Here is a 144179-nt window from a genome sequence, read left to right on the forward strand (position 1 = left end):
GCAGGGTCTGAGGTGCCTGGAGCGAAGGAGATGCCTACCCACCAGGGTGAGCTGGCATGGGAAACTCGCTGAGGGGCTGCTGGGAGGGCGGTGCTGGTACGGAGATGGCGGCTGTACCTGTAACTGGGGTGGGCACAGAGGTGTCCGCCACCACCAGGGAGTTTCCATCAGAGGAGGTATCTGAGTCTGAATTGTCCCCTCCAGTCTCCGCCGTGGTGCTCCCCTCGCCCTCCATCCCATTGGTGCCCTCAGCATCAGTGGACTCTGCCTCCTGGGTCCTGTGGGATGCAGCTCCCTCCGTCACCAGTGCCTCTGATCCCCTGCCAGATGATGCTAATGCACATATGGACAGGATGACAAAACAAGAAAGGGGGGAGAGAGACAAAGGATACACTGGGTCAATGGCTGCACCAACACCACCGTGGCATACACAGCACCCTCACACACAGGGAATAGGCCTACGCACTATGCATTGCACCACCACTGATATTGCTAGCCAATAAGGCATGAGGAGGGGCACACACCGCCAACTGCAGCACACCTGGGACCCACGCAGACCTGGGAAGTTGTGCATACTAACAAGCTAGGTAGGCAGGATTATCCTTTTAGACCCCTAGCCACCAGAGGACCTACACTGCTATGTCAGGCCTGGCCTAGGAGCACCCACTAACACACAACCACCACCCGGATACCACCCCACCAGCCGTAAGTTGTAATGATAGCCACTGTACTCACCCCCTTGTGGCTGATGTGATGCCCTCAAGCACCCATTCAGCTCTGGATAGGCCACCGCCAGTATGCGGGCCATCAGGGTGGTCAGGGTCTGACGGGCACCCCTTCCCCATTGGGAGGCCATCCCCAGATGGGCCTCCGCCGTCTTCTGTGCCCAGCGCCTCAGGTCCTCCCACCGGTTGCGACAGTGGGTGCTCTGCCTGCCGTAGACCACCAGGGTCCGCACCTCCTGGTGATGGCACGCCATATACCCTTCTTTTGATGGGCGCTGACCTGCAGAGGCAATACACACAGGAAAACACCATTAGACAAACAGTCCAGCCAGCTACACATATGGCCCACCATACCTGTTTATAGCACTATTGGAACACACATAGCCCAGCACCCAATGTGTACCCAGCCAGGAAGACATCCCGCCCCCCCTTACACGGAGCCATCACACACACCTCCATACATGCATGCATGCCACATGCATCGTGCCCACAGTGTACTCACCTGTTGGTCTGGAGGCCCATACAGCAGTCTGTACTGGGGTAAGACCCCATCCACCAGTCTCTCCAACTCCTCCGCAGTGAAGGCTGGGGCCCTTCCCCCGGTCAAACGGGCCATGGTAGGTTCTAGACGCAGGTGACAGCAGCACATGCAGTGTAGGTTCTCTCCTATGGAAGGTCAGGTAGCAAGTGAGGAATCAGATAGAAAATGGCGGTCACGTCTGCGGCGGTACATACCGTCACCGCCGGCGTAGATCACCATTGGCCACTGTACCCCATAGGGCCCAATTCTAACTAAGGAGGAATTGCACAGCGGTTTCCGAACGCCTCCTGCCACGGCACACAACGTCAGTGGAATTATCTTACTTCCACCTGTCCCTCCACACAGGACAGGCAGACGCCATTTCATGGGGGAGCAGCACTTTGGAATCATGCTGCGTCACAGGAGAAATACGCACATACTGGACAAATCACACTGACCCATTATATGTTTACAGAATGCAAACTACTGTTGTGGCTCCAATGTTCAGTTTGTGCCAGCCTCCTCACTCTTGTGTCCCTTAGATACCACTGCTGCAGATGAATAGGGGGTGGAGACATACACCCATGTACAGACCCCTGGTGGACTTGGCTACACTGGAGGACAGGCACATTATCCTCACCTATAGACTTGACAGGGCCACAATCACAGAGCTGTGTGCTCATTGGAGCCTGACCTGATATCTGCTATCCGTCACCCTGCTGGGATCTCCCCTCTTGTGCAAGTGCTATCTGTACTCCATTTCGTGGCAACTAGTTCTTTCCACATGACAGTGGGCTTGGCAGCAGGAATGTCACAGCCAATGTTCTCAAATGTGCTGACAAGAGTGTTGTCTGCCCTGATAAAACATATGTGCAGCTACGTTGCTTTCCCCCAGGTTGAGGATTTGGCCACAGCGAAGGCCGAGTTTTATGCAATGGGACATATCCCCAACATAATTGGAGCGATTGATGGTACACATATTGCATTTATCCCCCCCCGCCAGAATGAACAGGTGTTCAGAAATCATGAGTTTCCACTCCATGAATGTTCAGATGGTAAGCTTGGCGGACCAGGACATCTCCCACATCAATGCTAAGTATCCTGGGTCAGTGCATGATGCCTTTGTCCTAAGGAATGGCAGCATCCCAAAAGTGATGGCCCAACTACAGAGGCACAGGGTGTGGCTAATAGGTGAGCTCTGGTTCCCACCCAGTATATGTTGGTGTATGTCTTTGGTGTTGGCCATATAGGATAGTGTGTAGCTAAATGTTGTCCCTCTGTGACTCTGGTTACCCAAACCTGTCATGGCTGCTGACCCCTGTCAGGAATGCCAGTACAAGGGCAGAAGAACATTATTATGAGGCACATGGGCGAACGAGAAGGATAATTGAGAGAACCTTTGGCCTCCTGAAGGCCAGGTTCCGGTGCCTCCATCTAACAGGTGGATCCATGTGCTACTCACCCGGGAAGGTCTGCCAGATAGCAGTGGCATGCTGTATGTTGCACAACGTGGCCCTCAGACGCTATGTACCTTTTCTGCTGGAGGAGGAAACTGGAGATGCCCCTGTGGCAGCAGTAGACCCTGTGGACAGTGAGGAGGCAGAGGATGAGGATAAGGACAACAGAACATCTGTGATCCGTCAATACTTCCAATGACACACAGGTAAGACAGTGTAACTTTACATTTCAATGACTTTGATCGTAATCTGTGTGGCAATGGCATGCTGATATCTCCCACTTCTATGGCCATTTACTGTTCCCTCTGGCAATTCATTTTGCAGATGTTGGTGATTTGACAAATACTCCTGGTGTGATCACTACAGCCAGCTACAGGTCATTAATCTATGCTCATTCTATGTACAGTTCGTTTGCAATGTTTGTACCTGTTTCAAAAAATATATACATGACATACTCCAAATGGATTTTTCTCAAAGGTTGTTTTTTGAAGTGCTAACATATAGGGGGAAAGTGCAATGGGATGGGCTGATGATGGAGGAAAGTACAGGGTATTGTTCCAGTCTGTTTGTAGCACAGGTGCATTGTCCAAGGGGACATAGGAAGGGAAGCAATGGCAGTTCAAGGTGGACAGGGTGACTGAGTGGGACACAAGGGGGACAATCAGGAAAGTCTCATTTCCTGGCGGGGTCTTGGCATGTGTCTCTGGCTTTTGTTTGGATCGCAGGAAACGTTTGCGGGGTGGTTCACCTTCTGCAGGGGGAGGGCTGATGGTGGCCTGTGAGTCCTATGGTCGGCTCCTGGCCACTAGTGGCAGCAGAAGTGGAAGGCTGTTCAGATGTCTGGCTAGTGGCAGGGGCCCGCTGGTCTGAGACTGCCTCCCTCATAATGTTGGCCATGTCTGCCAGCACCCCTGCTATGGAGATCAAGGGTGTTGTTGATGGCCTGCAAGTCCTCCCTGATCCCCTAGTACTGTCCCTCCTGCAGTCACCTGTTCTCCTGCACATTGTCTAGGATCTGGCCCATGGTGTCCTGGGAATGTTGGTAGGCTCCCAGGATCTCAGAGAGTGACTCCTGGAGAGTTGGTTCCCTCTGCCTGTCCTCCCTCTGACGCACAGCACTCCTCCCAGTTTCCCTGTTGACCTGTGCCTCTGTCCCCTGAACGATGTGCCTACTGACCCCAGGTCCCTGATTGTCTTGTGTGCGAGGGCTGGCCTGGGGTCCCTGTGAAGGTGGTCACACTGCTGATTGACGTGTCATGGGGACAGAGGTGTGGGTCCGGTGGGTGGGTGCTGTGGTGTTGTTTCCTGATGGGGGAAGCTCTGTGGTGGTCTGTGACTGGGTTTGAGTAACCGGCTGTCCAGTAGTCCCTTATGGACCAGGTAGATCTTCCAGATCCTGAATACCAGAGTTACTGTCATCACTGTGGGCCTCTTCAGTTGGGGGACTGGATAGTGCTGGCACCTCTTCTCCGGTGACATTGGCTAGGGTACCTGTGGGGATGTAAATGATGTGTTATGATTGATGTGTATGACATATTGTGCATCCCTGGCTTCACCTCTATGGTTTGATTTGCCCTGCCAGCTTACATTTTTTTATTTAGTGTATAGTGGGATTGTTAGTTCTCTATGCTGTGCATGCTTTAGTGATGAGTATCCATGCAGGACTGTGAGGGTTGTCCATGCATTGGTACAGCATGCAGGGCTTGGCATTGGGATAAGTGAGATGTGATGGTGGAGTGTGTGGGATGTAGTAGAGTGATGGAAGTGAGGGTGAGGGTATGCGATGGCATGCAGCTAGGGGGGTGATAATAGTAGAGAATTGACTTACCAGAGGCCAGTCCTCCTCCGACACCGGCCAGGCCCTCAGGATGCAGTATTGCCAAGACTTGCTCCTCCCATGCTGTGAGTTGTGGGGGAGGAGTTGGGGGTCCACCACCAGTCCTCTGGATAGTGAGCTGGTGTCTTGCTGCTATGGAACGTATCTCTCCCCGTAGGTCGTTCCACCTCCTCCTGATGTCATCCCTAGTTCTGGGGTGCTATCCCACTCGTTGACCCTGTCCACAATTCTCCGACATAGCTCCATCTTCCTGGTTATTGATATCTGCTGCACCTGTGCTCCAAATAGCTGTGGCTCTACCCTGACAATTTCCTCCACACCATGACCCTTAGCTCCTCCTCTGTGAAACGGGGGTGTCTTTGTGGTGCCATGGGTGTTATGTGAGGTGTGTTGGTGAGGGTGTGTTGGGTAATGTGTTGGGATGTGTGATGTGGAAGTGTGTGGTGTATAGGTGTGAGCAGTGTGTGGCTCAAGTTGTCTCAGTGGTCTTGGTGTCTCTTTGGTGGCAATGATTTGTAATCGTAAAGGGTTGTGGGTAATGTGGGTGGGTGTTTTATAGTGGTGTGGGTGTGGTGTGTGTATGGGTGTCAGGTGTGTGTTTTTTTAATTGGCCAATGTGGAGTTGTTTTGTCTGTGGGTGTCCATTGTGAGCGCTGCGGTATGTACTGCCAATGGTTTACCACCATTGAATGTGCGCTGTGGTGATATGTGGGTCATAATGTGATGGGCGTTGTTCTGTTGGCGTAACGGTGTGGGTTTCAATACCACCACTTTATCACTGACCTTTGGTCTGGCGGATATGTGAATGTTGCTGAATTCTGTCGGATTGTTGTGTGTGTGTCATAATATTGTGAACGGATATCCGCCGCTGCGGTGGTAAATTGGCGGTCATCAGTGTGGCAGTAAGCGGAATTTACCACCAATTTCATAATGAGGGCCTTTATCTGCTTGTCCCCCAGTTGTTTGGACAACAGGCGATCAATTGTTTTCACAGTTAATGACCAGACCTTCAGTAATATGAAGTCTGTGAGCATTGAAGATTTTAGCCCTTTATACATCCTTTACATATGTAGAGAAATAGCTAAGTAAATATGCAGAATGGGTTTTGGCTCTTCCTATAGGGAGTGCTACTCTCTCACCTCATGCTATTGGCCATTTGGTGTATCTGGTATCAATCTCATTCTGCTTCTTCTGCACGACTTGCATATCAACGCATGAAGATCTCCTAATCCCATTCATGCATTGAATAAAGAAGAAGTCATTTTTTTTTGTTCCAAAAAGCTTTATTTTTATGATTTGGCAGGACTTGTGTGAGCATCTGCATTTAAAATGGTTGCTCAATTGCCATGTCCCAGACTAAATCAGCCTGGCTACAAGATCTCTGCCCCCAAAGTGCTGATGTTATGAAGTGTCACCATAATCTATTACATCTTCATGATGTGTTGCTGTGAGCTCTTGTGACTTCATGAAGTATCACCATAATCTTTCAACATTTCAAGGGGCCAACCCTCTTGAGGGTCAGACAAACTAAACTCTGACTGATCAGGAGTCTGTGCTTGTTCTATTTGCCCTTTGGTTGTCTCATTCCACCTCCGTTTGAATTCATCCAAGATTGTGTAAGCCTGATTCAATTTATAAAGAAGCAAGCACTAGTTGAGTGCATCTCAGTAGAGAGCACCTAGGGCCAGATGTAGGAAACTGTTTGCGACTCGCAAACGGCAAAATTTGCCGTTTGCGAGTAGCAAAACGCAGTTTCCTATGCAGAAATGCATTTTGCGAGTCGGAACCGACTCGCAAAATGCATTTCCGACTCGCAAATAGGAAGGGGTGTTCCCTTCCTATTTGCGACTCGCAGTGGGATGCAATACCATTTGCGACCGCGTACGCGGTCGCAAATGGCATCGCAGTTACCATCCACTTCAAGTGGATGGTAACCCACTCGCAAATTGGAAGGGGTCCCCATGGGACCCCTTCCAGTTTGTGACTGGACCCAAAAATATTTTTTCAGGGCAGGGAGTAGTCCAAGGGACCACTCCCTGCCCTGAAAAAATACCGAAACTAAAGGTTTCGGTTTTTTTTTAAGTGCAGCTCGTTTTCCTGTAAGGAAAACGGGCTACACTTAAAAAAAAAAAAAAAACTGCTTTATTAGCAAGCAGTTACGAACATGGAGGTCTGCTGACGACAGCAGGCCTCCATGTTTGCGAGTGCCTCTACTCGCTATGGGGCCGCAATTTGCAACCCACCTCATGAATATTCATGAGGTGGGTCATTGCGACCCCATAGCGAGTCGCAGTCGGTGTCTGATACACCGTACTGCATTGCAAATTGCGACTTGCACTTTGCGAGTCGGATGGAGTCGCAATTTGCAAACTTGCTACATCTGGCCCCTAGTGTCCTCTGCCTTACTAAGGGCCTCCTCCCACACATGGATACCTTCACAAAGTGAAGTTCACAGTTATGGCACCTTATGGTCAATGGACTATTAAGCTCAGGGAATCTTGCAGCACAGATTCCATCTGGCTTGGACATATGTCATGAGATTTTCATGGGCATGCCAACTTGTAGAGGTTTAGGTTCAGTATTTTTGATTTGTGACCATTTTCCATTATTTTGGACTTGTTCAAGGGTTGCTTTGCAAGATGTGGTCCTATGTTAGCTTCAGTTGTGGAAACACGGCCACTCTTTCTTGCTACAACTGACCCATGTGAGTGCTGGAGCCGAGTGGCTAGATTTTGTGCAATGATAAGATCCACCAAAGCAAAAACTGCTGCACTCTCAACCCAAGTAGGAATAGGATGTGACTAGCAGCAGTTTTTTCTCAAGGGCTGGGGAGCATCATACCCCCACCCGCTGTGAGACGCCCCTGGATCTGATCACTCCTTATTTCCAGTTAGCAAGATGTATTTACTGTGTAAGTTGTGTTCTTTGGTGTTCACTCTGATGCTGCCGAACTGTACCTGCAGACGTTAATACAGCAGGAACTGTGAATGAGTGAGGGGTCTGGCAAAACGGTATCTATCGTTCTGCAACAGTGGCTTATGGTGTCAGGTTTCCTATAAGAAGCACCAATCCTCAATACACAGTAAGCAGTGCGGGTGTGTTGAGGACTGATGTATTTTACAGGAAACATAACACACATCATGCTCATACTCGCGTGATTGTACTCCAGGAGTCACTGAGATGTTGATCACAAGTAAGTGTAGCTTGCAGACCATCTTGGGGTAGCTTGCTGCCTGTCAGTCAATTTTAGTATTATTCATTTGCCCCCACCAAGACTGCACATTAAAGCACTGAGCATCCAGTTATTTGAGGCCCCCACAGCTCAGAATGCAGAAGAAGCCTGGAGCCCACCATCTTTCTAAATTAACTGTCAGAGTCACCAGATCCTCGGGGTTTGCGCACGTTCCCAACACGTCCTCTAATGAACAACTCCAAGACTCTGATAGACAATTCACAGAGACTGTGAGAGTTCAAGAGGGGAAGAGGGGATTAGGAAGGGTACTGCTGGGAAGGAGACCTTTAATGGGAAAAAAGGTTAGAACACACAATATAACCTGAAGTAAATATTAATAAACATAGTCTTTCTAAAAATATGAGCAATCTTGAATTGCAGTTTTAAAAATGAACAGATTTTGTGATGATCAGATACCTGTAATGGAATCAAGATTAATTTGAAACAAAACTTTTCTTATTCAAGCATGAATTAGAATAACAAGAATATGCATAATAGGAGCATATAATATTGCATCTAGAACTTCTGATCCTATATATATTTTCCTTGAAATGTTTTCAACACAGATTACACTCTTAAAACACTAGAGAAGAAATATTTTTCAATGGGTTCAATAGTTCAAGAAATATTTCCCATGCTCGTCAACTCGAATTGTACCAAGCAATTTTCCTGGAATGGTAATATGCAGTTCACAACATAAATAAACTCTAGTAAAAAATTGCATGTCCTGCTGACTCGAATGCCACCATGCAAAGTCAAGAAATGGTTGCACAATAAATAGCGACAGGTTTTGAAATTATTTTAAATTGAATTATACATCGTGCCACTTCTAAACCTTCTTTTAAATGTCAATAAATAGTAACACACAATGTACCACAAGCTTTTAAAGCTTCATAAACGAACCGCGCCTTTGCCCATTCATGATCAATCATGTATGTGTCAATAAATGCCAGCGCGCAATGCAACTCAAGATTTCAAAGCTTTTCAAACGAATCGCGCCTCCTGCTGATTTGTAAACCTCAACGCGTATGTCAATAAACGCTGGCGCGCAATGTAACATGAGTTTCAAAACTATAAACGAATCGCGCTTCTTGCCGATTCATAAACATTCATGTGCACACTTTAACAAAAATACTGGAGTGCACTTTTTATGACTATGACCTTAAAACAAATTGTTAACATAAATAAACGTTCAGATCTTAGAATGAGATAATTCTAGATAAAATAAACGGTATTGGGAATAAACCCAACTACCGTCTTACCACCCAGGAACAAGATGCACCAATGAAGATTTCAAAGCAGAACTGGGAGATCAAAAAGGCCACTGGAACTGAAGTTCTGGAAATAGCTGCTCTTCTGCACTGGAACCTCTGAATAGTGAACACTGGGAGTTGGGCTTACTCTCCTTATATAGAGTCTTGGCCCAGCCCAGAACCACGCCCAGACATGTTGCAGGGAAAGTCTCTGGAAGGCCCTGGAAAGAGGCCACACCCTAACCCACTCTGAAAACCTGTAGCAATACCTTGCAAAGAAACAGTATTTGTAAACATATTAAGAATAAGTGTTTAGGATTGAACTCTGCAATGCAAAAGGGTAAAATACAACATATCAGCACAATGCATGAATCATGTTATTTTGAAAGTGATGTTTTTTTGCATTTTTTTACGCCAATAGAGCGCGTACTGTTCTGGTGTTGACAGTACTCCCCTCTCCCAGATGCGCTCTAGGGCCTGGTTTGCTTGGATTAAGACTATGAAAGTGTCTCACAAGTACTGGAGCATGAACATCAGATGCGGAAACCCATGAGTTACTTTCAGGACCATAACCTTTCCATGAGATTAAATACCAAAGATTACGTCCTCTCAGTTTAGAATCCAACACTTTCTTGACTTCATATTCTTCTTCCCCTTGAACTAAAACAGGAGCTGGATGAGGATGGACCTTTTGGACTGCCTTTTTCAAGAGGGAAGTGTGGAACACTGGATGAATCCGTAAGGATCCGGGCAATTGTAGTTTATAAGTCACTGGATTGATTTGCTGAAGGACAGTATAAGGACCTATGAATTTGGGGTTAAACATGTGCTTCTTCTTGAAGTCTATATGTTTTGTGGAAAGCCACACTTTGTCACCTGGTTGATATTGCGGTCCCTCACAATGTTTCTTATCATAATATCTTTTATATTTTTGTTTGGCTTTTTCTAGATACTGTTGAATCAGCTTCTGGGTTTGATGTAAATGCTGAATGGTTTCTGACACAGCTGGAGTAAGAGAACTTTCTTGAGGAACTGTGATGGGCAAGGTGTCAGGATGATAACCAAATAAACCAAAAAAGGGTGTAACGCCAATGGAAGTGTGGAATGAGTTATTGTAAGCTAACTCAGCTAACCAGAGCATAGATGTCCAAGAATGAAGTGCCTTTTCAGCGTAGGCACGTAGGTATTGTTTTAAAGTCTGATTTAGTCTTTCTGTTTGACCATCTGTTTGAGGATGGTGACTAGTAGATAGTGTAGATGTCACTTGGAGTGTTTTACACCATGTCTTGCAGAAATTGGAGGAAAATTGTGACCCCCGATCGGAGAGGATAACCTTTGGTAGTCCATGATAACGAACCACTCTGTTCAGTAAAATGTTTGCCAATTCACTAGAAGTGGGCAATTTTTTACAGGCAATAAAATGTCCATATTTTGTGAGACTATCTACTACCACCAGAATTACTGAATGCTGTTGAACCACTGGCAGACCTGTAATAAAGTCTAATGAAATGTGTTCCCATGGACGACTTGGAGTTGGAAGTGGATGTAATAATCCTTTTGGTTTAGAATGACTTGTTTTAATACGAGCACAAACTTCACAGTTGTTTACCATTGCTTTTACATCTTTTGTTAGGGTAGGCCACCAAAAATAACGTTGGATCAGTTCAAGAGTTATAGGAATACCTGGATGACCTGCCGTAGGTATAACATGTAACCAATGAAACACTATCTTGCGAAGTTTGATAGTGGGTATGAATAAACAAGCGTCATGAAAGGGTAAACCTTGTTTGATTGACCTTTTGGGATCAGCTTGGGCCCATGTTTGCCATTTTTCAACAGTGAAGGAATTGCGAATTTCTTCAAAGAAATCTTCAGTTTTTATGATACATAGAACCTTGTCTGGAGCAATGATAGCTCTGGAGGCTTGAAATGCAGGCAACGTGGTAGACTCTTGACGGGACAAGGCGTCAGCCTTGCGATTATCTTTACCAGGCCGGAAGGTTACTACAAAATCAAATTCGGCAAAAAAAAGCATCCAGCGTAATTGTCTAGTGGTCAAAAGTCTGGCGGAACTCATGAATTGAAGATTACGATGATCAGTATATACTGTAACAGTGTATTTGGCACCCAATAAATGATGTCTCCATTCTTTAAAGGCGTCCCGAATTGCCAGAAGTTCTTTTTCAGCAATGACATAGTTTTGTTCGGCTTCGTTCAACTTCCGAGACATATAAGCTACAGGATGAAGTTGACCAGTGTCTTTATTTCGTTGTGATAAGACGGCTCCTATTGCTACATCTGAAGCATCAGCTTCCACTATAAAAGGTTGATTCGCATCAGGATGAGTTAAAACTGGGGCAGTGGAGAAAGCTTTCTTTAAAGTCGAGAAGGCTTGATCAGCTTCTGGGGACCATACAAACTTTTCTTTCTTTCTTAGTAGCTTAGTGATTGGAGCCACTGTCTGGGAGAAATGACTTATGAATCTCCGGTAAAAATTTGCAAACCCCAGGAAGCACTGTACATCACGAACAGTTTTTGGGATGGGCCACTCAGATACAGCTTTTACTTTCTTTTCTGCCATCACCATACCTTGAGGGGTAAGAATAACCCCCAAAAACTCAACTGTGGTAACAAGAAACTCACACTTGGTTAGTTTACAATATAAATGGTGTTTTCGAAGGGCTGCAAGAATTTTCTTGACATGTTGTACGTGTTCGTTTTCATTGTCTGAGTAGATCAAAATGTCATTGATGTAGACTATGGCAAATATGTTGAGGTACTCTCTAAGAACGTCATTCAAGAAAAATTGAAAAGCTGCTGGAGCATTACACAGACAAAAAGGCATGACGGTATATTCAAAAAGGCCATATCTTGTCTTGAACGCTGTTTTCCATTCGTCACCCTCTCTCATTCTGACCAAATGATAAGCACCTCGAAGATCAAGCTTCGTGTAGATCTTTGCTCTCTTTACTTGTTCCAATAAAACCAGAATTAGGGATAAAGGATATTTATTCTTGATGGTGACTTTGTTTAAACCTCTATAGTCAATGCAAGTTCGAAGTTCTCCATTAGCTTTTGGAACGAAAAATAAAGGCGAAGCTGCAGGAGACTTAGAGGGGCGAATGAAGCCATTCTCCAAAAATGTATCTAGGTATTTTCGTAAATGTTGGTTTTCATGTTCTGACAGAGCATATACACGACAGTTGGGAAGTGTCGCACCTGGGGCTAGGTCAATTTGACAGTCATAAGATCTATGAGGAGGCAGAGTCTCTGCTCCTTTCTCATCAAATACATCTTTGTACGATGAATACTGTTTGGGCAACTGAGTTTCTTTCTCCGCAGCAGTAGCTATGTTAGAGTTGCAAACTGTTGGTACTTGATTTTTTTGGAGACATTGTTCATTACATAGCGCAGATGAGAACACGATTTGTCGTTCTGCCCAATTGATTTCTGGATTGTGATGAGTTAACCATGGCAAGCCGAGGATAATCCCATATTGGGGAGCATGGATCACATCTAGAATGATTTTCTCTTCATGTTTCTTTCTTAGAATCTTATCTTCACAAATCATTGACAGGGGATAGTCTGAAGAGTTACCGGACCACCAGTCAAGAGTTTTCCATCGACTGCCTGGATGATTTCTGGGTTTTTCTTTTCAATACATGGGATCCCCCATGCACGAACCAATTGGACATCAACAAAATTCCCAGTAGCTCCAGAATCGACTAGAGCTTTTTTGAAATAGATCTCTTTCTTGACCTGAACTCTTATTTCCAGTTTAAGATGTCTAGATTGTGAAGGGTCCACGGTGACACCCAAGAGCAACCCTTCTCGGCATCTCGGGTGTTTTAGTTTTCCAACTCGACTGGTGCATTGGCTGCGACCTTCTGAACTGGACCTTGCTTGTTCTTTGGTTTGATTGGACAATCTTTGGCAAAATTACCTTTTCGCCCACAATAAAGACATTGTCCATTTTTTCTGCGTAAGTCCTTTTCATCTTTAGTCAAAGGTCTTCTGATGGTTCCAATTTCCATCGATTCCAACGTTCTTTCTTTTGGAGTTCTTGAATCTCTGTTATCATGAACGCGCCATGAATATTTTTCAATCTTTTTGTGCGTTCCTTTACGTTCTGCTAAACGATGGTCAAGTCTCAAGAAAAGATTTATTAACTCTTGACAGTCTGTAGGTTGTGGATCGATTTGCGCTAAGATATCTTTTAATTCCTCTTTGAGTCCCTTGTAAAACAAGACCGCTTGTTTGTCTTCGGGCCAGGAAGTCTCGGCAACCAGCCGGTTAAAGTTGGCTAAATACGACACTAGGTCTTGATTTCCTTGGCGTAAGTTTAATAATACATGATCTGCTGACTGTGTTACAGTTCTACGATCAAAAACTCTCTCAAATTCACGAACAAAATTTCTCCAATTATACAACAAGGGACTATTTTTACGCACTAGAGGAATTGACCAAGTAGCTGCATCTCCAGTCAGATATGATAACAAGAAAGCTACTTTGGACTGGGCATCGGGAAAGGTATTTGGTCTGCAGGTGAAGTGTAGTTCCACTTGAACCAGGAAAGATTGCGCTTTCAATGGGTCACCTGAGAAACGTTCTGGGGGAGCTAAAGGAATAGCAGCAGGAACATTTAGGGAAATTGGACTACTTCCAGAAGCCTGAGAAGAAGTACCTGGCCAAAACACCCCTGTGGGACTTTGCTCCTTCTTCTCTACTTTATCTTGCAACTGACTCACTCTCTCTGCTAAGCTGGTTGTCAATTCTTTGGATGATACCACCTCTCCTTGGAGCTGGGTGATAGCCTTAACTAACTCGTCTAGCGTGGCCATGCTGAGAACATACACAAACCAGGAGGATAATAATTTGTGGGCTCACTATTCTGTCAGAGTCACCAGATCCTCGGGGTTTGCGCACGTTCCCAACACGTCCTCTAATGAACAACTCCAAGACCCTGATAGACAATTCACAGAGACTATGAGAGTTCAAGAGGGGAAGAGGGGATTAGGAAGGGTACTGCTGGGAAGGAGACCTTTAATGGGAAAAAAGGTTAGAACACACAATATAACCTGAAGTAAATATTAATAAACATAGTCTTTCTAAAAATATGAGCAATCTTGACTTGCAGTTTTAAAAATGAACAGATTTTGTGATGATCAGATACCTGTAATGGAATCAAGATTAATTTGAAACAAAACTTTTCTTATTCAAGCATGAATTAGAAGAACAAGAATATGCATAATAGGAGCATATAATATTGCATCTAGAACTTCTGATCCTATATATATTTTCCTTGAAATGTTTTCAACACAGATTACACTCTTAAAACACTAGAGAAGAAATATTTTTCAAGGGTTCAATAGTTCAAGAAATATTTCCCATACTCGTCAACTCGAATTGTACCAAGCAATTATCTTGGAATGGTAATATGCAGTTCACAACATAAATAAACTCTAGTAAAAAATTGCATGTCCTGCTGACTCGAATGCCACCATGCAAAGTCAAGAAATGGTTGCACAATAAATAGCGACAGGTTTTGAAATTATTTTAAATTGAATTATACATCGTGCCACTTCTAAACCTTCTTTTAAATGTCAATAAATAGTAACACACAATGTACCACAAGCTTTTAAAGCTTCATAAACGAACCGCGCCTCTTGCCCATTCGTGATCAATCATGTATGTGTCAATAAATGCCAGCGCGCAATGCAACTCAAGATTTCAAAGCTTTTCAAACGAATCACACCTCCTGCTGATTTGTAAACCTCAACGCGTATGTCAATAAACGCTGGCACGCAATGTAACATGAGTTTCAAAACTATAAACGAATCGCGCTTCTTGCCGATTCATAAACATTCATGTGCACACTTTAACAAAAATACTCGAGTGCACTTTTTATGACTATGACCTTAAAACAAATTGTTAGCATAAATAAACAATCAGATCTTAGAATGAGATAATTCTAGATAAAATAAACTGTATTGGGAATAAACCCAACTACCGTCTTACCACCCAGGAACAAGATGCACCAATGAAGATTTCAAAGCAGAACTGGGAGATCAAAAAGGCCACTGGAACTGAAGTTCTGGAAATAGCTGCTTTTCTGCACTGGAACCTCTGAATAGTGAACACTGGGAATTGGGCTGACTCTCCTTATATAGAGTCTTGGCCCAGCCAGAACCACGCCCAGGCATGTTGCAGGGAAAGTCTCTGGAAGGCCCTGGAAAGAGGCCACACCCTAACCCACTCTGAAAACCTGTATCAATACCTTGCAAAGAAACAGTATTTGTAAACATATTAAGAATAAGTGTTTAGGATTGAACTCTGCAATGCAAAAGGGTAAAATACAACATATCAGCACAATGCATGAATCATGTTATTTTGAAAGTGATGTTTTTTTGCATTTTTTTACGCCAATAGAGCGCGTACTGTTCTGGTGTTGACATTAACACTGTTGAGCTGCTCTCTGGGAAGAAGCCTAACAAATAAATAAATGCTTCTCCGTACACAGTTTGATCTTTTTTTAAAGATTTTTCTATTTCTTTTTCCATATGGATTTCCTTCTTTTTCCTTTCCATCTCTCCTTTCTGCCCCTTGCTATTTTATTTTTTTGTTTTTGTTTTTTTATGTTTCTCTTTCTTCTTCTTTCTCATGTTCTTTCTTGCTCCATTTTCCCAATCTCCTTTCTGTCTCTTTCTTTATTCTTCTCCTTTATTGTTTCTTTTTCCTTTCTCTCCTTTGTTTCATCTTGACTTTCTTTCTTTATTCCTTTCATTCTTTATCAATTTATTTTTTCTTTTATGCTTTCTCTCTTGAGTTCCTTCTTTCATTCCTTCTTCTTTCCATCTCTCCTTTATTCCTTTCTCTCCTTCTCTGCGATTTTTTTCTATCCTTTTCTACTGCTATGCTTTGATCCATCTTTCCTTTCATTCTTTTTTGCTTTCCTCATTTCCCTGCCTTACCTCTTACTTTCGTCTGCTCGTTCTTTCCTTTTATTCTCTTCTAGTCTTCATTCCCTTCCTTCTCGTTCTCTCCTTTGTTCCTTCTTTTCCTTCTCACCTTTATGAATCCTTCTCTTTGCATTCTTGCTTTCTTTGCTGCTTGTTTCCTTTGTTTCATTCCTTTCAATCCTTCCTTCTTTGTTTTCTTTCTCTATGGCTTTCCTTACTTCCTCTCCCTCTATCCTTCCTTGATCTCGTTTCTTGCTTCCATACTTTGTGTTTTTCCTCTCCTCCTTCCCTTCTTCCCTCCCTTCTGTCCTCCCTCTGTTCTTTCATCACCCCTTCCTTTCTCCATATCCTCTGCTCCTTCTTTCCTTTCTTTTTCTTCTCCTTTCTCACACTTTCTTCTCTTTTTCATTTCTCCTCTTCTCCTTTCTTTATCTTTTCTCAATTTTCTTTTCATTCCGACTTTCCTTTTTTGAAGAGTACTAAACTTTCAAAATTAATCTCTTCAATCATTAATTTGTGTTACATCATTTCCTCATAAGTATTCCCATGGACAGTGAACAGTGGTGTAACAAAGGCCCCTGTGGTACGGGCCCCCAAGCTCCAGGGGGCCCCCTCAGCACAGTGTACTGTGCAAGGATGACAGACCCCTGACTGGGCCCAGGAGGAGGGGACTCCTACAGGTATTTTCAGGGGGCCCCCCTTAAGTTTTGTTACGCCACTGGTGGGGAGATGAATGCAGAGATATGTTTACTTGTAAATATGATGCTAAGGTGGTCAGAGTATACCTTGGCACAACCAACCTCTAATTTATTATTTCGTAGTCAAAGAAAATCTTAAAATGATCAAACCACAGCTAACCTCTAATTTATTATTCCGAGGTCAAAGAAAATCTTAAAATGGTCAAACCAAAGGGAAGGGTTTGTTCCTGTCTTCTCCTGGTTGAAATTCTTAATATTCTTCTTGTAGGAAGCTGACTCTTTATACAGTGGACCAAAATGAGGTACACTGTGCAACAAGTCAAAGCCATCCCCAGAGGTATCACAGAGTCACAAGTGACATCCCAAATGCTCTCTTTTTGGGTAGTGTGGTCGAGCAGTTAGGCATATCAGAGGGTAGTGTTAAGCATGCAATGTAGACACTCATACAGTAAGTGAAACACACACTCAATAAAAAAATGTGACACCAATTTATGAAAATAACATATACTTTTATATAAATATAGATACCAAGACTCAATTTGTGTTACATCATTTCCTCATATGCATTCCCATGGGCGGAAATCAACAGAAAACGTTTCGGGATAGGAATTTTTACTGTTTTTAAAAGTTGGCACAGTGCACTTTTTGGGGGCGGTAAAGTTATCCTATGGGGAAAAACATGTACTGCATTTGGGCACTTTACAGTGACTTACGGGCTGTTCCCCAGGACTTAAGGTGAGTATGGGGCAAGGCCACATCAACAGGTCACCTCCGGAGGCTCTGGTGCGTCCTGGTGCAGAGGTTTGTTACAGAGTCAGGTGTCCCACTTACTTTAACGGGAAACGGTCCAGTTGGAAAGTTCATGCAAGTTGAGACTGGAAGGCCAGTACAGGGGAACACACAGGGGGACTCGACCCTTGAGGTCCTCAGGCACGTGGAGACACCATCAGTCCACTTCATCTTGGGCTGCGGGGCTCGGGTGCAGTGGTGTCTTTTGGCATCGGTCCAGTGCTGGAGTTCTTTGTGGTTGCAGGTGGGCCTACAGAAACCATCTGCAGGTGTGGACTAGGGGTCCAGTCCGAGCAAGCCAACAAGTGGTCTCATGAGGCTGGGAGATGTGGAGACACCCTTGGTTCTCTTCCCCTTGGTCCGGGGCAGACGGGTACAGAAGTGTCCTGAGGCATCTGGTTTCTGTCTCCTGGTCACTCGCGGCTATAGGGGAGTCTGCAGAAACTGGCTGCAGACGCCATTCCAAGGTCCACAGTGGTCGAACTGAGGGTGAGCTTAATAGCTTAATCTCTGGAGGGCCTGGAAACCATGCTGACACTGTTTAACCACTTTAGCTAAGGCTAGGCGGCTCAGTTGTAGTTGTGATGTCCAGCATCAGGTGTTTGGTGGTCCCGGTTCTCACACTTCTTTCTTGGGTGCCACAGGATGCAGGGGAACAGCTCCTCTACTCCAGGGGAGTTCTTCCTGGTGATTTGCGAAGCACTGGCAGCTCTCCCATTTTCTTGGAGGCTGCAGTGGCATGACACGTCAGTTTCTTCTCTATGGTCAGGTGCAGCAGGCAGGCTGGAAGGGTTCATATCATGTCAGTCGTGCTCATCGGTTCTGAAGTTCAGCAGGCTTCTTGTCCGCTCCTTCTTTTGAGTCCAGCAAAGATCTGAGGGTCTAGTATCACGGTGTCCCCTAAATACTCACTTTAAGGGGTGTTAAAGGGAGTGAAGGGTAATAGCCAATAGACTACTTAAACCTGGGGTCACTAAGCCCCCTCGATGACCACTGTCTGTTGGGTGTGGGCATCAGCCTGTCCAGAGTTCCTAAATTCCACTACACACAACATGGCGGAACTCCCTAAGTCGTGTCCACTTCAGGTTGGTCACTCTAGGGGTGTTCCCAGTCTGGAAATGTAACATGCCTCCTGCATAGCTAATTTTCCCACCTTTCCAGGTGCCGGATGGGCCCTGGGCAGGGGTGTCGGCATCTCCCTGTGAGAGAGGCCAGATCTGCATTCAAAAAGCGGTGGGCTTCTTTGAAGCTCCCTTCTTATGAACGCAGGTCATCCCGTGGGGAGGGGTGCTCCACATCCCAGCCCAAATAGGATTTTGTTTCTGACCTCCGGGGAGCGAAGGCTCTCACCCTAGGGCTCAGATTCTCATCTGTCAGTGGCAGAATGGCCAGAACTGGTCAGTGAGCTTACCAGCAGTTGGGATGTTTTCAGTGGGCACCTCTAAGGTGCCCTCTTGGTGCATGTATTAGTAAAGCGGTCACTGGAATCTGTGAAGTTTATTAATACGAGGAGTTTGATACCAAACATCCCTATTTTCAGAGAAGCCATTGTGTAGCTGGGGAACTTGTTTTGACCAATGTCCAGCACATGTATTTAAAATGGCTTCCCTGCATGCTTAATATGTCTAATAATTGAAAAAGAGATAGTAGGGGCATAGTTGCTCATACACACTTGTAAGATAATGCACCCTGCCTAAGGGCTGAACGGCCTGCTGTAGGGGTGACTTACAACTATTACAAGCAGTGTTTATGGGGCATGGAACACATGTGTGTGCCATGTTGTATTTTCACTTTTTGGGAGCACCTTGTCACGCAGCCTGTAACAGCAGTCTGCATGAGTTTAGTGCTGGGTCCTTAGAGTGGCACAAGTTGTGCTGTAGCTCATAGGGTCTCTCTTCAGTACCCATGCTCTAGGTACCAGGGGAGCCATTTTCTAGGGACTTACAGAGGTGCCAAAGGGCCTGGCCACTTGTGGATCAAGTGACCAGAGGCCAGATGTAGCAAAGTTTTGCGAGTCGCAAATGGCTCGCATCGCTATTTGCGACCCCGCAAGATCCGAAATGGGATGCAAAAATCCCATTTCCGATCACCAAATAGCGATGCGACCCAGCAGCAACTCGCAAAATTTGCAACCTGATTTTGCGACCCGCAATCAGTAAGTCGCAAATTGCGAGTCACAAACCATATTCAAAAGCCAGCCGCAAATTGCAACTAGTTGCAAAAAGCCAGTTTTGGACACCCAGATTACTACTGATTCAGAGCAGGTGGCAACCAGAACCAAAGTATAAAAGGAGACCCAGAAGGCATCTGGGCTACTCAAAATGGCTGAACTGTACGTTATTGCATGGGGGAGGAGAGTCCAGACTGCACAGCAGAGGAGGCAGAGACAGGAGAGGATATACCGAACCAGGCAGACACTATTTCAACAAACTGAGGAGGAGATTTATGACAAATATAGACTGAGCAGTGCTGTTATCTTAGAGATTATTGAACTGCTGAAACCTCAGCTTGAACGACAGACAATGCGCGGCAGTGCCATCCCCACACATGTGCTAGTGTTATGCTCACCGCACCTCTTGGCCTCGGGTAGCTATCAGGGGGTGATTGCAGTGGCAGGTGGGGTATCCCAAAGTGCCCTCTCACGATTTTTCAGACGGTTCCTACATGCCATACTGGCACACATGTCCAGATATATATACCTTCCCAGGAATGAGTCAGAAATGAACAGCACCAAGTTGGACTCTACAGAATTGCTAACTTCCCCCATGTAATAGGGTGTGTGGACGGGACACATATACAAATTTGCCCACCTGCAAATCTGGAATATGTGTTCCGCAATAGGAAATGTACCCACTCACTAAACATCCAGATCGGATGTGACGCCCATAATGTCATTACTGACATTGTAGCTAAATATCCAGGGAGTACACATGACTCATACATATTCAGGCACAGTGGGATACACCAATGCCTACACGTGGGGAGTTTGGAGAAGGATATTTATTAGGTATTGGTGACTACACTCTGAAGCCTTACATACAGGTCACTGTGTAACCCTATGATGCCCTGCTAAATTTGCCTCTTTTGTCAAACAGGTGACAGTGCATATGCCCTGAGACCATGGATACTCACCCCATACCTAACACCTGGCAATCAGAACGAGAGGCGATACAACACTGCACATCGGCAGACCAGAACTGTAGTAGAGAGGACCTTTGGTTTGTTAAAGACAAGATTCTGATGCCTCCACAAAAGTGGAGGAGCACTCCAGTATGCCCCAGAAACAGCATGCAAGATGGTTGCCACCTGTGCCATCCTACACAACATTGCCACCAGACGTGGGCTACATCTCACCCCTGAAGACACACACAGAGGATGAGGATCAAGAGCTACTGCAACGACAGCCTGGGGATAGAAGCATCACAAATGAGGGCAGACAGAGATGGAACCACATTGCAACCCAATACTTTGGCAGGTATGTGGCAACCGTGACCACACTCACTAATGTCAGACAACATAGCCCAGTTGTGTAGTCAAACAAACAAAACCTTTTTATTGCTAAACTATAATGTTGATATAAATGTGCAGTATACAACAGCCTGGTATGGAAACAGTTAAATGAGACACATTATTTTCATGTGCCTCAGTACCAGTACATGTCAGTGGCTCACAGCCTCCTACGACTGCGGCCACCATGGCTCACTCCAGCTTGGTCCCCTGAGCCCTGCCGTGCACTGCTACTCTGCAGCACATGCGCATCAGTGGCAGACACATGATTGTTGAGCCCTCCTCACTGTCCTGCGGGGTATCCCCTGTGCCCCTTGCAGCCTGTCTGGTCTCCAGGATATCAACCACAGGGCTGATGTGGCCAAGTCCCCGTGCCACATCTCCGGCAAAATGACCCAGTTCTATCTGCAGGCTGACAGTGTCCCTTGACAGGCAGGTTGTGTTCGTTCCCAGGGGCCCTATGAATGCAGCAAGTCTGTCTAACCGGGCTGCAGTGTTGCACTCCCTGTGCCGTGCCTGTGCCCTGTCAGCCACCAGTTCCCTGACCAAAAAGTCAATGGATTGTGTCAGGTTCCCCAGATGCGTGTTCATTGTTTGGAACTGATTGTCCACATTAGCCAGCCCATGGGTCACAGTGGTCTGCAGTCTTGTGAGGTTCCGGTTAATTGACCTCAATCATCTATTTTGCAGGCGCTGACCCTGTACTAAGGATGCCTCAAGTCCCGCAAACTTGACATCTGCAACATCCTCACTGTGCACAGACTGCAATCTGCGGCGGCGTCTACCCACTGCGCCTGATGATGGCTGTGTGTGCCTTTCCATAGGCATTGGCCCTGGTGTTACCACTGCTGCCTCCATATCCAGCGCAGGATCGTCCATGGAACCCTGGTGCCATGTCCATGGGTGGTGTTGTCCTGCACTCCCCTGCTGTGTCAGTGGCAGCCTCCTCCTGTGGGTATGTGCTGTAATCCTCTCCCTGCAAGTTGGTGCTGATGGGGGGGCCTTGTGGGAGACCTGTGGGACATAGGGGATACACTGTCAGTGTCGCACATATGTTTTTTGCCTCACAATAAACATTTGCCTATATTTGGACTACTGTACTACATTGCCCATAATGCACTATTCTAGAGGTTGCTAGACTGGAATGGAGCTAGTCTGGAGGTGCCTGCTGCTGGTGTACTGGGATTGTGTGAACAGTGCATTTGTGGGTGTGAAAGTATATATTTTGGTACTTACTTTTTGATGTTCCAGGTGCCGAACTGTCCACATCTCCTATGCCCAGTACAGCCTCTGGCTCTAGTGTTGTCTCCACCATGGTTTCAATTGCTGTAGGTGGTGAAACAGTGGATGGGCCTCCTCCGGTGCCCTGCATCTCCCTCATGCGCTCCGCAACCCTCTCCTTGGTCCTGGAGCGAAGGTCATACCACCTTTTCCTAATTTCATCCAGGGTGCGGTGGCTTACACCAATGGCATTTATTTTGTCCTGGATGTCTTGTCATATTTATTTATTTTGGGTGTCAGGGACACTCATTGCTGCCTTGCCAAAGAGTTGTTCATGGTGCATGCAGCACTCCTCAGTTAGTACCTCCAACTCCTTGTCAGAGAACTTTATTTTTCTCTTCCTGCCAACACTGGGTGTCTCCTTCTCCATTGTTGCTGCAGCTCCTCTCACCAGGGTGTGGCTCTGCAGTTTGGGCTGGGTGGGCTTCTCCCTCCTCCCAGTTCTATTTGGTTACTTCCTGGTTCTGATGTCATCACCGAGAGCCAGGAAGTGGGTATTCCAACTGTTTTCTTACACCTGCAGGCAATTTGCGAGTCAGTCGCAATCTGCGACACCGGACCACACCCTTCGCCCAAATTTCGACCTCGCTTTTAGTTTTAGGTGCAACACCTCTTCGACTCGCTATTTGGAATGGCGAATCTTTCTGACATTTGGTTTTGTGAGTCGGAAATAGCGATTCGCATGGAGTCGCTATTTCCGAGTCGCATTTTTTTACCTACCTACATCTGGCCCCAGGGGTCTTGTTTGGGGAAGGAACACTGGCACTAGGGACCTAGTTAGCAGGAACCATGTGCACTTCGGTCAAAGTTGCATCAAAAAGTCAGACAATAAGTGGGTGAGGGGGGTATTGCAACCAGAACCTAGCTTCCTACATTTCCTTAAACAAACACTAGCCAACATGTGTTTCAACTCGCCTCATTGCCTGGACTTCGTCAGGGCTAGAAAATATACACATAATAAACTGCCATGAACACAGTGTCATCACCAAATATACAATAAGCCCTATTAGTGACTGAAACTAGACAAATACAAAATCAGTATTTAACACAAACAGGATCCACCAAAATGTACCAATGTTAAGTGAAAAAAACTGATGCATACTCATTTCCACAGACTGTTTTTGTTAAGCAACTTTGAATCAGTTACTCATCCGCCTATTGCACATATACATGTGATTGTTAGTGCAGTTACAATGTTACAGGAACAGCCAGGAACTCACTGGCTGTGAGTTGACAAGTTAAACATCCTTGCTACCTTAGGTATGTATCATCTCCACTAAAGCAATCTTCTAAGTTGTCACATTAGGAGTGGGTACTTCATATTAATAAATAGATTTCAATATGTGAGACTCCTCGAGTGGAAGAAATGTTTTGACCTATGACATACGCTCTAAATCGATGGGAAATAATCTTTGAAATTCCATATGCCTGAAGGTAAATAACAGGACTGCAAAATAATAGTGAACTAGAAAGACCTGAAAATGGCATCAGAAATCCCTATTTGATAAAACGAAGCAAGGTCCAAGAACCTTACAAAAGGACAAATAAAAGATGATCCATAACCATTAATATATCATTCATACAATGTGAAGTAGTAAATTCCAAAACCAGTTATGCTACCATGCTTGTGCTCCCTGCTCACCAAAAACTCAGATCTAACCATTGTGTGCACTCAATCAGATGACTAAAGTGAAATACCTGCTGGCCATTATAAGCGGAGAAGCAATATACTGATAAACTACTCTACTCAAATAACCATGATATAGAACATCCACGGGTTCATATAATATCTCTTAACACTATTATTCAAATAGAGACTGTGACTCACAATATTCTCATTAACGTTTCACGAATGATCTCCAATCCAGTATTGTGTCTTTTAGTCTATTAATGCAGATGGTATCATTTTTAATTGTCTGTTGACACTGACCTCAAATCCTCAGTCCCTATTCTCCAACCAATATGGTTAAAATTTCCATCTACACGTAGTTGTTCCGTGTATTGCTACATAGAAGATCCACTTCAGTTAAGGCTATTGTGTGAGCCCAAGTTCCACTCAGCTTCTGCAACAACAGGTAAAGCTACCATACCTGAAATCTATACAATCAGCATAAGCCTGAAAGAAGCGTTCTAAAAGGCTCCTTTACTTACCAACAAGTTTTCAGGCATCAGTTACCGCACTATAACAGAGAGTAACACGCGTCCATTTTTAAGATATTCAGTCATAAACATAGAGTGAGGAGAAGAGCATGTTAGCTAGTACACTGTTGGACCTGGCCCTTTTTGCAGGGTCATTCCCAAACTTTTTGCCTCCTTCCTCCTATTTTTTTGGACTTGTTTTTGTTGGCTTTAAGACTCTGGCCACTTTACCACTGCTAACCAGTGCTAAAGTGCATATGCTCTCTATTTAAATTGTAATGGTGATTGGTTTATCCATGACTGGCATATTTGATTTACCCATAAGTCCCTAGTAATGTACACCAGAGGATCCCAGGGCCTGTAAATGAAATGCTACTAGTGGGTCTGCAGCACTGGTTGTGCCTCCAACCTGAGTAGCCCTGTAAACATGTCTAAGAACTGCCACTGGAGCATCTGCGTGTTCAGTTTTAAACTGCCATGTTGACTAGTTTTAAACTACCATGTCGAACTGGTAAGTGCACCCACTTGCCAGGCCCAAAACCTCCCTTTTAGTACATGTACGGCACCCCATGAGCAGGGTGCAGTGTATCTAAAAGGTAGGACATGTACAGGTGAGATTTACATGTCCTGATAGTGAAATAATGCTGAATGTGTTTTTCACTATTGCAAGGCTTATCTCTCCCACAGGTTAACTTGGGGATTGCCTTTAAATATCTTTTAAGTGTGGTTCTGTTAGGACTCACACTCACACACTCACGCTTCTTGCTGCTCCCTCACAAAATAAATCAGCATACGAAAAAAGATGAAACATGTCATGAATGTGTTTACAGCACAGCACTTCCCTGTAACTTGTGAGGAAAATGAACTTCTGTCTGAAGACTGAATATTACATTGCATGTTTGTTTATATTGATAAACGTTGTCCCATTTGTGAACTGTGTGCCAAGCGGTTTCTGGAGACATCGAATTCCTTCATATGAATCATCAGAAGTGTTTGATGACTCATCATCAGCATGTATCTGATGACTGATCACCAGCACAGCATCCACACCCCTCATGATTGATGATTCATCACCAGCACACCAGTCTATAAATAGAACTGCCAAGGTGTTTCCTGTGCTTGGCTTCGAGTCTTCCTTCGCTCGCTGGTGTTCCTGGTTCAGCTGGAGTTCAGCGATTCTTTCAGGAGTTGTCTTTTCAGTGCGATGCTTCATCAGAGCTTCCCTCTCTGGAGCGGATTACTTTTGCAGCGGCTGGGGAATTTATGACCAGTATTCCATCTTCCTCAAATAATCAAAACATTCCAGGAGAAGTTGGTTTGTTAGTAATTCCCCTCTCATCTCCCTGTTTTCAGCCTTCTTGAGGTTAGTGACCTTTTGGTGCATTATGAAAGACGTTCGTCGATGCTGAGAAACTTGTGGTACAAACTATTTTCCAAAGACAGCTTGAGAAGTATTTTTAAAAGCAGCATTGAAGTTAAGTGTTGTGAACTCCTGAAAGCATCGCTCGATATCTACACAAAATTAAACACTTATTCTGATTGTTTTGGTGCAAGTCTATTCTGTGGAAACGAATAACAAAAGATAAATTCATAAGTTTGATTTTATAATGATTTTGTTGTAAGTTACAAAAGCGTGCTTAACAGTTGAGCAATCAAGCGCTAATAATTATTGTGACTTTGCAGAAAGACTCAGTGATTACCCAATCAAATGATAATAATTATTGTTATTTTGCTGAAGAACTCTGTGATATTTGTAGTTCTTTTGTTTTTGATTTGTTTTTGGTCTTAGAATTCCTGCAGCAAGCCCTGAGGCAACTTTCTTAGAACAACAGTGATGCTCCTTCGTGAACTAGTGTTTTGTTTCTCTTCCCTTTCCAAATCCCTGTTCCCTATCTCTTTCCCCCGGAGGCTATTCGCTCTTTCCCTGTTCATTCCAGATACAAGAGAATAGTGTTTAGGGGTGAGGGTTTTATTCTCTTTTATTCTCTTCACTCCAGCGGAATCTGGAATTCAGGTGAGTTGACATGGTCTTGTCAGGTTCACATTGGGAGCAGATAACGATATGGAGTTTGGACTCTCTGAACTCATCATTTAAAAATACATCTTTTAGTAAAGTTGGTTTTTAGATTGTTTGAAAATGTTTTCCTGCTTACCCATTCTCTGCCTCTGCTTGGCTGCTGAATACACGTCTCGTCAGACTGACAATTGGGCTGTTTGTGAATTCACTCTAGGCAGTGACACAAAGGGAGCTGAGGTGTGTCCTGCATATCGTGATGAGTCTTCCTGGGCTAGAGGGAAAGGGAGGAGCTGACATATGCACTTGAAAGGACCTCACACAATACAGTCTTGAATCCTCTAGTGTGTGTCTGGGGCATGGCAAGGAAGAGGTAGGGTCTTCTGCACTACAAAGACTTTTCTTTGACGTTTGCCTACTTCAAAGGCAGACATTAGTATAAGTATTGGACTCCTGACCACACAACTTCAGGTTACTTCTGGATGAAGAGGAACCTCTGCCAAGGAGAAGAACTTAGTGCTTACGGAGGACATGTCACTCTGCCTGTTGCTTTACTGTGCTGGCCTGCTGCATCTGCCTTAAGAATAAAAGGACTGGACTTTGCTTTCTGAAATCCTGCTTGTGAAGTTTGTCCAAGGGCTTGGACTGAGCTTGTCCCCTGATCTGAAGACTCAGGGTCATCAAAGACTTCATCTGCCAGTGCCCGGGCTCTTCTGCTGAGAGTCCTAACTTTCTAAGTGGTGCCAAATCCAGTCCCTAGGCCCCCCCTTAGAAGTGGAAGCTGGTAATCTGCGAGGGAAAATCCACCCAGCACCTGCCCCGCAGCTGAAAATTCAATGTAGCGCTTGCCTTGTGGCTGGAGAATCAACGCAGTGCCTGTTCTTAACGTGGACCCTTCGCACAGTGAGTCGGAATTTTCCACACAGTGACCCTGGGCGTCAAAACCTTCAACATCACCACACAGACCTGAGTCTGCTTGTCTGGAAATCGACGCATCCCTTTCCTGCATGAAAAGAATCAATGCAATGATTACCGTGCAAAGAAATAATCGACGCACGGCCTCACTTGCGAGTAGGGAATCAACGCATTGCTTGCTTTTCCAAAGCGCGCTAGCCCGTGAGGCTTTATTTTTAACGCATACCAGGTACTTTGTGCTAAAACAACGCATCCATTGAATTCTATGGAATAACACTCTTTTTACTTTACAAATTCATATCTTTGCTTGTGTATGCTGGCTTTTTGTTGTTTTGGACTTGTTTGATTTAGATACATTTAGGCTATTTTTCTAATCTGGTGTGGAGTCCTTTTGTGGTGTTTGTCACTGTGTGTGTTTGTACAAATACTTTACATATTGCCTCTAAGATAAGCCTGACTGCTTGTGCCAAGCTACCAAACGGCTGAGCAAGGGTTACTGAGCTGTGCATCTCCCTTACCCTGACTAGAGTCAGGGTCCCTACTTGGAAAGGGTGTAAACTGACTGCCAACTAGAGACCCCATTTGTAATGTACACCTATTGGGGGGCTGCCATTTTGAAGTGACCCATCTCATCAATTTTTTTGTTTGAAATGCATCCCATTTTCCTGTAAGGAAAATGGACTGCATTTTTTTTTAAACTGCTTTATTTCAAAAGCAGTCACAGACATGGTGGTCTGCTGTTCCCAGCCGGCCACCATCCCTGTGGGTGTGGCCATTCCGAATGGGGTCGCAAATTGTGACCTACCTTATGAATATTGATGAGTTAGGTCATCACAAACAGTATACTTATCACTGTTGTACATTTTGGGGGTTATTACAACTTTGGAGGAGGTGTTAATCCGTCCCAAAAGTGACGGTAAAGTGACGGATATACCACCAGCCGTATTACGAGTCCATTATATCCTATGGAACTCGTAATACGGCTGGTGGTATATCCGTCACTTTACCGTCACTTTTGGGACGGATTAACACCTCCTCCAAAGTTGTAATAACCCCCTTTGTTTTGTGACTCACAATTTGCAATTCCCAAACAAATTGCGAATTGCAAGTCACAAAACAAAACATCGTACATCTGGCCCATAGTTTCAACTTCCAAACTTGACTACTACCAATCCTCATAATTCAGTTGTTATATACCTTCATACAAGTGCTAATGTTGTTGTGTAAGAATATTTTTGGTGAAAGGACAGTAGCTAGGCAGTGGGTGACTACAAATATTTTGTCAAAGCGTGTTTTAAAAGTCATTTCAAAGGCACAGACCTCAAGTCTCATTCTTTGCGGGTGAAGCTCATACATTTGGACGTCTGGTTGAACTCTCACTCATACTAAGTTAAAGGTCACACCTCGGAATAAAGGCTAGGACCTTACTTTGAATGATGGATCTATTAAGAGTCCTACAGTGTACAGAGTTTGTCATGTGAGATGTGGAGGCTGCTGCAAACCCTCCCATCAAGGGAGGGGACCTCTCACAGACCATTTACTTGAAAGAGTGAGGCACCTTGCACATATCTGACTGCTTTTCCTCTACTTCAGGGAAATGTGTTCAATATATTATCTGCATATCTATTCGTAGTATCCAACTAATTTAGCTGTAAGCCTGAAATCTAATTTAGTAAGGTTTGAATGTTATTTTATTTAATTTATATTTTTTCTGTATCATCAATGTCACTTTACATGTTTTCATCCATGTCTAAGGTTGTGCGTCATCACTTCCTGTGATTTCATCAAATACGCTAACTACTCCTAACCGTTTCATTATTAGAGATTAGCAGAAGCAGACTGCTATTATACCTGGTTATACGTGATTTAATAGAAAAAAAATTCCATGGAATACGATTACTGAGAAACCATTTCATCTAAACTGTTTAATGGAAATGTTCGGAATAAATGGCATGTACCTTTTTATAGAAACCAATTCATAGAATGTCTGGTCGAAATTGACTTTAAATGCTTATTTTTCAGTAGTGAATGCAATGGTTGCAGGTCTTACTTTCAGAAACCGTTTGTCTGAGATATTTACTTCAGTGCTTTACTTCAGGGGACAATATTTAATATTTATAACTTTTACACTGTCAATTACTTTGAATTCCTTTAATTTGCTGACCTATTACCACCCATAAACACCATCCATGGGTGACCCCTCACAATCCCTAAACACCATCAAATCCCTACCCCCTAATCTCCCTCACCACACTTCAGTTACACTGATCCATGAAGCCTAAAAGCCCAAAATTCCAGCATGCCTGAAAAATACAATCACTCACTACCCCAAACTTCACCCATTGCTTAACCCTAAAAACCTCTTTTTACACCTAAACATCCCATATCCCTACAACACCTCAGCACGCCTGCACTCCACACACCCCTGAACTCTAAAAAAAACCTCACTACCCTTAAACACCAGCCATCCATGACCTATAAGAACTCCTTTTCACCCTAAACTACTGGTCCCTGTACCCTAAAAACCCCTTCTACATCTAAACTCCACCTATCCCTGAATTCTTAAAACCCCTCACCACTCTAAAGTCTACCCCATTCTGAACCCCAAAATCTCTTCATCACTGCAGACACTACCCATACTTGAACCTTAAAAACCCTCACAACCCCTAAACTTTCCCATCCCTGAAACCTAAAAACACCTCACACACCTAAACACCACTCGTCTGTGAACTCTAAAATCCCTTGACCATCCCTACACTCCACCCACCTCTGAACACTAAAAACCACTTCTATGCCTGAACCCCAATTATTCCTGACCCCTAAAGCACCTCATCATCCTAAACATCACCCAGGCCTGAACCAAAAAACCTCACACTAGTTAAAATGTTTTCTTTTCGATTTTTTGTATTTCCTTAATATTGCTTTTCGTTAAATTGTTTTTCAATTATTTGGTTTTCTCCAAAGTGGTTTCTCAGTTTTCATTTTCCATTAATTCACACACAGACATTATACCTGTGAACCAGGGGCATAAATGGCAACCCCGCTTTCCAATTGTGAAAGGGCCCCTCAGCTCTTGTATGAATTTAATTTTGCATCCTAAATGCAGCTACTGTGTTCACTGTTCAGCATGTTCCCAAGACATCAAACAAAAGTAAAAAGCAAGGTTAGTTTATCTTTTGGTTGGGTTTATAGAATAGATGGGACCTTTTGAAGATGCTCATTTTATACAAGCCTGAAGTGAACATTTCATAGAGTCTGGAATTGCCTGCATGCTCTGCAGTGTTATCAGCCTGGAGAGCAAAGAAACGAGGCTAGGAGACTCCTGCACTAGAAAATGTGAAAGTGCAGAAAATCAGGAGGTTTACAAAGGTATGATGGTGTTGCTTTCCTCTTGAAAGTCTCTGTGCAGTGAGCCGTCACCCAAGTCTACAGCTGTTTAGTAATATTCTGCAGACATTTGGCCCTTAGCTTTATCCATTATTCCACACTCTGCCACGCCCATAAGGGCAACAGCATGGAAACTTTAAAGCTTCCAACTCAACTCAATGGTTCCATCTAGTCTAAGAAACTCAATAACAAATATTGTAATAATGTTAAAGGGTGGGGCAGCTATACTTGTTCCAGGGGCATGGCTCCCAACAATGTGAGAGGTGCAGAGGCGAATATGGCTGAATTTAACTACTGGAGGCTTTATTGTGAACAGGTGGCACAATTTTGTTCTTGCTTGCATTGGTGCCCATTAAATCCTTTCAATACCACTGGTTTAAGCTTGCATTTAATTAGACATGTTAAAAACAAAGTCCATTGCAAACCTACTGCTATATCACATGAAAGGGAGTGCAATAGACAAACCTATGTTTCCACAACTGTAACAAAATTGAGGACATATTTGTCATCTTGTACTTTTGTGGTCCTACATTAGAGCTTACATACATTTTTGGTTATTCAGAACATCAAATAGGTATCTAGTTGAAGTTTCTATGAGCAATCATTCACCAGTTATTGCTATAATCCACCCTCAAATATTTAAGGGACCTAAAGTCTATTAATCTGACAAACAAATAAGCCCACACATTCTTATATTTCATAAAACAATTCTGAACCCTTTTGCAGCTTCTTCAACGCCTATTGAAATGTGTTTTCAAGCATGGCAGTGTTATCCATCAATCTTAGGGTGTATGAAGATGTATTTTCTTTCCTATCTGGTCTGCTTAGTAAATGTGCAACACTTGCCCATCCATTGGTCCCGAATGAGGTTTAATGGTTGTCCGTGGAGCAATGGCCATGACAAAAACTGTTGAGGATCCTCGAACATGATGATGATGCTGAACCTCAAATTGTCCACTCTGTGGACTTTTGAGCTTTGCTGTAGCTCTCCTCGACACACTCTGCCACTCACCGTTGTTTATGACCTCAGAGGAGCATGCAAGGTTAGGGTGAACTCAGGGACTTTGAGTGCACAGTGTGATGCATGGCCCTTTGTTGGTGTCCTCCATCTCCTCCCAGTATGTGTGCTGGAACTGGGAGAACACAGGACTTTGTGGGGATATTTACTGACTGATAAATGCTCACATGGGAAGGGAAGGGAAGGAAAGAGAAGGGAAGGGAAATCAAATGCTACCAGTTGGTTGCATCACTCATTGTGCCACCCAGTGCCCAATTGCAGCAGCAATATAAAAAGTGTCTCCAGGCCAACCATTGTAGCTATGCCTGGGTGAAAATTCTGACTGCAGAATTGGAGGATTTTTTGTTAATTATGTGTTACTCTTGTAACATGGAATTACAGATAAATTGAAATTCTGCTGCTCCACTGGCAGAATTAAAAATTATTCAGTGGTTTGTAAAGTTTATAAACTACTGCATACCATTCAGCGCCCTTGCATACTCTGCAGTGATTTAAAGCTTTAATCACTGCAAAGTATGTAAGGGGTAGCTGTTCGATGGGCCTAAGCATTCCTTTTAAATATTAAGAAGTCACCCTAAATAGGCATTGATGTTTATAAGGCAGGGTGCATGGAATTTAAAAGTAGGACATGTCCATTTTTAATACATGTCCTAACACCCAGTGAGTCTCCAGATGTTTGTATGTGTCCTTACAGTGTAATGCCTTACAGTAAAAACAAGTTTCTCTGTAGCAGGATTTGTTGCTCAATAGGAAAGCATTGGGTTGAATTATTAAGTTTAATAATGTTATTGCTGGCTAGGGAGCAGCAGCAAGTTTCAATGTTGGACCTTTTTGAAATATATATTAGAACCTCAATTACTGAAGTAGTCGGATTTGTAATATATTTTGGAATATTTTGGTATGGGGCCCTTTAGAAAGTTACCTTTGCACTGCCTGAAGTCCCTGGAAGCTAAATCTTTATTTTGCTCTACCACTTCTTCCAGACAGTAATTAGCATTTGAATAGGCAGAAATGAGGTGTGAACATGCTCCCCGGGTCAGAAAGTACCCATCTGAATCTGTCAGAATCTGCTGTGAAGCTGTGACTATTCCTTTGACATTAAAGTGTCGAATTCTGCTTGAACGCCACATTCTGCTCGACAGGCCTGCTGGGGTTTTTCAAATGACACTCAGGGCACACTTTAAAAGACCTCTCCGTCACAGGCAAATGTTAGCTGACACTTGGGAAGGGCCCTTCTTTTGTCCCCTCAGCCAGACAGGAATCACATTGAGCCTCTCTTTTTTTGATATTACAGCCTCTTTGACAGGTCTGCTAGATTTACATATAACATTTGTGGCGCATTTCAAAGAAGGAAGAGAGGCTGCCAAAACAATTTGTGTGTATCCAATGTCTGGTTGCTGAAAACACAGCTTTGTTCTATCAGACATCTACCTCTGAGGTTGTTGTCTGCCTCAAACTAGATTTTAATGTTAGATGTGGGAGGCCACTAGGATTGCCAGAGTGTACTCCCCACAGATAACCCCAGCTCTCAGCGACCACGTTTAGTATAGCCTAAGACTTTGGCCATATTAAAAGAGCCCAAAGTGGGTAGGGTTAGCGCAAGAACCCTTGCCCTGTTGGTTAGCGCATCCCCAGAGGTTATTCTCACCCAGTAGCTTGTGCCATTTATAAATGTGCATCTACAGGAACCCACTTCAGAACACTCCTGGACGTAACAAAGATCTAAAGAGGACTGAACCTCCTGTCTCCACTTTGTGAAAGGCCGTGGAGGACAGAACCTGCTCTCTCTATTGTACTTAGGACAAAGAAGTGAACTCCAAGGGGCATAAGGCTGATCTCCTGTTCCAGCCACAGGGATACAACAAGCTACAAGAGACCTTTCCTGCAGCTTCCCGGCTGATCAGTGACAACTGGACCTGGACTGGACTCTGCCTGACACCCAGTCCTGGGGCCTTTAGAAGAGTAGTCCTGTTGTGGATTGGGATTTAAAGGACTAAAATCAGAAGGTAAATTATTTGACCAGGACAGTTCTGTTAACTGTACCTGACCTGTATTCCATTGCAGTCAAATTTGTGGTAACATTGTGCTTAGATACTGTTCTACTGCCACCATTGACTATCATTGACACCTTGTGCTTGTTGGTACTAATTCTACTTAAAACTTTAAAAATCCATATTTCTGGTTCCCTTATTGAATTTTTGTCATTGTGGTTTCATTTAGTTTATTAATTTGTTCTCTCTTTTTTCTAATTCATTTCATGGTTTTTATTGTTTTGCATATCATGTTTATTAATGTTTTTTTGTACTGCATAAATACATTATGCAATGGTTTGAGCTCAGGTTTATTTACTGACTTTAGTGGGTCACCCTGACAGGAATTGTGATTTTTACTTGAGATGGGTACTTACCCTGCTCAACTATAACCCAATTGTTTACAGTCCTGATGCTTGTAGAAAAGGTTGGGGGGAAGTACACCTCATAAATTACATTGAGAATATGGTGAATCATGTTGGGTAAATCCTGATGGCCAACCGGAACAAAATCTGTCAGGGTGATATATTTATAAGATAACAATTGAGAAACCTATACACTCATCTGGAGTCTCTTCTGGATTGTAGGCTGCTTGGGTGTGCAAGCGATAATGATAGTTTGTGGATGCATTTGCAGTTGATCATGACTTCCACAAGCCTCCAACCCTGGCAAGAGAGCACAGGGCTTGCAGATCTTTTGGAGTGTGGACAGGAGATTGCGGGTTGAGCCACAACGATCTTGTGAAGTGGGTGGAGAAAGGAAGAGGAAATAGAGCTGAGGAATTTTTTAGGGCCCAATCGGAAGAACTATGTTTGGCCTTGAGGGGCATAGAAGAATCACACATGCTTGTCATCCTCCACCACATGCTCTGCTTCTGTCATCTCACATCTGTACTGGTTGATTCTCAGCACACTGTCCTCCTGGATTGGATGGCTTGGTGATTTGATTTTTCAGTACCAATACATGCAGCGTTTCACTGATATTGTTTTCATATCCTAGTGGGGACAACTTTTAGCTTCATTTATCCTGAGACAGGAAAATTGACGTAGGTGAATTGAACAACGTTATATCACATGATCATAGCACCTATTAATTAAAGCACCTAGAAACACACAAATTAGGAATGACAGAGATGCACCATACAGTGCTACAAATATACAAAAAGAAGGAAAATGTGCCTTTGTCAGCTTTATCAAGTGAATGATGTGCTGAAAAACTGTTGGGTCAGTCCAACATAGCTGACAGTTTTGCACATTAATCTGGCTGCACAAGTCGTATGTACATTGCAAACATACTGTGCGTGATGAAATGAGAGAGAGATGGTGATGAATAACATCGATGCATCACCCATCTACTGCATGGTTCAGAACTAATGCATCACACTGCAACCTGGATTTAAGGTACTTTTGCTCAAGGAGCACAACTATATGCCGGTAGCCAGCCCATACTCCATTGCAGTTTGCCTGAACGTTTTACTTCATCCCAGTCTGGCATGACCTGATGTCCCCAGTTGGTGCTTTTAGATTCCAAGCGCTATTTTACAGTTCATGCTCTAAAAATTCTTAACTCAAGTTCTACTTGTTGGAATTTTTTTTGTTTTGGTCTTGTTTTATTTATTTTACATTAAGTTCTATATTTCTGACCTGGTGTGAGATCCTTTTTTTGTGGTGCCGTCAATATTTTACTGTATGAAGTGTTGCACAAATACTTTACTCATCACCTTCAAATTAAGCCTGACTGTTCTTTGCCTAGCTACCAGAGGGTAAGCACAGGTTAATTTTGGGTTTGCTTGAGCATTACCCTGACAAGAATTGTGGTTGTTGCTTGACCAGGGCTCACACCCCAGTCAACCTACAACACAGTGTTTTCACATTGGTGGCAGCAGTGGGATATGACGTGTGTTTGTGTAGTGGTATACACTGATTTGGTGTACACTACCATCCCCATAATAAGACCAGTTGAATCTAAATTCTTCCTGATTGGATTTTTTTGTTTTTTCTGAATTAATTTTTCCCTCTACCTGATTGTTTGTTTCTATAACTGCACCTGCAAAGATCGAGTTAGCGCTGGCCAACCTGGACAGCTCTTCTGTGGCCCAGCTCAAGGAATTTCATCAGCCGAGGGGACTGCCTGCCAAGAGGAGCACCAAGAAGAGGGTGCTCCAGAAAGCCCTTAGGGCATGGGCAGAGGCTCCTCAAGTGCCAGGCACAGCAGATGACCAGGAGGATGACCCAAGTGACAAAAGATCCGAACAGGTCCGAAAGAAGGGCCTTGGACTGCAACCTGTTGAAGAGGGAGGCAACATACTCCCAGGATTGGAAACCACGTCACATGTAGGGAGCAGTATGTCATCCCACAACCTGTCCCCAGAGGAGTTGGAGTACAGAAGGGAAGAAAGAAAGCTCAGGCTGAAGCTGGCCAAATTAAGAATGGGGAAAGAGGAGAAAAAGTTATCCATGGAGGCAAAATAGGCTGAGATGGAGATTGCCTTGCCTGTAAAAACACTTATGTTGGAGCATGAAAAACACATGAGGGAGCTGGAACTTAAAGTAAGGCAACCTATAGGTTGCAACAGTGATGGTAGCACTACTTCAGTTCCCTCTGGAGACTAGAGGGTGAACATACCTAAAGGTCTGGTGCCTGACTTTGTGGTGGGAAATGACATTGACGGGTGGTTTGAGGCTTATGAGATTCCCTTGCTGATGCAAAAGGTCACTGAGCAGGACTGGGGGGCTAGTTTGTGGAGGAATATCGCTAGCATTTGGAGGGACAACATACTGGCCTGACATGCAAAAGAAAAGATGAGGTATCTCCCCATGAAAGAAGCCCTTGTCAGAAAGTGTGGTCTGACCCCAGAAAATTATAGACAGAAGTTTATTCAATGTCAGGAGCTGACTAAACAGACCTAGGGGGATCATGTGGATTCATTTTGAAAGCCACTGCGTGGTTGGGTGAATGGCAGCAAAGTAAAGGATTATCAGGGGCTGTACAATTTGATTGCAAAAGAGCACATGTTCAGTCTTTGTTCAGCAGAACTCCTCCAACACCTGATTGATAGTAAGCCCACAAACCCCAGGGAGCTTGTTAAGGAGGTGGACTGATGGGTCAGTACAAGGGTCCATAAGAAGGTATCTGTGGGGATCACCACAAGGGTGGGCAGGATCCCGATCAGAAGAAGAAGGGGGAAGATAAAACAAAAACAAGGGGTTCTCTAAAGTTCCCCAAACCAGTTCCTCAGGTCAGGACTCCCACCCCCAAACGGAAAAGAAAAAATACTAATGGGATGCCAGTTTGCAGTTTACCCAAATGCTGCACATATGCCAACTTCATTATTGCTACAGTCTGTAAAACGCACACAATCTGGCCTGTATCAACTGGGGAGCACACTTGAATTGACTTGCAGAGAAACACATAATACAAATGCTGAGGGTTACAGTCGGGTTGTATTCAAGCCAGGAATGTAGCAAGCATTTTGGGCACTTTCACAAAATGTTCGTTCTGTCGATTTGCTTCCTGTTCTCTGATAGCATGGCCTTTATTGCAGGTGCTCCCTGCTCCTCCTACTTCTACCCTTCTAGTGATACAATAGCACAGGATATAACAAAGACAAATTCCCTCTCAGAGAATAGTCACAATACCAGTATCTGCAGGTGAACTTCAGTCACACGCACACAAATACACACAACAGATACAAAAGCATAGTCAGCAGAGTTGCAAGCGTCACAAATAAAACAGGTACTGCGTCCTACACACAGTTAAAGCTAGAGCACTGGCAAAGCTCCACAAGTTTAACGTTAAAGAAGCTTGTACAGGGTTCTCCCATATAGAACAGATATGGTCCCATTCTGCAACAATGCAGGTTCCCATCGTAAAGGAAGAGTACAGTAATTGGATCAAGTGTACAAGCCTACCTCACTAAAAATGGTACACCATGGGCAGCACTTGTGTAAACCTCCTTTACAGCATAGACCTCCACAGAACTGGTACCTATGGGCAGAGGTTAAGCGCTGTGATACAAGTGTAGAGTAAGAAAGCGTCAGAATGAAAGTGATCCAGTGAGATGGAGAAAGAGGGAACGAGAGACATAATGAGAGAAAAGTGTTAACATTCAAGAACAAATGGGTAAAGATGACGAGTGAGAGCTGGAGAAGTGAAAAGAAAGAAAGCAACTGGGAAAGACAACCAGAAACGGGCAAGCTGAACCAAACTTTCAGTAAGACAGACACTGTTGGAGAGAGACAGGACCAGAATTAGATGGTTGTAGAAAGAATGGTGGCAAAAGAGCACACTTTGTAAGAAGCTCAAGGCTTACTGATTACCAATTGCACAATAAAGGGAAGATAACAGCTGTGAGACTGAAACTTTTTCGGATGTTGTGTTGAGCTGTGTCCTGTTAGGGCACATGTATGTAGCATGCATTCTTAGTATGGTCTCACGGTACTATCAATGACCTGTCCCTTCATGGCTTTATTTTGAGCATTCTGATTGATTGTAGTCTGGTTGGGTTGGTGGGCCATCTGTTGTGTGTTTGTGGTTTTGTTTACAATAGGTGTGTTTTAGTAACTGATATGTTGATGAGTTGATAAGGAGGTAGGCATTGCCAAAGGGTTTGGGTATCATCTGGGTTATATGAGTTACCCACTGCCCAGCAAGCATGTCATTATGTGAGTGCACCATCTGTAGATCGTATTGGTGTTGTTGGGTCGTAATATCTATATTGCTGCCTATCTGAGCTATGTTTGGTTGGCTTGAGGAGTTCTGTTTAACATATTTTATTAGTTGTTGACATGTAGTGTAACAGGGTTAGGCTGTTTAACGTCTACAAGGTGTTCTGTGTAACATGTTGTGTTGGATATTTCAATGTGTTGTTTCTCAACGAAGTGTACAGTATGCCCAATGCTACCCTGCTCTATATCACATATTCTCTGTGGGGGATGTTAGTGCATGCTATTGTTTAATGTGTCCTGGATGATGTTGGGTTGGAATTGGGTACTGTTGTGGACACCAAGAAAACCATTTAGGTTGCATGAGGGGTTTTAAAGTTACTTCCATGGTGGTTGGAGGAGCATGAAAAGTAAAGATAAGTGAGGGGGAGATGTAAGCCGGAGCAGGTCGTTGGCCAGCAGTGGAAGGGCAAGGGAAAGATTCCGGGGAAAAGCAAAGAACCCCGGCTAATGAACGCGTCTGCAGCATTAACAGTAATAAGAGAAACCAACCTGAGCATCAGGAATGGAGTAGTGCAGCAAATTCACATTTCTCTATCAGCATGCTTATTTTACATGGAAGCTGAAGTTTAATTAAAAAACAGCCCAGGAGAGCCACAGCATGAACAAACATGCTCTGCACCCATTGTGCAGCAAAGTGGGATTCCCCTGCCACTAAGCGGCCGGTAGATACAGGAGCATCAAGGCTATCCTCGCTCACTTTCATGCTCAAGGGTGGCATACAGGCCACTCCCAGTCCGTGTCATTTGATCCACAGTAGGTCAACTCATTTCTCCTTGATAAACTCCTGGACTCAGCAATGGTTTCTAAAGACACTATGGGCCATATTTATACTTTTTGATGCAAAACTGCGCTAACGCAGTTTTGCGTCAAAAAATTTAACGCAGGCTAACCCCATTCCAACACGCCAGCCGGGCATCATATTTATGGAATGACGCTAGCCGGCGCTGTTGCCTGGTGAGCGTCAAAAAAAATGACGCGAACCGGTCAGCGCTGGCGTAGGGAATAATGGGGGTTGTGTGTCAAAAAATGGTGCAAGTCAGGTTAGAGTCAAAAATGTTGACGCTAACCTGACTCGCGTCATTTTATGACGCACAACCACCATGGAAATGACTCCTGTCTTAGCAAAGACAGGAGTCATGCCCCACTGCCCAATGGCCATGCCCAGGGGACTTCTGTCCCCTGGGCATGGCCATTGGGCACAGTGGCATGTAGGGGGGCCCAAGTTAGGCCCCCCTATGCCACTTAATTTTTTTTTTTTAAATACTTACCTGTACTTACCTGAGATAGGTCCCCCCATCCATGGGTGTCCTCCAGGGGTGGGCGAGGGTGGCAGGGGGTGTCCCTGGGGGCATGGGAGGGCACCTCTGGGCTCCTTCCGAGCCCACAGATCCCTTAACGCCTGCCCTGGCCAGGCGTTAAAAAATGGCGCAAATGCGGCTGCACGTCATTTTTTAAGGCCAGCCCCCTCCCGTGCGTCATTTTTGCACGGGAGTTTAAATAAGGCGCAAAGGCCTTAGAGTCATTTTTAGCGTGGAAACGCCTACCCTGCATCTCATTAACGCAAGGTAGGTGTCCACGCTAAAAAATGACGCAAACTCCAAGAATTTTGACGCTAGATGGGTCTAGCGTCAAAGTATAAATATGGAGTTAGCTTTGCATCGGATTTGCGTTAAAAAAAACGACGCAAATCCGGCGCAAACATAGTATAAATATGCCCCTATGAGAGAGCCAAAGTCATACCAGCTGGGGACAAAGGGGCCCTATGGTAAATGAAAAACAATAACAATGCACACTGTTATGCACCCCATAGTCGATCTGCAAGAAATCATCTGCGATTTCAGTCCCCTGAGTATTCTGTTTAATTTGACATACTGTTGTAAAGTTGCTCCATCCCACCATTTAGATATTTCATTTTTTTTTAAAGCCTTTCAGACCTCTTAACCTCAAAAAGAATTTTGAAACAAATGTTACAATGAATAGGGACAATCTGTCTAATAAGGCCAGGATGGAATTTAGGCTGAAAAAGTGGTTGAAAGTGCAAGAAACTGTATTGTATTGATTGGAGGAGATCTTGACAAGCACGATATAAAGCATCATGAAATAAAACCGGATGATAATTGAAGAATACAACAGTGATCAACACTGATCTTTTCTTGATGGACTCTGAAGATGTGCCTCAGACTATTTTCAAGTTGTTGTATCCCTTTGTGTTGGTAAGGGGGAGTTGGGTGGGTCTCCCCCACAAGAGCACTGTTTTATAGATATATGTTTGCATGCTTGGCATGACTCTGTGAGCACCAATACATTTAAAACACCTTTATGCATCTTTGCCCATCTGGTACTCCCTCCGTTCTTCCCGCACCTCCCTCATTTTGCTTTCTACCCCCCCCCTCCATCCGTTACCACTGATCCCTCCCCTGTGTTGTTCCCCCGCTTGCTTTATTTAATATATTGCTCAGCGGCGCAAGCTGATGTGCAACATGGCTTTTTTTTAAAGTGCTATGACACGGTCTATGCTGTCCATGTCACAGTGTTTTTTTAATTTTTAAGCCATGCTGCACAGCAGCACAGCAACTTGTGCTGCTGCTCAATATATTAAAAAACATTGACAAAGGCAAAAGATCTTGCAAATGTGAGACCTATTGATTTTGCCAACGCTAGCTGTAAATCAGTAACTTTGAACCTGGTTTTCAGTGTGTGATGACCGACTGCAGTGTATGCTGATTCCAGACGACTAGCTTTTTTCTCTCTTTGAAGTGAAGTGTATCTCTAGAACTCCTGCCGAGGTGTGGCGCTTCTCTACGGGACGGGTGGCCAATGCACATCTAGTGGTGGAGGGGAGCAATTGACACCTTGCAGAGTGGCCCTCAAATTTTCGTTGCACCACTTCTGTGAAACTGACACAGTTTTATGGTTCAGAATAAACGTTTCTTTGAAATGCAAGTTCTAAATGGACATTGTAAAGTCTCGTGAAAAGAAACGGTTTCGTTTTCGACTACAAATGAGGTAAACTGGGTCACTTATGTGGACTTTTTTTACAGGGGAGTCCAAGAAAATGTACACATATGCATGCACTTTAACCAAGTAAACACGGAGAAAGCTGTAAAGTCAGTATTAAGAGGTGTTAAGAAAATGAGTCATGTGACGAGACTGCCGGTGGAACCAGCAAAACTGAAACGGGGGTTACTGCAGGGAAGGAAGGCGCCAAGTCTTTAGCGCCCTGCCGCACGAAAAAGAAGATGCGAGCGGCTAGAGATCACCTGGCACTGTGAGCTCAGCAGCCTGGACACCGCTTCCTGCCTACGATGACATGTAAATAGAGAGCAGCTGCTTCTCGCCGGCTCGCGCAGGCTTGGCGGGGGCCAGTTGGATTGGCTGCCAATGACATCACCTTTCCAATGCTCCAGCACCGAGCAGCCTGCCAGTGGGGAAGGATCAACTCTCGCACAGCCACGCCTCTCCTCCCTCCCCGCCCTGGATTGGCAGGTCTAACTGGCCACGCCCCTCAGTGACTCTCCAGCTAAAAGGAAAAGTAAGTATGTTGCAGCTGGGAGATCAATGAATTGCGAGTGAATGAAGAATAAATGTATAAATCAATAGCTGCAGAGAAGGTGGCACGCATCCTGTTGAGGGTTGACGTTCACACTCTTTTTCACAAGGTAAGGGAATGCTGTTACGCATGAATGGGCATTTGGAATGAGTGCAATTAAGATTTGAATATGTTTTTTATATTTTGGGGAGTGATGCACTTGGTTCTTTTAAGTAACAGGTACATTTTGTGGTTTGATCCCCAGGTTTTTTTTAACTGCAACGCTCCTTTGTATTTTATTTATTAAAAACACTCGCTGATTTCTCCATTGCTTTATTCTAAGGGAATTGCTGCAGTGTGGCAGAGCGAGAGACCAGCACGTCGGACCCCCCTCCCTACCCCCCCTCCCATCTCCCCGGCGCTGGTGATACTTGACTGCCTTCAGCTAGCTTTTATTTCTTGTCTCCCATTCATGGGGGAGGAGGTGGATGGGTGAGGTCTTGCCTCTTTTGGCACGCGTTTGGTTTGAAATACACGAGCCCGTGCTGCAGGGACGCAGATGCCCAACAGACATGCATTTCCAGCGCTGAGAGGCACCGGTCGCTGCCCGGGCCACCTTGACTCCTGTCCAGAGAGGAAGGCGAACAGCCGACAGTCATGCTGCAACATGTATGTGCATTTGTAAGAATGTCTTTCGTTTCTATTTTCGTTGAGATATTACTTTAGATGTTTTTTTTTAGGGCAGGAGGGGTACGAGAGAGAACTAGGACAATGTATTATAAAATAGGGAAGGGGAGACAGACTGAGCGAGACTTAAATTGTAATATTGGCGTTGTGTTTTCATGTGTTAATATTTTAGTTGCAATGTGACCCTATTGTTTTAAATGCTTTCATATTATGAGACATATCTGACCTTAATTTAACACGCAAAGTGCATAAGGTCTGCCTGTCCTGTCGAAAGGAAGGCTGCTTGACAGACACACACACACGTGCCAGCACCGGCGTGAGTCGCGCGCACATATGTCACACATGCACTATCAAAGATAACAAGCGACACTGTGAACGTGTGGGAAGAGGCTTGAGCTAGTGTTCCTCCGCAGTCTGTGAATGGCGCGGGGCACGCTAGTGCTGGTGAACAGTGAACCTGCAGGTGGTCTCTCAGTGAAACGGGGCCACGTTACATTTAATTCAGACTGTCCCAGCCTTTGCTTCTGTGTCTTGAGCAGAAGGTTTCAACCGACAGCCGTCTTCATATGTAGCGCTTGCTGTGTGCTTGGCTCATGGCACTGAGAACCGAGAGGAGTTTTCAAGCTGGACGAGAGCGCTCCACGTTTCGTGAGACCCAGAACGGCGCCTTGTATGAACTTTTTCCACATTCCAAGACACTTCAACTGAAATATGTACTGCATCATGGCTGATTTCATTACTAAGCACCAAAAGACAGCCTCACTGTGCAAGAAGGGTTTATGCAATCCTTTTTACAGAACATGTGAATTTAAGTATTTTCCAAAATCGGGTATCCTATCATTTATGCGCACCATCCCGTCGAAGTGGATATATGGTTTATTTATTTTTTTATTTCGGCTGCTCAGTCCATCTATTTCCCACTTAGAAAATAGCTCTGAGCCCAAGTCTGCTGTCAGTTTCAGTCAGTAGAGTAGCTTCCCGTTTAGTTTAGAAAATCACTTTTCAGTGATTGGGCTTCCGTACCAAGTGCATTTGATGCTCATGCAAGCAAGGGCCACCTTAAAATATGCTTACATCCCCGTGAAACGCAAATTCTAACAAAAAACCCATTTGATTCTACTTTTGGATTCGATTTTTGGGCATACTATTTAGTTGCCTGGATATCACCCTGACGTTTACAAATGAGATAAAGCTGCCCTTCTTAGGGAGCGATTCACTGGTCACCAATAAGGACCCCCTATCTTTCTCTAGCCTTAGGCCTAGCAACAGACCCCGCACCCCAATATCTACTCCCTCTTCAACTATTGTACAGTGTTGAATTGTCCCTCCCTTTTGCCAACTGGGTGCCTAATTCACAAATATTTTCTATGAGTAGCTTTGACCTACAAAAGCAAGTTCAGAAGCATCATAGGTGTAAGTCTGGTGTAGTCCATTTGATCACAGACAGGTCTTCAAAATTGGATCCACAGATCCCATTTTTTAAATTCTTCTTGGTATTGAGATGCATTGCTCTCAGCCTTTGCTTGTACTGTATAAATACTATGCATACAAATGTTGTTCAAAAGTGATGATGGCTTACAGGATAATATGTCCTTCGATAGCCCAAGTCCATGTTTGAGCTTCCTATACAATGTAGAGATTCAAGCCATCTGTGTTTTTTGTTTAAAGATTGGCTTATCAAAGAATATTTTGCTTGTTAAGTGATATGAGATTACAATATAAACCTGTTCATGGGCAAAAGAAGAGTATATGTATGGGCAGTGAAGCAAGAATGGGTTGCTGCGTGTAGCGGTTGAGTAATTAGATGGGTTTTCATAGTCAAAGCGATGCCTTGAAGGTCATTGTATTGCAGATTTATATTACAAATGTAGGCAGCACAAGCCCACCACAAAACCAGCCTCTATGCCTGCATATTTGAAAAGAGTTGTCTAGCATGACACTTAAAGGGGTTTTTAGAACCACTGTTCATCAAGACGTGAGGGTATGTTGTGACCTTAGAGGCTAGAAGCTATTCCTGTTGGATCTAAAATGTGTTTTTCTTTCTTGGATGCATGATTGTCCTTGCCTGGTTGAGGGTTTGCAGACAACAGTATGTGAACTGCATCTCGGAGGCCTTCCTGGGAGTACACAGCATAGGCATCTCTTGCATGAAGTGAGCTGGTCAAACGTAGCACTGTTTGTAGGAAAGTACCAGAGAGAGCTCTCCCACAAAGTGAGATGGTAAAACATAGCACAGGGAACTCTTGCATGGAGTGAGATGGTAAAACATAGCACAGGGAACTCTTGCATCGAGTGAGATGGTAAAACATAGCACAGGGAACTCTTGCATGGAGTGAGATGGTAAAACATAGCACAGGGAACTCTTGCATGGAGTGAGATGGTAAAACATAGCACAGGGAACTCTTGCATCGAGTGAGATGGTAAAACATAGCACAGGGAACTCTTGCATGGAGTGAGATGGCCAAACTCAGCACAACCCTAGTGAGCTCTCACATCAATGAGATGGTTAAACATAGCACTACATAGGGAACTGCGTAGAGAACATGGAGTGAGATGGTCAAACTCAACACAGCCAGAGATCTCTCGCATTGAGTGAGATGGTAAAACACAGCAAAGGGATGTCGATGGTAAAACATAGCACTGCATAGGGAACTACATAGGGAACATGGAGTGAGATGGTCAAACTCGACACAGTCAGAGGTATCTCTTGCATAGAATGCGATGGTAAAACACAGCAAAGGGATGTCTTATATGAAGTGAGATGGTCAAACTCAACACAGCCAGAGTGAACTCTCGCATAGAGTGAGATGGCCAAATATAACATTGCACAGTGAGTTATCAAGTGAACTCTCGCATGGAGTGAAATGGTCAAACTCAGCACAGGGGTCTGTCACATAGAGTGAGATGGTAAAAAATAACCCAGCACAGGGAGCCCTTGCATGGAGTGAGATAGTCAAACTCAGCACAGCAAGAGTGAGCTTTTGCATCAGTGAGATGGTCAAACTCAGCACAGGGATCTATCACGTGAAGTGAGATGGTAAAACACAGCTCAGCACAAGGATCTCCCTCATGGAGTGAGATGGTAAAATACAGCACAGAAAAAGAGGGGGTGTCAGCCTGCATCTGATCTCCTGAACTCTGACTTGTTTTGCTTTCATAGCCTTATGACTGGGTGTTAGCTTAGTGCAGGACACAGGGTTGATTTACGGATGCTCTCTGTTTTCAGACATGCACAGCTAGTTTGTATTTTTAGCTATTGTGGATTCTATTGATTTGAATTCGATGATTTTTTTTTTTTTTTCGTCTACAAAGAGGGGAAAGGAAGAATATTTTTTTAATTTGTCTGTTTCACTGCATATTTAAACTCCTATAATTGCATTCTATTATGCACCTTAGTAACCGCAAACTCAGCAAATTAAAGGTCAATATATGCCAGATTATATATTTTCTTGGATAGTAACATATTACCATTTAGGGATATGTTTTTGAACAGGTTGCAGTAAGAAGGATGGTAGTGGTACATTTAGGTATGCTAGAAAAAAAAAAAGAATTACGTATAAAGTAATCGACAGTGATCTCATTTTAAGCTACTGTGTTGTCAGAGGATTCATTTTTGCTCTTCGTTAAGAAAACGAATGTGTGTGTTGTGCAGGTGTGTTATAATTGGAAAGATCCTAAAATGTGTAATTTCTTTATAGCACCATTTTGAGAGAAGAACCAGGATCTTGCTAGGCCTCAGTTTAGGATAAACAGGCTGGCACGGTTTCCCGTCCCGAGGCTGCAAAAAGAGTTGGTGAAAATTCAATTAGCAAAGGAAGCAGTGAAGCAGTTTGCACCCCCTCTTCCTCCATACCAATCCTGCTGAATTTTGTGGACTCGTCCATTTCTTTCTTTTCATTTTTAATTCCAAGGCAAGCCAATTTTGAACAACAAGATTTTAATTTTGGCACAAGAGAATGACGAGTGATTGAAACAACCTAAATGCCTTTTCTGGCTTTTCCTCATTGTCATGTGGAAAGCATGTCTGTCATTTGTTCACTGCCAGTTTCATCAATTAAAAAATAGTCAGGTTTATAAGAACATTTTATATAAAGTGTTAGCACTTCTCATCCATCATTTGTTACAAGTCAATATGTATGTCATATTTTGGTGCTGCTGCTGCCAAGTCAGGAATCGTATAGCATGGAACTTCTGCTTTCTCCCAGTTACCACCTTACCCTTTCTTTTTGTGTCTTCCGGATGGCCTCTGCTTCCATATTTGGGAAAAGGGACCATGAATCCAGTGAACCCCCTAACCAGCACACCTTCATTTTATAACAGAAGAAGAGCTTGATCCTTATGCTTCTTCACACTTGATATACAAATGGAAACTGACTGCATTTTGTATATTTAAACACTGTTCTCCTTTCCTTTTCAGACTGAGACCTTGAGTTCAGCGTGAGTTGCTGGCGTTCAGCTTCCCCATGCCTCCATCGCCTTTAGACGACAGGGTTGTGGTGGCACTGTCCAGGCCAGTTAGACCTCAGGATCTCAACCTTTGCTTGGACTCCAGTTACATCCAATCAACGTCCTCGCTCACTGAAAACCGTAAAACCCTTCTCAGCACCACGGTTGTATCGCTGAAGGCTGCTAATCTGACGTATATGCCCTCATCCAACGGCTCTGCACGCTCCCTGAATTGTGGATGCAGCAGCGCCAGTTGCTGCACTGTGGCAACATACGAAAAAGACGGTCAGACTCAAATCCTAGCGTCTGCAAGCACCGCCATCACCAGCAATACTTTAGGAGCACCTCCAGGCTGTCCTTCCAACCCGATGGTAAATAACAATGAGAGCACTGGCACTTTAAGCCCATCGGGCGGCCTTGGAAGTCCGAAATCTAGCATTGCAAAGCAATCTGCCAACATAAAAACTATTTACCCGAATGATTTGGCCAAGAAGATGACCAAATGCAGTAAGGCTCACCTCCAAAGCCAAGGGCCGGTCATCATTGACTGCCGACCATTCATGGAATACAATAAGAGCCACATCCAAGGGGCCGTCCATATTAATTGCTCTGATAAGATCAGCAGGAGAAGGCTTCAGCAGGGCAAGATCACTGTGTTGGACTTGATCTCCTGCCGGGAGGGCAAGGACTCTTTCAAGAGAATATTTTCCAAAGAAATCATAGTTTATGATGAGAATACCAATGAGCCAAGCCGTGTAATGCCTTCCCAACCCCTCCACATAGTACTGGAGTCGCTGAAACGAGAGGGCAAAGAGCCGCTAGTTTTGAAAGGTACATTCTTTCTCTTACAAATCTTTTTAAATGTATGCTCTGCTGTTGGTCATGAAATATTTGCTGTATCTGGGCAGTAGTAACACAGAAATATATTTGAGATATATCACTAGTGTGTATTTAAAAAAGAGACTGACTCAGTCCCTGTGCATGCTATGAATTAACCTTGAACTCTATCATGATTCTTATTGTTTCAAATCCAATTGATGACAAACATTGAATTTGTTGACAAACATTGAATTTACTCTTAAGCATCAGATTAAAATCTATTGAAAAATAAGTATGCATGCAGGTTGATAGTCTCCATTTCTGGGATTATTTTATTCTGTGTAGCTTTTCTGTTTTAGTCCACAGATGATTTTGTAGATAAATCAATCGTTTTTTTTCTATTTGTTATGACTCCAGAGTGCTCTGGTCTTCAGTTTCATGAGCTGATTAATGCATTTGTTTGAGGATTATTGCGCTAAGGTCACCTGTCTTTAATCAATTCTTTGTGTTCTGGGTCTTGAGACTCCGTTTTTGTCATCACAAGAAGTAAACATAGCCTGATGTTTATCATAGCAGTGCTTTAAACAAATATGGAAAGACATAACAGCTCCCCTGTTATGATAGGTCAGATCTCATGAGTGCCAACACAAGGTACACAACCCAAGTTCCTATGACATAGGACAATATCAGTTTTATTTTCATTGCAAATCGACTAATAGAAAAAGAAATTTAAGAATTTAAGAAAGGTTAGGGCTCAAACCAAAAATGTACTTTGTCTGTACATTTTTGTTCCATCTAAAATTACATAAGGACTTGAACTTGGATTTTATGGGCTGTTTGATATATTTTTTAAGTTGTCCTTCAGTGTGAACATGTCAACGATTGTGTCAGTTTACTTAGAAAAGTTAAGTTTGTCAGACACTTGGTGTGTGGGGAAGGGAATGTGAGCGAGTGTGGGAGCGTTGAGGAGTATGTTTAGCCAAAGCTTTATCATAACGTTGTGGGTTGTAAGCTGAGAAATCAAACATGGTGAAGTGTAATTCAGCAAGGAGGGAAAAAAGGTGTATTAATTCAGATATATGTGTGAGTATGATTGGACCTAAATTGTGGCCGTTCGTTGGTTGTTTATTTCGTAATCCATTTTTATGCAGCATAAAATGGACACATTATGATTGTATAAAAAGTAAGACCACTATAACTGTTCACAAAAAAGGAAGACAGATACAAATCTTAATACAACTATAGCGTGGCCTATTTCCAAAAAAACCTAATGTTTAAAAATAGCAAGATGACAAAAAACTGTTGTAAAAGAGCAGCTCCCAATGTTGCCAACCAGGCTTTGAATATGAGCTGTCCAAGGATGATAATCACTAGAGGCACTTAAAGTAGGCACCATGTTAGGGAACAACCTATGAAGCATACAAACCATCCACTTCAATCACAATGGCCACACTCCAGTCTAAAGTAAAAGACAGCAAGTGATTTCCCTTTGGAGCCACTGTTCAAAGATCTTGCTAAACTCCAGAGTTTAATTGTTGTCTTCTAAGATCAAACGCTGCCTAGGTATTTAACTAAAGGCAAGTAGTAGGTGAAACCCAAGTCCCACTCGTTTGAATATGTGAAATAAAAATGGTTCTAATGCTGTTCTGGAAGACCCACTCAGTACTTCATTCCTAGGCTCAAGTGTTGGGACAATATCTGGAGGCTAAATATTGGAAAATAGCACAAAACATTCCCATTATTTGCAATATGGGACATTTGCCATCTTATCTCTTAACAGTAAAAGTTTCCATTGCTCACACTATTCAGGACCCTGACCCCTTTGCAGAATGTAAGACTAACCCTTGCTTAAAGGTTTTACAGAAGGAATAGAGATATATTTGAAAAAAAAATGGCATGAACATATCTAAAAATCATAGTACATGATTTTTTTAAGTAAAAGGTACTATGATTTTTCTGCAGGGTCACAGCACAAGATGCAGATCGTGCATAATTGTAGAGAAAGTATGTATACTGTTTGTGGGTGGTGCTTAAATACTTTGCACTGGTTTGCTGCCGCAGAACTGTCCCAAGTGGTTGCTCCTAGGTGAACTTCTAGATTTGATATTGGTCCAGAGCACCAGGTGAGGATGAGGAGTTGTTGAACTCTTTTTGCATAGAGTCCCGGGGCTATTTGTTGATTAGGCAATTTGTCACTCCACTCTCATGCCTTAGGTGCTCTTAGGGGCCCACACTCCTCATTTTGCCTTATTGACCAGTGTCAAAAGACTCCAAACACCCCCTCGCAAATAGAGGACTAGCTTGCACTAGATGGAACGGTGTGTTGAATGTAATGTGCAAATTGTATATTATATTTTTGCTTGCAAATTGGCGCCACCCCTTGCTAAGGTGCTTGAAATTTACCGAAAATATTAATGCCAAAAAAAGTAACACTCATATCTTGTGTGATGTAGCAATGAAGATTGGTGCATACATCCTTTGCCAATATTATACAATCGAGTGGACACTATGTTTTCAGTGGAAAATGTCATAGAATCACATTTTACCCATATCTAACAGCATTTGTACACTCATGTTTAACCGCATGGCCTAAAAAAGTTGAAATATGGAATCAGAAGTGTTGATAGGTATTCTGTTTGAAACTTCTTCCCCAGTGTGATAGGGCTTCCTCTTTATTTATTTATCAGCATTTCTTGTATAAAGAATCACAAAATCACCCTGTGGTTTGTAGTCACTTCCTAAAATTGTCCTGTCTGGAAAGAGAATATTTTTTAATTTCTTTCCTAATCCTACCAAGTTAGATTCTCTGATCAGTTTCAGTCAATAGGAATCTTAGACTTTCACACTGCTTCCTGTCCTTCTGTTTGTTGATGGAAGACTGGGAATTTGTGGAAATAATTTTTCAATCGATAATAATTTTCAGAGTAGCCAGTGCCTTCGTAATTTATGCTTTTGAAAATGTATGGTGGGGGGACAGCTAGTCACTACACGCTAATAGATTTATAGACTATTCACATGGTTTTAATTAGAAACTAAGTTGTGAATACTTGCTACCACAAGTGCATGGGCCACTCTTTCACACCAATCATTTTTTTTCACCACCGAGTAGGTTTAATTTTAATTTAATTTTGACAAAGAAAGTTTTACACAACAGTAATTAGCTTTAATTTTCTTTCCTCAAAAACTGCTGTTTAAAAACTTGATGACATGCCTCAGGTTTTTGTGGGTGGGGGGTGGGGGGTGGAGGGAGGAAATAAAAACAACCTGAAATTGTAATCTATTTTTCATTAACATGTTATATTCACAAAAGACCACTCTGCAATGCATATCCTAGCCTACCCGAGATATTATAATTAGCATTTCTGTTAAAGAGTTATTAGGTAACATATTTTTCTTAGAACATTTATTAAATTAGTATTCTCGGTGGGTGTCTGATTTATTTACATCAAATGTGTTCACGAACATGCTCATTGAGTACAATTAACCCCGTTAATGATTGAACTCTCACATTTAATTGGACGCAGTTGTTTTTTTAACTAGACTGTGATGGTTTTGCAGAAATTCTTTGTGTTTCCAAAATGGTTGCAAGAGGGAAGCAGGATCTTTGCTTGGCTTTGTTAAGCAGAAACCTATTTTCCTTTTAGTCCCTCAACATGAGTGACCCTATATCTTGCAAGGTAACTTTAGTGGGAGGGATGGAGATGGGTTAAGGGGGCTAGAAGTGAGAGCTTGATCTTCCCCTAAAAATGAGGAAATACCAAGACAATCTGTATTTCTGGGTTCACGTCCCCTTGTAATTCCCCCTTTTGCTGCAGCGTGGGTGAAACAAAACTGATCTCTGGTGTTAATGTGGATGTGACGATTCCGATGGGGCCAGCAATTACCAATTGAGCCCAATAAAATGTAAAAGGGACCTCATAATTTATCACTTCGCATCCAAACCCCCCATTCCTGTTACCGCCACATTAGTTTCATCAGGAAAACGAAGGTTGCAATAAATTAATGTAATTAACAAAACAGCCTGGCATACCACAAAAAGCTGTACACAAAGCTAGTTGATTTTCAAAGAGCATCATCATCTCAGTAAACTATAAAGCTTTTGAATGGAAAGAGGAACATGTTCATGGGGGAGGAAAAACTATTTTCTTTGGTATTGAGCTGGTTCACTTAATAGCCCATGGTGGGCTGGTTTACATAAATAGCCCATGGTGGTGCTTTTTTGGGCTCTGTTTACTTGCTTGAGGTTTTATTTAGTTATTTATGTATTTCTAAATGGTGTGTTATTTTTCTGTTTATTTTTTTGCTGGTATCGGTGCTGTTTTGTAGCAGCAGAGATCAGTGGACCCAAGTCACGCCTATGTAAGGGGCAAAATATCCCCCGCAAATGTGCCTCTGCATATTATCGAGCAGCAGGTCCTGGTTAAAAATCTGAACAAGCTTGAGGAGGGCTGGGCAGCAAACCCTGATGCTGCACTAAATTTGTGACCCAACAATCCCTGCATTACAATGCAGTAGACGGGCCCACAGCTCAATTATGCATTAGGTCCCATTAAACAAGCTGGCGTGGTGATGGGACCAGCTTATGTCAGCTGGCTTGTCCCTATGGGAGAACCTTTCACATGTAATGGCATTATAATTCCAATGTATGACAACGCTTAGATTTACAGTTACGCCCCTTAGGAACTTTGCTTTAAGTGGGCCGGTGCTGTCAGGTACTGAGTACCTGCACTTCTTTATTTTGAGAGGGAGAGTGCCTGCACTTCTCAACAGACATGAAATACTTCTATTGCGTTACCAGTGTAACAACATACGAGTTGTTATCCGCGTTTAATCTGCGTTTTTGCTGTTGGGAAATAAGTTACGCGACAAAGCAATTACGGAGGCGGATTGCTGGCGGGCCATGTTTCCCTCGACATATTGTCGGAGGAGTACAGGAAGGATATTCTTTTGGGAGTTACGTATGGGCCGAGTGGAAACACCATTTGTAGATTAATTTTGACAACGGAAGAGTTAATTATTTGAAACATCACATAGTTTGTATTTTTGGAATATTGTGAGAAAAACTTATTAAGAGTAGCAACTATATTCCAGCCCTGAGGAAATCAAGTGACGAAACACGTGTTGGCTGAGAGGTCGTTGCAAGGAATTTGGACATTTTTGTCTTACCATGGATTTCTACTCGAACTAGAGGTGATGATAAGGATTACAGGAACATTTGTGTTTGAATTAAATGGACTTTGGAAATTAAGGGAACAACTTTAGTTTATTCAGTTCACTTGGAAGGAGATGGACTGATGAAATTGGACTTTTGAAATTACCAAGTGACATGTAAGGGGAATTATGAAAATGGGATTGAACTTTAAATTAGATATTTGAAATAATAGGAATTCATGATATTTCTATGATGTGTATATCAAATAATTACTGATCCAAGTGAGTGGTTGCTCTTGTATATTTGAAGGGGCATATTTGAGTATAAGAAATAAGAGTCCTTACTTTAGGGAGTTTACTCTAGGTCAACGGGCTCTTGCAGGCGGCCTCCATCACAAAATCTGCAGAGGGGGAAGGTTGCATGCGTAAGGCATTTTCTGCTTTAACAAAGTTTTTGTGCATGCGCAAACATACCTTTTCCCTAATCTGCGCTAAAGCAGTTTAGGAAACTAGTCCCAATATTTGTATTTTGACTACAATAAAGGACAGGAACACTGAAGTTTGCAACATGGCGCTAAATAGCACCTCGGAGAAATTTAGAGCAGATGAAAGAAATCGAGCCACGGGCTCTGTTTTTTGTCTTTTTTTATAGCCACATTATCAGTGGGCTGTAATTGGGTGTAGAGGTACTGTGTGGCTGGATCTGTTGTTTCCAGTTGCCGTGCCTGCACTTAAATCCAGTTATATTAATTGTAATTCTGCCTGGAATGGGGAATAACATATGGACCTAGTTTTACTGGGCAAACACCTGCCTGCGGATTCCCATTTTGAATGGAGTAGTTGGCTCGTTTCTGTTGGATTTACCAGCCGTTGGAACTGGTGGTAAATGGGAGCAATTGTTGCAGGCTGGTGTGGGGCATGCCGGGAACTAGGAAGGGGTCAAGGGTATAGGAGGCTGCAGCCAATCAGGGAGGAGCTGTCCATGCCCCCCACTCCTGTACTGTAGGAGGCGGTGAGTGTGGCCAGGATGCAGTTGTGTCCTTCCCCTCTCCCCTCGCAGATCCCTACCCCCCCCGGCCAGATCCCCACATTATGTTATAGGCTGGTGTCTCGGCACATGGAAAGTCTGGGTGCAGGAACACCGAACTAGCTGTAATCAGGCAGAGTAGCATGCCGCACCCCGAAATACTGATCCACTCGACTCATGCCCAGGGCCTTAATGGAATATTACTGCCATACTCATCGACTGAGTTTTTTACATACTACAGAAGCGCTTTCATAAATGTCCGTTTTATAAGGATAAAATTTTTTTCCAACAAATTACAGGCAGCTATTTACAGCTTGTTTTTCAGTTTCAAAGGGCCGTAAATAACAGGTGTTGTTCCTAGTCATGGCATCTTGTACATTGTATATATTTTAAAGACTCTCATAAACATCGAGAACAAATGTAGTTCCTGAAAGTTACATTAAGCCAGCTAAAAATAAATGTGAGCATTCACGTGGTCGACGTGCAATCTCAAATCCGTGAAAGAGTTATGTCTGCGGGGCCGGGGAGTGGGAACCGGCCCTTATCTCAAGTTCCAGATGCATCTCTGCCTGCGACAGTTTGTCTGTATGAGGACTTGGCGATAAGAGTGCACTGCTGCAGTGAGGTTACAAACAGTTGGGTAATTTACAAGTTGAGCTACGTCAGAGCTGTCTCTTTCACTGCTTTGGTAATGAAACCGAATAGATGCAACGCAGTTTTTTCCATAAGTGACAATCTCGTGTCCCCACCGCTTTCAAACAATTTGACCGAAATATGTAGCGGCGTGAAACCCTCTCTTTTGACAGGAAGTGCTATAGAGGCGATCGGAGCGCTATAGACATTATCATGGGAAACAATCCCGCGGTTGGGCCTTAAGGGTCGAGCAGAGTTGGAGAGAGCGCACAGGCCCGTGTTTTATTTTGAGAGATTTCTCTTGCGCGCTGCAATCCAGCTGTAATTTATGGCTGCCCATCCGATCCCCCTGTTTTCATGTTTGTAAACAGCGGTTGCTAGCCGGGCCGGCCAAGTCTCTGCCCCCCTCGCCCTGCTCCCGCCGCGCTCTCCATGTTTGGTGCTGCCTGCCGAGCCGGCCGCGCTGTTGCTGTTTCAGTGGCTGGATGTCATGGCGGGGGAGAAATTGATCAGAGTGCCTCAGCGCCTTGCCTCTGGGATTAAATTACAGCTTCCCTTTACAGCTCCCTGGCACGGCGGTGATCTGAGTTCACTATATGTGTTATTAAGGAAAGAGACGAGCAAGGCAAAGGCTGCAAGAACGCAGAACCGAATGGTTTCTTTTTTTTCTGTAAATGCAGATGCTGCCTGTGTAATTGGTACCATCGCTGCTGTTTGTCGAGACACTCATTAAATGGTTGTGCAGTGGCTGTGTTTGACATGGGGTGGGTAAAACGTGGCCGCACCGCTTTCCAGCCCTTTGGCAGCAATGGGACTAGATCGTCGAGAGATCTGTCTATGGGGGTACTGGAGTCATTTGTGGGCGTTTTGTGCGCCTTTGTGGGCTTTTGAAGGGGTCAAGCATGCACACCAGGTGGCGTTTGGTAGGCGAAAGGTTTTTTTTTTTTAACTCTGAGGCCCATGCATGGCTAGTTGGTCCAGTCCCGTTTTTTTCTTTGAATTATGGGACTGGTAGTCCTGGATTTATGCTGGGTTAAATAATACTAGAAACTCCATATATTAAAAACAACCGGGACCGGCCTAACTAGGCACGGCTTGGTCCTAGGAAACTTGACAGCCATGTAAAATCTTAATTTACTTGAGCAACTTTAAGATTTCTGGCACTATCATTTTAAATTAAAGAAACCGTAAGTGATGGTGTTCCTTACTGACAGTAAAAGTGAATCTTGGCTAGGTCAGAATACAAGCGAAGAATCCTGGAGAAGTTGCACATTAACTCATGACTGACCTCAAGGCTCCTTATCTCAACCACACAGCCGCCAGCATCTCCTCCACTATAAACCATGATGTAATTTCTCAGAAAGAGAGGCAGCTTTCTTTCATGTATTACCCTGAAAAATACATTTTAGAAAGATGTGGCAGAAACAATGAGGTAGGACACTTGTATTGGGGGAGAAAGTCGTGTGATTTGAATGTATTTCTTCCTCTTTCATAAGTGGAAGGTATTGTAAGCTAAACATCACATTTTAAATATTTAAGATTCTTTCTGAGTGCACCATAGGTTAACATATTACTAAGATACCTAGAAGCTTTCAAGAATAGTTAAAAAAATAAATAACTGGAAATATCTCCTAGCACTTCTGGTGTGCCCAGCCCAGCTAAATACACCCCCCATCCAAATTTAAAAGTTGTTTGAGCAACTTTTCTTGATCTATTTCAGGCAAGCTTTCTCCAGGGGCGTGGATCGAAGCCAGCCTTAGTGGCTGTTATGGGCGGTCTCAGAAATTTTCTGGATATTTACTCTGTCTATCACCTTGTCATGCTGGTCCTCTCTGGGGCATTCTTTACTGTTGAGTCATTTTGTTGAGCAGACTCCAAAAATTAGTACTTGGTGGAGCAGCATTAAAATGGATTGGGGCACTTCTGGCACATCAGTTGCAAAGTATCTTCAGAAAGTCTATATTGATGCCCCATCCTATTTAATGTATGTGCTTTCTTTATGCTCAGATTGGGTCATGCGGGTACCTATTCTTTAGATTATATTGGAGCTCAAATCAAACACCACAACCAGTCTCATTTACAAACTGGGCATTGGCTATCGAAAGCTGGCTGGCCGAACATTGAAAAACACAATCTGTGCTTCCTTCTCCTAAATGATAGACGCTTCATTCTCATAGCACAAACAATCATGGACTCACAGCATGCTACTGCTGCTAAATTCTCCATTTAGATTGCAAAGACAAAATAGGGGACAGTCTCCGTAATGCAAAAAACAGAGCTCACAAATGCAAATTGACGTATCCAGACATTTGAATGTCTATTAATGGAACTTATAAGCATTTCCATTGAAGTCAACAAAAGCTCTTTGTGGAACCACGCAACCATATAGTTTATCCAAAGTTACATCAAATAATATCTTCCAATCCACTTTAAGTAAAATACTCTTCAGACCAGGAAATCTAAATACTCAAGACAAAACTAGGGTTGATGTTTTCTACCGTATCCAGGTTGCTTTATCATTGACAATCACCGAGGTGACACTGCAAAGCCAATCCAAAATGCAGAATATTTTCATGAAAAATCTAAACAACAGAACAGAAACGGCAAACTTGTGAGTGCACCATTGGCACTGAGCAAAACATGGTGGGCATCAAATTCCTCACTATTATAAGTCACAACATAAAAAATAATAGTGCTTATCACAAATAACCAACCATATTCACCTGAAAAGTTTAAAAAAAATATGGGGACAGAAAGAGCTACAAGTGCCAACAGGTAATGCTGCTCAGTGTGGAACTATGACTTCCTGGAAAATGGGCCAAGTTATTTCCATGTTCTTGATCCCTTTAGGGTTTTCAATACGTGGATCATATGGTGCTAATGTTTAACAACAATTAATCACACCCAATCTCTTCTTCAGGAAGGAACTGAAAACCCTCCCATTTAAGCAGCTCCTCACATTCTCTATAGCAGAGGTCTTCAAACTAGGGGGCAGGCCCCCCTATGGGGTCCTCAAGTGATCCCATGGGGGGCGCCAAACTCTGGCCAAAATAAATATTATACAGATAACAGGCATTTGTTTTAAGCAGAAGCATGTTATTGCAGTTTTAAAAAGGTAACAGTACTTAACCGCAATCTTTAAATAGGTTTAGATGTATTTAAAAATTGCCATCTTTATAAAATAATTGTGAAAAATTCTGGGGGGGGGCAATGATTTTTATTTTTCAACTTGGGGGGCGAATTAAAAAGTTTGAAGACCACTCCTCTCTAGGTATAGTCAATTTAAGGGGGGGGGGCAATCACCCACACTGAGAATCAACAAAGTGTCATCTCACAGACCATGTCCTTCTTTCACAGTGGTGACCAGTAGCAAATTCTGTTTGTCATCATGCTTGAGAACTCGTCTATTGAAATCCATGGATGGCCTTGTTACTGCTGTCAGTCTGTGCTCTTTTCAAAGCAAACGTTCCCATATCAAGCCATTGTCTTTCCACGAGTTTGCTCACTAAAACACTAATAAACTGATCTCGCCACCTATTCATTTTAATATCAGGAGCTAACCCATAATGAAGGACGATATCATGTGGCAGTGGAGCCGCTTGTGCATCAAACAACTATAAACTTTCAATCTAAGAAACAAACAGGTCTGGTGGCACAGTGGGCTACTGTATCCCCTGCTGGGACCTGTGTTTGATCTCTTGGTCACAGGTTTGAATCCTGGCAGGTACACTCAGCCTTTCACCCTCCTGAGATTGATAAAATGAGTACCATTTTGTTGGGTGTCAGTAAATACCTGTCCTTACAGTGCCAAGATGCTCTTCTGGGTGAACATGCACTTTACAAGAAACAGCAAAGCTTGAGAAAGAGCGAGAAAAGAGCAAAAAGGCAAAACAAGGGTGAGAAATAGTATGGGAAAGAGTAGAATGGCAACAGAGGGGTGAAAAAGAGCACGAGCAAGCAGAAATGCAAACAGGAGAAAAAGTGTGAGAAAAGAGCTAAAGGCAACCGAAGGGTGACCAAGAAGGCAAAAGTCAGAGAATGGCACATGTGCGAAAACAGAGAGAGCAAGGGGCGGCACAGGCATGAGGGAAAGAGCGTGCGCAGGAGAGGGGGTGGGAGCCTCTTGTCACCAGAGCCGGGTCTGTGAGGGTCTTGAGCAGTCCAAGGACTGATTCAGGTAAGTCATGGAGCAGAGGCCCAACCAACATTGTGCATCATTACAGCATGTCCTCAATCCTACAAAAGTCCACCCCCAAAACTGCACTTACCTCTAACAATCGCTTTAAATATATAATATTCATTGGCTCAAGTCCTCAGTCTGAAATTCCTTTTATAGCTAAGAATGAAAACATAATTTCTACAACATTCCAGGACAGCAACTAAAGTAAAGCATGATTATCGGCAGACTCTATATTGCAACTAAAAAAGGTAATTCTCAATGTCTTATGTATATTTTCGAACTTTTTAAATACTGAGGGGAAGGATTAACATTTACAGCTTTCTCACTTTGCTTAATAACCCATAATAAACCTGTTCCTCATAGTAGAAGTCAGACTGTAGAACAGTAGTATAATTATTGATATAAAGTTCACGGAGGCCAGTTTCACCACTTGGCGTTATGGCATCCCTTGGCCTAGTTTAAGTATAAATCGAATTTAGTCTCATAATTTCCTATTTTGCTGTGTTATACATGCAAAACACCCCAGAACGGAAAATACTTGATGTGACCAGACATAGCATAACCTGTGTTTCCAGTTGTATGTCATCAGCATGCTTTATAAGACACGTTTTCGGGCCTAACTGTGATGTCTGCCTACAACCTGTCCCAGAGACAGCAAACCTTGAATCAAAGTTTATCGATGCTAAGATTGTTTTAAAGATTTGTTGGTAGAGTCGCTGAAAATAGGATGTGCTGTTATTGAAAGCATAATCACACTTTCAGAACCGTATGTTTTTTTTAAGATACTTTGGATCCTTTTGAGCTAGTGATAAATCTTTGTTGAAATCTGCAAGCTATGCAGTAGATTGTGGAATACGTGGGAAATGCAGTAAATCTGTAATTATTTGGAAACCACTGCAGCCGCAGATAGTGTTATACATTGCATTTCAGAGTTATTGATGCGGAGTTTTCTTCAGGAAACAATTGCCTGTTGAACAAGCAAAGACAAAGTGCTTCTCTGAAAATCGAATTCTATATTTAAAGAATGCCTGATGATAACAAGCAGCAGTATGTACACAAACTATTTGTTTTGTATTAGATCACTCAGTAGGGCTATCAGATTAAGTAAAAGCACTGCCAAAAATCCAGCAAAGGCCTTTCACCAAGCATTATCAAGCTCAACTTGCCACAATGCACCAGGGTTTTTTTAGAATGTTTTGTAACAAACACAACGGCGGCCGCAAATCTCAAGGGGAGGGGTGGGGACCGGGGGGAGGAGTAAAAAATTAATAAAATAAAAAACAACTTACCTCTTCCTATCTCTGCCGTCTCCTGCCGCCTTGCACGCCTCTCCTCTTCTTCTGGTGCTCTAGCATTCACTGGGAAACCAGCACAGGCTCCCCAGCAAGCCTGGTGCTGCTTTCATGCTAAACCTAGCATGAAAGCAGCATCAGGATTGGTCTGTGTGGATTGGACTGCCGCTCAGACACTGCCCTAAGGTCTGTGCAGTTTCTCTAGCCCGGCTGTTTAACACAGCCAGACTGGAGAAACCTAAGTGCGCATGTGTGTTTGGCCAGCCTGAGATGGCCGGCCAAACACGCATGCACACTTATGTGCACACTCTCTCCTCCTCCCCTTTCCCCCTTTTCCGTGGCTTAAATATCTTAATATATATAATGGCTTAATTAAATATTGTTTTATCTTTTAGCTCCTGCCTTAGCCAGGGGGGGCAATGCTCCTTTGCCATTGCAAAGGAGCCACCCCTGAAGAAACATGCACAGCTCGGCACAGGAAAGCATTGGCCCTTGATGGCCAGAAATGGCTCATGCAATAGAGAGTTGTTCCTGCCTTCCCAGCAGAGTTGTGCACCTAGAAAGGCCACACAACCCATCAGCACATTCTCACAGTGAAAGTCCACTCGTTACAGCTCAGTTATCTGGTGGTGGAGGGCGTCTGGTAATTACTGTCTACGGATATGGCTCCTACCCAGGGGAATATGGAAGGACAACAGATGCCTTTCCTGGGATCGGATCGATCATATCTAACTATTGTGTTGCCAGGTGGGAGGAGAGACACAATTGAATAGACAACAACGTGCCTGTCCCCTCTTCCTCCTTCAACAGATACCAATTGCCCCGTAGACATATGTATTGCAATGGACTCTTCAAAACTCCCTTGATATACAACCAAAGACTCAAATGCAGAAAGACTAAAAGAAAAATAAAGCATTTGCATTGCATGTAGCAAGCTAAAACATTCCAAGCCATTGTGAAACACTTTTTGAAAAAGGAAACAATATGAATTTAAATTGTAAATGCAAGTTGTTTAATGTTCAAAATTAAACCTGGTGCTTGCAAACTGCATTTTGCTCTCTGTGTTGCCAGATCTCTACATGTAGACATAGGCCCTCATTACAACCCTGGCGGTCAAAGACCGCCAGGGCTGTTCTGGAGTTTGTACCGCCAACAGGCTGGCGGTACAAACTCGGGCATTAAGACCGCGGCGGAAGCGCCGTGGTCGCACCGCCGGGACCAGCGGTTTCCCTCCACTTTTGTCCTGGTGGTTGTAATCCCCCAGGGCAGCGCTGCTTGCAGCGCTGCCCAAGGGATTAAGAGTCCCCCTCCCGCCAGCCTTTTCATGGCAGTATGAACTGCCATGAAAAGGCTGGCGGAAAGGGGAGTTGCGGGGCCCCTGCCACGGCCCCATGGAGCTTTTCACTGTCTTTCCGTCGGCCCGCCCAGCGGGGATCTCCAAATGGCCTCCGTGGGAGTGTGGCTGCATTGGCGGCCGCCCGGCGGATAAAACATGGCGGGCTGCATTTGCCACCCACCAATGTTGTAATGAGGGCCATAGTGTCATGTTTATATCCTTGGATTAATTTAGCAATTTAATACACTCCAAGACCTGTTGCATTTGTGCTTCATGTGACTTATTTGGGCTAACACATTTGATAATGGTTTGTAAAAGTAGACCCTGGGACTGGCATATGTTATGCAGTTGGGCGATCTCAAAAAAGTAAATGAGACATTTGTTAGTCCTAGAAATGGAAAAGTACCTGGTGTGTTGTCTGTCAGGGCCTCTGTGTATTGGGCTGTTTGCATGCGGCTCTGTTATCTGTTAGTCAGTGTGCTGTGATAATGACTACCTGTTGATGTGTACACATGAAGGTTGGGGTTGTGGATGTTTGAGTATCTCTAGATCTGTTGATTTGTGTATTCGTGGCTGTTCACAGACGTGTTTTCCTTGTGTGCATGCACCTTAATGAAGGCAACCCTATTGAGGTGTCCATGTTTGGTTGATGTAATTATACTAACAATATCTGGTAAATGAGGATTTAACCATAAGGTAATGATTTTGTTGAACGCTTCACAAACCTAATCATTGGTGAATTGTAATCCTTCTAATCCCTTTGTTTCATTGTGATACCATATCATGTTGCTATCTGGGAGTAACTCAACTATACCATATTTGTATAGCATTCTGCTCTTTGTGTTACATTAGCCTACTGACTATGCTTTGGCCATGATACAGACATATCAATGTAACAAAAGTTTATGAAAATCCAAGTGCTTCAACGTTTTTAAGGAAATTGGAATTTAAACTAGAGTAACAATTGCTACTGTTGAATTTATTGACATAGTAAATTTACCCGGGCATGTGAATACCTGTAAAACTAGAACTGTGAGTGTTTCTGAGCCAGGAACCATTTTAAGCCTCTATGATGGTGATAAAAGAGTCTCTTTGCTGTTAAGCGCTTAAAGGTACAGCGTGCTCCTGAACGATAGCCTCCTCTATACAGATCCAGAATTATCAATTTACAGGCCTATTTGCTCAAATAATATAGGGGAATGTGGCGAGCAACAGACCCTTTGACCTAATTCTAACTGTGAGTGGTGCAAATCTGACTTACAAGGTGCAGCCAAAAACGTTTTGTGGTAGGTAAAATCACCATGGCTTAATTTTTCAGTTACTACCCGTTTATGGCACTTGAGTTACTGAAATGGTTGTGTGAAAACAAGTATATTTTTCTCTAGTACAAATGTAGCAAGGGTTGTTTGTTGTAGGAGACATTTTGGTGGCAAGAGCGCAGGATATGTGTAGTGACATTTACATTTACATTTTTGTTGTACATATGAGCTGTGCAATAAGTGAAAATATAAGGTATTTTTAGAAATGGTATGAAATGCCCCTCAAATATTCAAAATGATAACCTGATACAAATGTAATGTGTTGGGTTTTTAAAAAAATCCCGTAATTTCCAGGCACCACACAATTCGTAATTTCGATAAACAGGGGTTTGCGCAGGGGTTGGAAAATATAGACACTCTCATAGAGGCTGGGTTTTAGGTCACCAGTCGGCAAGTTGCCCACTTGACTGCTTACTGTCTCCCAGTTCCCGTTTCATTATGGTTGTGGTCTATTAAACTATGAGGTGACAGTAGATGCAGAGTTGGACTCACACATTCTGCCGTAGTGAAATCTGTGAAAGATGAGGGCTATATTTATTATATATATATATTTATTATATACCCTATATTAGCCATGAGGTAATCAATCATGTCGACAACAATATACATTGCAAGCCAACACCCACATATATCTTCTTATCAAACAAGGTCCGAACTAGATAAACTAGAGCCCATATGAGTTGCAAAAAGCATCAAAGGGCTGGTTTCGACCTCTTTATGCATAGTACACACAGTCTGATATAATAAAAGTGGTTTATGACCCTGATTGGATACAGCTTGAGGGGACTTCTACCCCACTCCCCAATAGATTGGTGGTCTTAATGTGCACACCCAGAGTGTAGGAGGTTGGACCGATGCTTTGGGAGTGCACCTGCTCTTTAGAACTAAATGAGTAAGGCACTCCTGATTTGGATGCTGTTAGAAATTGGGCCATTAGTTGTGTGGACATCATCCGTACGGGAAACCAGACACCCCTGTTGTAGCGCTCTCACAGGGTGGCGAAGCAGAGCACTCCGAGGCCTACTCAAGGGAGGTGGTGTGGGCTAGTAATCACCAATCACTGGCGCATAATTTTAACATTCAATAAATGATTCTCCAGTTGGTACTTTGTCTTTAGAAAAAGGAGACATACCTTTATTACACACTCACACTACTAAATACTATGCAGTAATTTACAAATACAGAGATATGGGTGAACATGTGCTGAAATCAAATGGCCCTGTGAAGCATTATAGGGCAAGTTGTTCCAAAGCAGTGAATATTAGAAGAGCGGCTCCCCCTGTGCCAGGAGAGGCGTGTTGGTATTTACCATGTGTTTTCCTTTTTGAAAGCAGCCTTGTGCAATGTTTCTGTTTTGAATCAGGGCAACCGGTCCCACCCAGGCACCCCATTTGGCATCATCGTTGGAGGGCAGCCTGGGGAGCCCACCCCAGCTTCCCTCGCCAGCTCCCCGCGCTGGCAGTATAATTGCCTGCTGCCAAGGGAGCCGGCAGCCTCCTTCGGTGTCTGCCTGGTTCCGCAGGCACACATACAGGGTGTGTGGCTGTCTCCTGCTCGCCCAGACATGGGTTCGGGGAGAGTTGACCATGTGGGTGTGTGTGGCAGCACTCCCCCATTCTCAAAGTAAGTTCGGAACCCAGGGATGGGGTCCAGGGTCCCTTCTGTCTCCTGGGGAGGGAGCACAACAGCGCCTCTTGCATCTAGAATATTGAGGAAGGGCGATGGTGCTTCCCCGCATCGTGAAACACTCGGGATCTGGGGATGGGGTCCCGGCCCCCTTAAGCATAAATCTGCCTGGGGGACGAGATGGAAGAATGGGCCCATGCACCCCCTTCCCCTAATTTATAAACCAGTAGCTTATTTACACCAGGCCCTGTTCCACCCCGGGGGAGATTTTTGGAACTGCAGCAGAGCCCCATGCTCTCTGAGGCAGGAAAGTAGGTCAACGGTCACCATGCTTTAGAATGTCATAATTTGGGCCCAGTTTGGCCAATCTTGTTCGATTGAACTGCTCAATTGAAATACTTCTCCTCATTTGTAGATACCAGTAGGAAGAGTTTTATTTTCTGCCAAAGTTCTCTTTATGGAGTAAGTCATTTACCCCATAAGACCTTTCTTTTACTGTACTTTAGCCTTATACTATTACGTCCTGTAACTCCAAAATTATGGCTGCTGGACCAGATATTTCTTCATAAAGAATTTCAAGAGCATATCATTTGAGTCAATACAACGTAAAGAAGCATTACAAAGTGTATTTAGAGAGGGGGCAGCCCGGTAGCAAATTGCAGCTCCTGGGCCCTCCTAAACATTAAAAAAATGAATTAAAAAAAAATAACTGAGTAGAGACGGGGAGCAGTGAAGGTGTGGAGTGAGTGAACCATGTCCACGTTGTCAACAAGCTGTGGTTAACAGGGAGATAGAGTTGAGACTGTGGGTGAGATTAAAAAAACAGAACGGGACAGGGACAGGTGGAGTTTGCAACAGACGACTGTACGGTGGAGGAACAACACAGAGGGTGGTGGGTGTAATGTAGATGGGGAAACCGTGCGTAACAGAGTAGGGAGAAAGCAAAAAAAAAAGATGCTCCCCCGTGGAGAACTGAAATTTAAAAAAAGTAGTTCCCTTAATGTAGACAGTAAAAGGATTCAAGTGAGCCAATCAGAAGTATGGTAAAAACTATATTCTACTGGAAAGACAAACATAAAAAGGGATTAAAGCTACTGAATAATAAGAAAACAAGTGAGATTGATAAGAAAACCAACTAATCAGCTAACCTAAAGAACTTTATGTATTGATGTTTTATATAACAGGTATTTTTACCAAAGGCAATAGTGAGACCTAAAAAGGAAAAATACTTCCAAACAAATCCTCAGTGGTTCCCGATTGTTAAAGGAAACCAGCCCCTCTATTTGCCACTCTGCATACTTTTTGCTCACGTTCATAGGGGATGAGGTCATTCGTTGCGTTAACTTGTTGCTTTTGCATTTGACGAGTTTGAAGCATCACTTTGCTCTGTGTAATGGAAGAGAGATGGGCACCTAGAGACAAAGCCTATAGTATATGAGTGTAACCTGATGTTGTTATGCTCATGTCTACTTTTAGAAATGTCTCATTCGAATGGCCACTGTGCTTTACTAAAAAGTCTCTGACGGCCAAAGTAAGGGTTCTTGTTGTGCACAAAACAGAGACTGGATGTTCTGTCATCTCCAGAAGTCTCGTTTATCACATGATGTTGTGCAGGCAGGTTTAACGAAGTCCAGAGTGACCTCACTTGAGAGACATCAAAAGAATACTTCTCTTTGCAGCTATTTGATTATTCATTTGCAGGGAGCCCCATCTCTTGTTACTGTGTTACCTTAACAGAGGGAGCTTGGGTCCTCTTTGACCAGACCTCGAAAAACAGCTGGCTCTCCTTTTTCAGCATACTGCTTGGTATACTGAGTTTAAAAGGAGCTTGGAACCGGAATTTTAAAATATGTTTTTTCTTATTGCATAGAACTGCATGGGGGGATACTCTGAAAGATATTTACATTTACCTACTTCTTTATTTTTCATGAATCTCTCATTTATATAGACATGAATATCAATGCCAGAATCTAATCTCCAGAACTACAGTGACCAAAACTGATCCATTAAGTGATTTATTTGACTTCGACAGAGACAAGGACATTTATGTATGCATATAGCTACATTGAAATGTATGCGAGATCAGGTTACAATTAACCTTCACAGTAGAGACTAGTAAGGATTGTATAAACTGTACTATGATAAATAAAAAATGTCAGTGATTCAAACAGTATGTTGTGTGGGTCTTAATTGCCCTGGATCATTGTTACACCATAGGATTTTGTAGATTTCCCTTTACACATCTAATCACAATAGACTATGTTGCTATAAGAAATCTAATAATGGTCCGTCTTTTTGATTCCATAGCTTGTGCTAATCCATCATTCCATGTTAAGATGGTATTTTTTGTCCCTTATCCTTCTGAGGTTCCCTTTTATGGGTTTTCTGTCTCACTCATGAAAATTGAGGTTTTGTGATCAGTAACACAATCCTGGGTATTCTTTTACCTTTTTTTGGAAGGCATTGACAACTTTCAGGATATCCCTCTGGTGATTTATGATTGGGAATATTTTGGTTTAGATTGCGTTGCTACAAGTGACAGTGTTGGTGACACCACCAGGGAATTTGGTTGATTCTGATGTATTGACAAAAGTGAGTTTCCACTGTGCAAAAAACTTGGCAAAGAGGTTTGCGAGGGTTTGTTTGTGCTTACATTTGCTGACAGGTGTTTAGTTCTGGACTCTTTGGCTTTAATAGTTTGATTGGTTTTAGAATTTTCTTCTCTGCATGTATAATTTAAAACACTTTTTCGATCCAAACACTGTTCTTCCCTTTTAAGGGTCTTATCACTTGCTTCTTCAGGTTTAAAAAAAGGCCTCTAATTTTTTATCACATCACACCCTGAATTTAGCCATTTTAACGTCTACGTCAACCATATAGGTTTCTTTTTCTTACTAAATAATGGTTCTATGTTCGTTCTCCATCTTTGTAGTGATCTTTTTTTAATTAAGGTTTACATTTGGAAATCAATGGAAACCGTTAGTAAGAACATATTTGTGGGATATATTTGCTGATGAATTGTATGCTGCAAATGAAGAGTGCAAACGTTTAGTGAGAGACTTTCTGCATTAAAGTTTACTGTGTTTGTGCTTACCTTCCTCGCTATTATTGTTGTTGCTACCAGTGCTTTTTTCTCCTTGAAGTGAAACCTCCAATGGAAAGCTTACTTTAAAACTGATGTGCCATACATTTTTCTCCTTCCAGGGCCAATTTTCTGATTCTTTAGTAGTCTTGTCCCATTTGCTATCTAATTTCTTCTGTTGTAGCAAGAACTCCACTCATTTATGATTTCTGTTGCTAAAATCTGTTACGCATTCTTGCTGGTTTTCTTTATGAAGATGCTTAAAGAATCTTCTCAAAGTGTGCCCATGAGCTTAATGCTTGGCCAACGAAATTATAACTTTGCCTCAGCCACCTAGCTGTCACTGAAATGGTATCTCCTCTCCCTCTAAGTGCAAACTCTGTGAGCACGGGCTGGCCTGAAATTGTGTCAGGTTTCATGCCTGACACGACCTGAAAATGAATAAACTTTATGTTATAGGTTATATTTTGGTGTTTCTGGGTCATCCTTGTCCAGTTACCCTTGTGTTGAATTAAGTGCCTTTGGTGCCAGAATATATCCCACTGAGACAAATCTGTCTGAAATATGTTTGAATTAATATTGCAAGTATTCGAGGCAGCTATTGAGGTGTTTGGGAAAAGCTGTGTAATTTAAGTCAAAACACCCTACTCCAAAAACTGCTTTAAAATATCAAACTTGTTTAAAAATAATTGAAGTTTATTATTCTGTACCTTTTTTAACCAAGAATGCATTAAATTCTAATAACACGCCTAGGCTGGTGATCGAAACCAATTTGCATCTGTAGTTGAGTTTGTAGGGCATCAAGTCTGGTCCCTGCTACAAAGATTTCCTGGAGAATCAGGAAGATGAGTAGGAAGAGACATTAAGCCCTGATGGCATGAGGTATGAACACCTTGTTCTATTGAGCCCTGGATTCAATCAGTAGGCTCTCTTTGTCCACTCTGTGGAAGGCCTCATCTCCAGCTTTAGCACAAGAATGTCTTTGTTGTATAAGTGGACCTGACTGTTAATCAGGATTAGCGGGCAGAGTTCTAAGACACTAAAACTGGCCTTCACGATCTTGGATGTTGCAGGATTAGCTTATGTAGGTGCCCTTAGTTACAAGGGAAATCTCAACCAGCCAAATACCCCCCGCAGCTGAGAAAAGGGAAGTTGCATACCTAATGGATTTCTGGATATTGAATTTGTTGTATTTTCTATATTCAATGTTTTTTTTAAACATTTTTAGCTAAACATGTTTTGGACATTTACGTTATTTCTTTATTTGTCTTTTTAGTGGTTTGATTGTTTTTACTACACGCAAAATACACAAGCACATACACAAGCACATGGAGGTTTGATTTGCTGCTAAGCCCTAATTACAAAACGTGAGCCAGAGATATTGTTATGTACACCTCATTTATGGTTGTGGTTCCTTCCATTGTGGAAGGGTAGTCACAGCCAATATCAAGGTCAGGAACTCTCTCCCAAAGTCTGTCAGATGTACTCCCAGAAACCAGTGTTTTCTGTTCTCTGTCTCTGTTACATCTAAAGCGCTCAGCCCCCCTTGGAAACTCATCTGAATGAACAAGGAAAATAAACAAATAAAGGACAGCCACTGACCATGTATACTGTCACACCAGTTGATAAATGCAAATGCCCCCTGCCTTGTGGCATTATAACAACGCTTTGACCTGCAATAAAAGTATACTCAAGTACTTGTCTTGTGTTGTGAACTACATTGGCCACAAAGAAACACTATTTCTCCTGACTGGAGTTCCCAGTCGCATACTTTCCATTGATGTAGATTTAGAAGTAACCGTGAGCGTGCCTGGCCCAGCTGAAAATGTACAATCTTAAGGTCCCACGTGGTTCCTTTTAGTGTCCCCGCATTCTGCTGGATGACAGTCTTGCCCTGAATCTTGTGATATAACAGGAATTAGTTCTGTTCTCTTTTATCCCTCTGAACTGATTTCTAATTTGACACAGTGGCCTCTTGTTTACTGTTATTTTTCGATCCCTTGCCCTGTTAACTGCCAGAGTGATCCCAAGATGGCGGCTGTGTGCACTGTCAAGAGAAATCTTTCAGAATGGTGATGTATCTAAAGTGTCCATTGTGTACTGGGAAGTAACCAGATTGTGGTCAAGAGGGAGGGGATTAGGTTCTGCCTCTGACAAGAGCAACTACATGTTGTTCCTGAATGCCCTAGAACTGTAACGTTAAGGGATCCTCGAGGGAGTACTGGCTGGAAGTTGCAGAGGCCTAAGTATGAGTAATGTGGAACACATTGCCTCCTGCTATGTGATTGCCACCTAAAAGGCAGCCCTCGTGGTTCTCCATAGCACCACAATGAATTTTGAAAAAAAGAACATTTTTACAACTGAATTAAGGTAAGTAGTGGAGTTTCATTAAATGACTTGAAGTAAAAAGAAGTTAAAGAGAGTTTTTAAACTAGTTAACATAGTTGTGTAGAACATAAAGCTTCTGCTATGGCATACGGAGGAACAATATTTTATTATAAAAAATAAAAAAGTTAAAAGGGACTTTTTTCTGATGTCCGAATCCTGGGCATTAGAGCGCAGTGCTCTGTTTGTGAGTGCCACCCACTATCCATCATTTGTAAATTTGAAAGTTTTGTGAGGAACGCTGACATTGTCAACTTAGACCCAAGAAGGTGTATACATTTGTTTAACCATTTATGCTTTATCATTATGCATTTGTTGTTTTAGCCCTCAAAGGTGTTATAAGCTGGCATTTCCTTAAGATATGTCACCTTCAGCAGTGGAGATTATTCTGGCATGTTGGGTAGTCATCTGAATTCCATGACACACCTGTGAATTGGTAGTGGCATATTCTTTTTAAATACAGACCAGTTAAAAGTGGTGAGAAGAGTGACTTGAACCAGATAACGCCACCGTCCTCTGTGGTCAAGTCATATAGCAATAGGATGATTGACAGTGCCCGCTACCAACCTTGCACCAGTGGTGCGAGAGAGTTGAATGTTGACTGCCATTCAATTACAACTGTTCCTTGAGCTGCTTCCTCAAACATGGGCTGAAGGGGTTGCTTGGTTGAAAGGGGAAACACAGTATTTCTTGCCATAGCCAGTGGTGACATGGGAACACATGGTATGGTGGGTGGTGACTGCCACACGTAGAGTGGCCTCAGATAGATGCTACAATCCTAACGCATCTCAACACTGACCAGTTTGCTTAATAGACACAGGTTAGGATGGTAAAAAGTGAACGTCTAAATCTAAAGAAAAGAACAGCATGGGAATGCGGCCATCTTGTCACCAAGCTCTAATATCCGGTGTGGTTTAGGTGCGGCTTTGGCCATTGGATTGGTCCACAACTTGTATATCTGTGGAGCTACACATGAATCATTTAGAAAACTTTTGTGTCCTGAATCTTAGGCAGAAATTCGTTGTCACATTTTGGAACTTAAACGAGACCGGCTTTTTATAACGAGAAAGGTCATGCCATATCATTTCCTCGTGATATAAAACCGAACCGAGGGTACAGATCTTTGCTTGTTCTCTGAACATTAGTTGACAACATAGACATGCAAACACCAAGCCAGAACCCTTCTCTGAGACGTTTGTTTAAATCGACTCATGAGAAAGTGACTCCACCTGCCCTTTTTGTCCAAGTGTTGTGTGACTGGAACAGGCAGAGCTCAGGGAGGCCACGGTTTCGATTTTTTCAACAGTAATCTTTTCTGACAATATTGAAATCCAGCCCAGTCGGATAAAAACATGTAACAATGAATGGACTCGGGGGAAAAACCTGACAGTGCACATTCCCTGGGACATTCAAGAAACAAATGGACGCAGGAATGGAATCAGCTAATCCAGATGTACACATCAGTTGATGAGCGCTTCCATTTCTATTTCTCTGCAGGGGTGTTGCACGATGTTTTCTTTAGCTCCTCGATCTCGCATGTTGGTAGAGTCCGCTGCAGGTTCTTACGTCGATAACAATAGCTTAAAAGGTGTTTCTTCCATCGGGAGCAGTCAGATTTACTGAATTATTTAAGAGCAAATAAGTACCCCAATACTCTTGTCTGTCCAAACAGTGATTGAATAGGTTGTTGATTTATTTAGTTTTATAAAACACACCATAAATTAGAATGATTCTAGGCGCTTCTTCCAAAGTACAAACACACCTTCCTGCATAAAGTATGATTTACCTCAACACCCACCCCTTGTCAACATTAAATGGGGGCCAGTTGTAAAGTCTTTATGACACTTTGCACTCACTAATGAGATTTTCTTAGATGTGCATGGAATATATTAATAAAGTTCGAGTGTGTTTTTACTGCATTTTCTCATGTGTCCGAAAGTCAAAGGCTTCTTGGTGCTGACTGACAGATGACACGGTCGTTAGTTGGATAATGTTGTTTGTAGCTCTTTACAGAAAAAATTAAGTTGTTGAGTTAGGCTTTAAGCACAATGGTAGGTCTGACCATGCAATGGCCAACTGCACAGAGGATGTTTAACCCCCAAAAGAGAGTCCAGGTCAAGAACTCGTAATAGGATAGGTGGATGAATGTATTGCGGAAGAGGAACATAGCGCAGAAAGAGCACTGGAAAAAAAGTTGCATCAACCACTTGGATGGTCCTGTTAATTGAGTAAAGTGACATGGTTTGATAGGTTGGTGCCGTTGAAGCTGTAGGAACCTGATTAGATGCAAGGCAAAATGCAGGCCAGTGTGCAGATGCCCTAAAAAAGGCTGCCCACAACTTTGACATTTAAGACTTGGGGGTAAAGTTAATGAAGGTGTGATTTGTAAGTGGCCTCAATGTATGTCTGCGATTATAGATTGTCATCAAGCTCTGTTCTCCATCTCCTTAAGTAGAATGAGACAAGGACCTAAAAAGGGACACTTGCGCATGTGTGTCGTTTATAGTGTGCACCACATCCTTGTGTGGAAAAGTCTCTCTCTTTGCCTAGTTATGGCCCAGCTGCTGTTTGTGGCTGGGGAAATTGTGTGCACATCGCTTACATTGCTTATTCACAAAGCACTGTTCATATAGGTGCAGTCAAACTCGGACAGATGTCCACTAAGCCGGCGCTGGTCATTGTCATATATCTGTGCTGGATAATTGAAATTGTGTATCTGTTATATAATGGAATATCGACAGCTTCACCCTTGAAATGTATGAAGGTGCATTCTTATTCATGGGGTAGTGTGGTTTTGAAAGGGTCTGCACGTGTATCATTGAATAGTGAGGGAATGGGACTCAACAGAGGGATAAGCATTCCAAGGATGTGTTTTTTGTCACACATTCTGTTGGACATTATCACACGTTAACTTGCAGACCAACTATCAAAAGCAAATTCTTTAGATATGGACAGCAGTATTTCAGTGGTAAGAAAATGATGCCTTAAAACCTTGCAGGCTAATATGAGTGAAAATCACACGCCTAACTAGTTGATGTTACCAAAGGGTTAATTAATTAAGTTGGCCGGGTTTTGAAGGCCGGCCTGCTTTTGGTTTTAGGGTGTACTGGGAGTACGTTGTCCAGTACATAACCCTGAAATAACAGCTTGCATTTGTGTCTCATGGCATGCTCAATGGGAATCCAATGTCATTGGCCCTCCACCGACAGTGGGTTGGTCTAAGAAGGTATTTCTACTGCTTTAAAACTTAAGCTGAATTTCCCTTGTCTTTAAGCAACACGTTAAAAAACTGTTTCTTTCTGAAATCCCTGGCTCCCGTAGCTTTGTTAGAATGCACAAGGAGTTTACCAACTTTGCGTTTGGGGATACAGAATGTATGCCTGTAATGTCTGACATTCCGGAAAACCAATTTTCATATACTTATCAGAGAAAGTGAGTACATAATTACAGTATCCAATGAATACGTGTTTATAGTTTCTACAATATTCCTACTCTTGCAAATAAAAATAATCTCATTGGGGTTCACACATTGCTGAAGTGCAACAAAGTCATGTATTTACACACAAGAGAAGAATTTTTTATTCCATTGTCTTTTACAGTGTTGTGTGAATGTTGTGATATCAGAAGAAGGAGGCCGACTGAAAAACTCTTTTGCGAAACGGTTCTACTGGCACAGTAAAACTATGCAGGAGTTAAGATCAGCAGGCAGAATATTGAGTTAAAAGGCACTCAACCTCTGAGTAAAACTAAATTACTACCTAACTAGGAGGTTGAAGGAAAGGAATAAAAAATGTAAATACTAGACAACAGAAGACAGGGAACATCCAGTTTCTGAATCCAAGATGTATCATTTCATGCAGGCAGAGTGTAACCCTTCCCTTGTGACTCATCCAAAAAAAGAAAATCATATGAGACTGTTCTGCCACACATAATGATCATCTTACCTTGCAGCCATGAAGGGTGTTTCTATTTAGATCCGTGAAAATCAAAAAAAATGTGCCTCGTGTGTTTCAGGGAGCATTCCATGCATTAACAATTATAGAGGCATGTGACCCCCCCCTAAGGATTCGATATATTTATTCCTTTTTGAAGATAGATGGTAGAGTGCCACTTTCCACTTTCTTCACTCTAACAAATTTCCAGATCAGATAGATGACTGATTAAGAAGGAAGCTATGAAGGTAAAGGGGTTCGATCATCATTTTCTGTCCAGTGACTAGCATGCCTCAGGTGTTTGTCAGTGCTCTTACCACGGTCTGGGAGACTCCATCTTTCCAAATATCCTATCCCTAAAAAATCCTTGGAAGAAGGCAGTAATGACTATCTCATCAGCTGCAGTCTGTCTACATTCAACCCTCAAGGGTGGTGGGTGAATTTGGGGAATGTTTCCAGTAGACATTAATTACTAATAAGCATTCTATCCCGAGCTGGTTCCTTCACACTAAATTGAAGGAGAAATGACTTCCCTAACTGTGTCACCTGTGATAGTTCATGCTTGTTCCTATAGTCTTTTCTTCACATACTCTATTCACACATCAATCTCAAGCTATTATCTGACTTATTTTGTAGGTTTACTTGAGAACATGTCTGAAATTACATCAGTTAAAGGGCAGGTGGCCATAGTCTTCTGAAATTGTACTTTTCTGTTCCTGGTATTACATTTTGACGATTATGTTTAATTAAACAACAGTAAATATTATATCGTACTTTATATATACATAGAATTGCCTAGGGTCCGCACCTTACTTAGTTGTCTTTCATGTCTGTTTCACTTCCCTGCTCCTGATTGATGGGGTTCACTTCTACGTTTCTGTTAGTTACTCCAGAAACATTTTGTCTCACAATGTTTTCATTGGGTGATTTATCCTTCACTGCTGATGGTAAACTTTGCGTGTCAATGGATCTGAGGGACTGTTCCTCCTCCTCTCCTCAATTCCCTGCCACCCCCATCCCCTCTTTCTAGGAGATAATAAAAGCATTGCTAAGGCCAGTGGGTTTTACTGCCCAAACCTATTGGCTTTACTGGTGCCCGACCCTGAAGCAGCCTCAAAACAAGAGAAACGTCATCAAATAGTCATTGCTACATTATGCAACACATTTTCTGATAGTATTGCTTCATTATTTTATACTTTTTACATATGATAACTCTGTCTGGGCAACGATTCTACCTCATTAGTAACAGTTTATGCACCAAATAAATCAACAACCAACAGAAAGATGATAAATCAACCAATCCGAAGGGCCTTCCATTGTGCTGCAACACAGGTTTCCATGTTTTTAGTAACTTTTGTTCTGTTGAGCCAGAAACAAATCTGCAGATTATGCAGCATAAGACGAATTATGTGGCAATTGTGTCAAACCCATAATAGTGCAAATAGCACTATTGCAGAATCATATAATTCCAGTGTCCCTGACAACAGAATGGGTTTTTAAAGGCAAACGATGTTCAAGCTCCCAGAAACAACCAAACCTTCAATAGACCTTTGGTGCATTGGAGTAAAGAACAGCCTCCCCACTGCAGTGTGTATGGTTTTAATGTCTTTGCTGGCCCTGCTTGCTTCTTATTTGCTTTCCAAAGTTCTCATCCATCAAAGTGCACCACAAAAGCACTGAGGTCATTGGAATGCTGATGTCAAGTGAATTGTTTTTGCTCTGCTGTTCCTTACCACAATCAGTTGCTTTTAATAAAGTAAAAAGACATGTAATTAGAGAGGCCAGATGTGGTTCCTCGAGGCACATGTTCTGCTCAGCTTAGGCAGGTCTTTATGTTACCGCCGCCTACATACATAATTGCAAAGCTGGCTTGCAACATTACCCAGAGACAGCAGTGTTATAGTGCTGTAGCGGTTTTTAAGTGGGGACTGGCTTTACCAGAGAGAACCCAACTGATAGGAAAAAACAAGCACAAACCTGCTCTTGGCATTTTTAGGTCGAGCATAACAGCGTGCAAGCGCTGCTTTTCCAATGTGTTGGTATGTAGCACGCCCATCACTATTACTCGTTCCTGGGCTTGCCTTTAAAAAATCCTTTGTTTTCATTGGTAACTGCTTGTTTAAAAAAGCATACCACGTTTTACAGCTGATGGCTTCCACGGACCTGCATTCTTAATCAAGCCACTATTTCTACCGTATTTTTATTCTGCAGTTTAGAGTATTTTCTCTGCTTAGGTGCCAGCGTTCCTTGTCACGGTGATCTCGAAGTTCTTCAGTTTTGAGAGGATTCTTGCAGTGACCGTTTAGCAAGAGAAATTTATTGAAAATATCTGGATATGATGGACAGGCCTGCTCATATCTTTTTTTAAATGATATAATTTCGATATTTACATGAATACAATGAAGGGAATCGAAATTTGGCCTGATTGTCAATGCTTCACTGGTTAAAGGATATCAAGGCATTGTGCCAACAGGGTTAGTGTAGTTTAAAAGGTAGAGTGTTAGACCTTTTAATTAGGGGTGGGTGAAAAATTCTGCTCTGCCAGCGGAGTTTGCGGAATTTTGCCAACTAGTGCGGCATTCTGTCAAAACTCTGCCAACTGCCACATGGAGTTTTTTTCTCGTGCATGGCTCACCCTTGTTAGATTGGCAAGCAGGAGCTAGACTTGGCATCCCATAGTGTGGTTTTCAGGTGCCAGAATGCCTCCCGGAAAGGTTTCTCAATGGGGGGGTCAAGGCAGGCTGCGACCATTCGCGTTGAGAAAGCTGCTGCTCAAGTAGGAAATCTACTCAAGCGGCACTGCGTGGTGACGTTTGTGCTGATTTTACAGTTTGTAACAAGCTCCTGGCACTAGAAATCAGCACGAGCAGTCCAACATGCCTCACTTCTGCCCGCTCATGGAACTCCACAGAATCTTGCAGAGTTTTTATGTAACTCTGTGGAATTCCGTGGAGTGAAACTTTGCGAGTTCCATTCAGGCCAACTTTTAATCTCTTCTGGAAAAGGCTGTCTTACTTAATAATAAGTATAGATTGTTCCACCAAAGTGATCCTACAACTTGAAATGATCATGCATGCCCAAGGCAGCATACTGAAAAAGAATTTAAGATCAGAGTAAATAGCACTAACAGAAAACATTTAAACATTTCATGAAGAGCCAAGTAGATAAACCAATGGCCCTTTTTATCAAACTTTTTCTCTGGGACTGTGTCTTGATCCTGACATTGTCAGCGTAAGTACACTTAGGCAAGGTGTGGGATTTTAAATTGTAAATTTCGTGATGGTGAAGCACAATTGAAATTATAAGAAAGATGGACACACTGTCATGAGATTGTGTAATGGTCAATATATGCTGGTATTTATTTATAGAACCTCACCCTTTTCCAAAGAACCTGGCCAAAGGGCTTTGGAGAACTTTAAAACAGAACCAGCCTACTTTACACATTTTTTGTGATGTGTTACTCATCTAACCAATAAAACCCCTCTCTGCTTTTCTGCTGCCAATCATGTCTATCGGTGTGTATGAATCATAAAATTCCCACAATGCCTCCATGAGCCAATGATCAATGACTTTGCTTGGCATCTTTTGAATTCTTGGCCCAATCAAATTACACTACAGTCAGTCATCATTGGTTAGCTTAGTGTAAGCATTGAGTGCCCGTTGTTTGTGAACATATACACATTGATTGTACCTTCCCACACTGTGCACTACAAGTGTGCTAATTAACATTAACAGTATTGCATCGAATTCTGGTATGAATAAAATATGGAAGAAAGACAATAGTATGAAAAAATAATTGCCATTCCTTGAGATGAGCTCGAACCCACAAGCCATCTATTACTCCACAGTTAAATATCCCACCTGAGTGTTTTATTATCAATCATTCAATCAATGCAATATTTATTCGAACAAAAAAATGATCATAAAAGAATCATGTCATTAAAATTCATGCAAAATAAAAACAGGAGCAAAACTATTCGAGTACATCATAAAAAATAACCCTACGGTCCTTAAACAGGGGATATAATAATAAAAGCATGGGATCATACTGATTACATAATCATTGTAGGATATAGCTTCATAGCCCATTGAATATACTCTGCAGTTAGGTGGGCAATCCTTGGTGTGGACAATGACTTTAAATAGATAAAAGCTGCCCTGGAAATCATAAATTGGCCAATTTTAAAAAAGGTAAAAGAGAACTTTTCCTCAATGACATAAAATGTACAAACCTTTAAAGTAGTCTTAAAATAAAGTGCTGACGTTGGTGCTTTATCGATATGTAATTGTAGGCTTTTGGGCCAGACACAGAGTAGTGTACCGACAGACACGTGCAAATTCCAAGCCTCGTATCAGAAATTAACATTACCCAGTAGTTTTAAATCTGAAACCTCCTGCACACTTCAGCTGAGTTGTCAAGGGACATTTGTTACATCTGCTGGTCTTGGTGCGAAACGAAAACACGATCTTTTAAGTAAATTGTTCATTGAAGTGTTAGAGCAACATTTTTTTCACTCGCTTGTGCAAGAAAAATACTTTATCAGTAAGGGTGTTTCAGTCACACGAACTTTGTCCTTTTGTCTACTCCGTTTTGCTCCTTCATGCAATATGTATGTTTTTCTTGTTTTTGTGTTCATTACATGTCGCCTGCTGGCCTGGATTTAGGTTTGATTTTGTTCTCTGATGAATTGGTGATAATTTTACTCTTTGATTTTGACTATTATATAGTTCCATTGAGTGTAATTGTGGTATGTTTGCAGTCTCGCGGTACACCCTTCCATGGGAGCCAATGTTATCTCATAAAACATGCAAACCTTATACCCACTGCATGGTTTGCCTATATTTGCTGCATCACCAGACCCCAAATTATAATGCGCCTAGGACACTTGTTTGAGGTGTCACCTGTAATCCGAAATATGGTGCAAGCGCAGATCAATGCATCCGTGGAAACAGAATTACCTTTTTGTCGATTGAGCTAAGTGACCCCTGACTTTGCAATGCCTATGCAGAACTGCATGCCGGATGCGGTGTTTTCTCACTTTCTTTGTGCCTTTGTTACTGCCAGGGCCTTATTGTTTGTCGTGTAAATACATGAGGTAACGCTTGTGTCCTAGCATGCGGTGTTTACACAGAGTTGGAAGCCTGACGGCTTCACCTTGACAGAATGCTGGCTGCAAGTCCCGCCCCTTCGAACGCTGCTGTTTGCTTACCACACACTGCCTGCTGAGTGTTACTGAACACGTGACCCTTCTTAACAGCGCCGTCTCCATTTTTAAAGAGCACAGCGATAATAGTATAATATTGGGGAAAGTAGTTGAAGTGGCACATCCATGTTTATCTGACAGAATTGCCACACAGATGTCATCTATCGCGTGTCAAGAGGGCAGTGCTGGAAATGAAAATAAAATCTGGAATCCCATAAATTGGGGGTCAGCTTGTCGCAGCAGAGAGGGGATGGACTCACAAGGGAGCATTCATAGGGAGCAGAGTCTGATAACCACGTTATACATTTATTTTTAAAGAACCTTTGCCCTGAAGGAATTGGCAACAAGGGCACATGTGATAGTAATCTGTTTCGGTTTCCCTAGCAATTTTCAGTGGCATAATAACTGCAAAATAACTCTGGTAGTTAATGCACGTGCTCGAGAGATCCCTGTGCAGCCTGGTTGCAGGTTTGACTCTTCCTATGCATCGAGAATTAATATTCCTACTGTAAACCACATCTTTTAACATATAGGTCAAACGTGGGCATTTTATGTAAATTGCTCAAATGGTAAAATTTTCTTCGGAGATCTTTGTGTTGCTTGTAATACAGCTCAGGGGGTTATGAGCTGGCATCAAGGACTTGGATGCAGAGTTCAAGGCATACGTTTAGATCCTTTATATTATTTCTCAGCCTTTTGTTAATTCTGAGCTTGGTTAAAGGGTTCTTTTGGTAGTGGAAAACGTTTTTTTTGTGCCAAATAAATGTTTTTTAATGTAATCACTTATATAAACAGATACATCTGACCTTGCTACAGTGCATGCATATATCTTAGATATAGCACTTGGAAAAATTAAAAACCTGCCTCCAAATTATAGTTGAACCCTTAAGTCCTTTTGAAGTGACAAACTGAGTGTGTTTACGGCTTTGGCGTTAAGGTGCTAGCTCCCAGCCAGGCTGAAACTCGAACAAAAGGAGTGTTGATGACCCTTTAAGTGAGGCATATGTTTTGGGCCTTGTTGGAACTGAAAACGAGAGACCTAACTATCATCATCCAGGTTGCTACTCTAAACGCAAAGCAGACAGTGTGTGGCTACTGCTGAATATTAGGTCTAGGCGAAATTTAAATTACACCATTGTAATTTCATAAATGTATGCTTACACTTGTTACACGGAATTCCATAAACTGTGCATTTACCCTACATAGGTAATTAGAAGCAACATTTTTACCCGAAAGCGTAGTAACAACTTGAGTAGCCAGAACGTCAGTGGCTGTTGTTCACTGCACTTTTATTTTCACTAAAGATCATGACAGGAATTTTAGACTCATACTTATAAAGAAAAGTAAAACCAGTGTGTTCTAGCATACCTAGTGCTTAGGCCTGAAACACAAGAACAGACTGATAATCAATCTTGAGAACTGAGCCCGATTGGCTGGTAAGAATATTTGTTTCACATCATAAAGGCATATTTCTTTAAGAATCAATAATTTAGTCTGTGCACCAAGCTGATGCCCCTTTCTTCCATTGGATTATGTCTAAGACATAAATTCTATGTGCTATAGACTTATGCAACAGAGGACTTAGCATCTGGCTCTGGTGTCATTCGTCATATTAGCATCTCTTGTCAAGTTTTATTCCAGAAGTATGCTGGCATTCTGGTACTTGCCGTTTCTCATTTCTTGACCCAAGAATGGGCCTATCAGGCCTAGTTTTTCAAGTGTTGTTGTTAGATTTGAAGAAAAGAAAAACAAAAGATTAGCCAAGTCCATGAATCTCAACTCTTAAAGGCTGAGTTTTGGGCGGTTCTAATGTATTTTGCCAGTTGCATGCATGCACGTGTGTGACTGGAAATCTGGAAACTGATTTTCTATGAAAGAAAAGGCAAATGTATCGTGATGTATTGGTATGTGGTTCATGACAAGTGCGCATGCGTCTTGATGCAGCTGTTTTCAGTAGACTCTTCCAGCATGACAGAGGGCCCTTTTAAAACAGTAAATTAAATTAAGAAGACAAAAAAAACGTAAGCAAAGTGCTTATAACAAATGGAGAGCAGGGTGGCCAGCAGGAGGTGTGGACAATAAGACATAGTCAAAAAGAAGCGCACACAAGGAGAGCCGCCTGGCAGCACTTTGCAGATACTGGGTCATCGTAAATAAATAAATAAATAATTAAATAAACAAATACATTTAAAAATGTAATGAAATGCACTGGGAGCAGGATCGGGAATGGGGCAAGGAGGATTGGAGGGAGCAAAACAATGTAATGGGGAGAGGAGAGATAAAAACAGAAAGAGGTAAGAAGAGGCAAGAGCAAGGAAAGGGAGATGTACTCCCACATGAGAAAATGGAGGAAAGCCATCAAATCAACAGCAGATAACTGAGAGGGACAACAAAGCCATCCAGGCACGAGAAGGAGGATGGCCTAAATCCCACTCTCAGTATATGTTGTGTATTGGGAAAAACAAGTCTACCGTACTGAATCATTACCACCGCAAAACCGCAGAGTGTGTTTGCACCGGGTTGGCAGTGCCAAATTAAATTAGCTCCATGTTGATTGTGGATTTTTAGGTAATGGTGCTTTGGTTGCTAAGAAGCATGCTCACCATATTAACAGAGTCACAGTGGAAGACGATGTTGCTTAAAAAGATGTAATTAGTTAAAAAGCGTCACATATATATGATGGCACCATTTGAGGCGACTTGCAGCTACACAAATAACCAGTGAATGTTTTAAGTGTAATTTGACCAACTCTCTTTCTTAGCTACCTGGTGGGAGAAGAAAATAACTGCATTTTATGTTAACTGGATCTGCATAGCGGATTCCTTCCATTAGTATGGTCCCAAACCACATTCGTAATCTAAGTAGATTCTCATTGACCGTAATCCAAGTGTCTGTGGATATTGTAGTTATTGAGTTGGGTTTCCTGTTGATAAACGGGTAGAGGTGTCATACTGGACGGAGGCTAGTAAGGTTAGATTAAGCTGACCTTTATTGATGGACTGTATTGGATCGGGGTCATGGATCTCTATGGAGCATCATAACACCGGTGTCATGCCAGAGAACGCTGCCGTTGCCTTAGTTCTGCTGAGGTGTTCATTGTTCGGCGGTGGGGGGTGCTGTTTCGAGGCCTCTTTCCTCGCTATGCTGTTCTGTTTCCATGTGGTTATATGTGAATTGATGTACTGTTTAGTCAACAAAAGTGTAACGAACTAAATGATAATTAGTAAAGGTTCACAAATATATTTGCCTGCATCTTTTTGTCTTCCATGGCTACGGGGGACATTACGGGGACTGGCTAGAAAGGGCCCCTCATGTCAAGCAACTATGCTTAATGAACTCTAGTTTGAAATAAACATTGTGAAAAACAGTGAACAAAAGAAAACTTGGCAACCTTACACACTTTTTAAAAACGCGTTTTCGTTGGTCTGATGTCTAACCAAACTCTCTTGTAAAAGTGCATTTAAAGTAACATATGAAACAAACCAGCAACATGAACATAAAGGGCCCGTTGTTAAATGCATGAGTTCTTCCAGTCTTCTCTCCGCGTGTTCAGTCCAGCCATAAGAGCTCCCCTTGTCACTCTGTCACTTAGGCAGATGTGGGCTTAGGCACCTGTTTGCATGACATCACCAGCGGCCTGGAGCACAGTTGCACCACAGACCTCAAACAAAGTAGCTCTTCTTGTATTGTTTGCAGTCCGAGAACTGATGTCATTGTGTGCCTGGGTGTGATTGCTATGGTAACCAGGCAGGTGGAGAGCCCGGGACTGATGTCAGCCTCAAGTAAGGTATAGGAGGCAGAGCAGTGCCAGCCCCACCCTGCGCCATCCATTGATGCTTTCTAAACTACAACACAAGGATGACCCGCTGAGCCCCAGTTTTACTTTAGACTGACCGGAAGTTCTTTCTGACCGGAAGTCCTTTCAGTGTGAAAACGGTGTAAAGCAACCTTTAACCTTATGGAAGATTTTACCTGCCTGTCTCTGAAACAGTAGCGCACGGACTGTGCTCGTTGTAGGCTGGCTGGGTTTTAGCATTGGCTGGCATCGTCTGCCACTAGAACTGGCCAGTGGAGACTGGCATGGGTTGAGGGTAGGGTGGGGCAAGAAGGACTATTGGACAGTTTTTAGGGTGCTCTTCTAATCCGTTCACCTCAGGACAGGCGTCACTGTCTGTTTTGCAGGGACTTTTGTGTTTCAAGCTTGGTGGTCAGGGATCGTTTCAAGAGGTGGGTTTTAAGCAGAGGCATAGCTACCAATAGCGCAGCTGGTGCAGTGACACCAGGGCTCAATGGCGTGAGGAGCCAACTTCACTCCAGTTAGTGGCTTTTTCTACTGCTAAACCACAGGGTGGGTCCTTCCTACGCCACTGGTTTTACCCATTAGTGTGACCCTGAGATAGTCCAGGAAGAACCATCAACAAGTTGGAGTGCTGGTGAATGCCACAACTATGCATCAGATGTTGTCCATCTCGTTCGTGGATCAGATGAAGGCATGGTTTTGGGATGCCTGTTTTCCCCTTGCACAGGTGAGCCAAAGAGAATTGCTCTTCAGAAATACTTTTAATGGTCACAGTGCCAAGTTACAGTTTAACATTTCACCTGGCCCTTGAGCAATAGAAATAATTTACACATGTTGATTTTATTATTGTCGCTATAAAATCACAGATCATATTTTTAATCTCCATCAAAACCTGGTTTGAGGTTCTGACATTCCCTGCACAAGGGGGAATTTCATTGACCTGTTCCTTGGAGCAATCTATACAAAACTTAGGACTTCCAACTCGTGTGTAGTCTAAGATTCAGAAAGTATCTTTGTGTTCGGCATGATTACTGGATTTCTGTTACCACACTTTTTGAAAGTGCTTTGAATTAGGCTATTGTTATATGTAGCACTCATTGAAATGTACTCACTTAATTAAATCAGTAGTGTTTTTGAATTTTCGCAATTTATGCCGTTCATAAAATACCGACTGCTTTAGCACTTTACACCGACGTTTCGTTAACCAAACACATGCTCGTCAGACCATTTCATTCTCAACTTCAACAGAGATGCCAGGACACACTGTTGTAATTTAGCACCAAAAAATCCAAAATACATTTTGCATCAGTTGTCTAGTTTAACAATTGTGTTTTGCACTGATCTATTGGTGAAAACGTTTTCTCAGAATTGCACAGCAGTAGTACAACCTAGGACTGTTAGCACAAATATGAAAATCCTGTATGGCCATTAAATTGGATTCTTTTTTCATCAACGTTTACCTTAGCTTGACAAGCAAGCCCGTGTGCAATCCATTGTTGCCAATTTGTTGGGACCCTGGGACTTTGTTACAAAATGTACGGAATGTTAGTGTACGTTGACTCGGGATTTCGTTTCCCAGTTTCAGTTTGTTGCTTTATATCCCTGTTCATCTCCGTGGCATGTGCATTAGCGTTTGTGTTTTTTCACAGTCTCTGGCGAACTCTCTGGTGCCTACAAAAGCGTCGATGTATTTTTGGACTCTGATATGGTTTTTGTTTACTATTTAAACTAGATACTGTAGTCAAAGGTCTCAGGTTTTGCAGGTTCGTGAGTGAATCACTCATCCAGACCTGTTTTCTTATTTACATTTTGGTGCTCGTAGTCCTGAAGTGAAAACGGGATAAACCGGTTTAACTAGAAACATATTTGGGCTGGACGAGCCACTCACCGATGCAACCGGTAACCCGGGGCTCTGATGAAAAGCCCACGATGCTCTGTGCTTATGGACGGGGCATGCTGTACTCACATTACCTGCTGGACGCATTTGGTGTTGAAATTAAAGAAACTGAGAAATTAGGTGGAGAGTAGAAAAAACAGATCAACCACACCATTTAAGAGCTTCAGATTAACCTGGAGTCCCAATGAAGGAGTAGACAGGAGTTTGCACCCATACTGAGATTCTGAAATGTGAAGGCATTAGTCCAGCAGTGGCGTCTCTCTCCTACCCCCCCCCCCCAGCAGCAACTGTTGCAAATCCTTTCACAAGGAAAGGATAATAAACTGGGTAAAGGGGAGGAGAATTGGGGGTGACAAGCTGAGGTGAGTGCACTGTGTACTGTGCACTCCCCTCAGAGCACATGTGTGTTTGGCCGGCCACACATGCGCACAGGTCTCTTTCCAGCCCAGCAACACAGTTGCCGGCTGGAGAGAGCAGGCACAGGCTTCCAGTCTGCCTGGGAGCGCCCTGGCTGGGTGATCTCAGCGAATCCTGATGCTGCTTGTGCAGCGTCAGGATTGGCCGCAGGGCAGGCTGGGAGCCCGTGCCTACGTGCAGCAGAGGAGTGGCGCGACGCAGGAGCGGAGGTAAGTTTTTTTTTAATGTTATTAATCCCCCCCCCTGTCCACCCCTGCGCCCAGCCCCCAGTAATCACCGCGAGCTGCAACTGTAGTCCAGTACTCACTGGGTACTTGCAGGCTTTTGTTGCTACTAAGGAAAGCAGAATGCAGTCCATTTGAGATACGTCTCTGTGTTTCTCACCTCGAGTACATGATGTGTTTTGACAATAACTAATATATTGCAAAGGTGTGTGAAGCGCCTTGCACGTCAGCAATACACCTACTTATTATCTAGAATGTTTTGGAGTAATCACACACCATAGTGTAGCAACCAAAGCTCACCCTCTTGTTTTTGCATTAAGTGGCTGCTACACTTACTACTTTTATTGTTATTATATTTTATTTTGTTATTGGTCTTCGACATCAGTGTCTCTGTTAATGTGATTGCATCCTCTCCATATCAGGGTTTGTATCATTATACAGAATACATTTGCATCCTTCTACAGAATCCCTGAGAAAACTACCTAGAACTTTCCCTCTCACCTAGGACCCATGGACAGTGTCAATGATTAAAGGACTCTTTCTGTTCTCCTCAAAACGAAATGGCAGTTTGGGCGAAGCCAAAAAAGTCACCATTTCCCAACATTGCATCCAACAGCTCAGTTTCCTTGTAGAACGCGCGATGTGTCATCCAGTGGAAAGAAAGTGGAGCTGTAGCCATCGCTCGCCCTCATGTTTCATCACCTTCGTGAGAGAGAGTCAACCTGGCTTGTGAAGTCATAGCTTGTCATTATTTTCTCTTGGGCGAGGCTGCCCTATTTGACTCACATCTGCAGCTCAGCGCATCCCTCCCATGTAAACACTTGTTGACGTTGCCAGTCTCTGCTTGAGGACGTCCTGGAAGACTAGAAAGATGTTGCTCCCTGCTTTCACTTTGTGTCTCTATTTCTATGCCAATTGTATTATTATTTGGTGTATTTTATTGCATGTGTGCCAGGTGATTTACTTGTGAGGATGTGCTATCCCCATATGTGCTGAGGTAGCATTTTTGACCACGTTGTTGGATTTACATGAGGTTATTGATCGGGGCGTCATCAGTTTTTGCTCTTGCGCTGCAGCTGTTTCCCATCTCACCCCTACAGTGAGTCACCAATTCACAGCACTTGCAGGAGCTTGACATATGCATCCTGTGAGAGAAGTGGTGCGGGAGGCGCTTGCAACATGTCCCCTCTTCAGTTCAAAGCAAGAACTGAGGGTGTGTCGCTTCCACTAAAATGAGCAAAATGATTTTTTAATGAGCCTGAAAGTGTGGCTTTAAAGCAAGAGGTCATGAGAGGAAGCTTATGGAGGGGAGGATCAGGAGTAACACGAGGACATTGCTCTCATAAAGGTTGAAAGGTTGGTAAATGTGTGAGTCATCACCTGGCGGCAGTGGTGTTAGAATTCAAGACAGGTACCGATGGCAAGACACAGACTGAGAGAACAACAGCGTAAAATCAGAGGCGAGGTGGATACTAATTAGATCCTAGATTAATTGATGCACAGGCTCCGGGATGATGTGAACTGACATATCTGCTGTCACAATCTGTGCAACTATTCCGTATTGTAACCTCCATAGTCGTTATTTTCAGAACTAACTGTAAAGTTTCATTTTCTTGGCACAAGAGGACTGGGTTCTTTTGAGGCAGATAATTTATTCTTCATAACTCTTTTTCTTTGTTTCTGTCACTTCAAGTGTTCCTCTTTACATGAACAGAGCTTCTGGTTGAGTGACACCTAAAACACCAGGCGTACTTGATGTAGCACCTACCATGAATTGACATCCTGTTGTGATGTGAAGTTCGTAGTTGACGCTCAACAGCTCTTCGCTATGCGTATGATACTATCCAAGATACATCTGTAGCCCAGCACTGAGCGTGATCTCAAACTTTCTCCCCCTCTGTTCCTAGTGTGATGATTTGGTGGTAGTATTGAAATAACAGAATTCTTTATGAAATCGTAGAATGTGCTGGTACAGGTTAGACGAACTGCACCCAAAAGGTGGCCCAGAATTCTAGCTAAAGTGTGGCTCCCCTTTGTTGTGGAGAATAACTTAAGCAGTAAGTGAGCCAATCTTGCACCTGAAGGACTGGATGCCCCAAAATTGTTATTTAACGTACTGACAATTGCCACTACCACAGATACAAACACACATTATGCATGTTCTCCTACTCTCTGATGCATAATGACCCCTTACTAAGGACAAGTCCCAGGCTTACAGCAAGCCAGATCGAAACACTACTCCCCAAGCTGTTCATAAGGGAAAAGGGGAAAGGTATGTAGGGCTCGCCCAGAATGGAGACCGAGAGAACAAGGTGCAGGAGTAGCGATGAACCACTTGCCATGGAGGAGGAAACAAGCTGAACTCCAAAACAATGAAGCATAGCTGCTCTTGAACTCTCCTGAGACTAAAACGTGTTAGCACACCCTCGCTATCCTTAACTCGTTGGCTGTGATTGGAAACCTCCCTTTCATTCTCGTTCATTTATACAAATCAGCCAAACCAAGGATTGACAAACACTCCATACATTCAATCATAGGACATCTCCGTAACCCTTGTTCACATCAACCTTTTCGTAACCAAAGGGTCACACGGACCTTAAGTCAATTTGAGCAATATTCGTTCACAGCTATAGATGATATTATATCCCTTACTCACAGGCACATACCCCCACACAAGACACATTTCTTTATGCTGCCCTGATGTATGCTGAATCTTCATACTTTATAACCGGCGTTCTTTGACATTATGATGGCAACCCTGCCCAATAAGAAGTAAATGTAAAAGGTCACACAGACTTAAGAGGCATCTTACTGATATCTCTGTCCAGCTAAAAATGTGTATACCTAATTATCTACTACCAGCAAACTTACACTAATAAAAACATGTTTTGGAAATGAAATCTAAAATGTGAGCATCATCTTGCTATCTAATTACATTACACTAATGTGAATTAAATGTTTGTAAGAACCCTCATCCCATGGTGAAGCCCCCAAAATATTGCCAGAAACTCCACCATAAGGGACTTGGGACCAAGTCTAGTGAAGGTGTCTTCTTGACTCTCAGGATGAGCAGAGTCTCCAGGCTGCTGTGGTCTGCACTCATACGTGGAGCCTGCCTGCTGGACCTGTGAGTCCCTGGAATCTGAAAAATCATGAGCCCAGAAGAGACTGCAGGCTTCTGGAACAAATTCCTAGTGCCCTCCCAGCTAGAGGACTGGAAGAATGTGTAGGCAAGTCAAAAGCATGGGATCACCCCACAGAGACTGTGTGAGTGAATTGACATTGCTAGAAGCATTGCTGAGGATATGCAAGAGATCTGTATGGTGGTAGTCAGTACTCCTACATTACAACCTCTGTTTTCCCCCCAGCTGAAAGTCTCTATTCTGACAGATCCCGTGGTACCTCTCTGAGACAGCTGGATTCTTTGATGCTGTAGGAACTTTGCCCCATTTCAAGAAATGTTGTTTCCACAAATGTTATCCTGTGTAGTCTGCTAAGCAGCACACCACAGTTGTGGAGCATTGTTCAAGGTTGAGGCCCGTACAAATGCAACCTCTGGCAAACAAGCAAAAAGAGAACTGACTAATTGATGGCTTCAACAACAAGTTGTGAATGTATTGCCCACAATAGACCATTGGACAGCATGGAGCTGTCTTTAGATTGCTTTAAGTAAGCAAGGGCATATGCTCAGTTTTACTGACCTTATGGAAGCCTATTTGAAAACACCCTTCCGCTTTGGATTAATTGTTCCTCCACAATATGTTGTAAGTATGAAGGTTGTTGTGAGGACCTCTTAGACCCAAGTTGTTTCCCCCTGTTTTTAGCTTCACTTTATATTTCATATTTAATTGGTTTTGGTCAGGCTGCTTATATCTATGACATTTACACGCATTTTTAGCTCAATATTCTTCTAGGAATAGGCGGTGTGAGTTGCTTGTTTAGTTAGCCTTTCCGCAACATGTAATCAGTACTTTCTGTCCAAGGCTAGGAACACTGTACACAATATTCTAGTCATGTTGCCCATTCAGGAGACAGCTTCTAACATCCAGACATAGCATTGCATCAGAGCTGTGCTTCCAAACAGCATGGGTTTATTATATAAATTATACATTGACCTCAAAGGGGCAGAGAACATCCCAGCCACTACAGTCCTGAGGCGAAATGATGTGTTCGACATGCAACTCTGCTAGTGCTAATCAACCAGCTGCCTGAGAGGATTGCCATCTACACCACAGGCTGACTCCTGACACTGCCTTCATGTATGGGGCAAGGGCTAATCCCTCAGACTGGGGCAGGCAGAAGGGTACACTCACTATGCTCTGAGCGTAGTCTTAGGGTTAGGTAGGAATCTCGAAAACTTCTAGAAGCACATTCATCATGGTTGGATTGTTTATATTCTTTATCATGTTGATAATGCTGGTTGCTTTGTTTTATCTGCCTATTTATCACAGCCCATTCGCTTTATGCTAGATTGTGATTGTTTCAATAAATATATTGAAAATTTATCTTGGATCTCTTTTGTGTTTTGACTGGGCATGAATGAGTAATACCATGGAAATGTAAAATCTCTTTCCAGGGCTCCCTGAGGAGTCAGAGTGTCATGTTTAGGTTGCCACAATCACTATCCACCCTAGTTGATTTGGGCGTCCAGGTGAAGCACTGTGAGCTAGCCAGAAATTTGGCCAACCACTCCCGATGGTGTGGATGGTTTTAGTCCCCCACATTCTGAAGTTCTTTTGTCCTAATACAAAGTCCTATTACCTTAGAACCCTATAACAAGGTAAAATACTAGAGCAACCCATGCCAAAACTTAAACCCTGTACATTTGCAAGTTTTTACCTATCAGCCCCTGTGTCTTGTCGAAGTTTCACAATGGAATTTTGTAAATTGTTCTGGTTTTATACATGTTCACTTTTTTCAATGAATGTTTTTTTCCCATTGTTCATTATCGGAACAATTCTATTTATCTAATATTGCTTGAAAATCTTAAACAAATTTCTTCTTTTTTTCCTTTTTCTTACTTCATTTTTAGTTTGCCTTTCAGTCGTTTACTTAATTAATAGATTGCTGTTTGGAGTGTTGCTTCAACACTCAATCTATCTATAGGTCTCTGAAAGTGAGCTTGCTGCTTAGGCCGAGCCACTGAACATGAGCCATGGATATGATTATGGAAAACTGGTTTACATTTCAAGTTCTCTTAATTAGCTGGTGCAGGAGCTTATTCGCAGCTCACAAGGACAATGATTCCTTTTCTGTAGACCCTCTCTGTTGGAATCAGTACAATTACACTGTTGCAGCAAGCTGGTTTTTTAATTGAAAATAGACCTTGTGATACTTTCATTGTGCTTCCAAGCAAGCAAACATACATAACACTGACTTAATTACGTTGTAGTGTATTCTAGAAAATGAATACATATTCCTTCTCGGTCTGTAGGATATTCTACCAGCAAATTTTGCGAAGTGGATCAGAAGGGAAGCAGTTCTGGGTTCCCATTATATAAAAATTGAGTTTGTCTGAGTATATACTGTTTGTAATCTACCATGAAGTAACACCAACGTGAAGAGGGATTAGAAAAAGCAGCTCTACTCTACCCCCTAGGAAAGCAAGCTGAGCAATGCCTGCCATTTCTGCTTAGTTTCTCCACGGGCGTGCCAAACAGAAATGTCTCTGATGGCAGAAAGTTAAGAGAAGGTAACAGTCTGGGCCTCTGTAAACATACAACAAAGAGTGACTGGAATCCTCAGCTACAGCCCTTCTTGCCGTCAAATCTCATCAACACGTCATTGCCCCCATGCACTACACTATCATTTAAACCAGTGATTTGCTTGCCTAAATGTAGTCTGCAATTGCCTTCCCTATAGAAGTACAGGCATAGCACGTTGAACTTCCTGATGACATTGTAAATGTCGGATTCTTCCTTGCAAGGGAAGTCCATGCCTTCCCAGCAGCATTTACAGGCAGGGTCTGCCGTGGGCAGGAGATACCTGCCATTGAGAACTTGTTTGTCAAGGCTCATATATCCATATTGAAGCAATAGCTCCCACTACGGTTGAGACTTACTGCTGCTTTATGTAATGATGGGCCTTTTCCATTTAGCCATCTCTTACACATTCTTTTGTTGTCACTTTTTTACCACCCAAGGTATTGTAGTAGGTTAATGCATGTGTGCGGCACACAGCCGTCAATTTTCTTGGCCCTTCCTCTCTAAATTTATGGCTTATAAACAGCATTACTGTCTGGTAAGTTATATTTATGTTAAGATTGGGTGATTTGATTAACTCACACTCATTCACTTTCCTAATCTTTGGCCATGATAATTATATTTTTTCTTGTTCTCTTAGTTTACTGAGTTTCATAAAAAAAAATCAAGTGTTCAGTGACACTGCTAATGCAGAAGGCATTTCATTTGTAGAATGCGTTTCCTGATTTCGTTTTTGAAACACACTGACGATACTACTAGTCGGAGCATGCTATGGATAGCAACCAGGATAAGGACCAGTTTTCTAATATTATAGTCTAAGTCAATCATAGTAAACTCTGTGGAGATATGACATGGTTTGTGTCTAGTTTCTGACTATTCAGGTCACACTACAATTTGTGCTACTCTGATTGCAGCCAAGGTCCAGATGTCCCATTAATAGCATCTATATTGGCATGCATTTATTTATACTCGATGAATTTAGGCTCAAGAGAGCCTCTATCACTGTGTACATCAAATTCCGCTTTTAAATAAGAACAACTGTTATGGTTCTCACTTTGAAAATTGATGCTTTTTATACATGATTTTTTTGCATTGTGACAATGTTTTATAAAATTATGTTTGAATATAATTACTTAACTTAATATATTGCAGGTGGACTCAGCACTTTTAAACAGAACCATGAAAACCTCTGTGATAACTCCCTCCAACTTCAGGAGTGCCCAGACGGAGGGGGAGCATTGATGGTGCCATCTATACTACCTCAGTCCATCCCATCCACCCCTGACATCGAAAATGCAGAGCTAACTTCCATATTGCCGTTTCTGTTTCTCGGAAATGAACACGATGCTCAGGACTTGGAGACAATGCAGAGGATGAACATAGAGTACATAGTCAACGTAACCACCCACCTTCCTCTGTATCATTATGAGAAAGGTATTTTCAACTACAAGCGGTTGCCCGCCACTGACAGCAACAAGCAGAATCTCAGGCAATACTTCGAAGAGGCCTTTGAATTCATTGGTAAGTACCATAAAATGATTTGACAATATACCACTTTTGATCAGGGTGAAATTGATTATTATATTTCAGTTATAGAAAGAATCCCGCATTGGGATGATCTTTTATGCTTTGCCCGTGAAGCATTAGAATATTGAAAGTTTATTTGGTTAGTTCTCAACCGATTCGGATCAAGCACTCAATTAATGCATCTTAGAAGATAGCAGGGCTCAGAATGCTGCTAGCATACAAGTATAAGGCTTCTCTTTAGAAGCTGTTATTTAAAGACATTTAGTGATGTTACAAAATTAAACAATGTAGAGATTCAATAGTGGAATGGCAGATGTATAGCTTCAAGTGTTTCAGTTTTCACAACATATATTAACAAAATCGATCATCAATCAATGTGGTTATAAACAATGATGGTTTTTATAATCGAATAAGCAGGACAGGAAGGACTGTGAAGATGAAAATGTCTGTCATATCACTGAGTGGTGGAGATACTACCTTCCATGAATGGAACATGTTGAATGGAACTAGCCTGTGCGGACTACTGTCTAGGCCACACGGCTAGTACCGTGGTCACATTCCTGATTAATACTTTCCCCATTTATATCATCAGTGTTTGCACTTTGTCAGTGGAGCCGTGTCATCCTAGAAGAGAGGGCTGCCTTCCTGTTAATGTTCTGTACACAAAGCAGTTAAGATGGCCATATGGGTGCAATATTTTGCCATGTTAAAGTTAAATCCAGGCCTAGTTTCCACTCAGGGCAGAAAAAAGAACTGAGCAGGCTGAATCAAGAAGAAATCCTCACGTTGGATCAGCAGTGCATCTGCTTCGTGATGTCCAATAACAGTGCATCAGATTTGAATATGCTGCTCTAACCAAAGGCTCTTCGATGTTTAGTGCAAACATTTGGACTCGGGCTCAGTAGGATGGCCTTCCTCCCTGATAGGTATCTCCCATTACAGGGATTGGGTAAAAGAGAGGAAGAAAAATGAACTGCAGTATTTCATTTAGTGAGCAAGAAAGATGAGAGAAGATGCTAACAGTATCAATAAACATTCAACTACAAATATGTACAAGGGAGAGAGCACAGTTCAATAGTCCTAAAGTATTGCAAAGAAACGTACATTGACAACATTTGTTAAATGAAGCTACAACTAATAAATACGTTTGGTAATACACAGAATTATCGGTGAGTAAATAGTAGGGGAGTAGCAAAGTGTATAGATTCTAGTAAGTGGTTATTAGGTTAAGTAAGGAGATGAGTGTTGAGTGTATTTATATATACATGATGAGCGAAGTCCAGTTGGACATTCCCAGTTAAAGAGTAGCTAAGAGGTTCTGTTCCTAAAGTGAGGATTTTGAATACGAATAGGCTTTTTTGCACCTTAGTACCCCACTGCCACCAAAGATTTAGCACAGTGTTTTCATTTATGGAATTATGTGGCATGCATGGCATTGTATAACTGCATGGTTCAGAGTGTAAACATTTATGAAGTCAGAACAATGGCAATTTGATAAAAGGAGACCAGTCATAAAGAAGAAAGTAGAACAACTTTAAAAGGAGTGAAACATTTTCAGTAGTCCAATGAGAAATGCGTGGTCATATTCAATTAATCAAATAGTAATAAGTTAGAAGTATACTTTAAGGTCCGCCTTGGAAAGGAATGGACCAATCACAAAGCAGTCTCAACTGATATCTAGCACTTCTAGTCATAACTTTGACAGGTAGATCATGGGGTAGCATGGTACCTAGTGTGCAACCAAGAGACAGTAGATGTTGGCAGTTTTTTTCTTGGATGATTCCTATCCAGTTTGGATTTGCAGCCTAAAATATGGGTCTGCCCATAAAAAATAGAATTTGTTTTAAATATCTGGTCTTAACTATTTTACAAACGATTAATGCTAACATACACCGCTTATGAAAACTAGTTTCTCAATGTTGTAAAATTGCAATACAAACTGGAATGTCCAGCTAGAGTTGTGTGAGAACACACTTTAATAATAAGTTGATCTATCTTTTATATTGGGCATTTTATAATAACAGCTTTGTTGTTGTTACAGCCTCACTTATCATTGAAAAGGTGTCTCTTCTCTCGATCACAACTTTGGAAAAAAAACATGATAGGTGCATTTCTTGAATTAATCTCAGCCAATAATTACTCTAGGCCATATTCCAATCCATTGCTTTTTAAGGCAGAAACTGGTCTGGTGTTGCTTGCATCCCAGTTCTGAGGGTGCCCTGGCCTTGCAGTCCAGCCCTGATACTGCTGGAAGATGACCAAGACTGATATCCAGTGTGGCTGGTGAGGCCTTTTGGGCATTGTGGGCAAACATATAATTGACTGTAATGTGGCCATGGGTAGTGATTGAGATTATTTTTTGCATTCCACCCATCGCTGTTTTCTGCTCTTCATTGCTAATTTATGTGTGGTTTAAAGAATCCACAAAAATCTTCTCAGACACAACTTTTGTATATCTGTACCATTTGGTCATGGACATTATGCCCTTATGGATGCTGGGGCTTAAGAATGAAGAAATCAAATCGGGTGCATTGCGGAAGCATTTTCTTCCATTGCCCAATGGTGGTTTGCGTACCCAGGCTTGTGTCAATGTCCCCAAATGGTTTGACTGGATGTCAACAATCAAATGTATTTGTTGCAAAGGAAATTACTGGATTCTAGCCACTGATTTTTGCAACCTGGAAATCAGTCCATATTCTTATTCCAGGCTTTGTGGGTTTGCAGATTAAAATTCAATACAGTCCTTTTTCGAAAACCCTAACTACAATGAAAATACCGTGAATATCCATGGCCAGAAACCATGCACAGTGAGCACTGTTATCATAGGGGCTCTTGTGAACCCACACACCCAGAGCGCGCAGAGCAGCTGAGCAGTTACAATGGAGGCTGGTACAGGGTCTGGCCCTGTGCATTTGGCTTGGTGGGATGAGGCTATCATATTTGCACCCATCTTGCTGTGGTGGGTGGGTTTGTTTTCTTGCCTACTATGAATCTGTCTTGTATTCCCATCAGGTCCTAAATTTTGGTCTTTGTGTTTAGAATGTGTTCATTGATGGGAGTAAATAAATAAATGGAATGAGACTTTCAGAGGAAAGATAAGGTTATCCAGCTCAAAATAAATCGCTGAAGGCATAGACTTAATTATGTACTCACTGGAGCAAACAAATAAAATGATGAAATGAAAGATTGGATCAATAACTAACAACGCCAGATTAATTAAGCAAACTGAAAAGTTAATGATGAAGAATGGAAATTAATAAAATACAATCACTTCTCTGCCAATTGAACACATAAGCTGTAAATGAACCAATGGTTCTGAAATTGAGAAAAAATCACTGGAAATATATGAACCGGTTAAGTCCCAGGATGACACAGTGGGAAGCAGGCATGCTAAACACATACTGAAATGTGGGACATGTCTTTAGCAAAAAGAAAGCAAAGAAGGACTAACTAGTTTATAGCCATGAACAAGACCACATCTGGTAGAAATTCGTCAATTTATTTAACAGTGCCCATGAACGTTTTGTAAACAATTTAAAACAAGCTACTGATCAGCATATTACCTCTTCCCTGGCTAGAAAGACAACAATGTAATAAATCCATATGTACAAGTACAGTATAACAAATAGGTCAGAAAAGTATAAATTACAATGCACATATACTCACTGTAAAAGGATATTGCAACAATGCAGCAATAATGCCACGTCACTGGCTCTGCACACGCCGTAATATTTGCTAAGCTGTCATGTACAGGAAGCTTGGACCACACCTGGAATGTAAAGATTGAAAGCTAAAACGATGCTGGCCAGAACCAGTAGTACAGTGACACTGTGGTTGTAAACAGTTACTGTTCACACAATCTTTTTGAAAGACAGAGACATTTTGTAATAAATGGAGGATACAGTATTCCTGCTAAACCAGTTACTTTGTAGTCAGACTGGAACATATAGGGTTCGTAACCCTGGAGTTTTGTGAGCATCTCAAAAAGCACATGAAGCCCCAAGAGCACGGTGGCATTGTACCTGTGCCTGAAAAGTAAAATGAGAGTGTCTCAGAGTTCATGCATGTATCTACTGAAACAGAGGGTCATGCAGATGTTCCTGGTTTGCCACTTGGGACAGGGATATCTCACTACCTTAGGGGCCCAGAGACTCCACACTTTGCGGTCTTCACACCATACGGTTGTTAGAGAAGCAGGCAGCAGACATATTTTGGATTACAATGATGAGATGCAATCCTAAAACCACAAAATGACTCGCTATTACCATTCAGATTTCCTTGGATCTGCCTAGCTGGGTAGCCAACTGCATTCTGGACCATTGCACACAAATTGGTCCGTGATGCAAAGTTAAGGTGGTGCAGAGAGGGGCGTGGTCCCCCGGCTAAGTAACAACTCGGTCTCACTTGCAGGTGATTATAGCAGGAAGATTGTTAACGTGGCTCACAACTGGTCACTGGCAAGAACTGTGCGGTGTTGTAGATGCTTTCCTTGGGCTGGCCAGGAACTCACTGCAAACAACATCACCAAGAGCAAGTCAGTCCAGTAAAGCTTGTTCATAATCAAGAGAAAATGGCTGCTTTTCTGGAATCACCTGTAGCCTTAGGGTTCACCCATGTCCAGGTCCAACCGATATGCTGAGAGCTGGAGGGCAACTCTAGTTTAAATTCCTAAAACTAATGCATAATTGCAGTTTGAGAATGCAGCCAACCAGGCAGAGCCCCATTTGCCTTTTCAAAGAGGACTCTGGGAAAATCCTCTCACCCGAATTGAGAGCACGGTCCTCTGCGTACATCCAGAGGCCCAGAGACACATTCCCAGAGGTTCCCATGACAGGAAATGACGTGGATGCCTTTCACGCAGGTAGAAATAGTAACAGATGAAGAAAAAGTGAGGAATTGCATTGCCCTTTTGGGCCGCACCCACCTGCCATGTTGCAGATGTTGTTCTTACACAAAACGAATTATTTTCAAACACGGTGTTTAGACTGTTAATGTTCACTAAGCTTTTACCGTAGAGTGTAGTTGTAATGTTCGCAAAGGTAATGTTTACAAACATTCCATTAGTCTAAAAAAAAATAGGAGGAAGCCCCCTATTTACTGTAACCATCTGGAGCCAATTTACAAGGGGCGGAAAGGCAACACCCCTCGGTGCAATGATGCACCCCAGAGAGAAGAGAGGTGACCTCGAGAAAACGGAGAGAACCATTTAATGTCCCGTCTCTTCAAGTTCACCAAGTGAGTGACCGAAAGGTGTATCAAACCTGATGGGTCCCTTGGGATCGTGGTCTCCACAAACTGTTTCCGAGAAGAGAAAACTCTCGGGGACAAAGCAAAACGTGGCAGCGACGGCGTAGCTGCACAGTGCGCACGAGTGCATGAAGAAATGCAACCGTGAGTGCTGGGTAAAGGCATGCAGGGACGGGGGCATACATGTACATGTCTAGACCACGTGCAAACGCATGCATCGCTGAGCGCATTGGGTAGATCTATATGTACGTATGCCAGCGCACGCGAGGTTATCTACAGGATCATAAGTGAAAGCACCTTTGAATTAAAAATGAATGCATGCGTGACTCACACTTTCTGCCCATCTGCTGCTCGGGTTTCAGTTGGACAGCTGTCCCGCTCTAGAAGCTTCGCACGTGCTTGCACTGTTTACACTGAGTGCTATAAGGCAACGAGTCCCTCATGAGAACCTGCTGCTCGGCCATGTTTGTTTTAAAATAAAGTAATATGAACTGCTGGCACAGAGGGCAGGGCAACATGACTTCAAAGCCAGACACGTTACTAATTTTACCCTGACATTTCCCACAGCCAAGTTTATCCCACAAGTCTGATTAAATAGCGCCTATTCTTAGAGGCCCTGCTGGTAATGACAGCCTCGGGGCCTGTGTTAAACTTTCTTATGCCACAGTATCCAGGCAGTTTTTGACGGATCTCACGTTGTTTTCTGCTTCTTAAATCCGGAGAAATAATAATGTATGTGAAACGGCTTCATTGTTTCTAGGCGCTGTAAATAAGAGACGGCCCGATTACCCAATGTTAGCAATCTAGGAAGGACGGAAAGACGAGCCTGCCTTGCCGGGTTTCAAGCTCGTGACCTTCAGATCACTGCAGATGTTAGCGGTGAACATGACATCACCGGGCCATCTTGGCCCAGAGTTGGGACCAGTCTGCCGAGATTTAAAATGAGGAAACTCCGATTTATGGAATTTCAACAATTTCTTGTCCAAACAAGAAGTAATAAGATCCACGATGAGAACTGTTATTCTTGTCGAGTCCGATCTAGCTTCTTAGCAAGTCGAATGCCTTTTTAACAAGCATTGGCGATGCCAATCGGTCTCGCTTGGCTGGAAAGGAAAGGAATGACTTGGGAATATAGCAGAGGCATTTTTGAAAGCTTTTGTTTGCTTAGCACAGGTTTTAGCTTCTTTGTAATTCATGCTTTTTCAGCCGCAGGAGGGCACGTCAAAGAAAGGATTTGCAGAGGATCACATACTTTGGTTAAGTGATGAGCCGTGATTAGAACATATGCTTTATAGGACCACATTCCCACCAAACCATTTCCATACAATGAAACTAACCAAGTGCACTTTCCACACAGCAGCAGCCTCTAGTCGCACCTTCCTTCATAGGAGCACGTGTCAAGAATGTTCGCTGACTCGGCGCATGAAAGACAGACTGATGTTTGAAACTGCCTTTCGGTTAAAAAGTTAATCTGGATGCTATTTTCAACTGATATCAAATGGAAGGCGACACAGTCCTCGGCGGGTTTAACTAGCTCCGCTTTCAGATGTAGTTAAAGCCCGTTGTGCATTATCCATCTCCTGTTCTGATTTAGAAGAGCCCCAAGGTTATGTCCTTCTTTAAAACATGACCTGGCATGCTGGGTATTGAGTGGGCTGCCTAGAATATGTTGACATTTCCAGATAGGAGGCTCTGAGCTGGAGGTGTCTGCTTGACACTGACACTATTTAATAAAAGCTTTATGGAGGAGTCACAGGCAATCTCACAACAAGCCCCTCTCTGCACACGTTTTGTACATTTTTAGGCCAAGCTTGCAAGCGCTCTGACGCGTTGTAATCCCCCTGTGGGCTTTTGAGCACGCCAACCACACGACCATCACTATCACTCGTTCGTGGGCTTGCCTTTCAAAAACCCTTTGTTATCACTAGTAAATGCCTTACATTTGTCCCTCCTTGGGGCAGTTACGTTTCTGCCTTGGACACCGACCCTGTTACATGGATAATTGCACGGTTGCCGATAGGTTTGTCTGCGAGCGAACTTCTTTTTCCTTTTGTGTTTCTCCTTCGTGCTCATGGCAGCCGTAGCGCTTTGCATCCGCTCACTTATATCAACTGTTTTACTTTTCATTTTCAATTTATATAGCAAGAAAGTCCCGTTAGGAATTTACAATGCTAACAGCACTAACTCGAGCAAACGCAGACCGATTAAATTGCATTTTCTTGTTTAATATGAAACCCATTCTTCCGATCAGGTCTATTCAATACTGGTTGCTGTGGGCTAATTTTGGGGTTTGTTTTGCTTTTCAAGGGAATCATTAATGTTGCATGAGACCTGCCAGAGCATCTGTGGAGAAACTGGGACTATAACTCTCATGTGTGCAACAAGAAGCCGGACACTTGTACAACAAAACCAGCACAAATAGAACCATTTCACTTGCTTGCATCTTTGTAACACTCCTGGCTCCTTTCCAATGCCAGTGACCCACGGTAGGGCCCACCTCGCCCAACCACCAAGTCACCAAATATGGAAGAGGCACCTCCTAACCAGCAGCCTGCGCCACAGTGACAATGCCGGGAGGGGGAAGAAAAAGCAGGATTTAAGGGAGGCAACAGACCTAGCAAAGTGTTGCTCACTGACACCCAAGTGCATCAGTGACCGAGTAGGAGTCTGTCTTGGCAGGAGGTGAAGCTTGCGCTCCGTGAGCGCTCCAGTGAGCACTGCCAAGAGAAACCCCACTCTGACATGTAAAACTGAAGACTGATGTAGTAGTTGGAGCTCGCACCAAATTGTACATCTTGGTGTTCTAACCAGGTAAACTGCAGTGCCTGGCACATGTGTCCTAGCGAGCTCCTAATTGTACACCTTGGTGTTTTAACCAGGTAAACTGCAGGCTTTGGAGTTCACTTCTGATTGTCTTGCCTTAGGGCCTCATCAAGACACTGACACATCATTTCAAACATCGTCACAGGGACACAAATGATTGAGGCAATCATCTATATGAGTACTGCTCAAATAAAGCCATCATTAAGGACTGGCTTAATATTTCAAATGCGGACTTTGAGAGCTGTCCTTATCTCTAGGCACAGGCCATAAAGGTGTATCCCATACAATAGCAGAGAAGAACCCACAGTGACATGCATTCTTTCCCCTTCCTGTCGAACCATGTAGCCTTGGCCTGAGTGATTGTGTCCAAAGTTGTGCTTGTTTCTGTCTCATGCTCTGTTCAAACATCGGACACTTTAGAGAAAGCAGCTCAGTATATCTGATCAAAAACACGGGATTTGGGACAAATCTTCTGTGGATACAAATGTAAAAAGAAAAAAAAAAAACATGCATTAGGAAATTGAAGACTGCTATACAGATCCGTTTTTTAAATTCCTTCCATATAAGACTTGTTGTAAAATGGTGCTAACATTGGTACTTAGCACCCCTCGGGTTTCTAGATGGTCAGTACAGCTGTATGTACAGATGGTGCACTGGAGCAAGCTCCTGGTCTCAGGGAACTCACCACCATCTTCTGGTCTTACTTGAGAGACTATAGAAGAAGAGTATTGGGAAAATAAAACAGGTTCAGCTTGGAAAAAGGAAGTCAGGAAGGTAATATCCCCAATGCCGGGGAACTCTAGGATGGCCCTTACTTGTTTTGTGATCTCCCTCGTTCTACTTTTATGCTACCATCTCCTCAAATGTACATGTAAAATGACAATATTTTTGAGATGGGGCAGTGATTTTTAGATTTATCCAAAGAAGCGTCTCACCCATTGACAGTGTACTGCGCACAGAAGGGATCTGTGTAAGAGGAAAAGTACGCTAATGTCAGTAAGAGACAAGGGTTCTGGCTGGTGTTTGCTTTTGACTTGTAGTCTTTGTAGCTGACACAGGTAGGTCAGTGCTTCACCATGAGGCAATGCTTTTTTGTTGCATTTCAATAGTCCTGCATTTATTGCCCTTCCCCTTTGTTAACAGTGCCAAAAGTGCTCTAGTGTTGTACATGGATCGTAGAATCGTGTCTATAGGATAATGCCCATGACGTGCTATTTTGTGGGCTCGCGGAAACACCACTCATGGCTTGTATAAAGAAAATATGTAGCTTGTGCTTTGCATAAACCTTTGCACTGGCATTTCTTATCATAGTGTATATTCCTTCCCCGTGCCAAGTTTGGAGTTAAGACTGGCCTTCTGAGTGGTATACCTTATCTTTGTTTTTAATGGTAGTGATGAGATGGCTCAGTGTTGCCACATGCCATTTTGGGAAGATTGTAATAAAATCAGTTTTTTTACTGATAATATTTACCCAGAACTTCTTTTGGGATTGAGGTTAACGTTACAACTTGTAATGCTTTTGCCCACTACTCAGACCACATACTACACAGAAAATAGACAGCTAAGATAAACTTATTTATGCTCATAACTATCCTTAATTTATCAAATTTCATTAACAGAGGTGTGTTTTGCACAGATCTATGTGATATCCTTTTACAAAATATAAGAAGTCATTAGATGAGATTTTCAGAAAATCCCAAATTTATAGGGTAGGTCCTGTAGGATTACGGAATCTGAGATGAGACAGACGCTTTTGGATGAGCAGCAGATACAACGAGGCCCTCGCCCACAAGTAAGTTAGTGCAGAGATTTTTGAAGGTGCCACTTGAGAGGTGACTGCACCTTTCAGAAAAGGGTTGCTTTTGACAAAAAGACGACACTAGAGTATTGAATCCTGAATAAGTGTTTTGCTTTCACTTGAAGAGTATGACATTAAGCTAGTGCATGTTTGTGCACGAGGAAGGAGAGAAAAGTAAATACATGTGCCGAATTTCTGAGTTAGAGTGCAAACGACTGCTGTCATCTAGAAGATGGAATCACCAGAGATCACTGTCAGGGCACTTCATACTCCTAAGAGATAAGAGAGAAGGGAAGACAACATTGGTAGGACTTTTAGAAAGTGAGATAGTGATGTGGAGTTTGATATTGAAGAAGATCTACGGTGAAGTTGACGTATGGTATTGGTTGCAGCTTCCAAATCAGGAATGAGGTGAGGGTATCATCCTCACTGTCACATTTGTATAACATTCTCAAACCATCAGGCTTCTAGGCACTTTGTGCAATAAGCAGAAACAGCTGACAACTACTTATTAAATCAAAAAGAAGTGTGGCTTCCTGAATAGAAGTAGCTACTCTGTACCCACATCTGATCTGGTGAGCTGTTCTATAGAGTACTTGCCTGGGATGCAAAGGCCCTAACCTCAGAATTAATGAAATTTATGATGACTGAAACAAGAAGATGTTTCCTGCTTAAAAATAAAGATCTGGAGGGAAGGGTGAGCCTGATCATTTCCCTGTAGTTTATTTCTAATTGCCTGAAGGAGCATCCATGAAGCAGAAACTGTGAAAATGCGTGAGAGCAGCCAGGGGTGAACCATGTGTCCATGATAAAGAGACAGTGATGGTAGTGGGTCTAGAAATGGCCTTAGATGAAAGCGAGACGTAGAATAATTCCTTGATCCAAAATAATGGTTATTTAGGTTCATAGAGCTGGAACATGGGGGGATCGCAAAGAAAAGAATGCGGTGGGCTAATGAAGGCAGAGGATGGATTTAGCAAACACGTATAAGAATGATGATAATTGACAAAGCAGTGGGCTTAGCTTTTTTAGAAGACAGGTTAGGCGTAAATGTGTGACATAGGTATAATAAAACATTTTCATTTTTGTAAATCTTAATTTTTAAATAACACACCATGTGTTTGATCCAGAGAATTTGAAAGTATTGGCGAAAGGGTGGCTGTAGGTTTTCCAAACATATGTATGTGTTTGCTCTTGCCACGTTGTAATATTATGTCCTGGAGGGAGTATACATGGGAAAGCGCGAATGGTTGGAAAGGAATTTGAATGGACATAGAGACCTCGTTTCACGGGCACAAACATGACTCAAAAAAGGAAGTCATTTTTTTCCACCTAATATTTTTCATAAGCTGTATTGGAATACATTCTACATTAATTTATGATGTGGTCAGTAATTAATGTGTTTCGCACATACAATAGCAACTCCCATTGGGATAAATGTCAGTAGCATCTTATTTCAAGCTGGCAGAGAGGACATCAGGACCTTCATCCACAAAGTGTTGCTCTCATCACAAATTCATCCACAAAGTGTTACTCTACCTGGCTTCAAACATCACCAGTAGAATGTTCTGAAAGTGAGAGTTGCTGCTTAGAGCAAACCGGCTTAGACAACACTAATACAGCAGAGTACACGTTTTGAAAAGAGAAGAGAATATCACACAATTCCTAAAGAGGTAGGGAAGGCAAAGGGAATTCTAATGCTAGAGGACGGTGAAAGGGGGAAATAAATAAATCGATGCTATTTTTAAAAAATAGGGGAATACAAAAGATAAGGTGGACGGGGATCTGTGGAGTAGCAGGTGTGAGCAACAAAGTGTATTTTACTCTTTCAAGAAAAAAAAGAATGCTATTCCCGCAATAAATTGGTTCACTGAATTGGATTCTAACATTTGGTGGCTGCCAATTATCATGAAAATTTAGGAAAATGATTAGGTGAAATTGATTCTCAGAAATTGTATTTTATACGTTTTTGTTTTAGGAATCACGTACACCCCACTAAAAGCCAGCTGAAATGATTCTCAAAAGATGAGAATACAGCCTCACTGGAGACTTAGAAAGAAGAGAAATGATAACTTCCCTTTTGGTATACCCACCTTGCATTCCTGCCCAGGGCAGGATGTCATTCAAAATGCGAGGCTCAAAATAGAAAATCATTCGTCATCCAGAGTATAAAACCCCCCCAAACCCCTAACGGGCACTTCCAGACTGTTTACCCCATCACTCACCTTCAACTTCCCTCCGAGAGTGATAGGACAGAGCAGCAGTTTTTTCTTGCTGCTGTGGAACTAACGTGTTCCTTGAACAAAAACCTGCCTTCCACCAGTCCTGACAGCCAAGGGCTCCTCCTTTGTCTAATCCTTAGCACGTTTCTTTGTTCCAAAAGCAAAAACATAAATCACACCTAGAAAATAATTACAACGCTGCTCACTAAAAGCTAAGATTAATACCATTTTTCGTAAGTCTTTAGTACCCCTCACCCAAAGCACAGCAATGACAACTGCAAAGTGTGTGATGCTACACTGTGCGATACAGTGTCATTTTGGATACCCCAGGGGCAGTGTAGCACGTGTGTTGTATTGCAGAAATCATTAAACTGTATACAGTGATCATAACTTTTAACAGGTTGGAGTTGCTTTTCATGGGGCTAGCTCCCTTTCAAATGTTCCCAGCACAGCATAACTATTAGGAACACCCTTTAGTTGAATATTTAATTTGTGGGCCTGGGAATTGGGGGCAGTGCACACCTTCTCAGCAAAGTAGGACAGGCATATCATGCCATGCATTTGTGGCGCCTGCCTAGGGGGACCAGACGTCCCGGATTTCCCCGGACAGTCCCGGTTTTTAAAGGACTGTCCAGGTGTCCCGACGCTTCTCTTAATTTTAAACAAATGTCCCTGTTTTTGGGACAAAGGTCAAATCATTACATAAATGTCTCGGTTTTTGGGACAAAGGTCAGATTATCTAGGGAAGGATAAATTAAAGACGCCTACAAAGTATGAAACAATTAAAGTAATTCATCTGTTATTGTCAGGCAACACAGTCTCCAGTCTGCTCCCAGCAGAGAGACGAGTGTCGAGTGTGGAGCAGAGAGAGGTTGGTGGGGGTGGGTTGGGGCTGCAGGGTGGGAGGTCAAGCCATATGTATAGTCTTGTGTGTGTGTGTGTATATATATATATATATATATATATATATATATATATATATATATATATATATATGTAAACACACACTCATGTATAGGCACACATTCACAAAGCTAAGCAAAAAAACGGGACATGCCAGATATAAAATTCAGTGCAAAGTCGTTTGTCCTTCTTTTATGTTTGACGTGTCCCAGTTTTTGCTCCTCAAAATCTGGTCACCTTACTCCTGGCATTTCTGAAGTGGCAGTGGGTACCATCTCACTCAAAACACCTTACAACATGTAAACTGTCTAAATTCATTCAGGCTATTCCTTGCTACTTTGGAAGGGCTGCAAGGTTCCTAATGGGCCCCCCATACCTAAGGACGTACCACAAAATACAACATTCCACTCGATCAATAGTAGTTGTACAAGCCCTTGTTTTCCCTTCACCAAGCTTCGTATGGCAGTTTATGTTATGTGGCGCTTTGCAAAATCTCTGAATGAATCATTGGCACTCCTCTGTTGAGGGATTATCTTCTTGTCAAACACAAGTTCAGGTGATTTATTCACCAGATTACACCATTAAAATACAAGCAATTAGCTGCTAAAATTAAATTATTGACGAAAAAGTAACCATAGCAATATCACCATTTACACCTTCTGCACACCGTTTAATAAATTTTCTTATACCAATTTTCCCAGAGCATACATAAGCTCCGCGTCCTCCCCTTGCCATAAAAATAAATAATTTCCATCATTCAATCATTTGAAATTTTAAAAACGCTGGGCCAAATTCTCCTGCTTGGCTTCCTCGTAATAAAGGCCAAGCAGGAGAAAATTCATCAGGTCTCCAGCATGACATTCCAGCTCCAATACCTTTCCACATGGATGCCCTATCCCTTTAAGGGAGCATATTCAGCCTCAACCTAACACCATAAGATGTACCATGCTAGAGAATGTTACTGACAATAAATACTTCCTTTCCACGTAAGCTATAGGAGCTCAAGGCTAAAGTCATTATGCTGAATCCCAATCTTTGAGTGGTGCTTGCCATTTCTCTGATTTATCTCCATCAGCAAAGTCTAGTCTATCTTCATGTTATAATTCCTAGGCAAAATCCCCTACCTGTCCTAAGGCTCTAACTTGGTGGAGGCGTGAGTAAGCCACAAAGACCATGTCTGGCCCTCAGAGTCAGCCTGATCCTTCATCACATTTTGCATTTGTGGATTTTTGAACTTTTCCAACACTTTTCTATCTTCATTCTCTTTTGTTTGGTTAAGTACTGTCTGTCTCCTGTAAGGGAGCAGCCACACACAGGGTGAAACAAAATGGATTCCCGTCATTTTGTTGTGTGCTGATATCTATGTATCATAGGGTTTCTTTCATTTAGTAATACAATTGTGTGGTGGTAATATGTCTACTTTTATCCTATGTCTAAATGTATCCTATTTTTGCATACCAAATCACATTATATAATACTGTGAATACTGTGACTCATAGAATACTTTACGTGCAATAGGCAAATACTGAACGCATCCATGTTTTGTATGACGCAGTTGAAGCAAGCTCATTGACTGTATTGTTTTTTAAACCTTGCAGAGGAAGCTCATCAGTGTGGCAAAGGTTTGCTCATCCACTGCCAAGCTGGCGTCTCCCGCTCAGCCACAATTGTGATAGCGTACCTGATGAAGCACACGCGGATGACCATGACCGACGCCTACAAATTTGTCAAAGGAAAGCGACCAATCATTTCTCCAAACCTTAACTTTATGGGGCAGCTATTGGAGTTTGAAGAAGACCTAAATAACGGGGTGACCCCTCGAATCCTGACTCCCAAACTACTTGGGGTAGAGACTGTGGTATAACAAAAGCTGATGAAGAAAGATTTTCATAGCAGAACTGTTTGACTGATCACCCTGTTCATGCTAATGTAGGGGGAGAGAGCCTTGTGGATTACAAAACCACCCCCGGAACGGTTTCATGAAGGAAAATGAGCCTAGGCTGTATTTAACCTCTTCCAAAGCACTTCCCACTCACGTCTGATGTTGGCAAGAGAATAAAAGCTCAAAAAGGCAAATCGTTTTTCTTTTAGGCAACAGCATTTTAGCTTACTGCTTCTTACTCAGCTTATGGCTCGTAGTCTGTGCAGGTTCATAGACTGAAGCAAGCAGCTCTGCAACGGACAGCTGGGGTGATGGAGCGAATGGCTACCCATTGAAGAAGTGTGGGCTGAAACCTGCCGAGGTGTGCTTGCAAAGGTGGCTTCGCCACAGAGAGAGAACTGATAATAGTAACTGTATTCTAGTATTTGCAAATGACTGCTCACTGTTCACAGAAAAATTGGAAAATATTTCTTTGGCGTGTTTATGTTATATTTTTCTATTTGGGATTCAGAGGTTACAACAAAATGGAACTTGACCATTATATGCCTTCAGTGGCTTCTTGTGCAATAATTTGTTTTGAGTGTGCAAACAGGTTAGGACTGGGTGCTTAGTATAAAGTTGCAAGACGCGCCAACTTGGTGAGACGGATTTTAAAAAGCAATTACAGTTTTTCCTTATTTTTATGTGTTGACTTGATTCTGGTTACAGTGCCATAAAACATGTTACATATGTATATCAGAATGTAAGAATACAGATCTTTATTTAAGATACTTTTCGCACAAACTACTGGTGTGCTCCTGTTGTCTGTGTACAATTCTAATTTTGATTATAAAAATCAGAAATCCTTTATTTTGAATCTGTGCGTCCTTTTCTTTGTTTTTGTGTTGCTTAATCTGATGTTATTAGAATTAATTAGACTGTCATATAAACCAGCAGGATTTACAGCTTTTTCAAGTTTTGCTTTGAGTTATGAAAAAGAAGCAAGGCCACGAAAAAATGAATGGCCATCAGACTGGTCCTACTGTTTGTGACTCACCAACACATGCAGCCATTCCGTCCCCAACTTTTCACGCAATGACCGCCAGTGAAGAGATTCAAAAATATTTTGCGCATGTTACCCTCTGGCTTCATCAGGTTCAACAAGCATTGTACTTTCACTGGCCTGGCCAAAACCTTTATGCCTTTCCCCTGAAACCTAAAGTCAGCTTCCTGGCCTTGACCTAGAACCAAGCAACAAATCCGCATTCAAACACTTACACCCTTATTGGCTCTCTGATCTTTATTGGTCTCTGACCTTTATTGGTCTCTGACCTTTATTGGCCTCTGACCTTGCATATCTATAGATGTGCACAAAATGTGTGGTTGTAGCTACCACATCCTCCACAACCTTTCCGAAGTGCTAGGATGCAATCTTTGTAACTGGTGTTTGCGCTTGATTCACAGTTTAGTGGGTCACTTATAATCAGGCCCTGGTACACTAAGAATGTACATTAATATTACGCTGCCCTCCTGAGAACCCAGGCATCTTCCCCACTCCAGTAGTGCCGGCTCTGATGGCCATCCCCTTCTGTCTCCTGTTATGCTATGGTTCATACAATGATTGTAGGCTACCTCAAAGTTAACAGGGTTGCTGAAGAGAACAATAACATTAGTTCACCTGGTCTCATTTAAACAGTCATCTTCAATGGAATAACACATCCAGTGATAACACTTTTAAAATGGATATGCTACAGTGCTCATCTCATTAACATATAATACCGATGGTCTGTATAATAATTACACATTTTAGCACAATAAAAAACAACACAGGTACACGTGGTGAAGATGTAATTTGTTCGAAAAAACTCTTTGGTTTTGTCAATTGTTAACATTCAAAGTCCATAAATTCACTGGCCCACATGGAAAGTAGACATTTCGACCCAACTGGCTAATCTTTTACTGGACTTCATCAGGGCAGGTATATAGTTATAAGCACCTGTATCAAAAAACTAAAACTATGGGATAATTAATCAGTATATTTACCAAAGAGGAAACTAGTCAATCTACTAGTTAAAATAGAGGAGGGTTCACTTACCCTTAGAGGAAATGAGGGCCATAGTGTCTGACAGCAACAAAAAATCCGTAAAACATGTAGTGAGGATTAGAAAAAAATACCAATCAAGAGCCAAAGTGGAATGGAAGCAGAGTGCCAAAGATTAAAAAAGCATACAATTCAAAACTGGTAGATCACTTAAGTCTTAAAAACATAAAATGTGAAACCTTGAATGACAATACCAAAACAGTAGCAAACAAAAAACGGAGCGCAGAAAGGATTTAGTAATACAGTAGGTGAACAGGTACTTCTAGAAATTATGTGAGTTGTTTTGGTACTATCTAAAAGAATCTTGCAGTGTGAGGGAGGTATTGTAGGTACTGAGTGTAGAGCACCACTGAATATTATACAAACAGCCTGTCAGAACACCGTTCAGAGGACCACGGCGCAAGCAGGAGTTACTGGGCCCAACCGTGGTGGTTGAGGCCTTTTACTCTCGATGTCCTAGGGCCGCCCCACTATGGATCCTACTCAACTGAGCTAATCACCCCCTTCTGCATCTGATTCGCAGTTGGGTAGTGTAGGATAAGCAGTCAAGGCTCCTTCAGGGGCAAACACAGATACTGATCAATAAACATGACTCATAACTCAACGAACAAGCAGCACAAACAATAAATCAATGTCCAGTTAAATACTTGTTTTTATATAAAAAGAAGTATTTTAATTCTAATTCTACGCATGCAAAAGTAAACAACATTATAATGCAATGACACAGTCCCTCTTAAGGTCGGAACTCTAGTAGTTGTTAGTCCACTCCCTAGCCTCCCAGCTCTAGTGCAACAGACCCTAGGGGGTACAGGAGCAGGATTCTTCCATCACGCTCCTTGACTCCGCCCACGGTGGCTCCTCCTGGCAGAGGGGGTCACCGAATTAGTGCAGCACACAGGCTACAATCTGATCAGTGCAGCAATTAATTTCTCACATTTTGCTCCTTAGATTAGTTCACAGTAGCCCCTCCTAGCATGCAGGGTTGCCAAATCAATCCAGCACATGGGCCTCGGCCCAATCAGTGCAAGTGTATTCCTCACACCTCACACAGAGAGTCCTCACATCAGGGCTCCTCTCTGGACCTCACTCCCTCCAAGTCTTGGTGAGCAGGCAGGAGCTGGTGCTCCAGGGAAGGTGGTCTTGGTTTCTGTGGGTGATCTTCCCTCCCCCAGCAGGGAGACTAGCGGGCTTAGGCCCCTAGTCCTGGTCACAAGCAGAAGTCTTGTAGAGCTTCCCCTCCTCACACAGCCCATCTGGCTGTTCAGCAGATGACAGAGTTCCGGGATCTCAGACTCCCCTTGTAGCCCTTTTCGAGACACAAACTGTAATTTAGCGAAGAGTCTCTGAAGTTTTATGTTGGGGTTTTGCTTCTTTCAAGTGGACGTCCTCCAGAGTTCACACCTGGATGTCAGCCACAGAGCTGTGCGCATCAATGGATTAATCCTCGGCCCTCAGCCCTACTGTTTATGATTCCCTTATCACCCCCATCTTTCTCTCCAGATATGTGTCCAGGTTCCTTCTTTAACTTCTATCATTGAATCAAAGAGCCCTTTGAAATGCAGAGAGAGAGATCTCCAATTGTCCAGGGCATGTCCAACGCAGCTAACAGGAAGGCAGCAATACACATATCTGTCTGGGGTGGAGGATTCCTCTCCTCCTCATGTTTTCAACAGGCATGCCTGGACTTCCCAAGATAGAACCCAAGGTCCTCCATATAATGTACCACTGCAGGCACTTTTGCACATACATTCAGTCTGTGCACACTTTTTAGTACTGCAGTCTCTCTGTACTGTACCAGAGTGTATTGTTTTAAAAGCACACACTGCCAGCACACACGCATTTACCATGTGCGCATGCACTGTACCACACTTCATCCTTTGTGTAGTTAATTTTTTTATGAGCACACAAGAACTCAGCACATGTTTTCACCATGCATATGCTTCCACATCGACCTGATGTAGGCCAGGGTGAGTTAAGCACACAGCAGCTGAACTTTTAAGAAGGTGAGTGAGCCTGTAGGCCTCACTCCAGTGACACAGGATAAAACATACCTGTTCACTACTACTGATCACTACACGGGATGCTGGCACCACTGTGGCTGTGATGCTTAACTCCTGGTAAAGGTGGAAGCCTTCTTTCACTATAGTACTTTGGGCACCCCTCCTGGTCCAACAAGACCGCAGTCTGTGAGACAGGCCTATGCTATGCTGCACGTGCCTGATCGGTGTTTGACAATGACAAAAAAGCAGCATTAAGGATCCAGACAACAATACTTCTGGGCACTTAGAACAAGGGTGCACATCTCTTATCACGCAGAGGACTTTTCTGTCCCAACACACCCATATTGCAATTATTGTTAGACTAGCATCTAAAGTGGAGGGAGACTAAATCATGATGCTAAGAACCAACCAACCAACCAAGATAGGGTAGGTTGCTTGCTAATATACCACCTTCAGCCAGGAAATAACCTTTGTATTGCAACTTAACTACTTGTGTAGAGTGTGGCACATATCTCAGATGGTCATCAGACAAGTCATATAAAAAATAAGTAAAGTAGGAAAGGGAAACATTGTCAGCTTATGGTGAACAACATTTTTAAAGCAGTCTATATTAAATAAAAAGTGAAAAGGCTGCTAACACCTAGTCAGTCATAAAACACCATGGATCCTGCATACTAACAGGTTTCCATTTGGAATACTTCGCTTAATAAATGTAGCTTTGTGGTGTTACAGTTAGAAATTCAGATTATCTGAACTACATGAAAGTTAATTCAATGGTGAAATTTGATTTTTAATAGCATAAGTGGAAACTGACTTTTATAAAAATGTACTTTGCACTGCCTGAGCCAAAACTGGCCTAAAACCAGTTTTGCCACTCAACCCCTCTAGCCCTGGAATCCACACCCTTGACTGTGAGAGTTAATAACTCCAGCGCATATAACAATAGCTTGCTGCTGAACCTGAGAAGAGCAGACTGGAACTCACTGCTGACCACCTAGCAAGGATTAGCTATTTGGGAGTAGGCAGGACAGTTGGCAGAACAAAGGGCACCTTTTAGCACTACCTCTTTTGATGTGGCGAGGCCAAAAAGTACTATTAATATTAATTTCTTGGACCTTCCAGGATCCTGTAAGGGAGAGAACTAGTTTTACCCTGTCAGGTGGGAAAAAGCTTATCCATATACAGGAGTAGTCAAGGAGTTGAAAATAAGCCTGCATGGCTTCTAGGATTCTACTCTATGGAAACTGCTCCTGGGTAATTTTACAGTAAATCAAATTGGTGCTGAAAAAGAAGGTGGGGAGGAGGTGGCAACATTTCTCTAATCACTGGCTAGTGCACTGGGTAAATCTGGCATCTTAACCACCACCTACTCAGACCATTCCTTGACCTGGCAATCCCTAAATCCTGGTCCAATGCTGTGTCGCATTCCATCCAGGGTAAGTTTTGGAGGGAGCTGTTCTCAAGGTCGGAGTCTTAGCAAAGTTGTATTCTTTTTTTAAATTAACATAGTTGAGTGACGCCATTCTCCCACCACCATTCCACTGTTATAGCTCTTTACATAGGGGCTGAACAATGTTTCTCCTTATGCCCAGCACTATTTAATATGTTAAGCATCTTGCTAGATCATCTTATTTATCCCATAACAGCAAGATGCCCCATTGTTATTGGCACTGATTTTGCATCCTCTGTGGTCAGAGGTTGAAAGGGGAAGACATTTTTCAGTGCTGCAACCCCTAACTGACATCTATGGATTCACCCCAAAGAGGAAGATCATCCTCAAAGAACATCATAAAAAAACTCAGGTGTCGATACTACTAAGAAAGTGGAACCATTCCTCCCAGAAACTGACTCCAGAACAGCTTCAACCTAGGCATTGAAAGGTTCAGCTTCTTTAAGAAGTTGCCAAGGCAACAGTGGTGAAGTACATCTGCAGGGTATGTGGAGTGGGAATGACATAGGCCCCTCTCAAGGAGCCACCATGAACACGTTGTGCGAGGACAGCTGGAATTGTTCTCGATGTCTCCCCACATCAATGTTGTGCCTATCAGCACCTCAAAGTATCCTGTGGCTCTGCTAGTACTGTGCATGACACAAGACCTCCTTCAGTGGTGATTGCCTGTCTGTGGTGCCATGTGCCATGACTCATCAAATGCATGATGAAGGGAGTCAGAGGTGCCTCCTCTTATTGCCACTGCTGAATGTTTGCTGCTAGACTTTGCCTTGCGTGAACTGACTCAGTTGATCTGTGCTGTTTGGAGTCAAGCATGTTAGCTTTCCAGTCTTGCTGGATGTATATTGCTTATATGTGCTGGGAAGTTACTGGCAGTGATCTTTTAGGCTTGGGCTGCTAATGAATGTGGATAAGGAGTTATGAGTGAGTAGGCCCTGCTCATTCTGTGGCACTGGCTTTATGATGTGAGCTGTTAGACCTGACAGCCTTAGGGTGGTCAACCCTAACATTTTGCCTGGTTCCCCTCATTTTCTTACACTGTTTGTGCTGGCTTTAGGACTCTGCACACATTACCACTGCTAATCAGTGCTAAAGTGCATATGCTCTCACCCTAAAACATGGTAGCATTGGTTCACACCCAATTGGCATATTTGATCTATTTATAAGTCCCTAGTAAAGTGCACTGCATGTGCCCAGGGCCTTTAGATTGAATGCTACTAGTGGGCATGCAGCACTGGTTGCACCACTCACATAAGTAGCCCCTTAACCATGTCTCAGGACTGCCATTGTAAAGCCTGTGTGTGCAGTTTCACTGCCACTTCGACTTGGCATTTAAAAATACTTGTCATGCCTTAAACTCCCCTTTCTCTACATATAAGTCTCCCCTAATGTAGGCCCTAGGTAAGCCAGAGGGCAGGGCGCTATATAGGTAAAAGGAAGGACATACTTTTGTGTTTTTATATGTCCTGGTAGTGGAGAACTCCTAATTTTGTTTTCCACTGCTGTGAGGCCTGCTCCTTTCATAGGCTAACATTAGGGCTACCCTCATAAACTGTTTGAGTGGTAGATTCTGATTAGAAAGGGGTAAACAGGTCATATTTAGTATGGCCAGAATGGTAATACAAAATCCTGCTGACTGGTGAGGTTGGATTTAATATTACTATTTTAGAAATGCCACTTTTAAAAAGTGAGCATTTCTTTGCACTTAAAATCCTTCTGTTCCTTACAGCCTGTCTCTAATCCACGTCTGGGCTGGTTGACAGCTCCCTTGTGCATTTTAGGCAGACAAACACAGGATGCTCAGTCACACCTGCACACATCTGCATCCTGAATGGGTCTTTCTGGGCTGGAAGGGTGGAGGGCCTGACACTTACATTTCAAAGGACCTGCCCTCTCACAATGGACTGTCAAACACCCCTACTGGGACCTCGGCACACAGGATTGTACTGAAAGGGGACCTTGTGCACTTCTAAGCCACTCTTTGAAGTCTCCCCCACTTCAAAGGCACATTTGGGTATATAAACTGGGTCCTTCACCCTACGAACTCGGACACTTCTTGGGAAGACATTCTGCACCAGAACCTGCAACCTGCCAAGAGAAGCTGCCTGGGTGCCCAAAGGACTCACCTGGACTGCTTTGGTGTAAAGGACTGCTGCCTTGCTGTTGCCCTGCTGCCTTGCTGGCCTCTGGCTCTGCTGAGAAGTGCTCTCCAAGGGCGTGGATTGAGCTTGCCTCCTGTTCCTGAAGTCTCAGGGCCAAAAATAATTCATCTCTGCAAGACTCCTTGTGCGGTGAAAATCGATGCACAGCCTGTCCAGTGGTAAGAAAATAACTGCATCACCGAACTGGAACAATGCAGCCTGACTCCCTGAGTGGAGATCGACGCAGCGCCAACTTTGCGACCGGAACTTCGACGCACAGCCCACCGGATCGATGCATCGGTGGACCGGAATGATGCAGCCTGACTTCCTGCTAGAGGAATTGATGCAGTGCCAGCCGTGCAGCAGAAATTACACAGTATCACCCACCGGATCAATGCAGCAGCTGTGACTTCGCCCCGCACACCCAGGATTTCCACGCATTGTCCCTGGGCGTCAAAAGACCCCGCATCGCAAAGAGGATTCAAGCCTGCACGCTGGAATTCGACTCAAAGCCCTTGCCGTGTGAAAAAGAATCGACGCATTGTCTGTGTACGCTCAGAAAACCAATGCAAACCTACCTTTTTCCACACATCTCCTCCTCTGTGGTCTTGGTGCGTGTAATTTGCAAAAGACAATTGTTGCTTTTATGAACTAAAGACTCATCTTATCATTACAAAAGTAATATTTCAACTTGTAATTATCAAATCTTGATCATTTTGACCTTAATTTAATCAGATAAATATCTCATATTTTTCTAAACTTGTATGGTGTCTTTTTGTAGTGTTCTCACTGTTATTGCATGATTTATTGCACAAATACTTTGAACATTGCCTTCTAAGTTAAGCCTGACTGCTCAGTGCCAAGCTACTAGAGGGTGGGCACAGGATAATTTTAATTATGTGTGACTTACCCTAACTAGGATTGTGATCCCTATTTGGACAAGGGTATATACTTCTGCCAACTAGAGACCCCATTTCTAACATGTACAATCAGAGGGCTCTTTCCCTCTCCTCCATGTGCCTCTGCCACATCTCTGGGGCTCTCTGCTGCAGTACACACACACTTGCAGAGGAGATGTCACCCCAGAGGAATATGGCTGGTTTAGGGAGTGCTCCAGTTGTTGGAACCTCTCTCTTGGCTGTACACGGAGAGTGCTCTGGTTGACGTTTGGTGACTCTTTGGTTGGAGCTTGCACTTGTGGCACTAAGTAAGGACTATTTGCTTGTGATTGTTATGCCAGTGAGAGGAAGCACCTCTCAGATTTTTTGTGAGAGGGTGGCCGGGTGCAGAGCGAATCGGTGAGCCAGAGGCTGCGTGCAAAGGAGCCAATTGGAGCTGGAGGTACGTCTCTTCATTGGTCACTTACAGGACAAGGGGGGGCACTCTGGTGGGAGGTGCAGGGTGTTCCTGAAGTCCCTTGACTAGGGCTTCCTCCTTGTCCTTTTTCAACTCTGGGCAAGCTGGTTTTCTTGGGGTCCAATGTCAGCTGACCAGTATCCAGGGTATTAATATGGTCCAGCCACTAGAGGATACAGTGCCACCAAACATGGCACACTTGCAGGGTTTGTCCTTGTGGTCGTAGGTGTGTTGTCAAGTCTGGCTGCGACTTCCGTCTCCTGAGATATCGGCCAGTCAGTGAAGTGACCCTCACTGAGTTGCTGGTTCTTGGTTTGTTGCGGAGTGGTACCTCCACTCTGGAGGGAGATCTTGGGCGATTATTGAAGCCTGGAGTTCCTCTTGGTTTCTTGAGGTCATTTCAGTGTCCAGCTCCTCCACAGCGGTGATTGTCAGGTCCTGGCAGGCAGGAGGGATTGGCACCTTTTTCTTGTGCCGCAGGTCGACAATTCTCGTGCATTGGATTTTTTTGGGGCTAGTCTTCTTTGTCCTTTCGAATCTGATTTCTTGGTCCAGGGATGCCCACTAAATACTGAATTTAGTGGGTGTTTTAGGGGGGAACCTGGTAGTGTCCAATGGGACACTTACCTTTGGGTGGCTACACCCACTATGTGGAAAGAGTCACTTCCCTAAATCTAATTGGCCATTTCCTTCCATCTAAGATGGAAGAAAATGAAATAGTTGGCCCGCCTTGCAGGCAACACCTTAGCGGTGGTGCATGCCATGTGGGGCCACTTCTCCTACCCTTTGTGTGGTTTGCCACCTTCGCTCCCACCAAAAGTGTGGTTACAAAAGTGCTAACAGCAGGTCTGGGGGTCGAGTTTCAAGGGCGGTAGCCCTTTGAAGCTCACCACCAAGGCAGTGCATACTCCTGAGGGAGGTGGTGTTAGCTCCTCCACCCAGGAAGGGCATGGTTTTACAAGTCATAGATTAAATGATCTCTCCCAAAGTTTGTATATTGGCTGTCTGGAGGTGGCATGCTGGATAGAACCAGTCATCAACCATGCCAGGATAGTTCGCTTTTGCAGGGGGCACCTCTAAGGTGACTCCTGGGCATATTTAGGGATAAATCTAATACTGGCACCAGTTTGGATTTATCATTTTGAGTTGTGCCCATTATGTAGCTGGGAAACTCAGGTTGACCAGTGTCATGTAAAGGTATTAAAATGGCTGCTCTGTTTACTCACTATGTTCAAGGTTTGGCAAGGACACAGTGTGGGCATATTGCCCAGGCAGCTATGCCCTCACATGTATTTTGGAGCACCCTGCCTTAGGGCTGTAAGGCCTGCCAGAGGGGTGTCTTACCCATAGTAAATGCAGTGCATGGTGGACAGGGCACACAAGTAGTGTGCCATGTCAAGTTTGGGTTTTAGTTCTGCACCTGGACACTCAGCCTGCAGTGGCAGTACTAGGTGCTTCTGAATGCATGACCCTTGAGGGTGGCACAATCAGTGCTGCTGCCCTCATCGGCCCATCCATAGTGCCCCACGGCGTGGGCACATAGGTGTCCATTTACAAGGGACTTATAGTGGTAGCTAAGGGTGTATCCAATTGTGCCAATGCATCGCAACAGTTTTAGGGAAAGAGCTCTGGCCCAGGGAACCTGATTAGCAGGCACCCTGGGCACTACAACATTTAAGCTACATCAAACATCAGACAAACAGTGGGATCTAACCATGTCAAAAAGAGGCCTTTTCTCACACAGTCAGATCAACGAAGCCCACTTGAAAAGGAATTTATATGGTTCCCTAGGTCCTTAATGGCTCTAAGAGAAGGGCCGCATGGGTCCCTCATGGTTTTTACTTTTGGCCAGGCCCTGGGGGTGGCAATGCCCAGGGCTATAATCAGCCTAGGGAAGGAGGCCATGTGCACCCCCTCCCCTATATTATAAAACAATATTTCCCCCGGCACCTGGCCCTCCCGGATGGTGAAATTAACCAAGTGCAGGTAATCATACTTGCTTTTAAAAAAATGTTCCTATGGATTCACAGAAGCTCCACAAATTAATGGGAACATTTTTTTTCAATTTTTTTTCGCCACTAGATCTGAGGGACTGGGCTCAGTTGGAGGCACAACTTGGCTTCCAACATTTCCTGGGTAGAGTGTTGTCAGACAATCCGATCTCACCATGAAATCTGTCAGATTTGCAGACCCTCCCCATCCCTAGAAACTGGAATTTCTTTTACTTTAATAACTTCCAAACTACTGAACGGATTTGCACCAAATTACTAAAAGCAATCGTTGTGGACCAAGATTTAGCTTTCTGGCTCTGTTCACAGGTTTGGGATGTAGTTGTGTTTACAAACATTGCATGAGGATAACAAGTTTTGGTACCCCCCCCCCTTTTTTTTCTCAGCCTATGCTTGAAGAATCAACCTGAAACTTTCAAGACAGCAGCTGAAATGAGTGGCAAACTATTAATTTCGTGAAGGTTCATCAAACGATGCCAAAGGAAATTAGGTCATAGCTATAACTATTACTAACTATATATGTATATATATATATATATATATATATGGGCGTCAACAATACATATCAAAGTGAATTGCCTACAGATAATCATTCTGATTATTCCTCCAATAGAAATGTTGGCTAATCTCAACCTACAACTACTTCCATCTTTTCATATGCAAATGTCAACAGAGCCCTCTGAGGTTAGCACTGATATATTACCATTCTCAGTTCTGTGTATGGGCATTTGTGTAAAGTCAACCCCAAGAGTATTTACTAAGATTCTGCCTTCCCTGGTGGAAAAGCTTCACAATTAATGAATTCTCTTGCACCCATATAAGGATGTGAAATTGGTGCACTCACCTGCAAAGGACCATTCACTTCAGAACCTTCACAGTATTGACCAGGTTACAGTAACTGATTTTAATCAACTGAGGAACATCAAATCTGGAATCAGCATGGGATCTGGAATTCATAAATATCAAAGTACTGATTTCAGGAAAACTGATCTAAACAGACAATATGACTGTGAAATCATACCTCAAGGTCATCCTTTGATATGAACTCCTTCACTTCCAAGTCCGCACGGACCCCAACACCACGTTCAGAGGAACACTCATCTATAGACCCCCAGGGCACCTTTCAGGAATGCCATCGCCGACCTGGCCAGCAACCACGCACTCGCCTCCACGGACTACATCCTCCTCGGGGACCTGAACTTCCACCTCGAAAACAACAATGACACCAACACCACCATCACCAAAAACCTCGCCAATATCGGCTTCCCACAGCTCATCAACACACCCACCCACACAGCCGGTCACACCCTTGACCCCATCTTCTCCGCAAGCAACCACATCACCTTCAACCATACCACCGAACTCTACTGGACCGACCACCACCGCATCCACTTCACCTTCAAGAAGAAGACAGAACACCACCTCACCAAACAACCACCCCGTCAACGATGGGGTAAAGTCACCGAACTTCAACTGTCCAATGCCCTAGCCCAGAAACCGCCGTCGACCCCACAGACCCTGACATCGCCGCACACAACCTCAAACTATGGATCAACGACTGCGCCGACCGCCTTGCTCCACTCAGAAAACCCTCCAACAACCATATCAACAAAAAAGCCACCTGGTTCACCAAAGACCTCCTAGCCTCCAAACGCCACTGCCGAAACCTCAAGCAAATATGGCTACTCGAATGCACACCAGACAACCACACGGCACTCAAGGATGCCAGACGCAAACACCACCAACTCATCAGGTTAGCAAAAAGATCCTCCTTCAAGACTGCAAAGAACTTTTCAGCATCGTAAAAGAACTCTCCAACCCTAACGCCACCGTCAACGACATCACCCCCTCCCAAGAACTATGCGACGCCCTAGCAACCGCCTTCCACCGAAAAATCACGGACATCCACGACAGCTTCAACTCCCCTCACACTCCGGACGCTCCTACCCCACCCACCACGAACTCCACCCGCTCCAGCTGACTGACCACCTGGACCATCATCAGTGACGACGAAACCCGCAAGACCATGAACTCCATCCACTCCGGATCACCATCAGACCCCTGCCCACACCACATCTTTAACAAAGCAGACACAGCCATCGCACCACACCTACGGAAAGCCATCAACATCTCCTTCGAAACTGCAAGATTCCCGGAAAGCTGGAAACACGCCAAAATCAACGCCCTTCTCAAGAAACCAAAGGCGGACCCCAAGAACCTGAAAAACTTCCGACCCATCTCTCTGCTCCCTTTCCCGGCAAAGGTCATCGAGAAAATCGTCAACACTCAGCTCACCCGGTACCTCGAAGACAACAACATCCTCGACTCCTCCCAGTCCGGCTTCAGACGCAACCACAGCACCGAAACCGCCCTCCTCGCTGCCACAGATGACATCAGAAGCCACCTCGACAATGGAGAAACATCAGCCCTCATCTTCCTAGACCTATCAGCCGCCTTTGACACCGTCTGTCACCACACCCTAAAATCCCGCCTCCACGCAGCAGGAAACCAGGACCAGGCTCTCGAATGGACCGCATCCTTCCTCGCCAGCATAACCCAAAGAGTCCGCCTCCCCCCGTACCAATCCAAAGCCTTCAACATCATCTGCGGCGTACCCCAGGGCTCATCCCTCATCCCGACGCTGTTTAACATCTACATGGCCCCCCTCGCACAAGTGGCCCACCAGCACAACCTCAACATCATCTCCTATGCCGACGACACCGAACTCATCCTCTCCCTCACCAAGGACCCGCACACCGTCAAAACCAACCTCCATGAGGGACTAAAAGCCATCGCCGACTGGATGAGAGACAGCCGGGTAAAACTAAACTCAGACAAAACAGAGGTCCTCATCCTTGGGCGCACCCCCTCCGCCTGGGACAACACATGGTGGCCGACCACACTGGGTCCCCCACCACCAGCGCACGAAACCTCGGCTTCACCCTCGACTCCTCACTCTCCATGTCATAGCAGGTCAGCGCCATCTCCTCCTCCTGCGACAACACCCTCCACATGCTCCACAGAGTTTACAAATGGATCGCAACAGAGACAAGAAAAACAGTAACCCAGGCCCTCGTCAGCAGCAGACTTGACAACTACAACGCCCTCCACAGCTGTATCTCATCCAAACTCCTACAACGCCTCCAACGCCTCCAACGCATCCAAAACGCCTCCGCCCGACTCATCCTCAACATCCTTCGCCACTGCCACATCACCCCCCACCTAAGAGACCTTCACTGGCTCCCCGTCAACAAGAGGATCACCTTCAAGCTCCTCACCCACGCACACAAGGCACTCCACAACACCGGACCAACATACCTGAACAACAGACTCAGCTTCTACACCCCCACCCGGCAACTCCGCTCCGCCAACCTCGCCCTCGCCTCCATCCCCCGCATCCGGTGCAAATCTTCCGGTGGCAGATCATTCTCGTACCTCGCCGCCAAGACCTAGAGCACCCTCCGGTCAGATCTACGACAGACCCAGGACCTTCTTTCCTTCAGAAAACTCCTCAAGACCTGGTTCTTCGAGCAGTAGCAGCACCCTCCCCCCACCCCAGCGCCTTGAAACCCTCACGGGTATGTAGCGCGCTTTACAAATTGATTGATTGATTGATTGATGGTGGAAGTGAGTAGGACTCATAGCTGATTTGCAGAGCTGGGGAATACTGACACTGTTCTATTCTGCTACTGGTCTCTGATGGAGAGAAACTTGGGAATCAATGATTTGTCCTTTCTCAAAAGTCTGCTTTATGCTTTTCCTCTCTTTCTCTCATTCTGAAAAATCTGAGAAAAGATCAGGATAAAAGGAGCCATTGTCATTCTGACTGCAACAGCATGGCCCTGCTCATCCTGGTTTCATCTGTTTAATCTGAAATCAAAGGAACAGGAGTGATTGCTTCAGGCTTTTTGTTCGTCCTTGCGCCGATCCACTCTACCGCAGCCAGGTTTGGATCATCATCACTTGTTGAGAGGGTAAGCCATCAAGGAAATGTATTGCCTGAGTCTTTAACAATCGCTGTTAATGATTTCAAGAGGCAGTCTTTCCTGCCAGGTTCTTTTCTAGAGATGTTGCTACCACGAAGGCATTGATTCCAAATCAGGGGACAAGGGCAACATTTTTCTATTTTTGCAGGACAGTTTCAATTGAAGTGTTTCTGCTGCTACTCTTCATCTGCTTCTTCAGTAAGCTGCTACTGAGGCACTTAAATTTAAAAGTGTTTTCATTCTCTTGTCTGTCTAAAGGGTCCTGGTTCCAAACTGTAATTTGCTTCTGATTTTGGCTACTTTTCAGCAAGCCCTATTTTGAGGTTTTAGAGTCATTACCCTTCCAGTTGCTTACACTGAAGCTGCAGTTTGAGTCAGTCAAGTACCCTGCCTGTAGTGTTGAGTAATTATGGTATGGCCCTGCATTCCCTATACTTGTTCATGAGTATTTTTAATTAAATGGAGGTGAAGTGCAGTTTTTGAAGGGTTGAGAGACTGGAGGTGGAGCTCAGTACTAGGTTACATTTTGAATAAATCATACTAAACAAATTACGTCTGTAAAGCGTTCTACTTAACACTGTCTTGCAAGCCTCCATTTTTATGGGTATTCTCTGATAGACTTGTCCTTGAAATGTTTCACTTTCATTCTCATGGTTGCATCTTTCTTTCATTCAGAACAAGAAATCAGTTTTCCTTATTTTGTCTGCTCCTGCTTCTCCTGAGTAGTTCAGTCTGCATGCTTTAAGTGTCAGGAGAGCTGTAGTTACCTATAAGAGAGGGTGTTTTTTTTTAGGAATGATTCATTCATTTTTTGTCCCTGCACAGAAGAGTTCGTAACTTTCAAAGGTCAATTCAAGTTGAGTGTTTGATTCAGCAACTGCTAGTAACTTGACAACCATATTTTATTTTACGCAGCCTTGATGGAAACCTCCTCACCTAGAGCGGAGTGCTTCCTACAGTAAATAATTGGGTTATTTTAAAAAGTTTATTAACTGTTTTAAAAAGTGAATATATCTTTTATGTTAAATATTGATTTATTGATGTAAATTAATTTTATATGTGTATTTAAAGTTTATTGAATTTACCTATAAATGTATTTATATTTTAATATATATGGAGTCCTTAAAGTGCCCCTATAATATTTTTAAATGAGACCTAGGGAGGCAGTGGTCCCTGGGGTCTGGAACAGGGGTCCACGCACCCCCCCCTGCATAGTGTTAAAAATGTAGCCCCTGGGAGGTGGCCGTCCCTGGGGTCCAGGGCGGTCCATGCGGCCCCCAATATATTTTTTCAACGTTGTCCCAGGGAGGTGGTGGTCCCCGGGACCTGGGGCGGGTCTCCGTGACACTCCTTCATTTTTTTATTATGAAGCCCCGGGAAGGTGGTAGACCCCAGGACCCAAAGGGATGGTCCGTGAGGCCTCCATATATATTTTTAATGTTGTCCTGGGGGGGCTGGTGGTCCTTGGGGTCCAGGGGGGTATTTGTGGACCCCGTATATATTTTTTTAATGTTGTCCCGGGGAGATGGTGATCCCCAGGACCCGGGGGTCTGAGTGGCCTCACTAAGTTTTTCTTTTATGTAGCCCTGTGGAGCTGGTGGTCCCTAGGGCCCATGGGGACCCATGTGGCATCCCAAAATATATATTTCATATTGCCCCCTTTAAGCTCCAAACCGCTTCGGCTGTGTGTGGCATAGGGTTTGGAACTAAAAGAGGGTTAGCCATGGCTGTGAGTGGATTGGGATTGGTATGGTTATGGGGGGTTGGCCACACACCCAAAGGCTGCATGTGGTGCAGGGTTGGATGGTTACTAGGGGGTTGACCAGAAGGTCTTGGTGCAGGCCAGGTCCTGCAGGAACCCCTGCTGCGCACAGCCAAAGTCCATGCGTGACACTGGGTTGGGGGGTCATAGGGAGTTGGCCGCAGGGCCTGACCACAGGCAGGCCCTATGACCAACATCTGCCATGCATGGCCGAAAGCCGTGCATGGTGCAGGGTTGGGTGGTTATAGGGGATTGGTGGTAGGTCCTGTGGCCATTCATGCTTCGCATTGCCGAAGGCCATGCATGGTGCGAGGTTGGGTGGTTATAGGGGGGTTGGCTGCAGTTTCAGCTGTGCGCAGTGGTGGTTGGATTAACGTATAGTAAATTACTTATGTTAAAAAAAACAGAGAATTTCATTGAACTGACCAAAGGTTACAGGGAAGTCATAGTTAGGAAATAGAATTAAAAAAATATATATATTCACTTTAAAACCCAAATGTTACAGGGACGTTACACTTAGGCAAACATTTTAAACATACAACAGTACAGGAATTCGCTGGTATAATTAGACTTATTTTAAGTAACTATAACATAACTGGTGCCCTAAGGTAACTATAACTCGCACCCTCACCATGGATTGCTAATTACCCCAGATATTACAGCACTCATGACATCTTTTATAACACCATTGATAATGTCACTATAACATTTGCAGTAAAATTATTGATGAGATAACTATGCATGGTAAGAAACGGTAAGTAATGGGCAGGCTCCAAGCCCATTTTGTTTTGTTCACAGGAGATTTTGCAAGCACAGGGGAAGTGCTGTGCGGGCCAAACCTAAAATACTAAAACGGACTCAAAATAGTAGTAAATGTAATCCAGCTGAGACGTTGAGTAAGGTCAGCTCCACACAAGGCCAACCACTTGTACTGCAAAACTAAACTGTGCTATAGAAACTAACAGGCGCAGGGACTCTCAAAACCAGAATGAATATATCTATATCTACATATATATATAGATATAAAAAACATTATTTTCTAGATAGATTTTCTACATAAACATTATTTTCTGTCTGGTTTTAGTTTTAGGACGGGGGCAGGGACTTAATAGTCGTCTGTATTTCCCATTTTCCAGCCACTCCCCGTCCCTGCCACATATACTTATAAAACTTAGGCATACATATCTAGATATATTCACAGTTGGGCGGTGAGCACCGTATAGAAAAGATGGGAGCGGTGGTGGAAGCATAGATACCAGTGCTTAATTTGTAAATAAAAAGGTGCCGGTGCCCAAAGGCCTGCTCTTAAACATGCGGCTGCTGCAATTAAATGTTCGAAAACATGGAAAACTGAGTCAGCGTAACCCTGAAGACATCTCGGGCCTCTCTAATCCATTTACAGCCACTCCCTGCCCCTTCAGCTCACTCTTGCAGCTTTCCGCTTTCTCCCTTTGTGACGCTTTTTCATTTTTCTCTTCCTCCGTCTTTCACATATGTGTCTTTTGCTCGCAGTAAATGGTTCAGGCAGAAAATAAGTGCCGGCCCTCAAAAATAAGTGCAGGTGCTCTGCACCGGAAACAACAAGCACAAATTAAGCACTGATAGACACCCTCACGTAGGTTAGCGAATAGAATTTTGTAGTACAGGCACAGTACCACTGTGTTACTTCTAAACGCACTACAATATGCAGTTTGTAAATAGGACCCCAACTGTTCTCTTCCATTACCACATGATTCCAGTGGCCCTATGTGGGAGATTATGAAATCACTCCATTCTATTTCAGCTCTTGTTATGTCATAAACGTATAAGCTAATTAGCCCGTATCTTTTTCAGGAGTTGCGCCTTTCCTTGCGCCATTATCGTAAAATGAAAGCTAGCTGGGGATACTTTGCAGGCAAAATGAATTCAATACATCTCATTGGCTTAATTTTTCTTAGAATCCATAATGAGCAGAGTTGGGACTTTCTTCCTGTCATTTGTGTGCTCAGCCGTCTGGCACTGCTTGCTCTCAGGTGGGGTGGTTCGTGCATAGCTGACTAAGCGAGGTGTCCAGAGGGTGTTCATGACACGCCATCTGTCAAGTTCAGGAAAAGTTCGCCGAGCAACAGTGACTGCAACTTGTCGAGGCCGAGACTCTTACACTCCATGGGTTTAGCCATGCATTAGCAGGGGTGGTTTCAGCAGATGGTACTCAACACGGGGAGCCACTGGGAAGCGGCCGTTCAAGCGCTGCACGTGCAGCGAGAATGTTGCTCCATAGCCTCACGATTCTTGCCCCAGACAGCAGTACTCAAAACAAAGCACCGGGAAGCCCAGACAAAATCAGACGTTGCGCTTTGCAAATACTACCAGTCATAATACTTCCGCTGCATTCACAAAAGACGTGCAGTTGACGGCAGTGATTTCAGTTTGGGGTCCCTCTTTCCCTCACTGCATCTCAATGCCCACTGCACAACGGTGTACTGTACTTCAAGTCATCAGCCTTCCCGGCTTTGAAAGTTCAGCTAACTTTAGAAAACTCCAAATGGAAGACGCTTCTCGTTATCAAACGGGATGTTTGCAGCTTTGCAATATAACTGCAAAGACTTTTGCAGACGGGAACACGTTTCCTTTACACAAATGAGCTATTTTTGGAGCGTTCAGTGCCTTGGCTGGGTAGCTGGTTACTCTTGCGCCGTTCTTACCCATCCAACAGGCACAGTGGGCCGACCATGAATTGCACAGGCTCCTGCCGTGGATACTTTTACTCACTTGCAGTTTCTCTAGTTTCCATGACCCTCTGGAAATGCCGTCTGTACACACATACCTGCTATCATCACGATCTTGGAGTACTTCGTGCTATGCATTAACATGCACGGGAATCATGAACTCCCCTACAGCAAAGCAGCTTTAGTGGGTGGAGGATGCCCCTGGACAGCAACGTATACAATAAAATATTGATATTGTCTTATACAGCTTCTTTGACCAGATACGTGTGTCTCCAAACAGAATCTCATAAATATCAGACTAACTTCAAGGGTTAGTTGTCTGGCCTCCTGATCAGAGCATCAGGAAAGGGTGCAACCATCTTAAACCCACACTTGGACCCAGCCTAAGTGGGTCCTGACCCTTCAAATGCTGTTCCTCTAGACCCGAGCCCTTGGAAGTTGTGATAAAGGTCCCCAGATTGTCCAAATCCAAACTTGGGACTTGAAATGTTTTGGGCAAAAAGTGCTTTTAGAATCGTGAGAAAACTGGGACCAACCTACTTGCCGATCCACCCAAGGTGCATCACCGGTCAGCCTGACTTTACAGCTGCTTTTGCTACATTCTTCTCCACCGCAGCAAATTATGTTCCGTGGCTCCTTTTAGAAGGGGTATCCGGCCTTTGGGAGCCTTCATCGTCTAGAGTCTGTAGCTTTGTCCTGCTGGAGATTTTTGACTTCCAAAAAAGAGATTAAGGGGCATATTTATACTCAGTTTGTGCCAAATTTGCGTAATTTTTTTAATGCAAATTCGGCACAAACCTAACTCCACATATATATTTTGATGTTAGACACGTCTACCGTCAAAATATAGGAGTTAGCCATATTTTGTTGCGTCAATGAGATGCAAGATAGGCATTCCCATCTAAAAAATGGTGCTATCCCCGTAGCCCCATAGTTATCCCCGTGCTAAAGTGACTCACGGGTGGGAGAAGGGACTAAATAATGCTGCAAAGCTTGCTTGGCACCATTATTTGACGTCTCGGTCAGACCAGGCATTAGGGGACCTGTGCACCAATTTCTATGATTAAACACCATGGAATGGTTCCAAAGGGGCCCTCCCCAAGCCCCAGGAACACTCCCACCCCCACTAGAGGGACACCGGAGGAAGGGGGACCCCATCCCAGGTAAACAGGGTAAGTATTATTTAATTACATTTTTTTTTGCCATTGGGGGCCCTAACTTGGGGCCCCTGCACGGCACAGGGTGCAATGGCTTTGCCCAGGGAACACTTGTCCCCTGTGCTGGCCATTGGGGTGGTGGGCATGACTCCTGTATTTTCTAAGACAGGAGTCATGTTTTTGGTGGTTGGGCGCCAGGAAATGGCGCTAGTCTGGTTAGAGGCATTTTTTTTTGCCTCTAACCAGGCTAGCGTCATTTTTTGATGCACAACCCCCTCCTTCCTCACTGTCACCCCCACCCTGCTACCATCTTTTTTTTAAGACGCTAGCCTACGTTTAGTGCTGGCTTGCACCATTCCTTTAATATGACGCCCGGCTGGCACTGTAGAATGGCGCAAACCAGCCCTATACTTTTAGCTGCAAAAATGCGTTTGCGTAGTTTCGCGGCAAAAAGTATAAATCAGGCCCTAAGTCTGAACGTATACATCTTCATCATGACTTCATCCAGCGGCTTCCCGGTGACAAAGCCTCATCCTCGGACGCTGCCACTTGCCTTGCCCCCATGAACTTTAACTTTTCAGACATTTTTCGCCTAATTTGTTTTTGTTTTTTAAGTACAAAGGTAAACGGAGGCCGGGCTCAATCTACTTTGTGTATCTGAATTGCGCTCCATTTAAATCAGCCATAGCTTTCGACTTTACCCTGGTCTAGAATGTCAGCGGTTGGAGCTTTTACCAGTTTATACTTTAAACTATAAAAATGCTACTGATTGAATTTTTGTTAGTTTGGTGTCAAATAATTTAATAACATTTATTAAAAATGTACTCTAAATTGGTTTGGGATGTTTCTTTCCTGACTTCTTTTGTACCAAGCTACCAGAGAGTTAAGGACAGGTTAATTTAATGATTTTGTGGTGCACTCTGGCAAGGATTGTGACTGGTGCTTGAGAAGCGCTCACAGCCCCCTCAACCAACAACCTAATTTTGTCACAGGGTCAATGTCCCTCGAAGTCTGGTTGAAGTCCAGCCACTGCGCTACTGCCATCAAAACCAGCGGTTCCCTTTAACTGAGGATAATGTTCATCTTGGGTGAGCGAACTGCACACTGATGACTCTCCCAGGTCCAGCAAACTCACGTGCACCTTTTGAGCATAGAGACTCAGTCTCCCAGGCTGCATTTTAGCATTCAGTGGCGGTCAGGTGATTTTGGCTATCAACTCGTCAAGGCATGCTTCTTCAGATTTTGTGGCCCAGATTTTGTAACAGGAAAGCAGCCAACTGATTATTGGAAAGTCTTCTTCTGTCTGTAGCTCGAGGATGAGTTTTGTTAGAGCAGGTACCACAAGCACAGTCCATTCCTTGTTAGCCCGAGGATCAGCAGGTACAGTCCAGTCTTTAGCGTAGCCTCTCTGCTGCATTCAGTAAAAAGCAGGTCAGTCCTTCTTTAGTCATTTCTCTAATGCAGCTGTGATTCGAGGTCTGCATGCCAGGGGTGCCACTTTTATGTTGAGAACTTGTCATCGGGAATGCAGTGGCTACTAGCCAACGGCTACAAGGTCCTCTCCCATCTAATGACAGCATCCTGTCAAATGTGGCATCTAGCTGTCTCAGAATGCTATATTGTGGACATTTCCAAGATGGCAGGTCCCTTTTCTCAGCGTTTGGAGCTCGGTAGACCACCCTGGAGATGTGAGCTATATGCCTATAGGAAAACTGGTTTGTCCACTGTTTCCCACTCTCTGTCTCCGATGCCGACCTGCCTACCAGAACAAAAAAATCTGCCACTCTCGTGTTTGTCCACCATTTGCCCGTCAAAGGCTTATACCGTGTTTGGCATTCTGCTAGCCGGAGATAACACCTCTTCCAATGACAGGCACTTTATGTTCCTTCCTGAGAGTCGTTCACACCTCCTCCCAGAAAGGGAGATGGCTGTATCATGGCCAGCAACTGTAAACATTCACTGGAAAGCTCACCCAACAGAGGGGCAATTTTCTAAAGTTGCCATTTACTTTTAAGCTATATTAAATTCAACTTGGGTGTTAAGTTGAATGTAATGTAAAGACTCATTTGATATCTTGAAGTACCAATTTTACTAGTCCCATTCAGAAGTTAGCACAGCTTAGTTTTCAGCATTTAACCCTGTACTCACTAATGGGCTACTAGTTGTTCTACAGCAAAAGCAACAGTTTGGGATTATTACTTTTAGGACATGTAAAAATACATGTTCCACTTTTTAATACACAGCACACTGCATTAGGCGTTGGTTAGGTTAGGGATAACCTATATATTAAAAAGGAAGGGCTGGACTTTGTTAATAGTTTAAATGGCAAAGTCGTGTTAGCAGTTTGAAAAGTGCTCTGCCAGCCAGAAATGGCAGGCTTGGAGTGTTGCTGTGCGGTGTGGCACATAAGTGCTGCAGTCCATAAGGCACACTTTAATTTACAGGCCCTGGGTACCCCTTGCTCCATATACTAGGGAGTTTAGCTTATGCCAATTGTGGGTGGGCCAATCAGACATACACATTTTTAAGATGAGAGCACTTGCACTGAGGCCTCTTTGGCAGGTCTTAGTGCATTCTCAGAGTAGTAAAACCAGCAGCATCCGTCAAAAACATTGGGGGTCATTATAAAAAAAACGGCCTTTCCTTATAGTTAGATAGGGAAGAAATGAGGAAGAAATATTGAAAGAAGGAAGAAAGCAAAAAGAAGACAGAAAGGTGGATGGACATAGGACAGAAAGACATATGGAGATGAAAGATCCATGAGAAGCAGAGAAAGGAAGTAAATGAAGAGTGAAACATAGAACGAGCAGAAAAATCAATTAAGAGAAAGATGGAAGGAAAGAAGTAAAAGATACACATAAAATGGAAAAAGGAGGGATAAAATTAATTGAGGTGCAAAAGAACGAAAAAGAAGATGAAAAGAAGAAATGATAGAAAAAAATGAAAAGCTGGAAAGGACAGAAGTAAAAAGTCAAATATGTACACGCTTTAAGGTGCAATAAAAGATGGGAACTACTGCAGAAATATAGACAAAAGTGAAGTAAAAAGCAAAATATTGAAACACAAATCTAAAAAAAGAAAGATGGAATAGAGGAAGGAAAGATGGAAAATTAAAGAAAAGATGGAAAGAAAATGTCAATTATATAAGTCATATTTAAAGATAGAGGAGGGGAAGATGAAAGTATATATTGGGGGGCACCACTGATATTCCAGGGGTGAATAAATCGTTCTGTCCATTGAGTGACCGTTTAAAGCTTTGTTTACTAGCTATAGCGTTTTCAGATCATTTTATTTGAAAAATTAGCATAATGTCACCAATTTAAAAAAAAGTATTTTCAAGGAGTGAGTGACCGTTTAAACATCTCTGATGAAAGTCAGCCACGGCATGAAGCCCTTGTTGAACATGACTGACTCAGTAGTGCCCAAGCACATCTTCCTGGAGAGCATTTACCTTTTTGGCCATATTCCTTGAAATGTATTTGATGACATTGCTTTCAGAATTTCCTGCTGGGTGGGGGACAGAAACCCCTATCTTCCAAAAGAGTGCCAGACTTTATCTCAAGCACTCGATTGGCGCCATTTGGGATTTTGTTTATAATGCAGGATAATTTATTTTTCTGACTAGTCCCTTACGCCCTAGCTACTGCTACTTGCTATTTGCATCACAATCAGATCACATCGTGACTCTCTTTCACAATCACACTTAGGCCCGTATTTATACTTTTTGACGCTAAACTGCGCTAACGCAGTTTAGCGTAAAAGATGTTTGCGCCGGCTAACGCCATTCTGAAGCGCCATGCGGGCGCCGTATTTATTGAATGGCGTTAGCCGGCGCAAGCAGACCGGCGCTGCCTGGTGTGCGTGGAAAAAAACCACGTACACCAGGCAGCGCCGGCGTTGGGAAAAATGGCGCTAGGGCGTCTTAAAAATGGTGCAAGTCAGGTTGACGCAAAAAATCGCCTCCACCCGATTTGCGCCATTTATAACGACGCCCAGACGCCATTTACATGACTCCTGTCTTAGTAAAGACAGGAGTCATGCCCCCTTGCCCAATGGCCATGCCCAGGGGACTTATGTCCCCTGGGCATGGTCATTGGGCATTGAGGCATGTAGGGGGGCACAAACCAGGCCCCCCTATGCCAAAAAATAAAATAAAAAATATATATATATTATACTTACCTGAATGTCCCTGGGGTGGGTCTCTCCAGCCTTGGGTGTCCTCCTGGGGTGGGCAAGGGTGGCAGGGGGGGTCCCTGGGGGCATGGGAGGGCAGCTGTGGGCTCATTTTGAGCCCACAGGTCCCTTAACGCCTGCCCTGACCCAGGCGTTAAAAAGAGGCGCTCCCGGGCGTGATTTTTGCCCGGGAGTATAAATACGACGCATTTGCGTCGCAGTCATTTTTTTGGACGGGAACGCCTACCTTGCATCTCATTAACGCAAGGAAGGCGTTCACGCAAAAAAATTACGCTCTTTACTCATACTTTGGCGCTAGATGCGTCTACCGCCAAAGTATAAATATGGCGTTAGTTTTGCGCCGAATTTGCGTCGAAAAAAACGACGCAAATTTGGCGCAAACGGAGTATAAATATGCCCCTTAGCATCTAGCTCCTCTGCCTCACAGGGATCAAATTAACCTTACTGTGCATGCCCTACACCACACTCAGCTCAAAATCTCTTATGCATTCTCATAGGCTCAGTGACCTCGCTGGGGCGCATCGCTGGCCACCATGGCACCTGGATACACTTGCACCCATAGGCCCAAACGCAGAGACCCAGACACTCTTATGCCGCATCAAGGCCACTGTGATGCCACATCTTTGGACCTCACACATATCAACCAACTTTTTTCCCACCCGTACTCACGTGATTCTCCGGACAGAGTCACAACGCGCGAGGCCTTACTAGAGACACCTGTGCGCTTTATAAATGAAGTGCCACCAAAAGCGACTGATCCGACTTACCTGGATGCTACAATGATGAACCATAGTGACGTTTTCATAAGAACTGGGGCAGAACCTGCCCCTTACTGTTTGTTATATCCTGTATATGGAGACGCAGAACAGAGAACCATTCTAAACTAAGTACTGCCTGGTTTTGGGCCTGGTGAAGTCATTCTCCGCACCACCCTCGCGCCTCATATGGCCTCAGATGCTGCAGCTTTTTTAGCTTCAATTAACTGAAACGAAAAACCTGTCCGTATATCACGCTAATCCCCTTTTTATAGCCGTACACATGTTAACAAATAGCGCACGGCATCGCAGCGTCCAAAAGCGGAGCAGGCCTGAAGCTGCCCCAGGTTATCCCCTATATTTAACGCGGCCTTGATTGCAGGCAGCTCTGTAAGTGGTGGGCCTGATAAGCCCTCCAGTTCTCTTCATAGGAATAGCACAGGGGTAGGTTGAGTGTTCTTTCTAATTGCAATGGATGAGCAGGACCGGGCACATTAATCCTCCCCTATCAGCAGCGCATAACTGGTCTGTCCCGGAATAGCCCTGATCTCAGCGGCCAGCAGCCAGCCTTCACTTTGTGTTTTCGACGTATTTGGAAGAGGCCCTGTCGGCACTTCAGCCCCTCGAGCGGCATTTCATGGGCTGAGAAGACACAAAACAAGAAAGACCTGCCTCTTTGCTTGAAGCTATCACGTGCTGCCATGCTGCGACCCAGCGCAGGCCCCGCATCCCTAGTGCAGAAGGCCTTTGTGAGGAACTCTTAGGAGCCATTTGCCAAGCACTAAGGGGACATCATTTTATGTCAGGATAATTTATCAGTTCTCTAGTAAAGATTAAAGATCCTAATGTGAGTCACTGATAGTGTTTGGAGGCATCATTTACAAGACATATTTAATACTGCGCACATTGAAGGCTAGGGAGGCCACCTGGCATGGAGGCAAATGTTTAAGACTATGAAAATCCAAACAGTCAAATTTCAAGACAAAAAATCAGGACAATTTTACAGACATTTTGAATGAATGAATGAATCTTTATTGCATGATTAATTCAAATATTTGCAGCAAGTTACAATAAGATAAAAAATAAAAAACTAGAGAACAACCTTCATATGCCAAAGCTGTTAACCAGCATAACTGCACCTAGGACCTATACAAACATATCTGAGAAGACTGCAATACCTCATTTCTATTTACTATTTTTTATTTTATACATTTCGCTATTTCTTCACTCTGCTCTGTATGCGATTGTCTCTAAGTATGTTTCAGTCAGGTTGCGCTTTATGTCCTTGTTGAGCAGTGTCAAGGGCATCAACCCTACCCAAATCTACCTTATCTTTCTTAGAGATAAAGCAACAGGAAACCTTTGATTGTGTTTGAAAACATTTTAAAACGCCTGGCAAACAGTTTGGGAAACATTAGGGTAAGTGACCTTTTTCACTTTCTGCCAGTGAAAACAAGTTGAACAAAAACATCTGTCTCACTTCGCCCTCCACTAGATGTAAAACCTAAAAATATAATACATTGAGGAATAGAAAAGGAACACATACAATAATTTGAAAGTCTTGATGGTCTTCACACCAGGGATGTGTCAAACAGATCACTACTATGTTCTGCACAGTGCATCATTATCCATCATGTAGCGTGCCCCTACCAATGGTATAGTGCATCACCACACATAGCACAGTTTACCACCACTCTCAGAACAGTGCACCATCACCAAATGTGTAGTCATTGTTAGTGCCCTGGTGGAGTTATTGCTGACCAGGTCAAGGTTAGTGTTACAGCAGAGAGATTTGCTCAGGCATGTAGCCTCACTTGCATGTGCCAGGCACACAGCAAGCTAGGAAGGAAGTAGGATCCTGGAGATGACTGACCAAGAAGATGTTGTCAGAAAATGTCAATATAATTAATATGTTGTAAGAGTGCAAAACAACCCTGAGCTGCCTCCTCCAGAGCAGAGGAGAGTAAGCTAACGCCCATTGCCATGCATGAAAATGTAGCATATATGGAGTAGTGGAGAGAAGCAAAGAAATGGAATATGAAAAAGTCCTTCTGTTGGGAAGGGTAGTCAGAGTTGTGACAGGCGGTTTAGCCATGGGCCTGTAGAAGGCTTTGTTATATGTGTTGAACTAGACAGACTACAAGTTTCTGTGCTTAGTTGCAATTTCAGACAACAAGCAACATTTGGACATTTTTCTCCATGGTATCCCACAGAGGGCTTTGATGTTTTGATATGTGGTTGTAAAGAACATTGCCTCCTTTTGTTCTCCCTCCTCCTGTACCTTGTGTGTTGGGGGGCTTGCAGGATCAAATATGCCTCAATTCCTCCCTGGCTGTTCATGGGACTCATTGCCACATAGGCTTGACAATGTTCTTGGCATGGTAATTATTTCCCAGGTCAACTTAAAAGAAAAGAGTTGGGGGGCTAGGAGCCAATAAAGGTCCAATACCTGGGCTCTGAAGACAATAATGCAATACACAAGGAAGGTACTGTCCTGTCAGAAAGGAAGAGAAAACTGAGTGGTGGATAAGACATAAGGTGGGAGTCCCAAAGATTAGTTCTTTGTGCCCTCACACACCCCTAGCGATGTCATGCCTTATCATCAGGCATGCTTCTCGTAGGACCAGCGCTGCAATGCCCAACGGGTCCCCAGAAGAGTCTTGTTAGCAGAGGTCTTTTTTTATCTTGTCATATTATGAGAGGTATATGTGTAAGGGTTGTCTAGATGTGTGGGGTGGAATGGTTGTGTATGCATGAGTGAAGGAGAATTCAAACTGTCTAAGAGATACCTGATTCAATTTAACGTGGTGCTTCTCTTGGCAGGATTAAAAGAACTTGTGAAACAGTCGGGGCTACTAAAGGTGTGCGATGTACCCAGGTAGTCTCAAATTTGTGAGTGTGGTCAGGTCAACATGTTTTATGCCCTTGAGGCCCAAAAAGGATCTGCAGCGCTTCTTCAGGACTTAAGTATAAAAAGGAAGGATTGCCCTACCCCACGCTTAAACTGTGATGTGCAAGTGTAGGTATTCCTCTAGAAGAAAAGAACTTCATATTGTAGTTATGAATTGAGGATTCAACCTAGAAAAAATAAGAAAACATTGGGGATAAGCACATAGGCCCTCATATTGACATTGGTGGTCTTTTCCTAAGACAGCCGATGCCACCGGCGCCAGAAGACCACCAGTGCTGGCAATCTTCCGCCTGCCATAATATGGGTACTGCCGGATTTCCGCCACATTAAGGGGGGATATCCGGCAGTAGCCATGCTGGTGGCCAAGGTGCCTGGGTGGTGCTACCACCTGCACTGCCCCGCCAGAAGGACACCGCCAGCCATATTATGGCAATTAATACAGCCTGGCAGTGTCCTTCTGGTGGGGCGCTGCCGGTGGTAGCAACGCCCCTTCCAAATCCCTGCTGGACGACCTCTTCGCCGGACAAGGTAAGCCGGGAGTCTGACAGGGGAGGGTGGGTGTTGTGTGTGGTGTCTGCCTGTGTGTTTGAATGTGTGTGTGAGTGTGTGAATGCGTCTGTGAATGTTGTGGTGTATGCATGCTTATATGCATGTGAGTGAATGCGTGTATGAATGTTGTAGTGAGTGCGTGTCTGCATGTCAGTGTGTATGCATGTGAGCATGTTAGTTTGGATGCGTACCTGAATTCATTTGAGTATGTGTAAGTGAATGCGTGTATGGATGAGTGTGAGTGAATGCGTGTATGGAAGTGGAGATGAATGGGTGTATGCGTGGTGCGTGTGGGTGTGTGCATGTATGCGGGGAGGGGGGTGCAGTAACTGTGAGGTGTGGGGGCGCTATGTGTGTGGGGGGATGGAGGGGTCAAGTGCTTGCTGGGGGGTGGGAGAGCTGTCTACCGGTGACAGGGAAGGAATTCCCTGTCACTGGTAGCCCTACTGCCATGGTTTTTGTGGCGGTGCTACCGCTGCGGTAACCAGGGCGGTAGGCTTGCTCATAATGCTGCCGGCAGTCTTCTGTGGACCTCCGGGTCGGAGATGAACATCTCCAGCCCAGCAGTTCATACCGCCATGGCGGTATGAGAGGAGATGCTCATAATGTGGGGATATACACAGCCAGCCTGTTGGCGGTGATACTGCCACATTAACCCTGGCAGTCAAAAAGATTGCCAAGGTCAAAATGAGGGCCATAATGTTAAATGCATCATCAAGACCGCTTCTTCCAGCAGACAATATCAAGGTGTCTCCAAAGGTAGTCATGCCCATGCTGTTGTAGGGGCTGTACAATCGCCAAATAGTGAAAGAGGTAAAAAACACAAAGGTGCGCAAACATACATAGCAGGCTAGTGGATGTACGTGGACCACACAACATAAAAGAAAAAACTGTTCACGTGTCCACACGGTGCATAATACAAGGAATGGTTGTCTTAGGTTTGGGCATAGGAGCTTACCCTTCGGATCGATCAAGGCAAGCCCCGTAGGTCAGAAACAAAGGTCAGTGATCAGCTGCTAACCATACAGAGAAGTAAAGATACCAAAAGTAAGTCAGGATCACTATCAGGTAAGAGAGTAAACATGACCTTAGGTTCAGTAATTGTAGTAATAGTACTCATATGGCTTCTGCATATAGAGCGCAAGAGACTTAGGGCCAGATGTACGAAGCATTTTTCAAGTCGCAAAGGGACCGATTCACAGAATCGGCCCTTTTGCAACTTGAAAAATGCTTTTTGGTATGTACAAAGCCCAAACTGTGATTCGGTATTAGTAAGGGGCGTGTTCAGGACGTCCCTTCCTAATACCGAATCTAAATGGCATGTATGATTGTTTTGTGACCGTGAATGCGGTCACAAAACAATTGGTGCTAACCCATTCGCAAAGGGGAAGGGGTCCCCAAGGTACCCCTTCCCCTTTGTGAATGCATGCGAAAACGTTTTTGAAGAGCAGACAGTGGTCCCACGGACCACTGCCTACTCTTCAAAAATGAAACTGAAACATTTCATTTTCTTTCTTTTCAAGCGCAGCTTTTTTTTTGTCACAGCCCGTTTTCCTTAAAGGAAAACCCTTTAAGGAAAACAGGCTGTGACAAAAAAAAAAAAAAGATTGCTTTATTTAAAAGCAATCACAGACATGGTGGTCTGCTGACACCAGCAGGCTACCATCCCTGTGATTTTTGCGATTCCCGGTGGGTTGCAAATTGCAACCTACTTCATTAATATTAATGAGGAAGGTCTATTTGCGACCCACCCGGAATCGCAAAAGAAACTCAAAGGAGTTTCTTACATTTGGTATTATGATTCCCTAATTGCGATTCGCATGTAACGCAATTAGGGAATCACAATTCCAAATATTTGTACATGTGGCCCTAACTCTTCTCTGCTCGCCTGGATCAAAACTGAGCAGAGGAGGCAGCCCGCTTATGAAGCACAGTTAATTAAATAATTGTCCCCAGGAGCCACGTACGTGGTCGTATGAAGAAGGGATGGTTCAGCAGCCAGTAAGCTCAAGGGAGCGTGCACCAGCCAATCAGGGACTGTGTTACGCTAGCTGGGAAACGGGCCCTTTCATAGCGGCCATCTTGTAGTGTGGTGGAGGAGACTCGTATTGTTATACTAAAGCCTGTTACTAAGTTATGTTCTTCCCGACATCAAAAAAAGAAGTGGGACGTCGTAAATGAACAAAGAGAGCCTTTTCATAAAGAGGCACTAATATGGCATTGTAGAAAAAGGGATGAAATAAACAATGGTCCGCTCCAGTAGTAAAAGCTGTTATATGCATTCATCTTTAATGAAGGGGATGACTGTAATATGAAATGGTTTCAGTGTGAGAACAACATGATTGAAGAAGAGGGCCTATGTAGCCGGATATGAGATTCTATATCAGTATAAGTGGTGTATATAAAAATTGTACTCAGGTAGGGCAATCTAGGGTGACACACATCTAGAACACCCTCACACATATACCTCTCATTGTACGGCAAGATAAAAAAAGATGTCCACTAAAGCGACCCTTCATGGGACCCATAGGGCACTGCAGTGCCAGCACTACAAAGGGCACACTCAGTGATGAAGCATGGCATCCCTAGGAATGTGTAAGGGCACTAACAACTAATCCTTGGGATTTCCGTCTTATGTCTCATCCACCACCCAGAATTATTCCCCAGGGCATTAGGCAATGGAGTCATGAAAAACCAAAGCACAAACAGTAATATTCCCAAGGGCCTTCAGGCTGACTCATCATGGCTATAGTGATATTTGGGCTTACTTATCATGACTTTGGTGATCTCTGGGCTGACTCATAGGCACATGACCATAGTGATATTTGGGCTGACTCATCATGATATGGGGATGTTTGGGCTGACTCATGCTGACTCATAGTCCCCCAGGGAAGCTCACATTTAGATTGCTTTGCCTTCTCGAATCTGAGAATGGTATTTATACCGCACCCATACCACGAGGCAGTGCTTGGCTTACCCGCTGGTTGAAGAGAACGTACCCTCTTCAGTGATCCTGCCCATCTAAATGTCTCCACAACCAGCCAAGCTTCTTCTGCATTGTGGCTCTCTCACTAATCTCTGATGCTGCAGACATCTTCTCCCCTGCAAAACCAGGAATGCAGCAAATACCCCCCTTGTGATGGCGAATGGCTCTCCTGCGAATCTCTGACCCTATGGACATCTTCTTCTGCAAATCTAGTGACATAACGAACACCATCTCTGCCACACTGCACCTACAAAATAAAGGGGGAAAACATAGTTAAGTACCATCCTTAAGGTTAGTGTGCTAGCAGAATGTGTACCAACCAAAGGCTTATTTTTTGATGCTGTAAATCAGAAAACAGGAGAAGTATTGAACATTGAGACATTGTGGGTATTATTTAACACGCATACTGAGGCCTTGCTCTTAGCCCCCAGTAACATCCTTATGTGCCATCCTTTATTGTGCTGCAGTCTGTGAATCCAAAAGCACACTCTTGTGCACCTTGTGCCTAGTGTTAAACAAACAAGGTGTACCTTAGTGTGTGATGTGAAAACACTTTATAGCTTTGGCGGGGAGTGCCGCGACTCCGAGCGTAACAGTTGATTATTGGAATTCTATGCAGCAATATATTCATTATTGTGTAAGTGACTGTTGGTACACATGTCAAAGATGGGAGGGAATATTTCATGACTCCTCATTTGTTGAATAACCTCTCTACTTGTATTTGTAGTACAGCTCACAGCACACTACATTATGCATATATCACGATGGCACTCTCCACAACTGAGAAGAAATGTATGTATGACTCAAAGAAGACAGTGGCTAATCTCAAAGGTACACAAGTCTCTCTGTTATTTTGTCCATCCCCCCTTCCCTTTTGGGGCAGCAGTTTATTCACGGTTACAATTCCCTGATCAGACCCTACCCCAGGAGAGATAGGAGGTCCAGCATTGTCTCTGCAGGCAAGAGCCAGGTGAGTGGAAAGACAGAAAGCCAAGCCTTGTCCACTCAGATGAAATGGACTCAAACAATCAGTTCACCGTTCACAACCTACCTCAGGCGCTCACGTAGGAGGCCACTAGTGTGTTAGAATTGGCTAAGGAATTATCCGACTTACCCCATAAAGTCTAGTCCTTACAACAAGAAAACCTTTTGCTGAAAAATGAATTAGTAAGGTATTGACCCCCTCATACCCCTTGGCTACCGGATACAGTGGTTGTGTCTAAAGGCACACGTCTGAATTTGCAACCCACTCAGTTCGGAATGCCTGTGCACCCAGCAGCACAATCCGTAATTTCCTCAAACCAGGAAGGGGGTCACCCAGCCAACGTAACTGTCACCACACCCACGCCTGGTCTGCTGGCTTGGCTTGAGCGCTTTTTTGGATATAGTACCAGGTTTGACACATTCTGGAGTCAGTGCCAGTTGCAGTTTCTGTGAAAACCCACAACATTTCTCACTGACACCGCTAAAATTGCCTTCATCATTTCTTATATTGGAGGCACTGCTGCCAATTGGGCCATCCCACTCATCAAAAATGATGACCCTGTTTTGCATGATTTTGGAAGGTTTAAGGAGATGATCATTGTCTCTTTGCTTGACACACCTTCATTCATGCAAGAGATAATGACCTGCTGAACCTGCCACAAGGAAGTAAGAATTAGCTTTCATACATTACATCATTCAGCAGGTTACTCATGAAAATTCAATGGCCAAAGGAGAAGATAACATCAATCTTTTTACAGAGGCCTAAAGGATGAGATCTTTGGCTTGTTGGCCCACATTGTGGATCACTGTCGGATTGTCCTGAATGTATTGATTTAGTTGTGCAGCTAGATCACAGATTATCTTAGCAAAGAGGTGAAATACCTTGAGGAGAGCCTAAGCTATTAATGGTTGGATTGGAATGAAAGCAATCCAATCCCAAAAGTCACAATACTTCTGAGCTCATGCAAATCGGGGGACTCCATGGTCCTTTGACCGCCGTGGAAAGAGAGCACAGAAGGAAACTGAATTTATGTCTCTATTGTGGCAAGGCAGAAAACTATGCTAAAGAATGCACTGTGAAACTAAAAGGATATCTTAAACTTATAGCAAGTACCACTGATACATGACAGAACAAGCATTTGTAATGCAATACGTTTTGCATTTGGAAGAGTTAGAGCTATTGGCACTGCAAATGACAATGGTGGTCATTACAACCCTGGCGGTCGGTGTTAAAGCGGCGGTAAGAGCGCAAACATGGCCGGCGGTAAAAATTTTGCAATTACGACTGTGGCAGAAACTGCCAACAAAGAGAGCCACTTTCACATTCCGACCGCCACGGTGGTACAAACAAACAGCGCTGCGGTCACAGCCAACAGACAGGCGGAGGACAATGTACCACCCACAGTATCACAACCCACCAATCCGCCACCTTTTCCGGGGTGGATTCACCGCGGATAACAACACGGCAGAAACAGGATTCCGAAGGGAGAACGCTCACCTCTACACACCCCACGAGGAACTAGAACACCATGGACCCGGAACTCCAAATTCTCCCTGCGATAGTCTTCCTGCTCCTCTACCAGGAGCAAAACGCCGGCGGCGAAGACCACGGTGAGTGCTGCACCTGCGACACAGGGGAGGGGGGACGGAAAAAACAGGGACACACACACGCAACACGCAACACCCCCACCCCCACCCTCACCCACGACAACACACACACTAATACATATTGATACATCACAGTTACACCCCGACCCCCAGAAAAATGCTAAGACAATAGAAAATGAGTGTAACCATTATAATATAATAAAATCAAGTAGGCAAAAATATATATATACACCATTAACAAAATATACACCAAGCATAGTAGTCCAGGTAGTGCTCCAATTAAGTCCGTGGAACACTGGGCCCAAACAGTATGAGCGAGGCCCACACAAGATCCCCGACCATGACGGAGAGAACACTGCAGGGGCATCAGAGAGCAAGAAAACAGGCACCTCAGGGGGAGGGAAAGGGAGGCACCTCAGCCGCTTGAGTGCACAACGCCAAATCCTCGAGGGGGCCACATGCCCACTGTTCAATCCTGGGGAGTGCAAAGCCACAGTCTCTCAAGTCTCTACAGTGGGTGGTTTGCCCACTGTTCAATCCTGGGGAGTGCAAAGCCACAGTCTCTCAAGTCTCTACAGTGGGTGGGTTGCCCACTGTTCAATCCTGGGGAGTGCAAAGCCACAGTCTCTCAAGTCTCTACAGTGGGTTGGTTGCCCACTGTTCCATCCCGGGGAGTGCAAAGCCACAGTCTCTCAAGTCTCTACAGTGGGTGGGTTGCCCACTCTTCCATCCCGGGGAGTGCAAACCCACAGTCTCTCAAGTCTCTACAGTGGGTGGGTTGCCCACTCTTCCATCCCGGGGAGTGCAAAGCCACAGTCTCTCAAATCTCTACAGTGGGTGGGTTGCCCACTCTTCTATCCCGGGGAGTGCAAAGCCACAGTCTCTCAAGTCTCTACAGTGGGTGGGTTGCCCACTCTTCCATCCTGGGGAGTGCAAAGCCACAGTCTCTCAAGTGGATAACAGACTCCACTGGTTCTGGAGGGGGCATGGTGCCCAGAGTGCTTCATCCTGCTAAGGACAGAGGTAGTGGATGGATCTCTCCACTGGTTCTGGAGGGTGCCTTGTGCCCAGAGTGCTTCATCCTGCTAAGGACAGAGGTAGTGGATGGATCTCTCCACTGGTTCTGGGGGGTGCCTTGTGCCTAGAGTGCTTCATTCTGCCCTTGACGGACTCAGTAGCGCCAGTGCCCTTGGCGCTCATGGGCCAGCGGTGCATGAGACGGCGGTGCCCTGTTCAGCGGTGCTTGAGACGGCGGTGCCCTGTTCAGCAGTGCTTGAGACAGCGGTGCCCTGTTCAGCGGTGCTTGAGACAGCGGTGCCCTGTTCAGCGTTGCTTGAGACGGCGGTGTTCTGTTCAGCGGTGCTTGAGACGTCGGTGCCCTGTTCAGCGGTGCTTCACCCGGCGGTGCCCTGTTTAGCGGTGCTTGGAGCGACGGGCTCCTTTGCAGTGACTCAGCTGCTGGCGGTCCTTCATGTCCCAGCGGGGCTTGTGCTGGCGGTCCTCTCTAGCCCAGCGGGGCTTGTGCTGGCGGTCCTCTCTGTCCCAGCGGGGCTTGTGCTGGCGGTCCTCTCTGTCCCAGCGGGGCTTGTGCTGGCGGTCCTTCATGTCCCAGCGGGGCTTGTGCTGGTGGTCCCTCATGGCCCAACGGGGCTTGTGCTGGCAGTCCTCTCTAGCCCAGCGGGGCTTGTGCTGGCGGTCCTCTCTGTCCCAGCGGGGATGACGGCTGTGGCCTCCTGGGCAGCAGGGCTGGTGCTGGCGGTGGCCTCCTGGGCAGCAGGGCTGGTGCTGGCGGTGACCTCCTGGGCAGCTGGGCTGGTGCTGGCGGTGGCCTCCTGGGCAGCAGGGCTGGTGGCCTCCTGGGCAGCGGGTATGATGGCGGTCTTCTCTGCCGTGATGCTCTTCCCAGACTTGCTGAGTTTCTTGTGCCCCTTCCCCACCTTGGAAGGTGTCGCAGCTGACTCCACAC

At 43.6% G+C, this 144179-nt stretch overlaps 1 protein-coding gene across 3 annotated transcripts; it reads left to right on the forward strand.

The window, feature by feature from the left end:
* Positions 1 to 41995: 41995 nt before the first annotated feature.
* DUSP10 (dual specificity phosphatase 10) lies at positions 41996 to 108426 on the forward strand. 3 transcript variants are annotated; one of them, XM_069233856.1, is made up of 5 exons: positions 41996 to 42147; positions 42361 to 42686; positions 47122 to 47981; positions 92328 to 92696; positions 107294 to 108426. In XM_069233856.1, the coding sequence occupies exons 3-5, from the start codon at positions 47168 to 47170 to the stop codon at positions 107557 to 107559; spliced, it is 1449 nt and encodes a 482-aa protein (XP_069089957.1). In that variant the 5' UTR covers positions 41996 to 42147; positions 42361 to 42686; positions 47122 to 47167; the 3' UTR covers positions 107560 to 108426. The 3 variants fall into 3 exon arrangements, with proteins under 3 accessions (XP_069089957.1, XP_069089958.1, XP_069089959.1); XM_069233857.1 differs by lacking the exon at positions 42361 to 42686 and having other exon boundaries at positions 42038 to 42147; XM_069233858.1 differs by lacking the exon at positions 41996 to 42147 and having other exon boundaries at positions 42612 to 42698.
* Positions 108427 to 144179: the final 35753 nt, after the last annotated feature.

This window comes from Pleurodeles waltl, chromosome 5 (genome assembly GCF_031143425.1).
Source record: "Pleurodeles waltl isolate 20211129_DDA chromosome 5, aPleWal1.hap1.20221129, whole genome shotgun sequence".
Lineage (NCBI taxonomy): Eukaryota > Metazoa > Chordata > Amphibia > Caudata > Salamandridae > Pleurodeles > Pleurodeles waltl.

Coding starts and splice junctions, on each gene's coding strand:
- DUSP10 (XM_069233856.1), top strand. CDS start 47,168: ATGCCTCCATCGCCTTTAGACGACAGGGTTGTGGTGGCACTGTCCAGG. Junction 47,982..92,327: donor AGAGCCGCTAGTTTTGAAAG/GTACATTCTTTC, acceptor AATATATTGCAG/GTGGACTCAGCACTTTTAAA. Junction 92,697..107,293: donor AGAGGCCTTTGAATTCATTG/GTAAGTACCATA, acceptor TAAACCTTGCAG/AGGAAGCTCATCAGTGTGGC.